The following is a 118,244-nucleotide window of genomic DNA, read 5'->3' as shown; positions in this document are numbered from 1 at the left end:
TGTTGTTGTCGTTTTTCAGTCGTTTCAGTGCTTGTTGTTCGTCTTTTGTCAAGTTATTGTCAGGTATAGAGGCTGATTGTACCGTGGAGGCAATTCTGCTTCTGATGTTATCCTTGGCAGATTCTGATAAGTCTCGCTGACGAGACAGAACCGCCTCAACACTAGATACGATAGACCCGGTCGGTATCCGTCTAAGCGTCACTGAGTGTTTTAGTCCGTAGGACAGTACGTGAGTCTCGGTTTCGTCTAAGGGACGGGAAGAAATATCCCTGACCCAGTTATGACTTCCGCTCAGGTTGTCGAACTTGTTAGTCACCAACAACAGTTCTTTTCAGAACTACCCTCACCCGGACGATCACACTATACGAACTACAGATAATCCTGGGTTCAAACCATTTACTAAAACGACTGTATCTCTCTTGTAGGATGGTACTGGTCTGACAGTGGCAAGTGTTGGTGACAGTGATGCTCTGATTTGCAGATTGGGAGAAGCTGTTTCGCTAGCGAATCCGCATCACCCAACAAGAGAGGAAGAACAGCAAAGAATAAACTTATTTAATGGCTGGATCGATTGGGGATTAAATTCTCCCAAAGTTAATGCAGACTGGCAATGACACACTCGATTGGTGACTTTCACTTAAAGCCTTATGGAGTCATTGCTACTCCCGAAATTCAGCATCTCAAACTGGACCACAAGACGGATTCTTTTATTGTTCTAAACACTGATAGTGTGTCGCACGTCAGGTCGGACAAGGAAATAACAGATATAGTCCGGACTTGTCCTGACACTGAGCAGGCTGCCAATATATTGACTGGTTGTGCCATTCAGTATGGGTCTGAGGACAATGTCTGTACAGCACCGCAAATGATCCCCGATCGCAAATGATCCTCAGACCGGAAATGATCCCCAAATTGGACCGGAAATGATCCCAAACAGCAAATGATCCCACCGGAAAACGTGGAATGGCATGGAGTTTGTTCCTCGGGTCGACGTTTCAATTTTTAAGCTAAACAGAAACACGTCATAACTGACCATATTACATAAATGAATAAAAATAATAAAAGCTCACACAATATCATTCATAGGACTAAAAGGCCATGAATATGTCACGATCGCCCTTCCTGGTGGCATTAACACAAATGTATACAAGTTGTTTACGACCTTTTTTTTCGTAATTTTTCAGAAGAATTGTCAAGAGAACATGCTTAGTTCCTTGCCCCCGAGTGGGGGATAGGGCCGGAGATCAATGCTCGCCATCTGTCCCTATTCTTGGCCACAGCTGCTGCTGCGGCCCACGATGTAAGTCCCAGCTCAGCGCGTTCCTTCTCCACAGTTCTCCGCCATGTTTCCCTTGGCCGTCCTTTACTTCTTTTTCCACTTGGTGCCCAGGATAATGCCACGTGTGGGTTTCGGTTTGGTGCCATACGCAGAACATGACCTATCCACTTCCATCGCCTGCGTCGCACTTGTGTACTTATCTTTTCGATTCCCGCTCTCCTCCGAATTTCATCATTGGGCACACGCATGGGCCAATGGACTTTCAAGATTCTCCTTAGGCATTTGTGAAGAAAGGTGTCAAGCCTTTTTTCATCCGCTTTTGTCATTCTCCAAGTCTCGCATCCATACAACAGGACAGCAATGATGTTTGACTTGAAGATCCTCATCTTAGTTTCTCGGCGGAATTCACCTGTTCTCCACACCTTTGAAAGTCGATGAAAAACACTTCTAGCTTTACCTAACCTACTCCGAATGTCCTGTTCGGCACCACCCAAGTTGTTAACAGTGGCCCCTAGATAGACAAAGCTGTCAGTATCCTCTACATCAGTGCCGTTTATCCATATAGGATCTTGTCTCCTAACATTGAGTCTGAGCACCTTCGTTTTGTTGACGTTTATCTTCAAACCCGTACCTTCACTGTTGCTCCCCAGTCTTTCTAACTTCGTTTGTGCTTGCGTCCATGTGCTGGAAATGAGCGCAGTGTCATCGGCATAGTCTAGGTCTTCAAGCTGTCTCATCATCTTCCATCGAATCCCTGTATTACCTCGCTCTGTAGTCCTACACATAATCCAATCTATTATCAGCAGGAAGAGAAACCCTGACATTACACAACCTTGTTTCACTCCTGCTTTCACGGTAAACCAATCCGATTTGCCTGGTCCATCGATCACTGCACACTTTGTGTTACTGTAAAACAATTTGACAATTCTTATGAATTTTGATGGTATTCCATAAGACTGCATTATCCTCCACAGTGTTTCACGGTGGACACTATCAAATGCTTTCTCGTAATCTACAAAACAAGTATACAGACTTGCATTCCATTCCAGCGATTGTTCGATGATATTTCGCAGCACAAAGATGTGCTCGGTCGTGCTTCGCCCAGTTCTGAAAACTGCCTGTTCTTCCCTTAGCATCCCATCCACTGCATCATGCAGTCTAGTAATAATTACTCTTCCCATAACTTTCGCTGGTACAGATAACAACGTTATTCCACGCCAGTTGCCACAGTCAGTAAGGTTCCCCTTCTTGGGAAGCTTAACGATCAGACCACAATTCCAGTCCTCCGGGATTTCCTCTGTCTCCCACACCGTGCGAAATAGGTCTTCTAGCAGGCACGCAGTTGTCTCTATGTCAGCCTTCAGTAGCTCTGTTGTGATTGAATCCATTCCAGCTGCTTTGCCATTCTTCATGTTCTTCAGAGCCTGCTTTATTTCCTGTCGGGTGATACATTCGTCGCTGACATCTATTTCGTTTTGCTGCCTATCGTCGACAACTGCGGGGGCTACTGGATCAGGCCGGTTCAGGACATTGTCGAAATGTTCTTGCCATCTATGTCTGATCTCTTCTTCTGTTGTTAATAGCTTTCCATCCTGGTCTTTCACCATGTTCATTCTTCGTGGCCGGTCGTTGCATAACGTCTTCGTTACCTCATACACCTCTTTTAGGTTGCCATTCCTTGTAGCCTCCTCGGTTTCCCTTGCAAGCGCATTTGCCCATTCCCTCTTGTCTGCTCTCAAGCTTCTCTTTACTTCCTTGTTTTTCTCATTGTATTCTATTCTCCTTCTTTCTTTTATCCTTTCTGATCTTGTCTCTTCCATCTTCTTCTTCAATTTCCTTCTTTCGTCAATTTTTCTCCAACTTGTTGCACTTATCCAAGTCTTGCTCTTCCTTTGTCTATGACCAAGAACTGACTTTGCCGTTTCGCAGTAGGCCTTCTTGATGTTCGACCATTTCTCCTCGACGCTTTCGGCATTCATTCATCAAGCAGCTAAATCTGTTCTTAAGCTCTAAGACAAACCTTTGTTTAATCTCAGGCACCTTTAGCTTGCTCAGCTAAGAGAACATGAGATGGAATTATTCATCATGAGAATTATATTTAAATTGTAGTTTACATTTATCGTTTGGATGATGAAAATGAAATGAATAAACAAAAACATGGAAGCAAACTCCATGCCATTCCTCGTTTTCCGGCGGGATCATTTGCGGTCCGCATCGTAGCCTGCGTGCCGAGCGCTCCCGTACGAAGAGTTACGATGCTGAGCTTTTCCGCATTCTGGCCGCGCGTAAATTGGAGCAAGAGCAAAAAATCGACGAAGCAGGGGGTGGTGAGCCGAGAGAGGTCCAGTTTAGGGATCATTTCCGGTCTAGGGATCATTTGCGGTCGGGATCATTTGCGGTGCTGATATCACAGCAGTAGTGGTTTCCCTGAGATTATGGCCTAAAAACAACAAACAGTGGGTAAAGAAGGAACACAGTTTGACAAAGAATGTGAAAATTAATTATGTGTAAACTTCATTTTGTTGCTGGAATGTAATATATTTTTTGCTTTATATTTTAGTCCGTAGTTCAAAATAATAATTCTCCTTACTGGCTCCACTGATTTCGAATTATGGGAATTTTGTATTACATTACCAATATCCAAAAGATCTGGGTTTCAAAAGTGTGGTGTACTGGCTTTGACCTGGTCTGTGTCCTAAACGCTTATTTATCAGCTACATTGAGGCGGCCCACTCAAGGTAGAAATGAGGGAAATATTTAGGGTAGAATAAGGGTAATGTATGCATCATAGTTAATAGAGTGACCCACACTAGATTTTGTGCCTTTTGTGGTGGGGGGCGCCGTCTTAACTTTTACACAGAAATATGGTGTTTTCTTTAGTCTCAGCAACTTAAACCTATAGAAACATTTTAGTTACGTACAGCTTATCAGCGCTAAACAAAGATATTTTTGCAAAGTCGTCAATCTTCCAATATTTTACCTTAAGGCATCCTTTTCCGCTCCTTTGAAATTTGCTGGGCTTCATAACCATCCTTATTTGGTCACTCTGAATATACTTTCACAAAATTTCCCTCAGAAGGCAAAATAACCCATATTTTACTCTTGATTATGTAATAACTCTTTGAAGTAAATATTGATTTCAGTGATGACCGACAACAATGCATGCACTTGTAAATATAGAATTTGTAACATCTATGCAATTTGTTTGGCAAAGAAAAGCGGTGATGAGAGTGGTCGAACTATAAATAATAATTTAAAAAAATCCATAAGCTTTTGTGAGCAATTCAGTTGAGCAACTGAGGAAATCACAAAAACCAGTCCTCATCAATGGATATAAATTAAATCGGATTAATTTGTATATTATATTTATTTCATTTTAGATTTATTTGCTTTATTTTTATATCAGTGTTGAATGCCCCAAACACGCCATTAATCAGGGCTGCAGCCAGAAACAAATTATGACTGAGGCAAAACCCTTGTTTAAATTTTCTCCCTAGGTATTTAAGCAGTCTTTTGCTTTCCTCCTTCAACAGGAGGTCTTTTGCTTTCCTCCTTCAACAAAAAAAAGCCAACACAACAAAAACGAAAAAAATGACTGAAGCAAATTCCTCTGTTTGTTTCATACTGGCTACGGATGTTAATGTTGCACTACTTAATGTATACATTTATGTCCATTCATAATTTCTGTAAATTAATTCAGCATCCATCTGTGCTTTAAAAGCCACTTGAGTATGTTACATACAGGTAAGTTATGCATGCGAGATTTTATCAATCAGACATACAAAAGGTAAAGTCTGCATACGGACCTGGCCGGCGCTTATCTCAGTTTCTGTAGCATGAAGCGAATAGGAGTATTTCTACTTCCCCCTGGGTGGGATGCTAGTCCATCGCAAGGGGGGTATCCTCAGCATTAAATTCACCAGTACCCAATTGCACACCTGGGTGAAGAGAGGCACTGTGAGAGTAAAGAGTATTGCCCAAGAACACAATGTCCCCGGCCAGGCCTCGAACCTGGGGCCCGTTTCTCGAAAGCCCCGGAAACTTTTCGGGCCCGAAAAGCCATAGTAGAATCTCGAACCTTACGATTACAGAACTGTTTTATTCACATATTCTTAATATGAACAGAGGTTCCCTTCATACAAGACGTTTCAGGCGTATACACTTCTTCGTTTTTAGATACAGTTAAACTAAAAATGACTTAACGGGCCCGAAAAGTTTCCGGGGCTTTCGAGAAACGGGCCCCTGGACCGCTTGATCCGGTGTTGAGCGCACTAACCACGAGGCCACTGCACCTCCACATCAATCAGACAGGCAAACAAGGAAAAAGAAGCCCGCCTGTTCAATTCTTTCCCTCGGTCAAGAAACTTTTTATACAGAATCATTCACAAAGGTTTCCTGTCGCGTAGTGACTGCAACTTCTGAAGTTTGCCCTAAAAAAATCCATACTCCCGAAAAATGTGGCTTTGTCTCTCTCGGACTTTACTTCCTTGTGAAAATTAAAAACAGCAATCAACAACCAATGAGAAACACGACAATGATCTCTGTATATTTCTGCGTCATTTTCATGGCCAATTTTAGACACGAGATTCTGCTTTAAAATGAGACTAACGTTTTCCATGTCTCTTCAATTTGTTGATTTTGTTAATTATATATTCAGTCCCGCGGGTTGCCACTGTGAGAACGTGTCTACCGGTTTAAATATACAAACATGCATTTTTTTTTTTTCAATTTTGTACCATCTTACTTCACTCCGTTTTTTCTCTTTCATCCTTTTTAGCGCTGGTTCTTTGACGCTACCAGGCTTGATCAGATATTTGCAAGTCTCAGTTTCCAACGCTGATGCATTTGTGCAAACAAATCAAAAGCTCTGGGGGTCTAAAAGGATTGCCTCTCTTTCAGGTCTGTTTCTCCAATAAGGCGCCGAGTATAGCCTACCTCCCCATCCCCTTCCTTACCTCCCTAGTTCGTATTTAAAGAATAGTGACGGACGGGAAAGTGACAAGCAGGGTCAATATTTATATTTTCCACGCGTCGCATCGTCTATTGTAAAAGAAAAAGAGCATGCATGTGACAGGAGTTTGGCGGGAAAAATGCCATTGTCAGTCTAGTCCCGGTGGTAGTACCCTTAACGTGGCTTCTCTTGCCTCAAGGGAATATTTCGCTGAGAGAGGTAAATTCCAATCTCAACTTTGCTTCTCGTAATTCTCATCACGCCGGCTTCGCCGCCTTTTGATTTGTTATGTCCATTAGATACTAGGCACGCAGTCAACATAATGGTTATCGTATTTTAATGATGATTCAAAACCACTACTCCAATTAAGTAACTGTTGTCATTTTATACTTGACACAGCATATAAAATCATACGTTTATACAGAGGAATTTCTAGCCTCTGTTACACATGCAGTGAGGCTTTCATCGCAGCAATGAAAATATAAAGCAATGTAAAATTAAGTGCTCACGCTCATTTGTAATAGGCGAGTTCGCAAGTTAATTGCCTCTCATTATATAACAAACTCAGTGCTTACAAGAGACAATGATTTCTTGGTGCTTATGGTATTAATCAAAACTATAACAAAATTCTCGAACGTGATTGGCTATCAGCAGCCCGATTTGAGCATTAATTGGACAGTGTACGCGTCATGCTTGTAATTGGACAGTACGCGTCATTTTGTGCGCGCCGTAGCGGTGCATTTTGTTGAGTAAACTGCTGTGTTTTTCAGCATTCATAACGACGTTTAATCGTTCAGCGCTCAGTCGATGGTTTGTACGTTTCTCGAATTTGTCATAGTTTTGATTAATTGGTAACAGGACATCGTGTCGTCCAATTCAGTCTGTAATCATACTCGTAATTACCAAATTGGACTCCCGCTTCGTGTTCGTCCGATTTTGTTAATCACTCGTATGATTACAGACTGCATTGGACTCCACTCAGTCCTGTTACCATTATTAATCAACTCATAAATCGATGCCGTCCCAGGAAAAAAAATCACAGTGCTATACTGTTACGTTGTGTTACGTATGTAATATCCTATTGACAAATTCTCAAATTGCGCATGGCGCACTCTAACTTGGGAAACAATTGAACTGAGAAACATCGTCTAGCTTCCTGAATTTGTTCGGGCTCGTCGTCCGGCTTAATCTCGTGACGTAGACCGAAGTGAATTTGGTATTCCCCAGAATTTTCATCACCAAATTAATTATTTCCCAAATCAGACAGTTTGACGTACTAACTTATATTCACTTCCATATAAATTCGTAAGTTATATAAGTGGTTATATACTTTGCCCTGACGAAGGGCTGGCCCTCTAAACGTCAGCTTCATCAAGGGCCTCCACAGACAAGACACTTAGTTGACGACAACTAGGTACATTATCAACTTCAAGTTTTATAAAAAGCTAAATGGTTACATTAGCTAGTTACAGCAAAGAACATTCAACGCGGCTACGTGCTGTGAATTTGATGGCTATCCAGAGGTTTCTATCCTATCTGTACGCAGTATGTTAGTGTCAGTTGTCCGTTTTCATGAGTTAAGGACATAACTGACAGCCGACATTTTGGCGAAATTTTCAACCGTTAGCTGTGAAGTGACGCGTTTTAAACTGATACCAGAGATCTAAGATCTGCAAAATTTACTGTTAGCTGATAAATAGGCTGAAATTTTAACTGATGGTTGATAAATCGCCAACAATCTCTCTGACACTGACTGAGATTTCAACACCCTAACGAGACCCTTGTAAAAAGTTTCCTTCCACGGCATCGTCCTCTTTCTCGTCAGAGTTAGTGGGTCGGTAGATTAAAAAAATAAAATAAGAAAACTGGACAAAAGAAATATTGAAAAACAGACAAATTAATAATTCCTCGCGAGCTATAATTACATTTCACAGTCATAACTGCATTTTGCTTAGAGCCATTATTACTGTAAAAAGTGTTCGGAACAAATATTGCTCACGAAGTAAAAGATTTAGTCTTAATTGAACAAATTTGGTTAAGGTATCCCTGAAATCTAGAGTGACATTCTAATGATATATTTTTGGAATCCTTGAAGAATATGAATTGTGTCCTGGAATGAACTTGAAAAGTCAAAAAGGACTTAAACAAGCCTTCAGACTCTGTTTGTATTCGGCCCATTTCTTCCATTTAAGTACAGTTATAATGCAATGCATAACCTTCGGAGAACATACTAGAAAACAGCAACCCCCATATTGGATTTCCCGTCTTACAGTCGCTCTCTGTGGCTCCCCACGAATAATACGGCCTGTTATACCACCCAGAAACCGTGGGGTAGGAAGAAGATGGCAGTGGAACATCGCATATGGAACGATTTACCCCCTGCTGAGGTGGCAAAGAATATGGACACTGGTTTTGATGAAAATCGAAATCATTTCCTGTATTCACGAATTTACAATTTCCTAAAATTGGCCTTATTGTGATATATGTATTTTCAGAGAATGTTCCGTTTACCAAGTCACTACACCTATACTCAAGGCAAGTGGCCGACGCTGAAGGATCATCTAATGTCGGCCTTGTAATGTCAGTGCTGTATCCGTAGAGATCTCTCTTGTTTGCTTTGTAACTCTCCGCTTTAAAGACTGATCTTCTTCCAGAAACTTTTATTTTCACATAACATTTATCTCCATCGCTGGACCAGTTAGAGATTCTTACTGTACTCTTATAGCTGTCATCATTCAACCTATAAGCCCAAAAATATATGAAAGTGCAATCATCGGTAGATTGGAGTGGTTTTCTCTGAGTTTCGAAAGTACGTTAATTCGTATTCTCTGTGGTTTTTGCACGACCACACTTGGCGAAAAGTTTAAAGAAAGACAAAGTAAGAAGTAAAGTAAAACCAGAACAAATCGTGACTCTCTCGCACACGTTAAAGACATCATATTTTAAAAGCTTTGTATTTACCTATGTACCTCAGTTTGTTTTGGTTTGTTTTAAACTTTTTCAGGTCAAGGTCACCCGCGAAGGTAAACGGTATTAAACCTTCAACTTTTTCACCGGCCGAACGTTGTACTTTAACGAGCATTGTATTGTACCCGCAACATGTATTTTAAAATGTAAAATGATTTAAAATGATGTATTTTAAAAAGGTTGCTAAAAGAATGCGTATCCAAAAGTTTAATCAGTGATCGCTTCTTAAAATCATATCGCTTATCTAAGCCTTTTTCAATGCGCAGAAGAGCGGTTTTCAATTGAGTGTCGAAAGTAATCAAGCAATTATTTCGGTCTTGGTTTTGGTGAGTAATTGGTTTGGGTTTGGTTTAACACTGGACCTTTACTCGGACTCCTGAAATATACAGCGATGCTTCACACTGAAAAATGGAATTTCTGGCGTCTGAGTGAATACGAATTAGCCGGAAATGAAATATTTCTGCGGCACGTGAGCAGTGGGGACTGGGGTTAGTTAAGTTGAAGTGCAGTATGGGTAGAAGGGAAGGTGTATGTCACGTGAAAAGTCATTCTAGGCCAACACCTCGTTTGGCTGAAGTTATTTTTCATTTATTTCTTTCTTAATTTAATTTTATTTTGCATATATCTCTTAAGTTTGTCATTCTCCGTTGTCTTCCATGTGATCTTTATGTGAGCTAAGGCGAGTGGGGATGTTCGAAATGTAAAGCCTCGTAGGATGGGCTACTTAGAGCTTGAGACATGGTTCCTACCTAGATTTCCTGCCGAGTTTTTCCCCCACAGGGTTTTTTCCGCCAGGTTTTTTTCTGGCCTCCGCCTGGCGGTAGTCTATGTAAACTGTCGCTCAGCTCTACTTTATGCATGGTATATACTTGGATGTAATAAGAGGCTGTGGTTGTAGTATAACTTTATGTTACAGTTTTCTGGTGCTCGGCCGAAACAGCCTAATGGTTTTTGGTCATGTGTACTGCGTGGTGGAGCTGAAATGTACAATAAGATACACAGGTATGGATTGCATGTGAATCATCTTTGTCAAGTTGGACCGTCCAAGTGACATAGTGAATGTAAGCCGTCTCTCGTCAGCTCTCTCCTTCCCGAAAGCTTTTGTTACGCCGCTTATTATTTCCCTCAGATAAAGTTTGCACCCGAATTAAGGCTTAGCTAAACTGACTTTTACGAGATTAAATTTGAATTTGCCTGAGTAAGAGCTTAAAACCGGGATTAATTTTACGACAAGGGAAGCATTGGAAAGCTTAATTCAAACCACGACGGCAACGACAACCAGAACGTCACCAAACAAAAGGTTTAATGAATGGAACAATGGCTGTGCACGTGCGTTATAAATCTTTGTAGATGTCTTTACCTTACTCTGCGAAACAACGTGACCAAATTCTGCCTAGTTTGAGGAACGCGAATTATAAACGACGACAACTGATTTGTCGTTCTTTTATTTGGAATTAAACGCTGCCATTGCATATTTAGCCTGAGCACGTTTTTAGAGCCATTGGCGCACTGAACAGATCTAGACATGTGCGAATTTTTTTTGTAAAATATAAATTCATTTCTCACTAGGCGTCGTCCTCGGCGTCGTCGTCGTCGTTGCTTGAGCTCCCAAATAATAATAATAATATATTCTTGACGACGTCAATCAATCAATCTTTATTTGTACTCACTCTTGCTAAAGAAATAATGTCATCTACAAATACGAACGAATCGAAACAAAAAGAATAATCTGTAATAACGTTTATGCCTGAAATATACCGAGACAGAACGTTAATTAATCATAAAATACAAAGGCAAAACAGGGGCGGATCTAGGGGGAGGGTGAAGGGTTGCGCATCCTCCCCCTCCTGAGAAGAATCCTTCTTTTTCGTGTTCGCTTTAAGAATCTGTTTACCTCACCAGTTAGTTACGCCATTCCTTAGTAGTGTACCCTCTTCTTAGAAAAATCCTGGATCCACTCCTGCAAAGCGGCAAATTACACCCTCGGAACTGATCAACTTGTTGTTGAGTTTGAGATTATAAAGGCTTTAAATTGAAAATATCAAAAGTTCATACAGTATTAGCGAAGTTTTCTTTTGCTATTAACGCTTGCAAAATCCTATCATATTTAAGGCTTTAAATACCGATGTGATACATTTAATTTATGAGGGAAAAAATCTGGCAACTCTTTGAGATACGGTCGAACCCGCCACTAACGGCAACGTCTCTATGACGGCCACTATTTTGGGTCCGGCGGAAAGTCCTCAAGCAGCAGTGGCAATTAGTTGTGTTTTTGAGATTTCCTCGCGTGTCCTGAACTTCATTGTAATTTAATGGCTATCTTTAAAACGGGGAACCGAGTACTGGGGAATGAGAATGGGAATGAGAATGGGGGACGGGGAACGGGAACGGGAACGGGGAACGGGAACGGGGAACGGGGAACGGGGAACGGAAAACGGGGAACGGAAAACGGGGAACGGAAAACGGGGAACGGGGAACGGGGAACGGGGAACGGGGAACGGGGAACGGGGAACGGGGAACGGGGAACGGGGAATCTTTAAAATGGGGATTCTTTAAAAGTGGGAACCTTTAAAACGGGAATTCTTTAAAAGTGGGAATCCTTAACATAGAGATTCTTTAAAAGCGGGAATCTTTAAAATGGGGAATCTTTAAAAGTGGGAATCTTTAAAATGAGGAATCTTTAAAATGACGAATCTTTAAAGTGGGGAATCTTTCCTGAAAAGAGAGCGAGAATCTTTCAGTTCCGCACCAGAAGCTATTTATTATGTCACATGTATCAACTGGACAGGTACAAATACAGTTGTGAAATGTATTCATTGTAATTAAGTTGCATGCTAAAGCACATCGGTTTAGCGGGCTAGTGGAGCAGTTCAAATCTCGATTCTTACTCTTTGAGATCTGTACAGGCCCGCACATGATCCCGGCCCGCAAATTATCCCCGTACCGAAAATGATCCCGGACCGGAAATGGTCGCCTTGCCATAACATTTGGAAGTGCGGTCTCAGGAATTTGGACAGTGAATTTAAAATTTACGCGATCGTTTTTTTATATTGCTGTGAAACTGAGCTTGGATTTGATTCTTAAAGGTCAATTTTGTACTGAACTAATCACAGTAAAGTTCGAGAACACCTCAAAACCACAACCAATAGGCCACGTTCGATATATCAATATTCTAACATCGATCCGAGGCTTTCGAGTCAAAATTGCAAATTTTTAAGTTTCCTTCGTCTTTCAATTCCCAAAAGAGACTTGGATACAAAGAACACACCACCAAACATAAAAGTTTGTCCTGAAAGTGTCTGAAAGCCTAACGAACGTGGCCAAAAACCGCTGTTGTTTGCGGCTTAGTTTTCTCACGCTTACAATAATAATCCTTAAATATTTCTGGTATGTACGGTTTTCTGAGTTTCACAGTAATAACACAATATCTTGATACAACAGTTACTATATGAAACGCAAGAAAATGTGCAATATGATTTGAATGCAAATTTTACAACTTTGAAAATGGTATCCAACGTCACGAATTCCTGTGTTTGAAAATTTTAGTTAAGCTAGATCCTTCCCTGAATGACTTTATTGGGCCCGGGCCTGAAATGTGTGATAACACGGGATGTTCACTATATCCTGAAATTTGGATACAACTGAGAATTCCCAAGTGGATTGACTACATTTTTACTACGGTCACTAGCACGAAGGAATCTTAGGCTCTTTCGTGGGAGCCCGTGGCTATCTAGGACGCAAGTATAAGAAGTATACAGGGAAAAATTCTGAGCGGTTAAATTAGATGGTAGAAGCATCTTCGAAGGTTCATGTTTCTTTTTGCAGTGCTTTTCCTAAACGAAAAATTTCTGCAGTCAACACATGTCAATTTAGTATTTTGGACAGCATGTTAAACGTTTTTTATTGCTGCTTTTATGCCTGAGGTACTTGTCTTTTCTTCACCTAGGACAATTGAGAAAATATGTATCCATCCATAGACTTTTCATGGAGTCCACGCCATTCCTAACTTTTGCGGTAGACTCAGTTCCGATCCCGGGATCATTTGCGGTACAATTTGGGGATCATTTGCGGTTCGGGGATCATTTGCGGGCCGGGATCATTTGCAAGCCTGTACAGATCTGCTACACCGATCGACAGAAGAATCGAACCGCCTGGATTCATTTTAACTCCGGACTGTGACTTTTTTAAATTGAGTTCCGCAGCGATAGATATTTGTCCTAGCCTTAACATGTGCTAATGACTTAACGACAGATATATAGCAAGAAAAACACATTTTTTTTATCTAATCGATGAATCAGCAGTCTCGCTGGTGCGACCCTAAATCTGGTTTTCATATGACGTCACTAAAATTCAAACTACAAAAGTCCAACAAAGTTTTGATCCGCCGGAGTATTTATTTTCATGATGTATAAGACAGGCTGAAAACGAATATACATACAAATTTTCGCTCCGAATGGGTTCTTGGTTTTGTGATACACTACGCTTGAATTTCTAAGCTTTTGCGTGAACGGCATTTACATGACGCCGAGAGAGTTGTCATGTTGGTTAAAAAGTGACTTACTTCGGGGAATTTGACTATCTGAACAGTTCATGTATTAGAAAAAGTATTATTTTAATGTTTTTTAGTTCCTCGAAAGATAAATTCACGCTTTTGTAACAAAACTGAGTGACCGATGCTTCTGTTGGTTTCCGGCCGCCATGTTGGTGCCCATCCGGATGGGCACCAGCATGGTGTCTCCATAAAAATCTCTATAAATTTGGGAAAAAATTTCGCCGCATATCTTGCATAAGAAAAATTGCTGTGACCTGAATCTTGGCGAGAGTCTTTGCATGTTTATCTTCTTTCTTTTCCCAGATTCTGGACTTCATCTATTGAACGGTTTTGGATTTCTTATTTTGATCTATTTCGAATGGCATGACACTGAAAACCAGCAATACAGTAATTAGAACGATGCAGCGGCGGTGCTCTGTGACGTAATTGTATTAGCTTAATTTTTAAGCTAGGAGTTGAGGAGAATTTACTACTCCATGACAACATTAGATGCTATCTGACTTACAAACTCTCATCTGTCGGTTGTTAGAGATTTTGGCAGGAATTTCGCGTATAGTCCGTCATTGTGTGCTTCATGATACCTCTTTCTACGCAATGCGGTCTTGCGAAGACAATTTTACAGTGCCCATTGCTTTCACTTTAAAGAAAAAAAGAATCGGTCGCTTTGAAGGTCTTCCACAGTTTAAGTGGAATGATCTCGGCGAACAAAATGCGATAGGGCAAGGCTCGTTAGGAGATGTTTTTATTTTCCCCATTTTAAAGATTCCCGCTTTTAGAGATTCCCCATTTTAACGATACCCGCTTTTAAAGAATCCCCATTTTAAAGATTCCCCGTTCTCCGTTTACCGTTCACCATTCGGCCAGTCCTATTTCCCGATTCCCCGTTCCTCGTTTTAAAGATAGCCGTGATTTAATAGTTCATTACACAATTAAGCGTTCTGAATCGAATCAAAGTGTTCACGGTTTTCTGAGTTTCACAGTAATCAACGACTGACGAACGGTGCATAGTAAAATTCGTTTTTTAAATGCAAAAGGCTCAGGGTATCCAGTCGATGACGATCGATACTAATCAACATCAATTAACTAATTTTATGTGTTGATATCGATTGATCGATTGCTTTTCCGATCATCGATTTCCACCCATTGGACATCCCGGGAAAGGTGACGAAACTTGATCCGAACCGCGCGTCTTTGGTCTCTCTTCCTGTCAAGTTTCTGTTTTACTGATACATTTTGATTACTATTTGCCAAAATAAGCATTTTGTGAAAAAAAAGTGTTGTACCCGAGGAAAAAAAAAACAAAAACAAAAAAAAACAGGTGTCATATTACACCCCTACCTCCCCATAACGGCCACCTCTACAACAAGCACTTTCCTCTGTCCTGACGGTGGCCGTTTCGGAGAGGTTCCACTGTATACTTCTCTAACTTTACCGTTTCAACAATTTGACTAGAAAGCCGTCTTACTATACTCAAAACGACGCTAAGAGAAACTTGTTTAAAAGGCCAAGCTAGATTGGTTATAGGTTTAATGTAACGCGGAATGCTACCTAAGTGCTTTTTGATAAAATGCATAGCCTAAAAACTGATTTATACAATAATGATGTCACACTTCTGGAAAGTGCTGGGGATCCCATGTGGCCATTGCTTGAAAATCGTCATGTTGATTTAACTGTAAAAATAAAGCGAGATATATGGAGAGTCACTTTCGATCGATCTCCTTGAGCTTTCTATGGTGAACTATCATAAAAATTAAAGTAGTGAGAAAAATCCGCCAATAAAGCTTAAAGCATCGAGTGGCGACAACAAGTGCACTCGAGTAGGACGTATCTGTTAGTTTAGAGGACCATCTATTAGTATTAGAGGAGCTGGGATGACACAGTGGTGAGATCATCAATGTTGTGTCATATGTGGGTTGAGTTTGCTGTTGGTTCTTGCATTACTCTATTAGTTACAGGGGAGCAGGGATGACCCAGTGGTGAGAGCGCTCGCCTCCGATCAGTTGTTGTGCCTTTTGTGGGTTGAGTTGTTGTTGATTCTTACATTGCTCCGAGGGTTTTTCTCCCTCCGCTAAAACCAACACCTCAAATAGGCCATTTTCGTATTCTCGGTATTGGACTGGAACTAGTTTGCAATTGAGGCTCATGCAAGGGTATGTCATGAAAAATATATAAATGTCATTTGCATTTGAAAAGACTCCTCTGCATTAGCCTCAGTTGCAAGCTAGTTCCAGTCCAATACCGAGAATTCGAAATTCGACTAGGATAGAGGACTCGCGTGAAAACCAGCTAAGGTTAATGTCGCCCCCTCTCTAAATATTGTAAAACCTTTGGTGATGGGGATAAATGAACAATAGCCTCCATTTGACGCGAAAATAAGCTCGGATATTTCTCCGCGGACATTGTCTGTTCCGCGAAGCTTACAGTTTTCCTCGAGCTACGCTCTCGGAAAACTGTTGTCTTCTCGGAACAGATAATGTCCAGTGACAAATATCCGAGCATATTTTCGCGACAAATAAAGGCTATTGTTCATTTATCCCCATCACCAAAGGTTTTACAATATTTAGAGAGGAGGCGACATTAACCTTACCTGGTTTTCACGCGAGTCCTCTATCCTAGTCGAATTTCGTAATCTCGGTATTGGCGTTTATTATCCAAATATTTTTCGCAACACACGTATATATGAAACTTTGGGGAATATCACTCGTATATTCCCCAGTTTTAGCTGAGGAAAATTTCGTCACGTGACGCGTTTAAACCAATCACGAGCGAGCGAAAAGAGTTGATGGATTATTATAAATAACATCATCTATCTGATATCAATCAAGTGGAAACTGACGGTGGGTCCTGTGTGACTACAACTGCTTTGAGTAAATCTGCTAAATAGACCATTTTACAGGAGTGTGCGTAGAAATCAGGACACAAACAAAGCTACCATCTTCAATGCCAGTATGAAATCAGTTCTCCTCTCTGGATCTGAGACGTGGAGGCGGACAAGAATTTCACTCCAGAAGATCCAGACTTTCATCTTTAATATTTGGAGGCCTGAGAAAATTCGCCGTGAGGAGCTTTGGCAGCGAGGGGAACAACAACCGGTAGGTAAACAGATTTTGAGAAGAAAATGGGGCTGGATTGGTCACACCCTGCAGAAAGCATCAAACAACATCACCCGGCAGGCTCTGAGGTGGAATGCCCGAAGGAAGGGATCGAGGGGACGGGACACTGATGCGGAACTGAAGCTGATAGGATACAACTGGAAAGAAGCTGAACCAAAAGCCCAAGTTCGAGTTTGCTAGCGTGGGGTTGTCGATGGCCTATGTTCCACTTGGAGCGATGGGCTTAAGTAAGCAAGTAAGCTTAGTGACCTGGCCTTTGATTGCGAGCGAGGCTGTAGGTGACCTTGTTTTGATAAAGACCTTACTGCTTCAGTGTTGTGTAAATCAAGTTAGTTCTTATGCTAACTAGTTGGCATTCACGAGAAATAACATACAAACTGTGGTGATAAACATGACAATGAAACGCATTGTTGGAAAACAAAAATAAAACTATATCATTTAACTTGACGTTTCGTATGTTTCGACGTACATCTTCAGAAGTGACGGCTAAGAATAGAAGTAATAAGTAAATTTTAAATTTAGGATAAGTACCTTATCAACAATAACATTGACGGAAGCTGAAAAAAATTTGCATATTAAAACAAACTAATAAACTAATAGATAAAGCTTTTTGCTACTAACATTATCATTTAGGGCAGGTTTCAATTCCCTAACTAGCAGAGTCTCCTTTATCTTGTAATGTGTATCTGACCGACCTTTGGCTAATATGTCAAAGTGTTCCCATTTTAAGTTGTGACGAGTTGATGAGACGTGTTCCCAAATGTCAAAAGTTGCTTATCAGGCTAGTTATTGGGACTTTCAGGATTTCTGTATTGGAAAAACAAAACGTAGATTGTATGACAGAAAAACTGAACATTTAAAAGCGATCACGGGTAGCTGTCATGCATCTGTTATCGCACACCACGTCACGCCAACTTTGAGAAAAGCAGAGAGGTCTGTATCAAGGCAAGGTCACCTCAAGCCACGCTTTTATTCATGGCCTTTTTTAAAACGACTTTAGAGCCGCGGACTTCTCGGAACAAATGGCTATCTCGTTACGTCACGTGTGTAGTGTTTGCTATCACTGTTGCGAAAAGCACAGCCGACACTTTCCGATGCCAGTGCGTAAGTAATGTAATTCGGTGAATAATGAATACCGAAAAATTTAATCCTGTTGTAAAGAACTGAGTCCATTTCTCCATCCCTTTACTCGCGTTTCAAGACCTTTCAACAAAGATTGAAGATCCATATTGTGAAAGCGCTTTTAAAAATTCCATAGATTGAAGTGAATGCTACATTGTTATGCGACAGAAACGTTATTATGTTCCTCTGGCAGCTTTTGCAATCTTGTTGATTGGATAATTATCATATTTATAAAGGTGCACCCATAACGATGGCAGGACTGTTCGAGGATGATTTCCAGTTCGTACTGCGCAGTCTCAGCACACCTTTGTTTGTGAGTCTCACTCGATGGAATGCAAATCGATGTTATTCGTTACGGACCGCTTACCTTATCTTTGAGGCATTTTAAGTTCTTTTTCGAACAGTTTGTTTCAGTTTTAAAGCTACGAAGTAGTGTCAGCAAGTGATGTCAGAAAGAACGAAGCACAAAGCTTCGCATTCATGGTGGCGGTTGACATGAAACTATGAATTTACGTCATATTAGGGGTTGTGAAATGTTATATTTTGTGACGTCTTACTCAAAACATAAAAACGTAAACAAGGTTAATACCGTTTATGATTTGGCGCCTACTGCCCTGTCGAAACAAGAAACTAATAGACGAATAGGCGTATCTATCCATTTCTCCGTTATGTCAGTCTGTGCTTCTCTCTATCCATCAGTCTGTGCCCGTTTGTCTGTCTTTCTGTCTGCCTTTCTCTCTCTCTCTCTCTGGTTTGAAAATTACGGTAAACGGACATTGAGACGGATAAGTAATTTAACTGTTTCATTTCAAATCCAGAATAGGTTTTCTGTGACTATACGGTTTTCATAAATTGTCTGTGTGTGTGCAAATACCCAGTGTAGAGGTTAATTGTAAATTGACGTAAACGTACATACCTGCAATCATATTTAACGGAAAACCCTGCGTCGCGTATTAGTGTAGTGTCTGTGCCATCATAGCGTTGTTGACCTCTTAGACATCGAGCTTCACCGTTCTCAATCCCTGTGTAAGTGCTATACAATTCGCTGTCCGAATAAGGGATGCATAGCCATTTCTCTTGTCCTTTAGTGGGGGGGAAGGAACCAGGACATTAGCCTTTATTTGACTGGGGTTTATCCAAGTCTGCATCCGTTTGCGTTAGGATGCAAGTTGCTTTTGACGTCATTGGCGTCAGAAGTAGGGCCGTGTGGTCATTTTGTCTTGGGCACCTGAACTGAAGGCACACAACTTTATCTGATCCTGACGTAGCTGCCTTTGGCATCCTAAGGTGAAAACCATATATACCAGTGTATGTTTGGTCATCCTTTTTGTAGCTAGCCGCCATAAATAGGACATTAGTCCCACTTATTGTGACTTTAATAAAGCATGTCTCTAAAGATAGATCAGACAACCAATCAGTTATCGGGTCCGGCAAACTAAGCAATTCGTATTCCTCGGAGGGAGTTTGGGGCTTAACAAAGACAAACTGGCTGCCTTCTGGTAGCGAATTTCCATTATTCAGAGATTGTCTACACTCTGTCTGTTCCCGTCCATAATATCAATCATCGAAGTAAATAGGCCCCCTCCTACTTACGAGGGTGCTATTAAATTCATAAGAACTAATAGTTACACCGTTCTCGTCTGTGATCGATTTTACATCACCTTTAACGTGCTGAAAGGTCGTGCTAAAATCCTGGAGAGCGGGATCGGGATCGTAATACTCGAAGTTCTTTTCAGCTTGAAGGTAGTACTCCTTGTCTTTCCATATCGGCATGCAGACAACACCATTATTTGTAATGCGCTCTACGTACCCTTTGTGATCTTTGCGAATAGCTGTTATCATGACGCCACTTTCTTCTGTATCAGTAGTTACTCTTAAACCTACGATCCTCGACGGCCAATCAAGGTTAATATATTCTTGTGCTATGGATGGTGTCACACTTCCAGCAAGAAAGATACGATTTGAACGCTTTCTTCTTCTGTTGCTCCCATCTTCAGGAATAAAATCACCAGTCTCCCTCCAACGACCCGTTTTCCTGTCGAGCCAGTAAAGTTTTACTGAGGCATTTCCATCGGACACAGTTATATTTAGCTTTTCCGGATCTAAATACACTTTCATGGGTTTAGACATAGCCAGGGGTTTTCCATTGTCATCTTCTAAATTCAGCTTTATCATGCCGTACGTTTCTAACATCTCTACCTCGCCATCTTCATTCATGGTAGTAAAATCTCCCGGAGCTGTCAGAATGTCAGATTGGTTACGAGGATCGGTGACACTGACTGTGACTTTTGCATTTCCACTGAAAACAGAACCATCTTGAGTCAAGAGGGAATTTTCCGGTATTTCAAGGTCAGCAAAACTATCTGACTCGCCACCTAACGGCAATTCTAATGGTTCTGAGGCATTAAAAGTGATAGGCTTTGGTTTTTCTCTTAGTTTCACTCGATACGTGACTGTCTGTCCTTCATTTAAGTTAAAAATTTTGTCTTCTTCTTGAAATTTTTTGATAATCCGATCTCTAAAAGTCACAATCACCCTTTTCGTTTTTTTTGGAACAGCGAAAGAAAAGTCGCCATTTGCATCGGTTCTATCAACCAGTTCTCCAGCAAATATTAGTTCCACTAAAATGGCTGCGCTGTCATCTTGACCTATAACTTTACCTCGTATCATCGTTTGTTTTTCTATGCATTTTCCACACCCACACGTTTTAATTATGGAGAGATTGAACGATACAAGGGCCCTACACTGAACTAGAACACTGTCATACGAGCGAGGCCCACAGCATAGGGAAGGTTCCGTGCATGATGAAGAATTGAAAGTTGTATTTTCCGACACGCATGCAGCAGGTTTACACTCTCCAACGTCTACGCTCGTGGTGTTTTTGCCATCAATAGTGCAACCGGTAGGCAATGTCTCGTTCTTGGAAATAGGTGTTGGAGAGCAAGAGTCCGCAGATTTTTCTGAAAACAAAAAAAGATAAAATGCTTTTCTCTATGAATTTATCACAGGCATCCCAAGCTCAAGTCTTAAGAAAAGCGAAGAATTAATTCTCGGACACGTACGTATTTATTCATGGCAGACACGAAAGCGTCACGTGTTGTGTGAGTCCCGGGTGGAAAGAACCCTGGTGAGTTTGATCTGAAGCGGTGTTAGGCTACGAGAAGAACCGTTGAGAATTTGAACGTCCGATGGGGGAGGACATCCCATATAACAAAGACGGGGAGTGCTTGACAAAAATTTTGAAAAGAACCACTAAGAGGTACAAGATCCTGATTCGTAGGCGTGGCTTGAAATATTTTTCACCCCTTAGAGATACCAATTCTAAAACAACACAACATCATTTTGGCTCAATACCCTAAAGGTACCGCGAAAGTTCCTGCGGTGGAACCTTGTTCTAGGTTCGTCCTCCTTTTTGAAAGAAAATATATAATTCTGATATGGTAAGCCCTGCCCTTTTTATGTGGAAATGACTCGTCGTCGATCTTGCATTTCGGTTAAGGTTTATAAGATTTGTAAGGGTTAAGTAATGTAGCGTGCGTAGTCTACCGACATGAAATGTAAACCAAGTTTTACACTGAGAGGGCTTATAAAAATATGACGTTTATACTTAGGGAGGAGGTGGGTTGAGATTCAACTGATGACACTAACAGCATCGCTAAAAATGCGAAACAAAACGATTCGTTTCTTACCCAATACTATCAACTCAGCTGAAGCTGAAAATTCTGAACCAAACTGATTTGTTACGCGACAACGGAAACTTCCAGTCAGACCAGTCACGTCAGGAATTTCAAGAGTATTGCTATAGTTGAACAAGTCCTTGTCGATGATGTTATTGTCCTTAAACCTAGAAAAAGTGTAAAAGATTGAGTAGCTGCTCTTAATTCATATTTGAACTTTTAACAATTAGACGACGAGACTGATCGAGTTGCTATGTTGTGAGCGAAAAGTCAACGAGGCTAAGCTAATCAGATCGCGACACGGACTTGTAAGGTCATAACATCAGCCTCTCGGCTAACGGATCCCATGTAAAAGGTAACTACAGTGAAACCTGTATTAAGCGGACAGCTTTGGGACCCTCACTAGTGCCCGCTTAACACAGGGTGTCCGCTCAAAACAGGTTCTAATATGTTGTTCAATAATAGTTAATTATTAACCCTTTTATAGCACAGTGTAACCCAGTGTAAGATCAAGGACTAGCTAAGACTGCTCGTAGTACAATGTCCAGTCAATCAAAGCATCAATCTGGAATAATCTCTTAGCTTTAAAACGATATCGCTGAACAATGCTAAGGAGTAAGTCTCAGTTGAAGTGATTGACTGTCCTACAAGGGTAACAAAGCTTAGTGCTACACTTATTGACTTGATTGTGACGAACAACCCGCACAATATTGTCAAACAGGCAGCGGTCCCCTTCAGTTTAAGCGATCATGATCTCGTTTTGTGCGTTAGTAAAATAAACGCTCTTAACTATGCACCCAAAATAATTGAATGCAGAGACTATGGAAATTACTCGCCTGAGGAGTTTTGTGAAAGCTTGAGCCAAATCAATTGGGACTCTGTCAGAAACGCTTCTGACGTAAACGATGCCTTGGATTTCTTTAATGTCAATTTTAAAGAGCGGTGTGATCTGCACGCACCTTTCCTTTGATTCAAAAGAAAGTCCGGGGTGTTAACTACCCATGGTTGACACATGAAATACAAATAAAGAGATGGATTGGAGTGCCTTCAGGGGATTGAGAAAAAAAAGCCAACTACAATTGGAACCTTATCCAGGAAAACATTGCTGACTCAAAATCTTTTTGGAGAGCTGCGAAAACCAAAACCGTCCATGTCTTCCATCAAAGTCGATGGCAATCTCAAGACAGATAAGAATGCCATTGCTAAAGGTTTTAATTAATTACTTCTTCGTCTCAATTGTTAAGACAATCAGTGAAAAATTATCTCAAGAATCGTCTATATCTTGCCGACAGCAGTCACCGTTGCTAAGTACCAGTCGCGGATGTAGGGGAGGGGACCGGGGACCCCGCCCTCCCCCCCCCCCCCCCACCTTATTCTGCGTGAAAAAAGAAGAAATCAGAGAAAGAAGAAAAGTCGACCGGGCAAGCAAAACAAAACAACTCCCCCCCCCCTCCCCCCCCCCCCCCTTAGCTCGATCAAGGTCTGGATCCGCCAATGAGCACTGAAGCTCCTTTTACAAACGAAACCTTCGAGCCAAGTCTAATAAGACCTGAAGTCGTTTACAGTTTGTTACGAAAGCTAAAGACGAACAAACTACTGGACTAGACAATATTACTGCACGTTTGCTAAAGGACGGAGCCCCGGTTATTTCGGAGTGCTTGACTCACATAATTAACCTTTCCTTTTCAACTGGGGTGGTGCCGACCGACTAGAAGACTTTAACGTTTGAATCGTAACAAATAACTATTATCTTTATTAATTGACTCAATAAATTCCTTTTATAGTAATCCGGCGTCGAATTTTGGCTATTGCCCGCCAAATTGCGCCAAGTGAGTATCAGTACTGTATAGTGTATTTGGAAATCTCTAAACTTTCCACTGATCAATCTTTTACACCGGTCCTCGTAGCCATCGAAGAACACTTCCGACCTATATTATGTCGTTACCGATACATTCTCGAACTAAGTGACTCACCACTCAATCTCCGGTGGGGGATTCCCTTCCCCATCGCAACAAAATGTAACGCTTTGGCCAGACATCCGTATCTTGCTTTCCGGATGAACTGTTACAAATGGCGCAACTGCAATAAAAGATAAACACCCTATTCTCAATTGTTACCTGTAGGGTGGGAGGAATTGGAGTTTAGGAAGAAAGGGAGTTCGGAAGGAAGAAAGGATGGAAAAGGAAGAAAGCAAAGAATGTGTAGCAAATTGTGTAGCCAAGCTCGAAAGGAACCGGTACAGGGATCCACCCAAGGTGTGTTGATGTCTTGGTGTCCTATTTTTGGACCAGAACGGTTCCAAAAATTAACCTAGCTTTTTGGCAGCTAGACCCAAACATTAAAACAGAGAACGGAACGGAAATGTAGGAAGAACGACCGGTCTCGTGTAATCGAAATAATGCGATTTTTGGACCGGACCCAATTCAATTCAATTTTAATTTTAACTCTCGCAAACATTACGCTTACAGAGGTGTCAGAAATATACCATTCGGAACTGGCCCCGTATGAACATAACCTACGTCCATATATGGATCCTTACCTGCAATTTCCATTTTTGCTGTAATTGTAGCCCTCGTCGGCGTCAAAACATTAGCTCTTAGTTTCACAGGAACAAACCCCGCCTTTGTTATGAGCAGCTCTTGCTGATCATCTGCGCAGACTCCACGAGTAGAAAAGTAGCCACTGACATTTGTTTGCACCAGAACATTGTACGGTGTCTCTGCCAATGATATGTTTACCTCTGAGAGTGGTACGTCACTTTCTGTCAAGATTCTGCCAGTGAGGATATGATGAGCACAAGTGCATGCATCGCAAGCCGCATTCAGTGTTCCAGTGGTACAGTTTTTAGAGCAATCTATAAACAAGGTAAATTTCTCAGATCAGACAGATTTGTAAAAAAGCAAACCTCGTGTGAATATTCAAAACTCGTTATTAACAAAAACAGTTATTTTGTATACTGACATTTAAACAAAGAGCTGCGCTGGCATTCTGTTCATGTTAGTTGAATAAGCTCTTTATAGGCTACGGTCATGCTACCTAAAACCCTGGCCAAAAGTTTTGGGACCCTTCATCTTTTTGCCATCAAATGATCTTTGTCACCACCCTCCTCCTCCTCTCCACCTCTCAAATTAACAAATTGACGTCAGTTTTTCATGCGTCTGTCCTGTTTTTGATCATGACTTTCGTCATAACATTGTCAAAGTAGCTGTGGATTCGCAAACTACTTTGATGCGAGATTAGTACAATTTCCAGAGGTGAACATAAGAACTGGACATTCTGACTGGTCGAAAAGCTCGGCTTATTTAACAATTATTCCACGAGCGCCCGTTGGCTATTGTAGTTTTTAAGCGACGACCTTCATTCGAGAAGTCCATTTATTCAACTAACCGATAAAATATTACACACCCAAGTTATGAAACTGATTAGCATGTTACACACACATTCCACACGCATACATTCACACGCTCATTCCACACGCATGCATTCACACGCTCGTTCCACACCTCCCTTTGCAAGTTAAATACATGCAGTTTCAGTGAAGCGAATAACAAAAAAAGTGAAAATAAAAAACAGTTCATAAGTTTATGCCTTATTATCAGGCCACGAAGTCTCGGAACTTTGGATTTGGTTTAACCGTCCTTCCATATCTCGTAACATATCCCTCTGGGCCACTGGGTCTTGTTGCAGTCTTCACGGGAGACCTCTGAGGATTCGGCTCGGGTGGACCACAAGGTCCGGTTGGCGTGTTCACAGGAGACTGCTCAGGTGGAGACTGGGAACTAGGTGGTACCACATGGGAGGAAGGAACATGGGGTACGTCGTAATCGGTCGCTGCAGGGCAAGCAAGTTTCTGGAACGGACAGGAGATGTCTTCTGTTTCTACGGTACTCCTTTCCTTCAGCCTCCACAATGTATGACCGTGGCTGCGGAGCGGGTTGCTTGACAACGCCTACTTTCTGGTACCCTCTGTCAGTCTGAAGTCGCACGACTTGCTGTGAAAGGAGAGGTAGGAGAGGTTTGGCATGCTGATCGTGGTATGACTTTTGCTGTTGGCGTTTAAGGTCCAAATGTGAGGAGACGTGCCTGGTGTTGAGTGCTTTCGGAATAAGGAGTTTCCTCGCAACAGGAAGGACACATCTGGTACGCCTTGACATCAACCGCTGAGCAGGAGAGCCTAGGACTTGATCCCTTGGAACATTCCTGAGGTTAAGAAGGCCAAGCAAGGGGTCGGGACCATCCTTCTTACACTTCTCTAGCAGGCTCTTGGCTTGTTTGACTGTATTCTCCGCGAAACCATTGGACTGAGGAAAGTAAGGGCTGCTAGTAACATGCTCGAAGCTTCATTCGCTGGCAAAGCTTTTGAATTCCCTACTCGCAAATTGTGGACCATTGTCCGATAGCAACTTGGATGGAATTCCGTGAACAGAAAAATGTTGTTTCATCTTCGTGATCACGCTTTTAGAAGATAAGTCGCTAAGAGTGCTCATCTCAAACCAACCGGAGTAGAAGTCGATGAGTATCAGGTACCACAGTCCACTCCAGTCGAATATGTCTGCGTTCACAAAGGACCAAGGGAGGCCTGGACCCGGGTGAATGAGAAGCGGTTCTTTCTGCTGGTGGGGTCGAGCACTGTTGCAAGGCTGACACGACGCTACGTCAGAATCGATATCAAGCATTAAAGAAGGCCAATACACGGTCTCTCTTGCTCTCCTCTTTGTAGCGTCCATTCCAGGATGCCCCTTGTGGAGTTGCCTAAGGTACTCCTTACGCAATGTCTGTGGAACCACAACTCTCAGGCCTTTCAAGATGACTCCATGGTCCACGATAAGCTCATCTCTGATTGGAAAGTAAGGCTGTGCCTCTGCTGGCCAGCCATTAGAAATGAAATGGGTAACTTTCTGCATTACAGGATCTGGAAGAGTGTGTTTCTGAAGTTCGGCCATACGCGCTGGAGAAATTGATGTAAGGGACAGGATTTCAACCTGCTCATCAACGTCTGGTTCAGATTTCTCATCGATGTAGGAGCGTGACAGCTTGTCTGCGACGTAAAGTTCAGTCCCTTTCTTGCAGATGAACTTCAAATCATACCTCTGAAGCTGCAAAAGCATACGCTGAAGACGAGCGGGGTCTGAATGAAAAGGCTTGTTTAGGATTGCTGTGAGAGGCTTGTGATCGGTCTCGACAGTAGCTTGTCGACCATAGATGAAATCATGGAACTTTCTGCATGCACATTTGGCAGAAAGCAGCTCCTTCTCGATTTGCGCATATCGACTTTCGGCTTAGTAGTGAAGATTCACTACTCACAAGATGTTAGATCGATAATCAACGAGGCACGTACCGCCGAGTTCGGCTATAATCATCTCATATCCATCAAGCGCGAGTGGAATAATTGTTTTATTAAAAACGCCGCCAAAATAAAGAAAACTAAACTAAAAGACACATAAAAAAGCCTAAAAAACATCACGTGTACGCTTACCATATATTTGTAGAGCATGGTATAATGGTTCATAACCCACGACGGCTAAGCCAATGAAAACTCTCGAATAGCATTATCCAATGATCCAGTTTTTAAAAATTTTTAATTATAGCAAACATATCAATCATATAACCATGGAAGATGTATCAACCTGGGCAACTCCATTCTGCGCATGACTTGACTTGCTGAGATTTTCCAGCGCAAGATATTGGAGCGAAAACTGCTCTTTGATTAATGGCTTGACATGTTCTTTTCCGCTGACGTGTTCCAGTACCGCATGTTTTAGTGCAGTCAGTCCATGAACTCCATCGAGACCATTTGGATTCTGCAATGTCAACAACCGTTAAGAAAAATGATAAAAGAACAAATTGGTTGCTCTGTTATAATGTTCTTTTCCAGTTAGTAAATCTTTTATTGACCAAGCTTGTTCGGTCAAGATGGCTGGATATTATTGACGAGGGCGCAGCCCGAGTCAACCATCACGCATAGAAATCGAGAGCGAATAGTCTAATTGTATTAGTATAAATCTACTAATCGTTCAAAACTTTATCTAAATCCTCTTCAGGGACACTTCGAAAACGTCAAGAAGTGGCCGTCATTTTGTTACAGTCTGTAGCAAGCGCACACTGCTACGCTACTCACTGTCTATCACAGAATAGATAGTGAGTAGCGTAGCCAATCAGAGGACGGCAATCGTGATAGAACGCGGTAGGTTTACACTAAAACTCGATCGAAACACGGAACTTGTTTTGTAGAGAACTTACCTCTATTAGGTACAAGATTTGCAATTACTGCCACGTCTGCTACACTGCTGGCCATTCTAAACCCGCTCACAGTGGACATGATTCTTGGTGCTTCACTCATACTGTTTGTGGCTGCAGCTGAGGTGAAAGATGTCATTCGTGGTAAAGGAGATGTCTTGCCTTGCTGAAAATTACTTGATGTGACTTTTGCGGAAGGCTTTCTTTGTCTTGTTTCTGTTGTTAGTGATGAAGTATCAGTTAAGAACAAATGGACTCTGTTGCTCAGCTTTAGCAATTTTTTCATGTCAACTCTCCGTAAAACGCATTTATTTTACGAAAAATTGGGGATGGATGACAGGTGTTTACAATAAAATTAACCGTACTTTCGCTCTTTCGTACCGTTTCGAACTTGTACAACATTACTTGCACAAAATTTAGAACGTTTTATCTCGAAGGTTTTATTTTCGTACACTTTTTATCTGATTTCAGGCAAATTTCGGACACTTGGCTGAAATATAGCTTAGGTAAACTTACGGCTACAAAACAAGAATTAGACTTAAACAACATCATTTCTACACCCTCGAGTTTTTACGAATACAGCGATGAGAAAATAGTACAAATTCTATCAAGCCGTTACGTATTTTTTAATTAATTAATTATTTATTTATTTAATAACCCTTTATCTTATTTATTCACTGAAAAAAAGTAACATACATCACAATTCAAAACAACAAGAAAAAAGAATTACAAAGAAATTTAAAATGTAACAAATTAAAAAAAGAAATTACGACTAGCTATAGTGTAAAGAGCTAACTGAAAAGATCTACGAATTACGGTCTAATAAACACTCACAAGAATCGAACAAAACAAAAGTGCTCTAAAGAGTAACAAGGCCTCGAATCTTCTTTTTGTCTGTCCCGAGCTTGTTTTTTAAAAATTTTAGATAAGAAGTAAAACAGAAGGGGTCTTCATGTTTTGCAGAAATATAGATGTAATTTCTGCAACAAGCAAGCAGTAGTTAAGGTTACAGTATACCTTCAGGGGTGTCTCGCGCGCAAGCGATGTAGCGCGTGCAGTTTAAGCTGTAGACACCTAAACCCCTACATCAAATTAAAGCTTATGGAGCTGGCTATCAAACTATACCAAGAATTTTGAAAGAAAATGAATTGTCGAATTTTTCACGACCACTAAATGCGAGCGCCCGAATCACCTTTCAAAAGCTACAAGTCAAAGCGAATTTCGTTTTTCGCCAATTTAATTTTTTCCTCGGTTTCAGGGCCCAAAGCGCTTAAAAAACGTGTCTGCGTTTTGGCATATTCAATTGCAGTAAAAAGTTACAGAACATTTTTGAAATAGAATTTAAAAAATGTGGAGTGATCGTACAAAAATCGCACTCGAAGAAAAAGTATTTCGAAATTAACAATTCCCAGACACACTTTTGTAGTTTATATGTTAAACTAGCCACTGTCCAAATTTAAGAGCAATTGAACAAATTCCCTTTGAGTTATAACTCTTTAAAGTGTCTCCTTCAAGTGAAAAAATTTATTCGAGAAAACGGCGCTAAGAAAAATTTTCTGCTTCGCAAACAAACTCCGCCCACAAACGCCTTCAACTGGGTTCTCAGATAACTAAGCCAATCAGTGCAGGGAAAGTTTACTACCGTTAACCTCCTGCTGAAATTTACGCGCGAATCTCTAAAAAACTCTTGTGTTTCGCAATGCGCTCAAAGAACCGAAGGCAGAGAGAGAATTTTTCTGTATCTCGGTTTTTCTTGAAGCTGGTCTGGCAAAATGGGGAAGACTAAAAAGGATACGAACGCTAGAGTGCTGAGCGAAGGAAACAAACAAAAGAAAGCGCGGAGAGCAACTGTGTGTGGGCAACTGTGCATGAATAATATTTCAAATGGTCTCAATGAATCCGACGATTCGTCGATATCGGACTCATCAGAAGAGTCTCTGTCAGCATCCCTGTTATTGCTGTCAAGTTCCGAAATTTTTACAGCACCTTTCTTTTCTCTTACCACAAATATTTGCCCGCCTTATACGATAACTATAGCTTCATCCGCGTGGCGAACTTTCGCTTCTTCACTCAGTGATATATTTTCATTCGGTCTTCGCTTTTTTCGCTTTTTCGAACTGGTCCATGGTTTAAACGTGGCCTATGTTTACTTATAACTTAATAGAGACACGCCTAATACCAAAAATGCTGGGAAGTCAGAACAACAATGCTGATCAACTGAGTAGTCAATTCGTGACATCCATACAGGTAATTCCCGCGAAAATCGTCTCGGTTGATTGCATACGCGCCATGAGGCTGTCAATCAAGAGGTAAACTTTTACTTCCGGTGAAAACGTAAAACCGCCAATTCTCCGCCAATATTTAGCCTTTTTCAAAATTTTTTTTCAGAAGTTAGAGATTATTCTTCGACCACTACTTTGACCCAAAAATCCAAATTTGAAGAAAATTGCCGACCCGAAGGTATACTGTAACCTTAATGCCAAAAAACAGGCTGTTTTCCGGGGATGAAAAGCAAGCAGAATATCATGCTGTTTGAGTTTGATTTACATGTATATTTACAATTCCACCAAGAAGTAAAATCGATCCAAAATACTTTACTAAAATCACATTCAACAAAGAGATGGGTCAATGTTTGACTGCCACTGCGAAGGTAACATTGGTCGTTCTCTGTTATCTTATCTCTAAAGAGTCTACGTTTTGTGTACGGAATGTTGTGGTTAATCTTACTGAATTGAAAAACTGACATTCTGACATCGAGAGTTAGTTTGAAAGGAAGCTCATAAATATGTGAAATTTCATCGGCAGAAAAACCTGCCTTTTCAAGCTTTCCTACTGAGGTGGGCTTTTCAAAACTCTTTTTTGTCAGTATTTGTCTAAGCGTCTTACTTGAAATATTTTGTGTATCAATAATCTTATTTTGGCAGTCGTCAGTTTTATTTTCCTCGAAGCTATTCTTGAGTTCCCTTTTCCAACTCAAGGGAATAGCGTTTAAAAGCCCTAAATACTGCAAAAAATGGGTTTTAATGTCGAAGGTATGCTGGGAAACGTCAAGTGTCATAAAATTTCCATCCTCAGTTATCAGATCTTTTACATATTTATCTCCTACTTCATACCACAATCGATAGAAAACTGACTTTCCTGCAATTGTAACAAATTTATAACCTCATTTTTCACCTCATGTGTGAGCCACTATCCTCTGCCATGCATTGAGCACGTGTTTGTAAAATAACGTAAAAACGGTAATCTAGATAGATGCGGGAGAGTTTTAAGTGAGAAATTGCAATCGAAAATAAGTTCTCCTCCAACGTCTCACTGGAAACGTTGAAAATTTATAGAGTATGTAAATAACATGTAATTAACATGTAAATAATCAAAAAGAGACTGTAAAGATTAATTTACATGATTTTTCCCCTTTTACATGTTTTGGAGGTTTCATGTAAAAAACATGTAAATATTTCAAGTGAAACATGTAAATGATGAAGAAAACACTGTAAATGTTTCAAAGCAAAGGGCTAAGATCATGTAAATAACATGCAAACTGTTCCTGCAAATACTGTAAATAGCCTGTAAATTTCTTGTGATTCAACCTGGAAACCCGTAAATAACATGTAAATTTAATACAGGGAGGCTGCCATAATACTGTAAATAACATGTAAATAAAAAGGGGAGGCTGTAAACAACATGTAAATAAAAAAATGGAGGCTGTAAATAACATTGAAAATGAAAACAGGAGCCTGTAAATAACGTGTAAATCAAAAAAGGGAGCCTGTAAATAACATGTAAATCGAAAAAGGGAGCCTGTAAATAACGTGTAAATCGAAAAAGGGAGTCTGTAAATAACATGGAAATCAAACAACGAGCCCATAAAGAACATGTAAATCGAAAAAGGGAGCCTGTAAATAACATGTAACTCGTAAAAGGGAGCCTGTAAATAACATGTAAATGGAAAAAGGGAGCCTGTAAATAACATGTAAATCGAAAAAGGGAGCCTGTAAAAATAACATGTAAATCGAAAAGGGGAGCCTGTAAATAACATGTAAATGGAAAAAGAGAGCCTGTAAATAACATGGAAATTGAAAAAGGGAGCCTGTAAATAACATGTAAATCGAAAAAGGGAGCCTGTAAATAGCATGTAAATGGAAAAAGAGAGCCTGTAAATAACATGGAAATCGAAAAAGGGAACCTGCAAATAACATGGAAATTGAAAAGAGGAGCCTGTAAATAACCTGTAAATTGAAAAAGAGAGCCTGCAAATAACCTGTAAATTGAAAAAGGGAGCCTACAAATAACCTGTATATTGAAAAAGGGAGCCTGTAAATAACATGTAAATCAAAAAAGGGAGCCTGGAAATAACCTGGAAATGTAAAAAGGGAGCCTGTAAATAACATGTAAATCGAAAAAGGGAGGGAGAAACCCTGTACGATAAATAACTTGTAAATAATAACTTGAAGAAAAATGCATGGAATGTACTGTTTTATTGTAATCAAATCTGTTGACCTTAATTATAATAGTAGAAAACATGCAAATTTATACAGAATCAGAAATTTATTGCAATCAGAACAAACTCAGTAAAATTCAAATAGTTTTTATATGCCATGAATAAGGTTTACAATGTACACATTGCAACAAATAAAACATGTTTTCTTTTCTTTCTATCCATAACAAGACGACTTAAATGTAATTTTGTGCATGGCCAAAATATTTTAAAATACCATGACTGAGCTCCTTTAACCGAATTCAAGCACTTTTCAAGACTACTAAAATTCAAGCACTTTTCAAGACTACTAAAATTCAAGACCTTTTCAAGATTGTGCAAAACTATGTCATATTCAACTCTATTTAATTCATAAATAATAAAATGATTAAGAACTATACTGTTGTCAGCTACAACTAGTGAAAATTTTGCAATTTAGGCGTATTACTAAATTAAAATTGTTTGCAAATGGATACCTGTCTTAAATATATACTTAATTCACAAAGTCAAATGTAACATAATGATAATACCTTTGTCACAAAATGAATGAATAAACTGTTTTTTTCTTACTAAGTAATTAATGTAGGATTAAATTAGCCTTAATAATTATTATGAAAAATGTGGGAGGCACGATGGCCTTGTAGTTACATGTAGTGCGCTCAACTCCTGATCGAGCGGTCCGGGTTCAAGCCCTAGGCAGGTACATTCTGTTGTGCTGTTGGGCAACACACTTTACTCTCAGTGCCTCTCCACCCAGGTGTATAAGTAGGTACCAGCGAATTTAATGGTGGGGTAACCCTGCAATGGACTGGCATCTCATCCAGGGGAAGTAGAAATAGTCCTAGTCGCTTCCTGCTACAGAAAGCGGGATAAGCTCCAGCCTGTTGGGCCACGTGGCTCATATGCAGACTTTACCTTTACCTTATTATGAAAATTACTGCAATGTAAGTGTGAAATATTGATCAACTTTTTTCATAGAGTGAATTGTTCTTTTGAAATAACAGAAAATAGGGAGAAAAAACGTTTACCACAAGATAGAGATTGACATTTTAAATTCATCATAAAAACATTCATGTATACATATATACATATACATATACATATACATATACATTGCATAACATAAAACAAGGCTTCTGACATCTTTTAGGCTATGTTTACAAAGTCACAGTTTCCTTCTTTTTCCAAAACTGTACGGAATCCAAACAGGACAAACATTTTGGACCCCTAACAAAACATTCACTGTAAACAATATTCAAAATTTTACTTTTTCTTTTTGTGATAAAAAAAAACTGTACTGTAAAAAAAAAAAATTCATAGGGACCTGTTGAAATTGAAAGGCCTATCTAGTACCATAGTTCCCATAACACATCATAAGTTAATAAATTATTGTTCTGGTACTACATGTATGTAAACATAGCCTTTGCTTTTTATGATGAAATCTTATAGCTGCTGTATTGAATAATAAGTATCAACCTAGCAATCTAAGATATTCAAATTTAATGCTAATTCACTAACACAGGTACAGTGTAGGTGATACTTCAAAGCATTAAAAATAATGTTTAAAGTGGTTGAATTTATGCCAGAAAGTGTTGAAGGTCACCATGTTAGACCGTAATGCACCAGGGGCCCATTTCTTGAAGGTCCCAAAAAGTTTTCGCACCCAGAAAGCCATATCAAAATCTGAAATCTTATGCTTACTGAGCTGTTTTATTCGCTTATTCTCAATATGAACAGAGGTTTCCTTCACACAAGAAGTTTCAGGCATATACAGCTCTTAGTTTTTAGACACAGCTCAATTAAAGATGGCTTTGTGGGCCCGAAAAGTTTCCAGGGCCTTCAAGAAATGGACCTTGGACCCCTTATAGAGTCATAGGTACTGTACACTTCTCAGTGGCTGATTTTTTCCTGATCAAGCATCAATGCCAAGGAATAGGCATGTATTGACCACTCTCAATTTTACTTCATCCTACAAGTAACATAAAACATTTCGTTAAATAAGATAAGTCATGTCTGAGTACGAATCAGCAAATTCTGTGTATGATATCAATCAGCGAATTTTACACTGGAGTTATTATTTTGTTTCTTATCATTCCAATTTATACTGTGACATTTGAAATCGGACTGTAGCCGGTCATGTTGACCGGCCAAAGTAATTTTAGCTCGGTCACGTCTCATTTCTGACTGGTCAAGATATTTACGAAAAAATCAAGTACACATAATGTGAGCCAAATTAAACCCACAAATAGTTTGTTTGTTCCAGTCACTGCTAGACCGTTTAAAGATTGGCTTAATATTTTTCTGAACAGATTTAACCCCAGTCACTTGAGTGGCATTCCTATCAATCTTGAATGCATGACAAACAGCAAGCGAATGGTCTTTAGCCGTTCGAACAGATACATACATGCACTGGTGTATGTTTTCGTTAGAGGTCATAATAAAAAAGAGATAAAAACTCTCAGATTTACAGTTAGGGATTTGATTGTTTATTCAAGAATGAACAACGTGACCGTCTCAACATGACATGACTGGTCAACATGAACGGCGAGTGAAGTTTTTGGCCGGTCAAGTCACCATTCTGGCCAGACATTGCCCGTTGACCGGCCATTATTTTGTGCCCTGAATATTCATCAATCAAACAGATCTTACATCTACATCTGTAGCTACTGTGTGACAAAAAATTTGCATCTCTGATTGGAAGGCACTGAATGTCAGAGGATGTAGAAGAACTAAACTCAAAATCTGTGGCAGTAACTATTCAATGTTCACTATCTCCTACATTGTAATATTCATGCACAATAAATCAAACTCCTATCAAACAATGTTTAAATAATAAGTCGAGTTACTTGCAGGCACAATTTGATTGTTTCTTACGTGCACTTATGCTCTGTTGGTGGACAAAGGTACAGATGATGTCATAAAAGTTTGTTTTTGTTTCTTTGTTATGTATTACGAAGCAGACAGATTCTATGTTGTTGTGCATCTGTTCAGTAATAGATCACAGAAGACATCAAAATGTGGTAAAAACATCAGTAACACACGCCTGAAAAATTCACAAATTCTGTGACACACTCTGGTAATGGCTTATGTGACTATTTTTTGTTTTCACCACATTTTGATGTTATCTGTGATCTACTCAAGGCAAGAAAAAACCCAGGTCTGATTTCCTCAGCCAAGTAAATTTTGCTCTTGGGAGAGCGAAAATAGAAGTTCAGTGGCCCAGTGGGCAAGTGAAATTACAATAATACAGTGTATTATCGTTTGTCTCACGATGTAGTCACTTGAGATGTAGATCGCGACGTTTCGACTGCTTACTGCTAGTCTTCTTCAGGCGATAAGGTCGACTGATTGCACAGTATCATTTATATCACAAAGGTCGGCTGTGTAAAATTACAATGTAGCGTCAGTAGTCTTGTGAGTGTGACTAAAAATGCCAGCTTGATAAATGATAATTTCCAGTCATTCCATTTCAAAACTTAAGACCTAAAGATTAGTTAATTATCAGGTTGAAAGCAGGAATTAGTTTGGAATCCGAGTGTACTTCATTCGCATTTGTCCTCTGATTTCCTTACTGGCCACCACACTGGCAACTAATATTTAAGTGGGGCAAGTGAAAACTGAAATTGACTGGCCCACTGGGCCAGGGACTTACAATTTTTTTTCCTGCCCTGTTACAGATGCATGAACAGATGCATGACACATGAAACCTACATGTATTTGGTAAGAGCCCAATTTCGTACAAGTAAAATGTACAGCTGTGACAGGGCTCTAAAGTGTTGTCTGGTCATCCCAGGGTAAGGCAATCGATTGAAATCGATCCATAAATTGATATAAATCAATAAATTGAAATTAATGTAAGTGTTATCAGTGCTATCGATCAATTGAAAGAAATTCATACTCACATGCTAGAAAAGTTTCAAGTTATCAGTTTGATTTTACCAAATTTATCAGTCATTAGAGAATCAATTGAAAGTTGGTCTCTCTTTGTTAGTTCACCTAAACTGTAGAAAAATTGTGTCCCTCAACACAATGTTTGATTGTAACTTTTTTATGTAGATTTCAAAGGCACTACCAAAAACCCCCAAAACATAGTCCCTGATACATGTATGCCAGCAAAATATTCTGTTTACGAGATACAATGTAATGTTTTAATGCAATTGTATTCATGATTTCATATTTCACTTTAAATCTTTTGTTCATTTCTTTCTTATTAAATGTTGCTTAAAAGATAAGCTAGTATCAGCAAAATTGATAATGCTTATTGAAAATTTGATCACAATCGATGACTCATGACGAATCCTTTTATTGATTTCTGATATCATTGACTAATTTCTATTGATTGTTATGAAATAATTGATTGACTATACTGTGTCGTCCAAGACAAGTAGATTTTCCTGCCTGGGCAAGTGACTATTCCTTTTTTTCAAGTCCTGTGTAGTTTTCACGACAGTTTGAGGTACATGTATACCTCTTTATAAAGTATCATAGTATTTTTTTTGTGTGAAAGAAAATACCACAACATTTAACTAACTACAGTATCAGCACCAGTGGATGCAATGTCCATGTACAGTTGTGTATAACAGCATATTGTAACTTGTATGTAGGTACAACTGTAGACACTTGAGTAACTTCAGAATACTTACTCTAGCATAAGAGAAATTTCTCTGCTGAAGATGGCACATTACATTTTAGCTTACTAGCATTCACATCAGAGGGCAACATAGCCTTACAAGAGCACGCATCAGAAAGAATCATGAGGTGCATATAAGCCAATAACAAATGTCGCATGGTCATGCTCAGTTATCGAGAACAGATAATAACAGATAATAAAGCTCTTTATGCACGGCAGGTAAACATCACCAAAGTCGATTCCACAAGCAATGTAACTTCTCCTTGATAATGACACATTCACAACCAAAGGCAAAACGAAATGTATCTTGACGTTACTTTACTCTACTCGTTCAATTTATGCAAAACTTGCTTACCTGTTGTTGTTGTTGCCTGTAATCGCTATCTTCAGCTTCTGGGTAACGGAAAACTTTGCCTTGAAACCGTGCACGGTGACGAAGCGAAGGTAGAGTGGATTTTGGCCCACTAGGACAGAGCTCGAGTTCGATGCAAGTTCCAACGAACTGCCAAACATGGCGGGAGAACCGAGAGAACCTGGTACCTAACATGAAGACCGCTGATTCCTGCTTGTTGGAGATCGGGCACTCACAAGGCTGGTATGCTCTTATAAAGGGACTGGGATAACAGTGATGGCAATGAAAGCACAAAACGGTAGAAATCACCAAAAAAAAAAAAATTACTTTTGTTGTTTTCGGATTGTTAAAAATGTCATTTTGGGTACCGAAAAAAAGTCAGCTATCATTTTCGGAAAGGCGATGAGACCTAACGTTTTCGGGAAATGGTCAAAAAAGACCTAATAAGTTCGAGAATACTCAAGTTCCTCTAGAATAACAGTACAGATAAACTTTTTTTTTTGCAACCTAAAATTAACCTACAGAGCTTTGAAAGTACTCCAGATAGCCTAAAACAGCGTTTAAAAGCATTCGAGAGAAAACTGTCGTTGGGTGTCCCTGACGGTTCCCTGCCTAACCTAACTCCGCGTCAGTTCAAACTCGGTCACCAGGGCTCTTTCCGTCTTGAACTCACACCATACGTGACGCTTTCATGGACCTTTATGAATAAATACGTACGTGTCCGAGAATTAATTTTTCTCTTTTCTAGAGACGTAAGCTTGGGACGCCTGCATGTGCAGTAACAATTCTAGTTTTATTTTGTCGTTGTGGGTGCGCGGAAAGTTCACAAGAAGACAGCTTAGTGCGGTGTCGATCAATGCAGCGATTTAGTTTGGTGCATACCTTCTAACTCAACTTCATTTAAAGCACACTATTGCACACACTTGGACTTTAGAGAAGTTCAAATGCTTCAACGTAAAAGGCACCTTAATGGAGGCTTCACGGTAGGTTTACATTTGAACAGTCTCCGTTGGTTGTACCGTTACACCAGAGTTATATTAAATAAGCCCACTTTTCCATTACATGGTTTTTGCAGGGTTTAAACAGGCCTCCTCTTAAATTTAGATCTTTTTTTCTAAGAGTCTCCATTTTACATTAACGTGGTCCTTACAGTTTTTCGAAAAGCCCCCATTATCTCATTTAAATTGTTTTCACAGACTTTGCAAGGTCCCCATTTTTAATTTACATGTTTTTAACAGGCTATTTACAGCCCCCCACCCCACCCGTGCAACTTCTAGCTTTTCCATTTACATGGTTTTTACATATTTCTTACAGGTTCCCTTTTTTCATTTACATGGTTTTCACATGTTTCTTACAGGCCCCCTTTTTTCATTTGCATGGTTTTTACATGTTTCTTACAGGCCCCCTTTTTTCATTTACATGGTTTTTACATGTTTCTTACAGGCCCCCTTTTTTCATTTACATGGTTTTTACATGTTTTTAACAGGCCCCCTTTTTTCATTTACATGGTTTTTACAGGGTTACAAACATAACATTTCCAGACTTTTTACAGCATTCGGTTGAATTATTTACACGTTTCTCACATGGTTTAGCAAAGCAATTTACATGTTTTTTACAAAGGCAGATACTGTAAAAGTGCGTAAAATATTTTACAGGTTTTTACATGTTCTTTAAATGATCATTGTCGACAAAGACAATGTTAATCACTATTTACAGAACATTTACATGCTGTACTAAAAGCTGTAAATTTCCTGTAATTTTATTTTACAAAACCCTAACATGTAAATTGTAATTTACAAAGAATGTAAATCAAGATTTACATACTGTAAATTAAAATTGACATGTCCATGTAATTATAAATTTTCAACTTTTCCAGTGGGACCGGTATCTCAAACTCAGTAATTAATGCTGACATTATCAACAGAAGTTTGCTTCATTTTAATTCTGAATTGTATAGACGTAACATTAACACGAAATGCGTCTGGTACACAAAGACGAAGAGGATATAAGGTGTAATTTAGTATTTTTCCGCGATTCCAAGACGCAATTTTGATATTGAGTTAACCGGCCTTTTACCCACAAAATTAAACTCATCAGTGATTTCACCCCTTTGACACAGTGCACTCAGTTTGTATATTCAGTACCTTGTTTTCTCCATTAAATGCCACTGCATTTTAGTTCAAACGTGCCTTCTTTTATCCAGCGTTTATTTGCCTTTTGCAGTTTATTCTAGGCTGGAGTTTATGAGAGTTTTTACTGATACATTTGAAAGCCATATACCTCATTAAAAAATATACTTAACGTTTATAACACCTCCGGAATATAATAAATTTCTTGAGGGCCTTTTTGCAAATTTACCTGACAGACGAACCCGGCGTTTTGATCAAGAAAATACGGTATCGAATTTAATCAGCAAAACGCCGAAACATTTTACACTAGATCAAGTTGCATGTGGTTTCACTTCCCCTTTGCTCACGTTCTTTCCTAGGGTAAGCAAACGAACTGAGTACATATTATTCCGCAAAGTATGATTCTATCAAACACTTACCGCTCGAAGAAGATGAGGGAAAGATTCCTGCTGGCTCTCCAGTACCTTTGGCTTTCGAGCCTTTCTCAGCTACACGATAACGGGACAAAAAGTGAAGTTAAAACAAGTAAATTTGTGTATTATAGGAGCCAGAATTCAGTGCTGGGAAGAAACCTGATCCAGTTGCTGCGTGTAGACTACACTGTAGTCTGTCTCGTAAATAAATATGGTCATGGCAGAGCAGGCTAAGGTAGAAAATTGGCGCATCAAATTTGCCTTGCTCAGGTACTTTGTAACGTATTTTCCAATCAGGGATGCTGCGACAGCGACAACTATAAGCACAGCAATAACACCCGCAAGATCACAACTCTTCGTCGAGGTCTTGAGGGAAGCTTGACATCCACCAAATCTCTAGTCGAGGGTTGGTGGATGTCCGGTAAGCCTTCATTAGTCAGACGGATATCTTCTACAGGGATCATTTCCTCTTTAGACGACGCCATTTCGCGGAGTGTAAGCGATACGCTTAGTGCGGTCGCGTTGAGAAAGTAATCGAGCCTGGTGTTTGCGATCCGATCTTGAAGGAAGTGCAACGAGGAAGTAAATTGCAAATACGTCCAATCAACGAATGTAAACAGCAACCAGATCACGAAATGCTTTGTGTTGGAATGTTAAGCAGCTAGGACAAAGGTTGTCAATCTATAAATATTACTCTTGCACGATTATTGCTGTTTTTTGTTTATTTTAACAGTAATAGAAATAAAAGTAAATTTTAGTGAGGATGGCGCAGCATGGATGGCCGTCACAGTAGTGAGACCGCTCGCCTCCCACCAATGTTGCCCGGGTTCGATTCCGGCCCGGTGTCATATGTGGGTTGAGTTTGTTGTTGGTCCTCGCCTTGCTCCGAGGGTTTTTCTCCGGGTTCTCCGGTTTTTTTTCCCTCCAGAAAACTATCATCTCCAAATTCTAATTCGACCAGGATACGGGCGCCGTTGCTCTGTCACTCGGATTAATCCATTTCGCCCCAACTCCGGGCGCTGCTCTTGGTTACCAAAACTGAGTTCTAAGAGAGAAACCAGTTCCCTTGTGCCAGTCTCCACATTATCACACTGTCTGGCCCAGTTGAGATGCTGTTGATCATGATTGGAGTCCAGTGGCACTAACCCCCTTTCCCGGGGGGACTCCAATATAAAATTAAAAGGACGGAGAGCTCGTCGGAAGTTTTGACAAAGCCCCTAAGAGTTACAAAGATCCTGTTTTGTGGGTGTGGCTTGAAGTTTTTTCCACCCCTACGAGGTTAAAATATCAAAACAAGACAATAACTGACACTTGCTTTTTCGACTCTTTTTCTGGCTCAATACCCTAAAAGGACCTAAAAGGTTCTGCGATAGCTCTCGAGGCCGAATACGCTAAGAGGTAGCAAACCCGCTTTTTTAACCCCTTAAAGGCACGACAAATGTCCGACAAACTGGTCTGAATGATCAAAGTGCACCCCACCAGAGGTGGTCCCGAATATTTAGGTCCGACCGATCGACCCGAAACAGACCTTTCGTTTTGACTTCCATTTCCGGAATTTTGGCTCAATGAAAGCACTCCAGGTTTTACATTAGAGTGGTTTGACACTGGGTAACGGGAAACCGCCGAAAACGAAAGTAATTGCTCTGGCCATTAATCACAATAAAACATAGATAATTAAATGGACCAATCGAAACAGTTAATCAAACACATGTAGCCGACATGAAGCGCGGGAAACTTTTGCAAGCATCAGTGCCGCCCTCACAATTGGTTTTGGTTTTACTTCTGATAGTATGAAAAGGGGCGCGAGGTTTTTAAACTAATTGCGCAGCGTAGAAACAAGTGCTAACTACTTTCGAAAACAGCTCTAAGACAAGCAGTTCTGGATAAACTACAGGCTTGCCATTGAAGTTTCCATGAGAGCGCATTTGACGTTTCAGTGCTTCCCCATGAATGCCGAGACATAAAAGAAATTTGACAAGCTCCCTCAGTTTTAAAACAGACGATGCTGCTAACATGTTTACAAAGTGGTCGCAGATCTGCATCCATTTTTCCGTGGCAAGTGTCACGATCAATGCGCACGCGTCACGCTACCTTTTTTAGCAAAGGTAGTTAAACCTTTATTGCCGTGTTTTTTTGAGCAAAAACACAGTGAAAATTTCAGTCACCATCGATGTAAGATGCCGTGATTAGGTCGTATTGAAATCTTTAAAGTGATATGAAAGATTCGGCCGCTCATCAATTATTTGCCTTTGCAACGGTTTTCATTACAGAGAAAAAAATACAGTCTTAGTTTTGCTCTCTGTCATAATAACGGAACGTATTCAGGACAAACAGGTAATACATAACTATAAAAATAGTCGTAGTTCAGCCGTTATTTCAAAATTTCCGACAAACAACCCCGTCCTTTTTATATCGAAGTTCCCCCGGGGCAGTTACAAAATTGGTTTAAATTATCTTGGACGGTTTCCAAAGTCCTAGGTTACACGACTCTTTGCTTAACCTTATCATATGTCTGCATGACCTGTCTACAGATTTGGTACTAGCTGAATTGCACGCAAGTGAGAAAGCAGCTAAATAGGTTTAGTTTTCAATTTTTGTATCGTCTTAGAACTCTATGAAACGCTTATGCCGTTTTTAGTGAAGCCTGAATGAGAATGCCTGTGACAGGACAGTCATTTCCAAAGTCCTAGTTTACACGACTCTATTACATGTCTGCATGACCTGTCTACAGATTTCAGTGGTACTAGCTCGGAATTGCACGCAAGTGAGAAAATAGCTAAATAGAATGAGTTTTTAATTTTTGTATCGTCTTAGAACTCTATGAAACGCTTATGCCGTTTTCACTGAAGCCTGAATGAGAATACCTGTGACAGGACAGTCATTAAGTTATGTCAAGAGAAAATGGTGACGTGGAATTAACGGCCGGGGCCTCTACAATAATCATCAGGATTTGTATGAGGTAGATTTGGGAATTCTGTACATGTGCTACAACAACCGAGCAATGTCGGCTTGCGTTTTCCCCTCTTGTTTTCAACTGTTTGCTCAAGAAATATTATATGTTCAAACCAAACTATAAACTTCTACTGCAACAGTTCTACCCTCGACCGGGCTTTCAACATGCAGTAGCTAGGCCACTATTAGTATTTACTAAGCTAAGAAAATAAATACACTGCGGCCTTACGAGCAAAACCTACTTTCAGCTGTAGTTAGTAATTCCAAAGTAAAGAAAAATAGTAAACGGACCGGTATCTCAAATTCAGTAATTAATGCTGACATTATCAACAGAAGTTTGCTTCATTTTAATTCTCAGGAATTGTATATACGTAATATTAACACGAAATGCGTCTGGTACACAAAGACGAAGAGGATATAAAGTGTAATTTAATATTTTTCCGCGATTTCAAGACACAATTTTTTTGATATTGAGTTAACCGGCCTTTTACCCACAAAATTAAACTCATCAGTGATTTCACCCCTTTGACACAGTGCACTCAGTTTGTATATTCAGTACCTTGTTTTCTCCATTAAATGCCATTGCATTTTAGTTCAAACTTGCCTTCTTTTATCCAGCGTTTATTTCAGTGCCTTTTGCAGTTTATTCTAGGCTGGAGTTTATGAGAGTTTTTACTGATACATTTGAAAGCCATATACCTCATAAAAAAATATACTTAACGTTTATAACACCTCCGGAATATAATAAATTTCTTGAGGGCCTTTTTGCAAATTTACTTGAGAGACGAACCCGGCGTTTTGATCAAGAAAATACGGTATCAAATTTAATCAGCAAAACGCGGAAACATTTACACTAGATCAAGTTGCATGCGGTTTCAATTCCCCCTTTGCTCACGTTCTTTCCTAGTGTTAACAAACGAACTGAGTACATATACTTCCGCAAAGTATGATTCTATCAAACACTTACCGCTCGAAGAAGATGAGGGAAAGATTCCTTCTGGCTCTCCTTTGTCTTTCGAGCCTTTCTCAGCTACACGATAACGGGGCAAAAAGTGAAGTCAAAACAAGTAAATGTGTGTGTTATAGGAGCCAGAATTCAGCGCTGGGAAGAAACCTGATCGAGTTGCTCTAAGTCAGGACTACGCTATGGTCTGTCTCGTAAATAGATATGGTCATGGCAGAGCAGGGGCCCGTTTGTATCGAAGGTCCCGAAAAGCTTTCGCACCCGGAAAGCTGTAGCAAAATCTCAATCCCTATGATTACAGAGCTGTTTTATTCGCATATTCTTAGTATAAACAGAGGTTCCATTCCGTACAAGAGGTTTCAGGCGTATACACCTCTCTGTCTTAAAATACCAATTAACAAAAAATGGCTTTTCGGGCCCGTAAACTTTCCCGGGCTTTCGAGAAACAGGCCCTAGGGTAGAAAATTGGCGTATCAAATTCAGGTTTTCAGTACAAACGTTTCTGAGGAAAAACGTCTGATAAATTTATTCTAAGTCGATTCAAAAGTTTAAGATTTATTAGCCTTTTTACCCAAAGACACAACCGGCTGTATCAACTGAAGAACACTGATGGCGACAGCTTAATTACATGTAAAAATTAAAATAGAAAGCTTCGACCAAGGTACAGTGATAAGAAATGTATCATTACTTACATTTGCTATTTGCCTCGCTCAGGTACTTTGGAACGTATTTTCCAATCAGGGATCCTGCGACAGCGAGAACTATAAGCACAGCAATAACACCTGCAATGATCACAACTTTTCGTCGAGGTCTTGAGGGAAGCTTGACATCAACCAAATCTCTAGTCGAGGATTGGTGGATGTCCGGTAAGTCTTCATTAGTCAGAGAGATATCTTCTAAAGGGATCATTTGCTTTTCAGACGACGCCATTTCGCGAACTAAGGCTAGTCTTAGCGGTACGCTTAGTACGGTCGCGAAAGTAATCGTGCCTACTGTTTGCAATCCGATCTCAAAGAATGTGCATTGCAAATACGTCCACTGAATTAAACGAATGTAACTAGGAAACAGATCACGAAATGCTTTGTGTTGGAATGTTAAGCAGCTAGGACAAAGGTTGTCAATCTTGCACGATTATTGTTATTGTTTTTTTTTTTTGCTTATTTTAACAGTAATAGGAATAAAAGTAAATTTTTAATAGCAGGGATGGCGCAGCATGGATGGCCGCCGCAGTAGTGAGAGCGCGTCGCCTCCCACCAATGTTGCCCGGGTTCGATTCCAGCCCGGTATGTGGGTTGAGTTTGTTGTTGGTTCTTGCCTTGCTCCGAGGGTTTTGCTCCGGGTTCTCCGGCTTTTTTCCATCCAGAAAACCAGCATCTCTAAATTCTAATTCGACCAGGATAGAGGAGCCGTCGCCCTGTCGCTCGGGCGGATTAATCCATTTCGCCCCAACTCCGGGCGCTGCTCTTGGGTTACCAAGACTGAGCTTTAAGAGAGAACCAGCTCCGTTGTCCCAGTCTCCACACTATCACACTGTCTGGCGCAGTTGAGATGCTTTTGGGCTTAGTGATACCGAATGCCAATATTACTTCACATTCATAAGATTTCTTTGACGATTTCCTTACGTAACCACGAGTATATCCTTGGAAAAAAATACCGATTTTAATATCATTCAATTTATTTCCAGGAAAAATGGACCCTAGCTCTGAAAAGTGTTTTGGTGTCCGCGTTGGGTCTAGAATAAGACTGTAAAGATGTGATTAATTCTTACTGGAATGAACTGATTCTTTTATCATATACTTTGCATGAAGTTTAATTTGATATTCACTTAGTTTTACAATATTTTTGCACGATCCATAAGCTGCAGAGCTTTAAATCTTTCACCGTGCTGTCTGTCTGAACACTAGCCAGCGAGCAGGTTCACCTTTGAGTCATACTCGCGATAGGCCAAGATTGAAGCTATCCAGCGGGGTGGAGTCTGGTGAAAAGGCACCTGTGCTCCAACGTGAGCCTGCACGCAGGCTATTTGAACACAGGCGTGCGGCAACTTCAGACTTCAAGGGGGAGGGGGGGGGGGAGTTTGTGGTCTTTTTGTCCGAAAAATTTACAAAATGCCCAGATACGTGAGTGTTGAACTTAAGATATAAACGCACTCGAATTTCAGGAAAAACAGTAGCGTTCACAATTGTCACGTCTAATTAAACTGCTCTTATAACAAACAAATAGCTAGTTTGAAACCTCGCATACTCTACGATCTCAAGCAACAGGCTAGTAAAAACAGAATCTGCGCTTGTTTTGACTTCACTTTTTGTCCTGTTATCGTGTAGCTGAGAAAGGCTCGAAAGACAAAGGTACTGGACAGAATCTTTCTTGATAAAAGAGAACGTTATTTCTTGCTGAACGAAAATTTCAAGAGGAAATTAACAAAAGGCGGTTTGTGGAGCCGTTCTAAACGGTTCCGCAGTTTCAACCACCCAGACCACACACACAAAAAAAGTCAGCTTCGCTCGCTTTGATTTTTTTGCTGGAAGTTGGGAATAGAAATAATATTCATATCGTGAATATTCATATCGTTTCCACGATACATATTTCAGTAACTGGATTTTGCAAAACAGAATACCTAAATTCTTCAAATCATTTGACTTTAAGTCCGTTTTGGCAAGAAAAACATTTAACGTTAGAGAGAGTAGCCCACAAGCCTTGAAACCTTTCGGAATGTTTTCGGCCAAATTTACTGTTTTCTCAACCATAAGCGTTTTGCCCAAAAGTTTTAAAAATCTTCATTACTAGGGGATCTGCAGCCTGATTCTTTCGTTAAACTACCCTCTCTCCCTCCTTGTTAGTCGTACGTTTTTACAAATGGATGAATGTGGCCAAGTGCCTTTTCGTTCGATTTTCTTATAATCGGCTTTCCGAACTAAATTTTTGTGGCAAATTTTGTATTTGTTCCGAAGTGCCACCAACCCCCAAAATTTTTTTTCGCTAATATAAATTTCTTTTTTTCTCCTGATCACCACTGCGAAAAAATAATCGTTGTAGCTATTTTCGTTATTTTCTTATGAATTTTGAAAGTTTGTTAAATTGCCCTATTCCATGTTCACGGCCGAGGAATTGCGAGAATGGGACGAGTTGGCTTCTGACGTCATTTCGGGAATAACAATATTTTGTTTCTGAAAATAATATATGCGAGCGTGCGATACTGTGTGTCAAAATCGTTGCAGAATGCAAGGAAGATGTGTCGTTGGAGGCTGTAGCAATGCCGGATGCGTAGGGTAGGGTATTCCTCAACATTCGATGCCTCTATCTCGATGAAACTCGACCAGAAACGAGAAAAAGACCAAAGGAGTGGGCTGATCTGTGCGAAGCTAAAGCCGGGGAATCTAAAAATGTTTTGACACTCCGAAATCTGCACGTTCTGTCAAGTCAAATTACAAACTCTTCTTGTTCATTGACATTTTTGTAACTCTTAAGTTAACTCTTCGGCCATTATTTGTACCTTTATAACCCAAATGGACCGGCAAATTGTCGATCCTGATCCTGGGCTAAATTTCAACGCGGCGATCTCGACTGGCGACCCGCACTTCGAAATGGAAAAATATATATATATACATCGCAGCCTTCCAAATCCTGGCTAGACTCCGAATTGTAATGCTAGATGATATTTTGAATCACAAATAACCCAAAAATGTTTTGACAGTCCTCGAAGCTCAGACAAAAGTCTCTTCAGTGTTTTTAGCCTGGTTCCCGTAGTGACGTCACTAGTAGCCCGACCCAGATCCCACCTTTGCGCGGTTGTGAACATTAAAGTTACATGCTCAAACGCCTGTAGAAACGCAGGGCTTTTATCAATCGAGATAATTTTTTCGCTGAAGTAATCAGAGAAACTAGTAGATTGGAAAAATAAATTGGGGTTAGTTGGCACTTTTTTGCGCTTTATATTCCCCGCAAAGTTTGGCGAAAAAGTATTTTCAAACGTAACAATCAGTTTCAATATTAATTATCGTAATTCTTTTGTTACACAAGGTTTCCATTCAACAATTATCCATATTTGGAGCTCAACGTCAAGCGGGAAGATAGCAGCTTTTGATTGGTTATTACTGTTACTGTAGTCTGTGATTGGCCAATTCACTTTCAAATTGACGTGCACAATTTTGGCGCTTTTCAGTTGTGGTTTTGTTAGCGCGTCTTAAATTTACGGAGAGTCGAGATGGTAAGTCGTAGAGATTTTGCATCCGTTTCCATCCGCTTTTTGGGCGACGCTTTCAGTCTATTTCATTTCAAAGAATGTGCATCCTTTCTTTAACTGTTGATTGACGATACATTTGAGCCAAAACCATGGCGTACGTTTCATATTTTTCACGCGAAGTTTCACTGTTTGGTTTTGCAGGCAGGAGGAAAAGCTGGCAAAGATTCCAAGGCAAAGGCTAAAGCCGTTTCGCGTTCAGCAAGGGCTGGACTTCAGGTAGGTCGGTGTTTGAAAATCGCGAATCGTTACTCAATTTTGCAAAGGTCTTCTTTATTCGTTTTTGCTGTATATCTTACGTGTGTCGCCTTTACAGTTCCCAGTAGGTCGTATTCACAGACATTTGAAGAACCGAACGACAAGTCATGGCCGCGTCGGAGCTACAGCCGCTGTTTACAGCGCAGCTATCCTCGAATATTTAACTGCTGAGGTAAGCAATTAAACACCATTTTCAAGGTAACAGATTCATTTAGTAAACTGAACGCAGAAAGCAATTTACGTTGACTGGCAAATTCAGAAATTCGTAGCACTTCGTTACTCATATGGGCGTTTGAATGTTTGTGAATATTGAAATCATTTAAATTAGGCATCTGTGTTGTACCATTTCTCCGTTGCTGTTTACCCGTTAAGTCACCACATTTGTGAAAATCTAATGTACATCTTTATTCCTGCAATCAAATCATGAAAATTTGATCAGAAATTCGTTGAAAAATAGTCTAACTAATCGTTGTTACGCTAGTAACGACAGTTCCCGCCATATTTGAAATCTTCAATGGCGTCCTTTTCTCGTGACCGCCTTTGAATGATAATTTAACTTTGATCTCATGATTTCAAGTGCCTTTTCACTTTTCAGTTGGCCATAATCAAGTTCTGAACTAAACCTTTGTCGTTCAGCAACGAATTTGAGCCGTTTTGTAATTTCTTTGGTTGATGTTTGGTTTAGTTCGTTCGTGATGTTTTCTTTGTGACAAAGCATTGATTTGTGGGTGGATTCTTACCCGTTAAACTTTGGTTTTTAGCCTAAACGAGTTGTTTAAACTCTTACTTTGTGTGCTTTAGGTTCTAGAGTTGGCTGGAAATGCCTCCAAAGATTTAAAAGTAAAGCGTATAACACCACGCCATTTACAACTCGCCATTCGAGGTGACGAGGAACTCGACTCGCTAATCAAAGCAACCATCGCTGGTGGAGGTGAGTTCACATCATTATTTCTTTTGTTTCTTATCGTCCATTCTAGAACTTCGACGGTGTGGTGGCAAATTTTACTGCAAAAGGGGTTCCATTGTTGAACAGTGTATCTCTCATTGTTAAACTGCTTTCAGGGCTATTATGTTTGGAAGTGGTAAAATAATTTCTTGCGATAGTAGCGTTTCAGTTAAAATGCTAAAACAGGCTATGTTTAGTTTTGGCAATTGACAAGGCTTCAGATTACAGATTATTTCCTACTTGTACTACAGTAATAACATTTTACATGGGAAAAATTGTTATTGTTCCCCTGTGACAATGGCTACCTTGGTTAATAATATTAATAATAATTATAATTTAAAAAATGCATCAGATTTTGAAAGGACAGTTTATTGAAAGATTTTAGTAACCGTCAGATTCAGTAACAGTTCACGAGTAATGCTGATGAGTTAGGAGTCAAAAGTGTTGTACACCAAACCAAGGGGTGAAGGTGATGGTACACAATATTTTTGTATTCCCAGTGTGTTTGGCACCAGTGAAAATATTGGTTCAGTTTTTTTGGTTAGAATTTACAAAGCAAACCCTGCAATCTAATACTTTTGCCTTGTTCACAGGTGTTATCCCTCACATTCACAAGAGTTTAATCGGCAAGAAAGGAGCCAACAAGCCAACATAAGCTAAATTTCTAAGTTTCTTTTTACTTTATATTCTCTGTACAGTTTCATTGGGACTTCCAAAACGTTTTTGCTTACACACTTTGTTGAAAAGTAAAGTTCTGTCTTTTGTTGCGGCTATTTTGCCAGTAAAACCCGTTATGTTATCGCTGTATTTATACATTAAATGTACAATTATTATCGTGTAATCTTATCATGTGTTTGAATAAAATGATCACTATTCACTTTTTAACTTGTGTTGCTTGTGTCTGAAAATTTTAGAATGATGTGAATTACGGAAGTTTTGCATTGAATTTTGTGAGTGTTTTCTGCTTTGTTATCATAGTAATATCGCTGCTATATATCCCAAGTGTCTAGGAAACGACAAACTTTTTCCTAGTGTAAAATTTCCCTCCTTTCTTGATTATGTGTTTATTACTCTGGGATGTAGTTTGCTGCGGGCTACCATCGTATTTCACAGGCTGAAATAGAAATTAGCACACAAAAGCAAAGGCTTTGGTAAGCTTTTTGGGTGCTACAAATGCCAGAAAAGCTAGCTGGGCTTGTGAATGAGCAGAGCTGGCTTAGTGTTTTCTAAGGCATCTCTGATTACTGTAGTTTTGACCTTGTTTTGTTCAGTTTTATATTGTTCAGAAAGGACGACCCTTGTTAGTTTTTCATTTATCAGCAACATCACTTTTGGATTTGCTAGCCTTACTGTTCCCCCTTTTTAAAAGGGTGACTATCTCTACTGTTGTGTTTATGCTCTAGTTCTTTGCTTTTGAACTCCCTTTAATAAGGGAGGATGCCTTGATATTGTTGGAGTTGTAACTGCCTGTTGTCTGGCTGGATTTTTAATGAAATAAGAAATAAAGCAGGATATTTATTCTGTTGATTACAGTGATTTGTGAGTTTCAGTTGCATATTCTTAGGACTGGATGTAACTTGTCCTTAGCTGATCATTTTTCAGTGATGAATGGAGCAGTTTTAACTGGAAAAGATGATAACCTCACTAGGTGACCCAAATTTTTCTGAAATTTCTAGTGCAAATTCTGTCTTTGTTTTTTCTTGCAGAAAAGACCAATTTTGGTATATGAAAATTCAGCCTAAAACAATAGACCTCAGTGTGACGCTACAGGAAAAACTACAGAGTTTGCTGGGTTTATTCCCCGGAACCTCTTGCTGAGGTCTATTGTGTTTGGCTGAATTTTAATATATCGAAATTGCTCTATTTGTGCGGTATTCAGTTTGGAAATTCACTGACTCCTGAACTTTTCTAGAAACATTCCCACAAAATTTGTGTCCCATTTTTTCCCATACTGAAAATTTCCAGAAGTTTTGGTTGAATAGAAAGCACCCATTTCTTGAAAAACTAGGTCTAGATCTAAAATCACATGTTTTCATATTTATTTTATTGGATGTGACTGCTTGTTTACAGAACCTAATGTAAACACTTAAGAAGATGAAGATTTTGCAAGTACCATATTTTCTTCAGTAATAGCCACCTCTCCTCCCAAAACATCAGGACCTTGCTGTCATGGAAACCAGTTCAAAAGCCTCTTATACTCATGTCCCCCTCTCTCAAAATATTGGTTTCCACTCCCCTTGATAGATTGTCCTCTTGTGGATGTGGAGATGGGTAAATAGGAGCAAAACTGGGGGTCAGTCCTTTGAATTGATGAATTGTGCGATGGTCTCATGGTTAAAATGGACTCTCTTTAGACGTTCTATGACTCGGCCATGAGATCTTTTTTTTAAGCAAAAGCATGTGAAACTGATTTTTTTCCTTTCATGGCTGAACAGCCCCAGCAGGAACGCGCGTGCAGATTCCTCGCGTGTGCCCTAGCACGCGACAGAAGGGGGTAGGTTGTTACACCTGTTTCGGCACCAAAGACAATAGTTCATGGTAATAATTCTCTCTGTTTTCATTTAACAATAGGACAGCTTTAGCCCTCGATTTAACTCTAAGCCCTTGCGACGCAATACGAACCATAGATCGCTACATTCATGTCCCTCGTATGGAGCCACAAATTGCTGTGCGCATACTGTGACCTTCGATAAACACTTTTGTGACATCTTTCACAAATTCTCAGGCGCCTTCGTACATGTGAAAATTTTCATGCAATAATTGATTTGCCGAAGCGATGTTAATTTTTGATTAGTTTTGCACCCTAATCAAGGAAGGTTATCTCGACGGCTTCATTTGAAGCCTTGTAGTTTTGCTTCAAGTTTGTTTTCGTAACTTTATACTGGCCTGTTTTGACGTATGATATAAAAATAAGTCAGTGATAAAAATAGAGGCAGATTTTTTTGATAGCGCTAAGCTATTTCATACTTGCTTTCCGCATTATCTCGGTTATGAATTCAGTTCCTTTATCAACAGAAAATATTGCCCGCGGAGAATATTCACAGCCTGTGTAAATATATTCACCCGAGACAACAGAGTTGCTAAGCATATGTAATTGGTCTACACATCTGGAGTTTACACAATGAGAATTAAACAGAAAAATCCCCACAAAAAATTGCTATTATTTTAATCTCCTTATTCAAAGCGGCAAGAATAAAATTTATTTCCCCTGACTATCGTTTTATGAAATATTGTAGAAGTATACTGCGGATTTATGGTTTATTTTTTCCAAGGGTTTTAAGTTGTAACATTCAATAAGACTATCGCGGTTGTGATCAGAAGTTACATTCTCCTAACATTTTAACCGTTTCTAGTTAAACTGGGAACACTAACATTTGCAGTCTGCGTTGAAAGCTCTAATAGAGAAAGACGTCAATGATGCCTCCGCAGAAAATTAAATGGCTAATTCTACAAACGAAAAACTATGTCTAGCACTTGTACCAGGGCGGAATTATCCGTGAACTGCGACAAAGATTGCTTGGTCGCGAAAGATGACAGAAGATGGTGGTATTTTATCGCCACGAGCGCTGTTTTATTCTTCGGCGGTTTGCTCATCATCTTAGCTTCAAGGTTGACAATTAGGGTGTGCAAGTCCAAACGCACTAAACTAAACCCGTCGAGAAAAGACGCCAATAGGCAGAGGATTAATCATGGTTCGCCTGCTTTGGCAGAAGTTTCGGAACGAGGTATTTACGTCAGGCTGAAAGAACAAGCTGGCACACTTATAACAGCCCAAACGTTCAAGGGTCGTTGTTTGGTAAGTAATGTATTTATTTAGCCGGGACAGGAAGTAGCTAAAAAAAGCCTGTTTTGTTAACAGGAAGCATCGATATCACCCCTGTAAAGGGAAAAAGGCGAATATTTATTTATTTCGAACCTCTGTGTGTCTTGTATGTTGTTATGTCCATTGACCCAACAACCGTGTGATATCAATTTGTTTGTATTGAAATTGGCATCGATAGGAATCAAGCACCGGTTGATATTGAGCATCTTGCGTTTTAACTCCGATACCAGCGATCTCCGGTTCTTTACGTCCTTAAATGGTATTTTCCGCCAAATTAACGAGTAAAACCTACAATGGTAAGTGAATGGCTATCGTCTCGAAATTTAAATGGCTGTATCACAATATATTGAGGACTAATAACGTGTGCATTGGGGCGTGCAGAGTGTTGGAGTTGAAAGAAACCACTAACATCGCAACTAGAGTACTGAGCGTTTCTATTTTCATTACCTCTGTTCTTAACTACAAAGGCTTTTTGTTTTGGAATCCTCACGTTTAATTAGTGATATTGCAACTTCTTTGGAAGGAATTCTTAGACGATTGAAAAGTGTCGCGTGACAATTGACAAGTGAAGAAATCGGCCCATTCGCAGGTACATGTCAAAACAAACAAGCTTGTCTGATTAATCATTCGACAACCTAGCTACCAGGAACCTCGATTCTCACTACGAACGATTTTTGAAAGCAGGTTTTAAATATGTTTATTTCTGGAAATATCCTAAGTCTTGAAAAGTACCAACAAGATATTAACAAAAAAAAAAAAAGTTATAACGTATGAAAACAATTTAATATGTTTTGATATCAGATGGAGTGAAATTTGAATTTTTGTTTTAAAATTTGCCTCCTGCTAAGATTCTTGATTTGATCTTTAACATATAACATAATTGCTATTTGTCTCCTTTATTTGTAATTCTTTTTTTTTTTTTTTTTCGCTAGTGTATTTCACTGGAAGTCTCTTAAATTTAAATTTCTCCAATTTTCCTAAAACTGAAATTGTGTAATATTAATTAGTCACACTGTGACTTCAAGAATATTTCTCCCCCCGTCTAATTAATCATCTATTTTAAATGCGGAAGAACAATTGTGTCACTACTGATTGAGAAAAGGAATTACTCTGAAAATAGTAATTTACATATGTATTGTTTTAGTTGTTCGGACAGAACATTATTTCAATCTTTGCCAGACCAACAAAAATTATCACTCTGAGAGAGATAATTGTTTTTGCCAGTTAGGGTTTCAGATATTTTGATAGCATATTTTTGCATGATTACAGACTTATGAAAATTATTATACTAACCTTGTTAGGTGTTTAGTTCAAGGGTTTTAGATGTTTTGATTAAGAACAATGATGGATGATTGCTCAGTGATAGAAATATTTATTTACATCTGAGAGTAGTACTGTATTGTATTAGCTCGTCTAAATTTTTTTTACTACTCACTTACAAAACTTATTATTGCAAGAGCGACGATTTCTAATGTTTTGGCTGATAATTTAGGAATTTAATTAAAAAGATCGGCATAGCTGCGAAAACAAGTCTATAAATTTTCAGTTTGGTCAAATTTGGTATGAAAACTGTTGTAACAGGTGTGCACTGTGTCTTCGCACAAAGGTCTCCTTGACAACTGTGTCTCATGACGGGCATGCTGCAAGGGGATATCGTTCTCAAAACGTTTATTGACACTTCACCTGCTTAAAAAAACAGATAGTATTAAAGCCATTAGACTAAAGTTAACAAGGGAAAGAAATATGACATTACTACAAAGCTAGAACATGCAAAAGTAATCCCAGCTTACTTTTTTTGGAAGGAAATGTAAATCAAACGACTCTTTTGAAAGATGCATTTAAAAGACTTATTATATTTACAGATATATGCATGTCACACTTATATCTGCAAAGATTTTAATTTTTTTGAAATTACGTGCCGTGCTTCATAAGTGTTTGTTAGGCATTTTTGCACATCAAGTGATTCTTCTCATACTTGTTAGTTACATGTTCTAGATTTGATATCAATTTATCATATCTTTAAGTTATTCTGACCAAATTTATGTCCATTTTACAAGTACTTAGAGACTCGAACTATTAGTGTTCAGTATTATTGAAGATTTGAATAGGCAGAAGGTTTCTTCAACACAGAAATGTCTCAAATTTAGCAAGGGGTGCCAAAAACCTAATTTTTTACTTTCTCACCTGAATCGTAACACACATTAGCCAGGAAACTCATCGGAAACATTTTTGATTTGAGCCAAATACCATTTTTCTCAATTTACTAAGGCTATTTTTGCATTAAGTATGCCAGATGCTGTTACTAAAACAGTTAAGGAAATTAGCGATTGTTCACATCTTGTTGTTGCTAAACTAAACATCTTTCTGGGAATTTTTTTTCCCAGAGTTTTTACCTGAAGCTTGAAATTTCTCTCGTATTCAACTTGTTTATTTACAGTTTGAATTCATATAATCCTTAAAATATATTTAAATATCTCTGCAATGGCAGAGAGATGACTAAAGCCAATGGTGAAAGTTTTTAGAACTAATTAAAAAAATATATTTCGTTCTGAAGACAATTTTTTTGATAAAAGTCCGTCAGGTGATATTGTAGTTGCAGGTGGGAAAATGAAAAAGAAAAAAAGTTATGGCTATTTTAAATTCAAACTAGAACTTTTTTTTCTTTGTTACTTTTCCACCATTTTACAAATTTAAAGCTTTAGTTTGCTTCCGGTCCTGGATCAGGATCAGTGATCCAAGGTCATCCGGATCATGGTTCATCAATTGAACCATTGAATCCTCACCCAGAGTGGATTCTTTGACTCCTTTGACGTACCATCCGAGTGATTTTGGATCACTAATCCTGATCTGGACCATTGCAAAGAAATGCACCCTTAAGTCTTTGCATGGATAAAATATATCTGTGGTAGTAATTCTAAGACCCTCAACTAATTAATATAAACATGATAACATTTGCGAGTTGCTTTGGTTCCCACATTATTACACCAGGTTACTCCTTATAATTTAATTATGGGCATGTGCACATGTTTCATTAATGTTTTTAGCAGGAGTTCAAATGGTTTTCACAGGTGGGTAAAACTGTTAGAACTGAACTTCTATGTAAGAAAACCTTTCCAATATATGGTCATAACCAGCCATGCAAAACTTCCTCACAGCCAGTCAATTTGCCTGGTGCTCGGCCCTTAATGAAACCCCTGTAAGGGTTTCTGGTACAACCATATAACAGCCTTACTGACAACCTTGCAGCGATGTAACTACTGAGGCAATTGCTGTTGATGTCACAGGTGGACATCTGTAGGGCTGGATAGGAGATGAGTCCCGAAAACATAGCCATCTATTCCCAAGATCAGCTTACCATCCATTCACTCAGCATATTCAATATAACTCGAATTTGTTGTTTGTCCAAGGCTGTTCATAAGCTTATATTCTTCAGTAAAGTCAAATGTTTTTTTTCTTTTTCTCTGAAGCTCTAAAATTCTTGAGTATGGGTGGTAGCCTGGGGGGTACTTTGCGAATTTCTGGTTGGGGATGTGCCGCTGGGACCCTGGAACCCTTGGCCTATACCAGAGCAAGTTCAGCTGAATTTTGCTACCCTATACTAGAGTAAACTCTCCAAATCCCCCCATCTATTGACACTGTTGAGGCTGATTTACATAAATTTAAACTTGCTGATTTGATTTTTTATATTTTTTAGTGGCAATTCCTGGTTTCCTTAGTCTAGATAAAATCTTCAACCAACTAGTCAGTTTTGTGAAAAATTATACCCTATTCTAGACCCAAATGCTCTGATTTATATACCCTATCCTACCTGGAGAGTAAACTGCTTGAAAACCATACCCTTCACAGCGGCACATACCTATATAGCCCATATATGGCAGTGCCTTCCCCCGGGAGGGGGGGGGGTGGTAATAGGCTCGATTTCCGCCGCTTTCTCGAGTGCGGTCTACGTTCGGGTTCGGGGGGAGGAGCGCGGGCTCCTTTCCCGAACAGCGGCTAGCTGTTCGCAGAATCCCAACCTTCTCTTCTTTTAAATCCTGGGTTATAAATAGCAATTGTCGCACGGTATGATTGTTATTGATTGATAAATAAAATAAGCTTGATATAAATTAAAGCTATTTGATTGTTGTTGACCACTAGTTAGAACTGGATACATGAGGACTGGCAAACCCAAATCGTTTTTTATAGCTTCACTTTTTGGCAACTTTTATCTCTTTTTAAAAGTTCAGTTTAACCTTGAATGCTCGGTGTACTTTCTGCTTGATTAAAAGTTCTGAATACAAGAACTAAAAACAACCTTATTCGCCGGTTTCCATTCAGTTTATCTCCTGTAAACATCGGCGCCATTTTAAATAACCCGCGCGCCTTGCTTTATGGGGTTTGCTGTCATGTGATATATGCCCCCGTTTTTATTGGCCACTTTGTGATTAACCTTGACTGACCTTTCTCCCAGCCTTCTCTCAAAGATCCAGCGAACAGCCTCAGCTGAACGACAGCTGAACATAATTTTCCTGGAATTTGGATGCGTTGCCCTCTTTTAAATTCCCTCTTTTTTTTTGAAGATGTACGTCTGCGTTCTTGCAGCTGAAAGAATGATTTTTTGTGGATTTTTGTACTCGCCGAGACGTGTGCAAAACGACAACAATCGTTTACTCGAGGGCTCAAACAGTCATGAATTCCATCGATTTTCCACTGATTTTGCACTGACATTTCTGTGTAAAAGAGAGCTTTAAGTAATGACTTCCGTAAGGAAAAACTTACATTTCCTGTGGAGTTCCGATATAAATGCTGAGGAAGCATTAAGCTGGAAGGTGACAAGTAATCTGTTGTGTTTTGCATGTTTTGATTTGGGACAAAGTGAACGGCTTTCAACAACAGCAACAACAGCAACAGTGGAAAGGAAGTGTTGCTTTCCTTCAATTTTTTTTCCCACGTTGGTTTTGAAAGACTTAGTCTATGTTCTCACGTTTTCAAGCTCAAATTCAAATAATCTAAGTAATGTTATTGAGCTTCACCCTTTTCTGATAGACCTATTGGTGATCAATTAATTAATACTAGGCTCGATCTAGATCTCGCTTACATTTGATTCACGTACTGTATTTTTTTGTTACGCAGATTATATAAGCTTAATCCCATTAAAAGCTTATAAGCTTAAATTTTATCACCCAGTGTAATTTGCAAGTATTTTACTTGAGAAGCAGTTCCATCAGTAGCTGCTTAAAACACTGGCAGCCCTGAAAAGACCCTGAAATTGATTGTAAAATAAATTAATAATGCAACATTTCCATTTGCCTCCCTGCTGATTGTACCCAGATGCTTGCCAAAGAAAGATAAACATAAATTTAATTAAAAACTGTTAACTATTATTGCATGAGGTTGCACAAAATATTGTCAGTGCTCACTAGATTAATAATTAGTCAAAGCCAAAGGCTTAGGCAAATAATCTTGATTTACTCTTGGTCAAATTATGAAAAGGAAGAGGAAATTTAATTGAATGATAATGACTGTTATTTTTGTTTTGTTCCTAGGTTGTGATATCATTTCTTCTTAGCATGTTCTATATTGCACTATACGCTGTGGAAGCAAGCTTGTAAGTATGCTGAAAATATGTACATGTACATGTGTCACTTTAGGTTTAGCTTTTGAAATAAATGGTAGGAAAGGAAAAAAAAAATCATTATTACTAACAGTACATTGCTTACACTCTATATGGGAATTGCACATTAATTGTTTGTAATATGTTTACATCCACAGTTACATGTAGGTTTGCATAATTTGAGTCATCTCTTTATCATTCTCAGGGGTGGGACTTTTGCGAAGGGTCATAGTTACACTCCCCCCCCCCCCTCTCCTTTAACGGAAAACTGGTGCCTAAGGGACCCTGACTCCTTTCAGATGTCCCCTTTTCCTCACAAAGTCCACTGAATCGGCCTCTGAAGAGAATGTTTAAAATTTACATACCTATGGGAGTGCAGATGCTAATTAAATTTTGAAGCAGGATGGTTCTGACCTGCAAACTGGCAGGCGTTGATAAAATCCGGAACATGGAACATTCCGGAACATCCCAGAACATTCCAGAACATGTGGGATCATTGAATAATTGTAATAATTAGGAGAAAAAATGTAAACTGAAATTTTCAAAAATTAAATTAAACAAAAATAAACTGGTGTCAGGTCGGAATATAAAAAAGATTTAAGTGTAAAAAAAAAAAAACCAAAACAAAAATGAAAATGACTGCAATGATTGAAGGCTTCCAACTTAGAAGACTAATCCATTCCTTCCAGTCGTTCGCCATCAGTTTAATCACGTGACTGTCCCTTATTCCCAGATATCATTCTTCATAGAAAACCAAGATGGTGGCATTTGAACTCTTTAATGAGACCGAAAAATATAGGTACACGAGTGTGATTTCTTTATTCAATTCATTATGTCAATTCAAAGATATGCGTATGCACAATTTCTCATGAAGAAATAGTTTCTCCATGAGACAGAAATAGAAACTCTTTGGCATTGAGTTTTTGAGTTACTGTGACACGTTGTGTGACGTATGTTAAATATCAAGTGTCATTCGAGACATTTTGTACTCTGAGCCATTGTCTTGCCAACTGTATCGAGATCCTGTCCTTTGAAGAGTATTGAAGATTGAAGAACGTTCCCTTGTTATCGCTTCTCGTGTTATTTTTGACCGTTCTTGACAATTTCCGTAGAACCGGTTACAACAGTACTTGCTTGTGTTGAAAAAAACAGTGCTATAAAGCCATATGACGCAATGGGTGCAAAAGAAGAGGAGCCTGTACACATTGTGGTCAGTTGAATGAATACCCAACGCTCCCTACCCCTCCCCTCTCGCCCCCCCCCCCCCCGCCCCCCCAAAAAACTTCTTCATATTTTGAGCTGATACCAATTTATTTTTGTATATTTTATAAAAAACGTGAGATGGACTGGGTGAAAAGTGATTTTGTCCCGCCATCGCAAGCCCCAAACTGGATGAGCGTTCAAAGTTATTTTCTTGCCGTAATTTTATCCAGACATGTTTTAAAAAATATGACAGTTAAATGGTTTAAAGAAACAAAATTGTTTGCTTTGCCAAAAGTTGGAAGCCTCCGAGGCAGCACTTCGCCTTCTTTGAAGATTGACAAACTTTTGGCAATCCGCAAAAATTTGGCAAGTTTTTGGAACTGGAGGTCGCACTTACTTTATGCTACTTGTTGACAGATTTATTACTTATGCAAACAAAATTGGCTCTAGTGCGACCCGGGCCCTAGTTTAGAAAATTAATTTTACATATTTTTTCATGATTATTATAATTATTCGATGTTCCGGGACATTTCAGAATGTTCCAGAATGTTCCAGGGTGTTCCATGTTCCAGCTTTTATCGACGGCCCAAACTGGCTCAGTGAAATACTCGTGTCTGTACACCTCAACCTTTTTTATAGGAGGTGCAGTGGCCTCATGGTAAGACTCTGTTCTCTCACAGTGCCTCTCTCCACCCAGGTGTTTAAATGAGTACCGGCGAATTTATTGCTGGGGGTCACCCTGTGATGGACTTGCATCCCATCCAGGGGGGAGTAGAAATTCTTCTAGTCTGACACTTCATGCTACAGAAACCAGGATAAGCTCCAGCCTGATGGGCCACTTGGCTCGTATGCAAACTTTACCTTTACCTCAAACTTCAACTTATGTTTTGATTTGTTTTCCAGCCCAGTTGAACATTGTCTAGACATGACAGCACAAACACTATGGATATTTGACATTGCTTTTAATCTCTTTTTCTTGATGCACTTTTTACTTCGGGTAAGTTTTATATTATTTTTATAGACTTTGACGATCTACTGTATTCAACAAACTCTAGTCAGAGAATTGTGTGTAACAGAAATGTGTTTTTATAGTTTCTTGCAGCAAATGACAAGCTTATGTTCTGGGTGGAGACTTTATCCCTGGTCGACTTCTTGACCATTCCTCAAGTCTTTGTGTCTGTGGTTGTACGACAGAACTGGCTAGGTATGAAAAAAGTAATAATAATTTCTAATAACTTTTTTGTGATCAATTAAGGAATGGAAAACATGTACTGTGTTTCTATCAAGTTTTAGTATAAATCTACTACCGGTAGTGCTCTATTGCAAATGCCGTTCTCTGATTGACTATGCTACTCACCATCTATTTTGTTGTAGATAGTGAGTAGCCAAGCAGTATGCGCTTGTTATCAAAATGACGGGCGCTTCTTTGTGTTTTCGAAGTGTCTGTGAAGAGGATTTAGATAAAGTTTTAAATGACTAGTAGATTTATACTAAAACAATTAGATTATCTGCTCTCTATTTCTATGTGTGATAGTTGATGAGGACGTAGCTTGGGCTGCACCCTGGTCAACTATCATGCGATAAAAATCTCGTGCTCATAATCTAATTGTTAAATAGAAACACGAGTGGAAGTTTGGGAGAACGAGAAATGCTGTCGGAGCACTAGCTAGCTGCAGGCTGTTTTCTAAATAGCTATAAAATGTGAGGGAGTTTTGCCAATGCATCCTTGCGTAGACTGGATTCATTGCTTCTTTATGATTCTATCGATCTTGGATCATTTACGTCCCTGATCGAGTGTAGACAGCTTGTGAGCCAGCAAGCCAGTAAATCAAGTGTGTGAGCCATGCAAGCTACGATCCCTAACACCAATAAAAAGGCTAACCACAAGCTACATGTAACTAAGCTAGCTTAGACTAACCAGAGTTCTGCTTCTAGTTAGGCTTATAGGATTGTTATTTAGGCCAACCGGTATGCGAACCATGCAAGCCATGCAAACAAGTGATACCCACTGTCTCTAAGATTAACCACAAGCCAGCAATATTTCTTGGGGTTGGAGGCTATTTTGGCTTTAGAATCCGGTGCTATTGTGGCTTAGCATACCGTTATTTAGGCTAACCAGAGTGGCTCACATGTTGGCTTGCTTGACTCACTGGCTTGCACTTTATGCACACTCACCCTGATCTGGTGGTCATGAATGCGGTTATTTACCATCTATTAGCCCAACGAGAAAATCCCCAACTCTTAGGCTATATACATTTGCACCCCGAGTATCTAAGTTATACTAGGATTGCTAATATAGAAAAGTTTTCAGCTCCAGTTATGGGACCTTATTTACATCCCTTTTATTTCAGGGTTAAGATTTCTTCGTGCCATGCAGTTTATAAGGCTTGCAGATATTCTTCAATACTTGGGAATTATACACTCCAGGTATGGTATATTCTGGACAATACAATACAGTAGGTTAAGTCTTCATATAAGCTTAGTGACCCATTAGGCTGGTGGAGTCATGGTTGATAGTGTCATGTTCATATGGCCTTTGGGAACCAATTTGGATTCTTGTTGATTTTGGTAATTCAGAAATTATGTCACAAATGAAAAGCAATGCAGTTGCCTCCACTACAATATTTCTTGCATAATAGGCACACAATGCTTTATCAGCTAACAAGACTACCGAGGCTAATTGGACTTGCCCACTGGACCACCAAACTTTGTTTTTCACTTGTCCAAAGGCACAGTTTACTTGCCCAGCTGGGCAATGGGACCTGGGGCCCGTTTCTTGAAGGTTCTGAAAAGTTTTCGCACCCAGAAACCCATAGCAAAATCTCGAACCTTATGATTACAGAGCTGTTTTATTCACATATTCTTAATATAAACAGAGGTTCCCTTCATACAAGAAGTTTCTCGCATATACGCTTCTCCATTTTTAGATAAAGATGAACTAAAAATGGCTTTACGGGCCAGAAAAGTTTCTGGGGCTTTCGAGAAATGGGTCCCTGGGTTTTTTCTTGTGTCCTACCTAGACTATCGAAAAGGACTTTCTTTGCTAACTGTGATTACTTTTGTGTATTGTTTCTTTTGTTATTTTTCAGTGGTATTATCACATTGATGGTCATGGTTGGCAACTTGTGTGCTTTGTTGTTTACATCTAGTGGAATTCTTCATTTGGTATGTATGCCTGCCACAGATTGTTCCAAGTTTTAGGCAGATATTTTTTTGTAAATTATGCAACTTACAGTACATGTGCACTTCTGATCAAGATACATGTACACAACTTCAGAAGAGACGACGATCTTGCTAATCTATAGCATGCAGTCATTAAATTTTTAAATGAATTTTGGTGTGAAAGGTCACTTGCCTTTTGAAATACTGTACAAATCATGTACATCCGAGCTGTCTAGAAGTGAAATGTGTTAACTTTGTTTTAAACTGATAATGATAACAAATATTATGATAATAAGTAATGTCTCGGATCAGATGACTTTGAAACTAAATACCAGTATTACTGTAAGTAGCTTAATGCAGCTCTCTTTCTTTCGTAGGTGGAAAATTCTGGAGATCCTTGGAATTTTGTCAATGGCCAAAATCTGAATTATTTTGAATGTCTCTACTTTCTTGTGGTATGTTCTGTCAGTGGATCACTAAATGTTTGGTTTTATTAAAATTAAAACTGGCACAATCACTATTAATAGCAAACCAACTTGTCCAAAGGTCCTGATTGAGTGTTTTGATTTCCATTAAGCTCTTGCACATGTTGTGCTCAGAAGCCGATCAGACTCTGCAGCTGTACATGACACCACATGCCTCTGACACTCAGCTTTAGAATAACGCTTGATACAAGTTGTAGCTACTTGTGAAGATAAAAACAAACAACCAAATAAGCAAACAGGGAGTTTTTTCTCTCACTTTGGTTTATACATGTAAGGCTGTGGAAAATTCATGGAATGACATTTTTAAAAATCATGACCAAATACCCTGACAATATGGCATATGCTGTAATTTATGTAGTTACTACTGTACATATACATAGTCAATAGACAATGATAAGTTAATAATGATGGTGAATTTTAAGCTCAGATACTGCTAGGATCAACATGCTGATCCTAGCAGTATGCAGGACACCTGTCATATGTGAACTCAGTTAAATGACCTTGCTCTCCATGAGTTCTTGTAGCTCAGTGGATAGAGCGCCCACCCGGTGTTCGGGAGGTCATGGGTTTGATTCCTGTCGGGGACTCAGAATTTTTCTTTGTCCCACGCTCATGTCATGTTGATTAATTCACCTTCACATTTCAATAGACAATGTTTATGTCTATTGCAGTTACTGTAGTGAACTGTTTTAATATAATATTGACTGACAATGATTTCTGTTGACTGACAGGTAACCATGTCTACAGTAGGTTTTGGGGATATATCTGCGGTGACATATTTTGGAAGAGTTTTTATGATAATATTTATCTCCATTGGACTGGTATGTGAAATTTGGAGTTAATTACAATGTAACACTTAACAATAACATTAATTGAGCTTGTCTGAGATTTCCATCACATATAGAAAATTAATTGAGAATGAATAATCTAGTTGTTTTAGTGAAAGTCTACTAGTTGTTGGAAATTCTTGTTATAAAAAATCCTCTTCAGAGAATTTTGGAAAAAGTGGCTGACATGTTGTTAACAACCATACACGCCTATGCTGCTCACCATCTACAACAGAATAGATGTGTGGTGTAGCAAATCAGATAACAGCAATCATGATAGAATAATGCTTTAAATTTGTGCTCATTCCTGTTATGTAGTACAGATGGTCGTACCCTTTCAAGTCTATATTCAGCTGGGCCAATTTAAGTATCCCATACTGATGTAGCGTATTCTACTTGTGTCTGTTGACTCTAGAGGCAACTCAAGAGGCTTATTTCTACTCTCCTGCTAGGGATCTGTTAGGGAAGACTGACAAAGTGTCATTAGGGAGCCCTGATTTGCAATATTTTGCATGCTCAACATCCCCTTCAACTCCCCTTTGTGAAGTACAAATAAATGTTATCCTAGATGCTTCATGCTGTCCCAGCAGTAACCAAAATAAACCCCAACACTGTTTGCCAGCTTAGCGTTGACATCACAGCTGTGTAAGGTGATGACTTAATATTTCTTCTTATCTTGTTGTCCAGGGTATGTTTGCCACATACATTCCAGCCATCTTGGAATATATAAGTTCTCACACAATTTACCATGGATCATACAATTTACCAGAAGGGAGAAAGTAAGACCTTGCAGAATATTTGTTTTCTGCCTTTAATTTACAGTTGTATTACTTAGTGTTTATGTTATTTTTTTATTGATTGATTAATTAATTTTACGTAGTATACCTGTCAACTTTTCCGAATTCAAATATAATTATGTGATTTTCATATCCATATTATCCAAATTTCCAAAGAAAAATCTGAAGATTTCTGGAGATTACTACAGATGTTCTAACAGCTTTTGAACATTGCCGAAGATTCCCAATGATTTTCCATTAATGCATCACTAATAAGTCACATCATACGATCACAAGTTTGTGTGCAGGCCCTCGAACTGAAACACAAGCTTTAAGCTTGCTATAATTTACTGTAGGACTCAAACTTGACATTTAGGCAGTTCACCGGAAGTTGAAATCAAATTTCATGTTCAATTAATGGTTACTGAACTAGTAGTCCAGAGTCATGCACGTGGAATTGCCATGTCAATGTGCAGGCCTACTGACACGTACATGTCAGTAGTGTGTGATGATTGGCAGTTATGTTAACGTTAAATGGTACAAAAAGGGCCATTACCGGTAATTAAAATGACTTACATGTAGATTCTTGGATTTATGATGTTCTAATATTGATCAGCAACAGACTTTGTTAATTACAGTATAGAAATATTTTAAATTAATAAACATTGTTCTGATAATTCCAGGCATATCATTCTTTGTGGATATATCACAAAGCAGAGTGTGGAGACGTTTTTGAGGGATTTTCTTCATAAAGATCGATCTGAAACTGCAGTGAATGTGGTCATCATGGCCAAGTGAGTATAGACTTATTCAAGGTTTGACTAGTAGATTGAAGTACTTTTTGTCTTTGTTTAAAGCAAAACAAATGGCCTCTAGAGCAGAAACATGCCAGCAAGGTTCTGTCCTCATGTACCGGTTCACAAGAACCGGATACAAAAGATCCAAAAATGTTCAACAACTAAACAAAGGTTCGTAAAGAAAGGAGTACAATGGTTATTCCCTCTGTGTACCGGTACACCAGGACACAACCCATGTCAGGCTCTTTTTTCTGCAGAGATACATTATAATCCTCAATGCATTTTTCGGTAAAGAATAAAAAAATTGTATTCTGTTTTCGGAAACCTTATTGATATTTTACAAATCTGCCTGAGCAACCCTTGGTATCAAAATAGTTGACTTATTTCTGGCGAACAAAATGCAGTTTTTGTGCGTGCTTTGAATGTGCGAAAGGATCAATTGTGCTAGTGTTACCTTGAATGAAACAAAAAAATGACTGTTTTACATGCAGTCTAAGGCAATCTTGAGCTTACTTAAACCATTAGACTACAGTTGAACCTGTACAAACGGCCACCTCTATACAATGGCCACTTTCCTCTACCCCAAGGTATTCTTATTCCACCTTGAGCCTTATCAACATAATCTGCATGGTTTAGAATTTATGATTAGTGCAAAATAATTAAACTTCTGGTAGCCTTTTATATTTAGTTGAGGAAAACAGTGTGTAAATAAAGCCATTTTTGCATTACTTCAGTTTCTTGCCAGATGCAGAGTTGCAGTCACTGCTAAAGAAACATTTTGTGCATGTATCATTCTTCAAAGGAACTGTTTTGAGTGGAGACGACTGCGGAAGAGTTAAGGTTAGTTAAGGGGTTAATGTGATTTCAGAATTTATAGTGCGACTTCTCCAACCAAGGCCACATAAGCAAGTTCTTTGCAAATTGATACTGGCATTTTAAAAGTTTTTAAGTAATCAGTAATCAAAACGACCACAAATCTGTTGCCTTTGAAATGTACAGCTTGATTTCAAGGATAATTTTTTTGGAAAAATATTGTTAACCTCCACAATTTTTATTTGTTATTTATTTGGAAAAAAATCGTTGGGCAGCTTCAATTAAGGCAGTTGCACTGAAAGTCAATCAACCCAGAGAGCAAGATAATTAGGTCACTTAGTTTGGACCTTTTGGACCTTTGTCCTCATACAAGCCAAGTGACCCATCATTCCAGCGTCTATCTCTGGTCTCAGAAGCATGATGTAATTACAAGAATTTTTACCCCCCCCCCCCGGGGTGGGGGGGGGGACTCCCATATAAAAAAAGAACAGGGGTGCTGGTCAGAAATTTGGATCGGATGCTAGTCCATTTCAGGGCTATCACCCAGCATTAAATTCGCTGGCACCCATTTATACACCTTGGAGAGAGGCACTGTGAGAGTTACTGTAATGTCTTCCCCAAGAACACAACACAATGTCCCTGGCCAGAACTCAAACCCGAACAGCTCAATGCAGAGGTGAGTGTATCAACCATATAAGAACACCACAGCTCCACCAAAAATATATTTAGTACCCTACAATGTTTCTGCAATAAGTAACTTCTTTTAATTTTGAGCTACCAAGGTTTACAAATAGAACTTGTCACCAATTGAATTTGTCTTGATGTACATATAGATGAAGATGGCAGATTGCTGCATCGTGTTGTGTAACAGAGAATGTGTAGACCCTAGTGAGGAGGATGCTGAGAACATCATGAGGTATGAGTATTAAAAATATGATGTATTCCTAGAAGGCTGGATGGAAAAAAAAAGTTAGTTTATTATAACTATTTAAGAGGCCCTGCGCCTAAGAAACGACCGATGATTTCCGGCTAAAAAATAAAATCGGCCGATTTTTATCTCCCAAGTAGAGGTTACCGAATACTATTTAAAAATGAATTTCTTTTGTTTCAGTTTCGCTTTAAACCAAAAATATCGAGCCGCAAAGTTTTTCCGTCTGAAAGCAGCAAAATCAGGTCGAAAATAAGCCCCCGCAAAAAACTGTTTAGAAATTACTATCGCAACGCAAAATAATGAGAAAACTACACAGTGTTGAAGAAAAATGCCTTTTAATGCAATATCATTCGATAAACATCAAAAAACTGCCGAAGCAATTAACAAATAAAGTTTCAAATATTGCATACTAAATTAGATGGAGCGTTGGAGCTGATTTTAAAATAATTAGTTCTCAAAAGTTCAACGCTTTTGAAAGCAATCACAGTGATGAATGAGACATTGGAGGGATACAAATCACGTTTCTGGAAAAACATTTTTCGGCCAAAGTATATTGACCTTGTACAAAGCGTTCAAAGTTACCGTTTTTACCGTTATCCTGCTACTTCGACGAAACGCTTCTCTTTTGCCAATACAGCCGTGGATAGCGTGTTAAACGCCACTTTAAACCTTGCTAGGCATTCAGAGACTATCCTGAGTAGAAGGATGTAGAATTGAAAGGGAAAGGAAGATGAAAAATACGCAGAAAAACAAAATAACTCCAAATTACCATCTGCTAACGAAAGTTGAATCTGGAAAATGTCGTCGCGTGACAGCGGCCAATGACGTCATTTGTCACGTAAAGGTTGCAAGAGCGTGGGAAAACGAGTCTGCAATGTCCTTTGGGCGGTCAGCGGCTAGAGATCCAGTCGTGACCCATAACTCAGATCACGCTACGGCCAAAACGGTGTGGCGGTTGGGGAAGTTTTTCTTTTTGAGTGACCATCATTTGTGAAAAATAACATAACATTGTTCCACTAAACGTTTTCTGGCCGGGAAAAATTGTTTTCCTATTTGTGCATTCGTTTGGATTCCACCACTATTGATACAAATGACGTCAATGGCCGCTGTCAGGCGACGACATTTTCCAGATTCAACTTTCGTTAGCAGATGGTAATTTCGAGTTATTTTCTTTTTCTGTGTATTTTTCATCTTCCTTTCTCTTTTAATTCTACTTCCTTCTACTTAGGACGGTCTTTGAATGCCTAGCAAGGTTTAAAGTGGCGTTTAACACGCTATCCACGGCCGTATTGGCAAAAGAGAAGTGTTTCGCCGAAGTAGCAGGATAACGGTAAAAACGGTAACTTTGAATGCTTTGTACAAGGTCAATATACTTTGGCCGAAAAATGTTTTTCCAGAAACGTGATTTGTATCCCTCCAATGTCTCATTCATCACTGTGATTGCTTTCAAAAGCGTTGAACTTTTGAGAACTAATTATTTTAAAATCAGCTCCAACGCTCCATCTAATTTAGTATGCAATATTTGAAACTTTATTTGTTAATCGCTTCGGCAGTTTTTTGATGTTTATCGAATGATATTGCATTAAAAGGCATTTTTCTTCAACACTGTGTAGTTTTCTCATTATTTTGCGTTGCGATAGTAATTTCTGAACAGTTATTTGCGGGGGCTTATTTTCGGCCTGATTTTGCTGCTTTCAGACGGAAAAACTTTGCGGCTCGATATTTTTGGTTTAAAGCGAAACTGAAACAAAAGAAATTCATTTTTAGATAGTATTCGGTAACCTCTACTTGAGAGATAAAAATCGGCCGATTTTATTTTTTAGCCGGAAATCATCGGTCGTTTCTTAGGCGCAGGGCCTCTTAACTTAGGATAGAGGGCCACTGGTTCGTCAGTTTTCTACTGTTATGTGTTACCCTCTGTAAATAAAGTTGTTACTTACTTACTTACTTACTATAATTTGGTTCCATATCATTTCAAACAAACCTGCAGAAAGAAAGTGCGTGGTTACCTAGTTAAAATTTGTAATCATAATTATATATGGTAAAACACTTTTTGTCATGTAATAGTCCACAGGTTCAAAAGTGCACACATCTGACCTCATGTACATCAGAAGTTCCCATTTACTGCCAAAAAATGTCAGAGCATTGACTTTAAAGACATTTTCACAACTTTGCAACAATGTGCGAAGTTCAATGTGCTTGTACAGTGTAGGTGCAATAATAAAATTTACATACTGAGTTGATTGCAGTAAGTTAGTTCAGGGTGGATGTATAATTTGAATTGATCTAAATAGTATGGTCTTTGATCAGTTTTAGGTGTAATTATGCCAATATGGTTATTATTTTGCTTTCCTACCTTGCCACTCTGTCATAAGATTCACACCTTGATTAATACAGTGAAATCCCAGTTTTTGGAACCTCCAAGGGAAACAAAAACTGGTTTGAAAAATCAAATAGTTCAAGAAATTGGAGGTAAAATAAAATTACAGTCTGTGGCCTACTAAGGGGAGGGAAATGATTTTTGGATTGGAAGGTTCAGAAAATTGAGGGTTTCAACTTTGACATATCAGTAAATTTCACTTTAGTATTATTGCAATAGGCAGGCACATCCGTTGTGCTGTTAATTTACATGCTTGTATTTGAATTAATTGTCCTGAGTGTTTCCTTTCCCACTTCAAACTTGCAGGGTTGTTGCTATAAAGAATTACTATCCAAGAATTAGACTTATTATTCAGCTACTTCAATACCAGAACAAGGTGAGCTTCTGGGATTTGTCTTCAGTTCAATCAATGTCGTTACATCGAAGATTTTTTATCTTTATTCTTGACTTTGTATCCTTTCACTTTGCAGTCGTACCTGCTAAATATCCCCTCATGGAATCCTAAATGCGGGGATGATGTAGTCTGCATCAGTGAGGTACTAACTACATTTTTGTCGTCATTTGTAGTGAGTGTAAATTAGCATGGATTGTTAATAGAAAAGTGGAAAACTCGGAATGGTCAAGTTAAGACACAATTATTGTAAGCTCCAATTAGCTTGCAGAGGTGATTTGTCCATTTATTTCCAACTGATGAGCTACACACACGAAATGAAAACGCACAGTTCTAAAGCAAAACAATATAATGCTGACTAAAGCACACTGAAGCGAAACAAATCGAAATAAAAGTGATGTAAACAAAATTAATGTAAAATAACATAAATTAAGTACCTCATACTGTAGAAGGTTCGCCACATGTAAGAAATAAACTGATATTAAATTAATATACAAACTAGATCGTACAATTATTAGCATCCTCCACCATCACAAAGTAGTATGATATTATCCAAGGTAGTAATCATCATTATTTTTCTTTTCCTCTACCAGCTCAAGTTGGGATTTATTGCACAAAGCTGCCTGTCACCTGGATTCTCAACATTGTTGGCCAATGTTTTTTCAATGCGTTCTAATGACACAGTAAGTTGTAAGATTTTCCTCTGTTGTAACTTTATCTTAGTTCTTGCATTTTATAATGTAAGGTTAAGTCTGTGCTATATAGGAGCCAATTGCAAGTGGCTCATCAGGCTGGCACTAATAGATCTCTGGTTTCTGTAGCATGAAGCGATTAGGGGTATTCCTACTCCCCCAGGATGGGATGCTAGTCCATCGTAGATTTATTCCCAGCATTGAATTTGCCAGTACCCATTTATACACCTGGGTGGAGAGAGGCATTGTGAAAGTAAAGTGTCTTGCCCAAGAAAACAGCACACTGTCCCCGGCCATCATGCTCAAACCCGGACTGTGCGATGCGGAGACAAGCACGCCAACCACGAGGCCATGCACTGTTCCTCAACCCACATAATGTACCTTACTTGAAATGTTGTGCAATGATTTTGAGAAAGTTTGAGAGAACTAAAAAAAGTTGTGGAAACAGTGACCTGGAGGTTGTGCTCCTGCTGCATTTCTCATGCTCACTAAATGTCTACCCTGAAAATAGCAAAGTAAGGGCACATGTAGGCTTACAGGCACAGAATGCACACAAAGCAGGGATTTCATTAAGGGCTGGGCACTGGGCAAATTGGCCAGCTTTGAGAATGATTTTGCCTGCCTGGATTGACCATCTAGAGGAATTTTCTTCTTATAAATAAGTTCAGTTCAAAACAATTTGCTCGCCTGTGAAAACCAGTTGCCCTCCTGTTGAAAGCATTAATGAAACCCCTGACAAAAGTTGCAGTCTTCGGGTGGGTGGTAGCTACCAAAAAATGTGTAGGGAGCCCAGAGTATTACCAGCCTACAGGTGAAGCTAAGGCTACCAAGCTTGTGGAGATTTTAAATCCCTTGGTGTTAGTGCAATTTACTGTGCATGTAGGTAGACATATGTGGTATTTTGCTTTTTTTTTTTTTTCCAGACGGATGTCACTGAGTCTGGCTTCTGGCAGACTTATTACATAGAAGGTGCAAACCTTGAAATGTACACTGAGACACTTTCTATTTCATTCAAGGGAATGGGCTATCAACAAGTTGCTGAGTGAGTTTACGTCATAATTTAGATTGCGGTGTACTTACTTATATTGAACCTGATGTACATGTAGACAAATGTAATGTCAGGTTAAGTCTACCTGTATTTGGCCATTGTGTCTTGAGCATACATGTAGGTGCCCAAGGTTATCCCAGCATCTGGAGCATGTGGTGACTATGTCAAGTGTTTCTAGTCCTCTTTGGATGATTTGTGGTCCATTGTAAGGTTACAATGTACCCTCTGCAGTGAATTTACCTGTACAGATGTGCATACAGGAGAAACCTGTTAATCCAGTCATCCACAGGCCACAAAAATCTGGCCGTATTAAAGGGGTTCTTTAAATAAGAAAATGGCTGACTGAGCTTTTGCTTGGGCCAGAATAAAGTAGCCATAGTAACAAGGGGGCTGTGTAAACAGGAGGGCCGTATGGCAGGATTGTACTGTATACACGTGGATGGAGGGAACACTGTGGTTTTAGGAGGTGGGGGAGGTATACACGATATATCCTGTGTGTCTGGCTGTGGTGCATGTACTCATATTCTCATCAATGTATTTCTTTTTTAAAACCATTTTGCTGTAGACCTGTTGCAGTGTCAAGTTAAACTTAGGTAAAACTTTCTTAGTTGTTGTAACACTCATCTGGAATCTAGACCTTATTGAAAACTAGTGGGATTTAAGATAGTACAGCTAGATTGTAGAACATCAAATTATCATCTAACAAGTTTTTGTTGTCGGATACATGCTTCTATTGTAGTGACAGCAAGTTCGTGTGTTTTGCAAATAGTAATGCAGCTGTTGTTTGATTGACAGGATTTGTTTTGGAAAACTTGGTCTTCTTCTTATTGCAATAGAAACCATTAAACCTGATGGAGAAAAGATGTAAGTAATTTTCCATAGATGTGGCATATAAGGCATACTGTCAAACCATTCCCTCAGAACACTTGATTACACTTTATGAGTGTTATAATGTAGAAAAACTTCATATGATTGTTACTAAAAGCTAGTTCAATGAGAGCTGGCAACTGGCAAACTTACCCATCTGTATCAAGCAACTTTACTTGGGTTTGCCTGCTGCTTTCTCTGAAATTGATGACATTCTAGGCAAGGTTCTAGAACTATTGTCAGCTGCCAACAATACTTTCTATTTTTATTTCATCTATAAGGAATGACAAATATGCTGCTCATTACAAGACACTGCAGCAAAATTCTATTTTTGAACATCTTGGAAACATTGCCACCCCCTTCCTCCCAAACAATGTTAAGCTTTCTATTTCTAAGACTGCGCAGACCACAGCACCTACGCACACAACATTGAATTGGGGGGCTGAGGGTATTGGAGAATTATTGCTAAATGTAGTTGGAATAGAATAAGTGGTTACATTTCGCAAAGATAAATAAGCTGATCTATGTAATGTTGTGTTACTGAGTAGATATTATTTTTAATTTTTTTAAGATTCGCCATCAATCCACTGGATAAGACCATAGAACAAAGAACGCGTGGTTACTTTATAGCGGGTTCTTCCACTGAAGTTAAGAGGTATGAGAAATATTTCAAATTTAATTTGATAAAAAGGGTACGAGTAATAGAGAGGTACAGTGAACCTGTACAGACGACTTGAAATTTTATTTTATAGTTTATTAATTTTTTTTTACTGATAATCATATCTTTTTTGGTTTTTAATGAACCATGCCCTAAATAATATTTTTTCGGATTCTACAGCGTGGTATGTTGATATTCTCGAAGTTAAAAATATAGTACACACTTTTGAGAGTTTAAAAAAAATAAATCCTTGTAATTAAGATGTATGTCAGTATTACTTTGTATTACTTTTTACTTTTTTTATTACTTTCTAGAGTATTACTTTTTTCGAAAGGGGACAGATGGGGGGAAGGGGATAATCGCATGTTGGCAGGCATCTCCCATTCCCTTTCTCTATTCATTAATTTACCACGCCCCCCCCTTTCATGCATTCACCACCTTCTTTGCAGATTTTGCAAGCTTTGCCGTTTTGTGGTTGAAGATTTTTTTTTTTTGCATTATTTCTAGGGCATTCTACTATTGTTTAACTTGCCATGCAGATGTGAAATGCCCAGAGCTTATCAAAGAATGTGAATGCTCCAAAGGTACAAAGATGCAGTATTAAACAGCACTACATTTGTCTCATAGTTACTATCAATAGTAACTGTTGTTCTTAATTAATAAAGTCATGATACATACTAGTAGATAAATTCTGACTTACATGTAAGTCAAGTACTGAGGATTCCATTACTAGACATTTCACTGGTGGAATTAACGGTGCTATAAATTAATTCAGTTAATCATCATGTAAAACGATCCAGCAGGACTAGAAATCACAGGAATCACAGGTGAAAACTGATAATCATTCCCAAGTGAAAACTAAACAAGTTTTCAATTTTTGGCTTATTCCACCATGTTTGCAGGCACCATACATGTATTCCTTTATCTACTCTTACTACTAGTCCAGCACTGCAAGGACAGTTCTCTTGTCGTGCCTTTTTGCACTCAGGGAGTAAGCTACCAGCAGGTTGGGCACTGGCAAATTGAATGTTTGGGGTAGTTAGAACCCTGCAATGGACCATCCAAGGGGAAGTAGATATATTTTGAGTGGACTTGTGCCTCTGAAAACATAGATAAACACTAACCTGATGTGCCACTAGGTTCAAATAGAGTCTTAAACTTGCCTGGGTCCTATGTGGGGCAAGGAAATGGGTAAATACCCATTGGCCTTAAGTGACACCTAGTAACAAATCAGATGGGTGAAGGTGAAGGACTTTTGATAATTTATAGTATCTCGTGGAGTACTCACACCATGGGATATATCCTTACATGTACATGCTTATATGTCTTTATAGGCTTAAAAGACATCACTCAGAATCTAGGGTGCTATTATTGACATATCATAGCATTTGATGAATCTTTTCATTGTACATGTAAACATGACTTGTGCGTTAATCTCATCATGTCTTTTTCCGTACAAGGGAAACAGCTGGGCCTTGCATTAATCTCATGCTATGCGGCAATTAATTGCTTAACTTTGCTAAAAATTCTCTGGTCTTTTAATGTCGCCTGAATTAACACTCTGTCTCTTTTGGCACCAGTCAATTTGAACACCCAATAAAAATATTTCTGATGATCTGAACTGACAGCCCTAGTTATTCAAAGCATTGGATAAAATATCCTTTGTCATGGCTAAATCGTTATCCAGTGGACCGTATACTTGTTTCTGTTAAGAGGTATCTCTGGATAGTAATCACATGTAATCTGAGATGGGAGCTTTGATCTTCCCGCCATTTTTGACCATCTGTTGTCACGTGATTAAACAATTTGCATTCACGTGACAACGTGAGCTCATTTTAATCGCTGATGAAGACTGTGCGATACAGTCGAAAGCTTCGTTTACAAAATGTTTCAGACCTTGTGACAAGAATAATTGTTCGTGTACATGTAATCTGGTTTATAGCATCCTAGATATCTTCCACTGAACAATTGGCAGTGGGGATTTTTGTTACACCCTAAATTTCAAAAGAAATGGCTTCCCCCTCAACAAACCCGCCAATGCAGAAGTGGCAGTAAAACATCTCTGTTCTCATGTATTTTTGGCATGCATTATCCTTTTCAAGCCTATGTTAGTATAGGTTTGAAGATTGATTCTTTCAAATGGTTCTTAAAAACGTTATCTAAAATACTCGGATCAGCCCATATTTTCCGCATCTAAAAATTTTCTAATTTACTACTCTGAAAGAGCCAATAGTAAAATGCTGCTAAATCTGGGAGTCACGAGAATCTTTACAATACGTTCTCTGATTGATTCTTTTTCTTTTAATAATTGCATTTCAAGCAGTGAGATTTTGTTCTTGAAATCCTTTGCGCAACTGGAAAAGTTAAAACTATGCAAGTTTATAATCGGCATGTGACATTTGCAGATTGTAGACTAACCCTAACCAAAAACTAACTCTAACCTTGACACTAACCCTTAAACCAACCCTATATTAAATGCTAACTAAAGTTTATTGTGGTCTGCAGGCTGCCAATTAATCGTGTCACAAATTCTATAATCAACTAACCAGATTACAGATCTCAATACTGAACATTATTAACATTTCATAGTGGAATTTGTCTTAAACCCGGCCACTGGTCCCCGCTCTACCAGGGGTTCAAAGATGGTGCCCAAAGAGATACATTTCATTAACTCTGCTACAAGCTGCTATTAATGCTTTATTAAAGCCATAAATATGTTAAAATGCAGTGCATTGCCATAATTATACTAACCATTCAATACCTTCATTAATCAAAGGAACTCTCACTTTCCGTGGATTAGGAAAAGCTGTGCTCATCTCTGCCGGTGGTGCTGGAAATAGTTAGTATCTTCCTTAACCTCTAACTTGCATTTACGTAAAATAACGTAACAATCAACTACGCTGACTAACAACATTTCATCTGAGTAATCCTTCTTTGTCTCCTGTGGTGCAGGTTTTGTGCTGAACGATGATTTCTCTTCTATTTTCCACGACACTGACTTTATCAATTAATGACTCTTTAGCCATTTTTGTATCATATGTAGTTTACAAACGCGAGTAACCTTTTACAAATGTAGTCTTCAAAATGATGCACTGAGTCTTGACAGGTCTGCAGGATCTCTCAGGAAAGTAAAACTATGTCATATTTGTTCATGCTGTTGTTGCATGTACATTGAATGATCAATTGCTTTGCAAGTGCTTCACTGTACTTGGACAAGTCAGAAATATTGGAACTGGGACACAACTTTTAACATCATTTTGCAATACCACCACTTCCCCATTCAGTTGAGGCTCCATTGGAGAGGGGGGTGGGAGATCCGAGTATTCCTTATGATTTTTGGCCTAGACATCCCTCATCTCTCTAATTCCAGTTGCAAACATTAACGACTTTCCTACTCTACGTTCCATCTTTATCTGATCTAAATACTGAAGCTCATTTGCCATTAAGCATAACCATATCCCCTATATTCCTCGATCCCGTTATTTTTTTTTTTACCTAAATATCTTGATCCTGAAAACCCCTAACAGGGCCTGTCGATGTCCCACTGTGAGGCCGTGCCCAGTATTTTATTCCAGTTTGAACTTCTAAACATGATATGTTTTGGTTGGAAACTTCTTATAACTTCTTCACTGCAGATAATGGAGTTTGTCTCTGAACCTGTCTTTTTCCATCTTGATTTGACAGTAGAATTGTTAGAGCAAAGTTAATTGTTTAAATTGGTGCTCTATCTTATCCTACCAGTCGTTGCCATTGTTTTTGTACACGAAAGCTTCTGACTTTTTATTGCTACTTAAGTGACCATTGAATGGTCAGTTTTCTTCCATCTACTGATTCCCAGCTAGCCTTTGCACCATAAATAGGCAGTGTGTAAGTCATGGAAACCTAGTTTGGGTTACATAAAGTACAAGTCTCATGGTCTCATTCATTTTGCGTTTCTTTGTACTTCACACCTAATGTAATACACACAAACATTGCCAAGGAAGGTGCTAAGGGTGTCCAAAACACACCTGCAAGTTCTTTTAGTAGATAATATCGTCATTTTACAAACAAAACTAAGTAATGAGAACCAAAATGTGCTGGTCATGCTACATGTGAGTCAGCTGATTGTACCAAGAACTAAAATCAGCTCTTGTATGGTAGCTTCTACAACTGTAAGTCGGGAGGCGCGGTGGCCTCATGGTTAGTGCGCTCGTCTCCGGATCAAGCGGTCCGGGTTTGAGCCCTGGCCGGGGACATTGTGCTGTGTTCTTGGGCAAGACACTTTACTCTCACAATGCCTCTCTCCACCCAGGTGTATAAATGGGTACCGGCGAACTTGTTGCTGGGGGTAACCCTGTGATGGACTAGCCTCCCATCCAGGGGGGAGTAGAAATACTCCTAGTCGCTTCATGCTACAGAAACCGCGATAAGCTCCGGCCTGATGAGCCACTTGGCTCGTGTGCAGACTTTACCTTTACCTTACCTTACAACTGTAAGTATTAGGCCAGGTCAAGTTTTCAACAACCTTTTTTATTCAATCACAAAGTCGTGAAATGAATGCACAGCCTAAAACAATTTGGCCCACCTCTTCCCTTTTTTCTGTTAGTATATAGAGCTCAATATGCTCAATCCATTCGATCACGACTTAAGCTAGGGTTGATACTCTTCTAGAATGCCCTTGTGTGATTTTTTGAATATCGTTTTACATCAATTCTGGGGTGCATAGTAATGTATGCTGTGATAGCATAAATTTCATCATCACTGTTTCAATTTTGGCTATAATCACACTAGGAAAGCTATAGACTGATAAGTTACTAACTTTGCACTTTTGTTTGATTTATAGCACTGTTAATTTCACCATGAGCACTTGCACCTTTGTTTTCTTTGATTTGCACCAAAATTTGTATTACTGGGGTTTCAGACTTGTGTTCTGTGTTCTTTGTGTTTGGGCCAGAAATTGACCCCTGGTCGTTGATGTACTGTATAGACCTCAAGCTTGATCCCTAGCTTTCATGGGGAATACTGACAGACAGACAGAAAGACAGACACACGGTCAGACAGACAGACAGAGAGACAGACAAACACACGGTCAGACAGACAGACAAGCGGTTAGACAGACAAACAGAGGGACCTACAGAAAGACAGGCAGCCATGTCTGATTTAGTTTGTTTTCATTAAAAGTTGCTTTAATTTGTTTATTTAAGAACACAAGTCAGATGTTCAATTAACAGGCTTAGCCAACCATGCTGTTCATCATGATTCAGCATATTTGTCTTTCGCTCCAGAAGGCAAACAGCGAAATGGGAAGACATCAGGCAAGTTTGAGTGGTAAATGATTTTGGTAATTGTCATAACTCTGGCTCACGGAGAAGGATTATCTTGACGTTAGGTTGTCGTGTATCGACTAGAATTAGAATGGGTTTCACAATGGCCATGCTGTTCACAATTGTTTTCAAAAATGGTGCTTGTGAAGGGAAAATTTTCTTGCCAAAAAGGACTGACCTGGAGCGATTAAAATTATTCAAAAATGATCATTTGCTAATGAAACTGTTGTGCTACATCGGTGGGCAAGAAAGACACTAAGAGTGCGTTCCTTCGGGATGATCTGGATCGGAGATCCAAGATTACTCTAACAGACCCATGGTGTATGAACGGCCCAATGAATCCTTGTCCAGATTCGATTTATTGGTTCCTTTGATGTACCTGATTCAAGATCACTTGGATCGTGTTGTATTAAAGAGTAAAGACCGCAATAAATGGTTATCCAGAGTAGATTCATTGGTTCCTTTGATGCACCATAATTCAGGATCACTCATGCAGATCATGTGAAATCAAAGACCCTGACAAATCATTGTCTAGAGTGGATTCATTGGTTCCTTTTATGCACCATGATTCAGGATCCCTTGGATTGTGGTACACTGACAGACTGCATGAATTCTCCTCAAGAGTGGAAGCGTTGGCTCCTTCGATGCACCATAATTCAGGATCAGTAGGATCATGTTGAATCAAAGGCCGCAGCAAATCATTGTCTGGAGTAGATTCATTGGTTACCTTGATGCACCATCATTCAGAATCTCTCGGATCATGGTGCATCGACAGACTATGAATTGTTGTCAAGAGTGGAATCTGATTTCTCTGTTGCACCATGATCCGGGATCACTCAGATCTTGGTGTATCGACAGCCCCGACAAATCCTTTCCCAGAGTGGATTCATTGGTTCCTTTGCTGCGCCAGAACCCGGATGATCTTTGATCACAAAGCCTGATCCAGATCATCCCAAAGGAACACCCCTTATTAAACGTAAGGAAAAGTTCGTTATGGAGAGTGACCCTCCTACCAGGGACAATGTTTGTTCATATAAACAAACCCTTAGAAGCTAAAGTGGTCCATTATTGAACCAGATTTTCTCCTTGAGATGGATCGTGCTGGGATGGGCTATTTAGAAGTGCCATCCAGGCATACAGTAAGAAACGGTAAAAAACGTCCGGTGTCTTGTAATGCCAACATGTAAACCTAAATTAAGTCCAATTGTAGACAGTTGTTTTGAGCTTCTACTAGTTTTGAGCACTTGCACTTTTATTTTCTGCAGCAATAAGAAATTCCTTTCACCTGCACTGATTACACAGCTAACTCCTAAGGTTAATCAACACATCATTTCTCCTTTCAACATCAGTTCATTATCAGGCTGCTGGCAGATGGATGTAGTAATCAGTCTTCATTGTATTAAAAAATGTTTCGTAGGGGTATTCGATAAACGGGTTTGAAGTTACTCAGTTACAGTGACATCTTGGGGGACCATGATAGAATCATGGAGTATCTGGGGTTTTTTCAAAGTAGTATAGCATGAATGGAGTAGACGTAACGTGGAAGCCTAAAACCTTCTTACAAGCTTCTTACGTTCAAAAATTCAGAATACACAGGTGTCCCTTTCTATTTCCAAAAAAAGGTAGGTTTTACTGTCTAAGTTTGTGTAATAAGCCCACGTAGTAGTGGAAAATACTTGAAGTTGTCATGCAGTTTTGTCTAAGAAGTTCTTGTGAATGTGCTGTGTACCATCGCTGAATACAGACATGTGTTTCGTTAGGATGGTATTATTTTTGTAGTGTGTAATTTTCCGGATGAGATTAGTCTGGAGAAAGGGAATCCAGCTTCATTTAGTACCGCTATGATGCCATTTCAAACCTCACACCTCACAATAAACTGCCCTTTCGTCAACGGAGTCAAATGGCTTAAATTGTTTCAGGCTTCCTCTGCAACTTTACAAGTCGTTTCACGACAGAAAAGATCTTGTTTTCTTAATTCTGCCCATCTGCATGATATGATCGCATAAAGCAACATCATTGACTCGAATATTTGGTGTGGAATGGCTTATTCTTTGTAATAAAATTTCGCCAATAGCTTACCTTAGCAAGGAATGGCCTACCATGCCATGCTTTATTTCAGTGATCCTTATTGCATGGGTGGAACATTTGATGGTTAGGAATAGTAGTGAAACTGTGAGGGTGCGTTACCTCAGAAACACTGTGGTTTCTCTGTTGTGTGAAGCTTGAGACATGCATAGATCGCTGCCCAATCGACAATATTTTGTTGTTGTGGAAAAGTGCGAATACCTAACAAATTAGAAGACTGAATTGGAACGTACGGACAACTAACCATGGCGAAGATGAAATAGAGTGCATTATAAACTTACAAACTCTTGCGTTTCACTGTCAGTCTTGGAAAGTGTGTCTTGGAAAATATCAAATTGTTGTTTGAGTTACGTAATAGAAGCCAAACATGTGGAAATTTCAGTTGGAGGTCTGCAAAATGTGGGAATTCTTGGCGGGAATCCACAGTACCCTCGAGTACCCATTTTAACCGGTTTTGAAGAATAGATATTCAGTAAGATCGGGTTTGTGTGGGAAGCCCAGACATTTTCACTTCAGCATTTTACAGTCCATTGTTATCACTGACAGTTGCATTTTCTTCCATGATGGAAAGGTTGCCGCTCCGTTTACCGAAGAATACCACTCATGCCATCCATCATCACAAATTCACTTTGGCCAATCATTTTCAAAACTGAGACTGTCTCGAGCTCTCTTTAACTTTGATTCTTAGATCGACCAAGCAGAAATGTTGGTAGCAGTGAAAGGAACGTGCTACACGTTGGTACAACTTGGAAGTCAGAAAATGCATCTCTTAGTGAAACACACATAGATGTGGAAGAATGTAAGCAGTTCTTAGCCAGAGGAACATACACAAGAATGATTACTTAAACACACAATTTCAGCCACTGCTTATCTTGGTCTAGTGAAATAGGGGAGCTGGCAGAGGCTTTCAAGCCTACCAACTCTTGGAGTAGATAAACTTCTGGAGATACGTGTACCTGGGATTCAACTAAAAGCGTTCAGACAACTGAGTAAAAGTGCCTGATGTTATTTTACGTGCTCAAAAACTGAAAGCGATTTCTCTTAGAACCAAGTGTCTATAGTGTTAGGTGTTAGATTTACTATTCACAAACCGTCGTGCTAATCCTTTACATTCGGTCGTTTTGTCCTTGTCATGTAGTCAAAACAGTGGATGCCAGGCTTTCATTCGCTTTACCAAACAAACCCGGAGGAGAAGCCAAACAAGGAACGTACAAGGTTTTACATAAGCTTAAAGCGTAAGTACGCTATGGTTTGTGAGGATGTTGATAAAGTGTATAGTGGTCTGTTGCGTTGACTGAATTCAAAAACTGCGTGACAAGTTTCTGGCATGGCCCGGTCTTTAGGGATTTTACTTTTGTCAAAAAACACCCAAGATCTTTCCCAACAAATGTTAAAGTTGCTATAAAATAGGCACTTGTCTTGTATCTTTTATTTAGTTTAAAAGAGCAACAAGCAATCGACTGTGAAAAGAAGCCCTGTTTCGACATCTCAGGAACCTTCTACTGGTGTGCGCCAACACGATTTGAAGACGTCTTGTTGGTGAGTTTCCCTTATGTTTACGGTGATGAGCAGTTGACAGTGTGTTTATAATGTCCAAATCTTGTGACCCATGTCCACAGCTCGATAAAAGGTTTGAAAAACGATAGAAGTCGAGACCATTTCTTTACTTCTTTGCAGTAAAATGTGCCATACTGAATGAGGCAAACGTTGCAGTGTTGGATTGGAATCTTTTTCAAGGATTTCAGCCTGAAATGCTTTAACTAGCTTCTGTAGGGTCGAGTTAGCGTCTTATTTCTCAAAATCGGAATTTTGGGGGTATCCGTTAGTTTTTTTTTTTTTTCCTATTATATCAAGCAATCTTAGATAATTGTAGATTGAATTGCAAATTATCCATAATGGAACTGTATAGTTCTGCTTGGTATCTGACTGATGTAGTTTTACAGAGTGCATGCCATTGAACAAACTATAGGAATTTATCAGTCTCAATTTCCTTAATGGAACAAGTCATCGAAAAACAGCGCATAATACTTTGTGGTGAAATGCAACTCATCCTGTCGACACAACATTATTTGTGTCTTGTGCTGTAACTGAAGTCATATCGGTCGCTGACATACACAGGAAGCAACGATAATGAACATTATTCTTCCATTTCTGTCTTGTTTCCATGATAGTTTTTTTTTTTTTGGTTTTGGTAGACACGAGAGGAGGCCTTGAAGATCGTCTTTTCCCACCATATACTTGTTTGTGTGTTCAATGAAAAAGACGCTCCGCTTTTGGGGTTGAGACCGTTGGTAAGTTTAATCAATCTGGGCTTTCTTCTAATAGTTAAGTTATCGGAAGTCAACGCAAAAGCGCAAGTTTGGGTGGAGTTGCTCGAGCAAAAACTTCTTTAGTTTCCTTTGTTTCCTCGAGATGTCACGAAATAGTAAACTGGTTGTGGCGGTCAGGGATAATAATAAGTTGTCGTTCTTGTTCCGTAACAAAATTTATGTTAGTTTCCATTTTGAACACTTTGTTGTATTTTGGCGAGCCTCCAAGATGCGTTGAGACGTGAAGACAATACATTGTTGCTGCGCAGTTAATTATCTACAATAGAAAGTTGATTATCCGCTTACATTTTTTTTTCAAATAATCCAGACTATCAAGTTTTGAATTGTGCATGGTTAAGGTCACGGAACTGAAAAACGTGTTTTACCGGTCTGCTTCAGTACAAACATTGTGTAATCAGATTTGTTTCGTTTCTTGCACGCGTTATTTGTTGCTGTACACGACTGACGATTATAGCTAAGCAGTAGGTATTAATACACCTTTTCATTAGTACTCATGACTAAGAGTTCAGGTATCACGATTTCACACAGGTTATACCATTAAGAGCCAGCAACCTTCTGCAAAGTGAGCTGAAGAAAATCGTATTCCTTGGAAATAAGGAATACATGGAGAGAGAGGTACTGTAAAGCACTTTATACGTGTGTTGATCATAGATTGCTTATTTTCCTCTTTGCCGTAAAATTGTCTCGAACCAGGTTTCGTTTCCGCTGGAAGTTTGATAAATTGGGATTCAAATGTATTGTTGCTTGGTCGGTGTCATTGGCTGGAATTTATGTTGCCTGTGGTTCATTTCGTACGAGATCATTATGCGGCACGAACCGTCAGCCACAGACTTAAAATTCTGAGGTCTCCGTTTGTGTAGATACTGTTGCTGACGGATGACAGTGTTGTCGAAATCGCTTTTCCTTAGCTGTTCGGTGGTCAGATACTCTTAGTTATCCATACCTATTGCAATTTGGTCTTAAGGTGTTAAAGGGCCTTCAGCTCTGTCACTACGTCGAAACAGTATCCCCAGTTGATGATTTTCGTTATTCTTGTCTCTTGTTTGCTTGACACTGTATTGATTTTTGAAGGAGAGTCTAGATTTTGGTCACTCTGTGATTTAAGAATGGACTGTTTGTTTTAATCCTTCTTTCGTTTGTTTATTCACAATCGTTTGTGTTCTGTCTTCTTAACGTGTCTTTTAATGCTTGTTGAAACTTTTCAGTGGCACCAGCTGTGTAATTTTGAAGATGTGTTTGTTTTACCGGTGAGTAGCTTACTGAATTTCCTAGAGTTATTGGCTCTATTGTTACCAACATGACTTCTTTCCGAGAGGCATTGCCATTTAATACGATGAGAGATTATCTTGATATTGTAAGGCTATGTTAGTAAGTAAGTTGTAGCGAAAATAAGTAGTAACTTTATTTAAGTATCGGTCTGAAATAGCAGTAATATAATCACTAAATGGGGACACTAACATAAAAATAACAAGATTTAAATATTATCTTATGTTTAAAAGCTAACTTAAAAAATTGACAATATTAAAATATAACTGAATTAGCTAAAAATGCGTAACATGTAGAAGATAAAAATACATAAAGCGGTGGCGGATCCAGACCTTGAGCTAAGTTGTGGGGAGGGGGCAGTTTTGTTTTGCTTGCCCTTCCGGCTTTTGTTCCTTCTACGATTTCCTCCTTGTTTTACTCAAAATAGGGTGGGGGGGGGGGGGGGGGTCGGGCTCCCCAGGCCCCTCCCGTAATCCGCCACTGTAAAGGACATTAATAACCACATAAGATGCCATTAGTACCACAACCATCAGTCAAAATATCCAAGTCTAGTTTGCGAATGTTTTTCCTAGAAGCTGACAATGTCGATGAACTCCTAGTATTCCTTGGTATGATTAAGATGCCATACGTAGGTCCAGTATATTGGATAGTAATAGCGTTCCACAATACGTGATTGTAAAAGGTAACGATAAAGCATTTGTATCATGTTATAGGGTTCTCCTTTCTGTCGAGCGGATCTGCGAGCTGTTAATGCAAACTTAGCAGATATGGTCGTGTTCCTCTCGCCTTCAACGGCCAGCAAAGCCGACGACCCGAAGTTAGCCGATAAGGAATCGATTTTGGCGTCGCTGAACCTGAAAGCCATGTCATTTGATGATGCAGTTGGCATGCTCAGTGAGAATACACGGAACGCTTTTGCGGGACTGGAGTTTAATGAATTACCTCAGGTGGAAAGACGAGGCTCAGCGTATGGCTGTAATATTCCAATAATCACTGAAGTTGGTGAGTAGTCATGGCAGCACTATGCATATCTTACCTTAAAACCCCAAAAAGGTTGAGACCCTTGAAAGGAACGTCCCGCTGATAGTAACAAATGCCTTTTATTTCCTTAATAAATTACTTGACGAGAACAACTTCCCGCAGCATTGAACATCACATCAGACCGAATAAAACAACTTCTGGAGTAAACAGTGAGCTAGTCCAGCTCTGACCATAGCGAGAGCGTAGCGTTGCGTGACAGAGAGAGGTCCAGTTATACCTGAAGTAATGTGCAATAAACGTGAAAGGCAAAGACTGATTCCTTCGAATTGTTGTTCAAATCTATTTCATTAAGCTGGATATTTTGTTAGATGTACTGGTTTCAAGCACCCGAAAGGCTCCCAAGCATATTTAGATCCTTAGAAAGCAGTGGCGGGAAAAGCGCACTAAATCCAAAAGTAGCAATGAAAGAAGTTTGTTAAAGGCTTAAGGGAATTATGCAGAGGTGGATACAGACGTGGTGTGGAAGGATCGGGTCCTTTTCAGCTTTTGTTATCTTGCAAGAAGTAATGTAACTGTAGCCAACGCACCGGCAATAATTTAGGTCGTAAAGAAGTTTAATGCAGTTGCCAACAACTCGAACTCTTAACTTAATTTTACATAACAATGCCAGTGGTTTCTAGAATAAAGGTAACAAACATAATGCATTAAGAGCGGAAAGCTAATAACAACAGTGGAAATAACATAGGAAATACGAGACAAACGAAGACAGAGGACATTACCTGACGATTTGGGGATACTGCGAACGAAATAGCATAAAGAACGTAACGTTGTTATAACTGGTGAACTCGAGCGATTTTCATAACCCGTGCGAAGGTAGAACTATTTATGCTTAGCCGCGCGGACAGAGGCTAGGCGGGGGATTAGTTTCTACAATAACAAGAACGAAAGATCGGGTTTGACCACATTTCCAAACACCGCGAAGAGAGTTGAAAATACGAGGAGTAGTGGGGTATCTTTTTCGAACTTCGAGTTATTTGGAAATGTGGTCAAACACTGTCTTGAGTGTTAGATATATCTTCTCAATCGAAACTTAAAACTAAGGAGAAAACGGAGAAATAAAATCGTAGAAATCTATGCTAATTAAGATCAGATATCCAAACACCGTCACGTCCATGGGACATGACTTCCTTTGTTTAAGCTTGATGAATAATTAATGAGAAGTTCATTTAACTCAGCGTGCAAGAAACTTTTACCCTTTTTCTGTCACACATTTGTTTTTGTTTTTTGTTTTCTCTTTCTTTGTGTGGTAGCTTTTGACCAGAATGTGCAGTACTTGGACATCGATGATGAAGATGATGACGACCTTGAACTGTACCTGACTCAGCCGTTTGCTTGTGGTACAGCCTTTACAGTCTCCATGTTGGACTCTCTGATGAGCGCCGTGAGTTGTCATTCTTATGGCCTTCTATGGTCTTACTGCTGTCCTCCCCGAAAGAAAGAATCTGAGAGAGCGACTGTGTGTTATCTCTGCATAACCCTAGTTAATATGGCTGCGTTACGCCATTTCGTTGACAATTTGATAAATAATGAAACAATTAGCCTGCGGAAACGTACGGAATGTCAGTTTATTTAAGTTTAGAGTTTATTCAACACGGCCTTCAACTTCGTTGGTTAAGTATCGAGTGGTATTCAATGACTTCAGTGTTATTTCTCAGAGTTAATGTTGCTCATTACCAAGTTTACCTCCTGATTCATCCGGAATATTCTCTCCAACACTGTCTATGACCACGTCAACTTATTTTCAGCCAATATTCTGCACCATCCTCCTTGATCTAATCTTCATGATGCTAAATGTTATATTACCAGCTGGGAAAGATGTTTAGAATTAAGGCCAGCTACTTTTCATTAGTGATCCCTTCCTACAATCTCTTGACCTTGCTCGAAATTATACATTGCCGTTGTGAGTAGGAAACCATCGTTGATATCTGTATTCGCTTTTCAGTCTTACTTCAACCCAGACGTTCTTACTCTTGTACGGAATCTTGTAACCGGAGGAGTAAACCAATTCTTGGAAGAGCATATCGCTGAGGGGGACGAGCTCCGAGGAGGACTGGACGCGGCACAGACAGCAGACACCAGAAGCCGGTGTAAAATTCTGCAGATGTCGCTGTTTGATGGTCCACTTGCACATTACGGGGTAAGTCTTTTACGAGTTCCCCCCCCCCACCCCCCCTCCTCGGCTTTAAGTTTTTCTTCCTGGGTAGTGTGAGTTTTCAGATATTGCGCTTCTCGCGTGTAAATTCTCGCTTCTCGCGTGTAAATTCTCGCTTCTCGCGTGTAAATTCGCGCTTTTCGCGTGCAAAAGATATGTGTGATTCGGCTTCCAAATATCCACGCCGGTAGCAGCTCCACAGAGAGTTATGTGTAGTCTCTAATTGGTTTTGGATTTTCGAGATAAGTAACAATAATTCTGAGACTGAATGAACAGAACAGCTGTAGTTCTTTGGTTGAGTCTACAGAATAAGATCCAAATTAGTAATATCGTGCGATTCAAACTTATCTTGTAAGAATCAGACAAGATCTGCCCTCAAGCAAAGGTATTTAATTAATGCTGCATTCTTTTCTTGGTTATTTCTTATCCGTAACTTAGAATAGACGTTAAATTAGGGGAAAGCCCACGAGGTTCGAGTTTGTCATTATCAATTGCAATTCCCCAACAGAGGAAATAGGGTTTATGGTTTGAGTTTCTAGTTCGAGTGAAAGTGTCGAGTTGTTATTTTAACTTTAACTTTGGATAGCGCTCCGGTTAACCTGATACATTTTAGCCGTACTTTGATCTCCCTGACTAAATCCTTGGTAAGCATGAGAGTGGTGTCAGCTTTAGTTTGTATGTGAGGATTAAACTGCGCTATGTAGTTTAAAAGTTGTTCTTATTCTGTTAAATGTACAGTTTCGTTCCTTAGACACCACAGAGTGATAACAATTTTTGTAGAAATTCCACCCAAAATGCCACTCTTGAAATTCTTACTTTATTCGAACTCCCATTCAGGATGGCGGTTCGTTTGGTGACATGTTTCTGCACGCGCTGCGGGCCTCTTCCATGATCTGCCTTGGTCTGTACCGTTTCCGAGACAGTAACAAGGTCAGTGTTGGAGTACCATCCGCCAAGCGATATGTGATCTGCTCGCCGCCTTACAACTTTGTACTGCAGCAGACAGACCTGGTGTTTGTGCTGGCACATTCAGATCCACAACTTGAGAAACTCAAATGATTGATGCTGTGACAAGTACTTTGGCTGTCACGCAAGTGTTACGTGGCGACCCTTGTAACAACGGTTCTGTAACACACACCTTCCTTCCCCCTCCTTACCTCCCAAAATACATGAGAACTTGTTTCTTACGGTGTCCTTTGTCCGAAGCGCTTGAATCTTGCCAAGATTGTTGTCTTTTGAAGGCACGCAACTTGACTTACATTTTCCTGAATACTTTAGACAAACTAAACAGGTTGAGAATAGAGACAAATCTCCGTTCACTTAGTTACGTATCTGGAAGTTTGACTTCTTTGAGTTCAATAGACTAGAAGTCTGACTAGGTTACAAATTTAATATGGTTCTTTTGTAGCCTTTCTTTGGGTTGTCACGAAACGGGTTTCTCTGCGTGTGACGATTTAATTTAGAGCTGTTGAGCAGTTCTTTCATTTGATAATATTTATTTCCCGTTTTTATTAGAAATTAATTTTGGATTAAGCAAATATTTTGCAGTCAGTGTGAGAAGTTTTTAATATGAATACCTGTACGTGTTTAATATCACCGAAGCTTAAGATTACCTTCCAGGTTTGCTTATTTATTGCCTTTGGGGTAAGGAAAACTCTCCTGAACAATTTTGAATAATTATTAGATGAAAATTTTGACAAGTTGTATTAAGTAGATATTGGCGATAAAACTCTTCTCTGTTGCTGACGCCATCTTGATTTGGAGACAAACATTGCTCAAATTACTTTCAATGTATGATTCATAGACGTTCCTTGGAAGTTACCCTTATTCACGATTTTTTGCCTCTACGAACGTTTTCCCCTTACAACCAAGATGGCGCTAGTAACTGAAAAGGTGAACAGACTATACTTGCTTTTCAGTCGTATTTATATTGTCAAATTATTTATAGTTTATTTATTTGTTCAGTATTTATTTATTTCTATAGTGAAATAATAGGTTTAATTCGCAAGTTAATTAGAAGAGGTTGGAAGATGTTTTTTAGAGTCGACTGTCGTCTGCGTGCTGTTAAACGAGATGACAAGACGTAAAAATTAATGTCGTCTGCTTGTTAGTGAGTCAAGACTGTGTTCTGCTCGAGGAAAATTCAGGGTTGCGACAGTTCACGAAATGTTCAGGGAAAAATATATTCAAGGTCAGGATAAGTCAGGGAATTTTATCTCTTGGCATTTTGAAGAAAAGCCAGGGGAAAATTGATAAGTATCAAAAGTATTCGAAAACATCGAAAGCTGGAAAAAAGAAAATTGGGGTCTTTTTTTTTATGCAAACGACATTTTCCCTTAATGAAGAAAGCGAAAGCTGTTGAAAACTGATCAGTCTCAGTGGCGGATTTAGGGGAGACCCCCCTATTTTGGGTAAAAAAAAAAAAACGAAGGGAGGAGAAGGAAGAAAAGCCGGCAGGGCAAGAAAAAAAAAAAACCCTCCCGTCCCCCCACCCCCTAAATGAATGAGGGGATAGGACGGCTGTAAGTGTCAGGGTATTTGGGAAAATGATGTCTGTGGCAACCATGAAATTGTTCATGTTGAAATAACTCGAAATCACAACCGATAGAACACGAGAATAAGTGCCGGCTGGTATACATAACAAAAGCGAGATATTCAGCTCCTATTTGAATCATGCCAGCCGTTCTTGTGCTGTTTTCTTTTTATGACTGGTTTAATTTTTAATATTTCACAAATAAAGAAAAATGAGTAGCAGTCAATTTGTAAGTCGGTGAATGCAGTTTAATATCAGAAAGTATACATAAAAAAGTTTTAATAAATAACTTAGATACAACATTGCAGCAAGACATTGACCGTGTATTTAGGAAATTTTTGTAACGTGGGCCGTTACGAAGTATCAGTCCACATTAAGTCAGTTTTCACTCTGCAAGAGGTTTTTAATAAATTGTTACATCTAAAGTAGTTACTAATGGCGCTTTTTTGGGTGTAAACTATCTTAACGGCCAATTCTCTCAATAAGACGCGGGGGAACCGAGACCGTTTAAATGAGGCCTTAAGCCGCTCCGAAAGGCTATCGCAAGGAAGCGATTTTTCTTTCCAGTTCACCGATATCGACAAAGCCTTGGTTCTCGTAACTTGTTTGCTCTTGTGTGGTATCCTCATTGGTCGTTTCAACTGTCCAGCTTCTCGTCATTAGCCCAGCTGGACGATACTGCAAGGTGAAGTAATCCTCTTCACCTTTCTTCACATCAAACAAGAATCTTTTCAAAAGCCTTCCAAACGGTCCCAGGCACTTACCGCATTTGATCAAGGTAAACACCAACAGGCTTTCTACAAGAAGGGCCAGCAACGAAAAAGCGGCCACTCCGACAAGAACCCAGAAGAGGCCAGCAAAGTCGATGGCTTTCAGAGGTCGGTGCTCATTTCTTCCACAGGTCTGTTTGGGAAACCATCGCTCCTCGATCGACTTCACAGTGCTGTTTTCCTGGTGCTTTAAGACCGAGAGGGAAATCTCTTGCAGCCATGGCATGCCATGTTTAGAGACGGCAAAACCGTAGCCTGACTTGAGAGAGTGTTCTTTAATCAAAATGAAATTGCAGTCCTTGTCTGTGCTGGCGATGTGACGGAGAGACAAGTAGTCGCCTATTAAGCCGTCGATGGTCCTGGAAGAATATCAGTGACACATAGCGATTAAAGAAGCTCAGTCACGGTATTTTGAGTTAGTTTGGCCACGGACAAAATTACCTTTAAATTGAAGGAAACCTGAAAATAGTAGTTTACTGAGATAGAAAAACTCCAAAGAGATAATAATAAACCGTAAAGGAACAAGGATGGTTAAGGATGGAGAAGATTAACAAGGATTACAAACGACGAACTTAAAACATTTAGGCTAAATTGTTCAAGACGCACAAACCACCTCCTTTTAACAGGACTGGCCTGCCCGGGTCATATGGAAACCTCCATATCCTAGAGAATTCTGAAACATTCCCTAGTCAGTTTTCTCCCTCCCTGGTGAGGGATGTCGCCCGTGGAAGGAAATGTATTGTCTAAACCATCATCACCCTAGTGGGGTTTTTGCCTAGCCTTGCGAGAGTTTCATTGTCCACAGGACCCAGGAAACATTCAGGCCTAAAAATGTCCGTTACATAGCAGTGCAATAGTGAACTTAGATTATCGCCGTTGGGTACGTGCGTAGCAGTACAGTATTTGAAAAAAGATAAGCGAAACCTTAGCGAACCCTCTCCTGAAATTCGAGGATCATTAATTTTGGAACTTGACGGTCATTTTTGGAAGTTTGATGTAAGGGTAAAGAAGTGAAATCAGAACAGAAATATTTAGCTAAATCAAACATACCCTGCCTTCAACTGTTCGACTCCTGATGTCAAGCTTGTCACACTGTTTTTTCGCAAGTTGACATCATAAATTTTACGGAACGAAGAATTAACATGATGCTTGAAGTAATCTTCTTCATTTGAACCTCGCACAGCGGCCACCTTAAACTCTGGAGGTTCAGAGATGATCTGGGAACGAGACAAGAGGACTGTGAAACTGCCACGACTTATTTGAGCACCAATTTCTGCTCGTCTCTTTTTGGCAAATTGTGTTAATTAAGGTTGTCGCTTTTTTTGTCAGAAAATCTCCCTTCTCTCAAACTTCCTCATTAACCTCTTTTCTCTTATGGGAATCATAAATGATTAGGTCAAACAATTATTCTCGTTTTCATACTACATTTGCCTCACGAATGAATGCTACTAAGAAAAAAAATTCTTACATACATTAAGATTTCTCTACAAGCACTGTTTTTCACTATCCTTCTACATGCATTTTCAATTTATTTAACATTTCTCAGAGCAACCGTCCAGACTACAATCCTGGCCAGATTTCCTTGGAACACTTGACAAGATGCCAACTGGTGATGCCCCCCCTGACCCTCCCCCCCCCCCCCGCGCGCGCCAAAGCAATCTTACAATAGTGGGCCTACTTTGGATGGATCAGCAGCAACATTGTGCTGGGGGTGGGGTTGGGGAGGTTGACAGAAATTCCATGTGTTGGCTAAAGTGCATATTGTCCCAAGACTTTTGACCAGGATTGTAGGTGTATTCTTATTGGTCAATTCAAATTCAAGCGCAGTACCAGTTTTGAGTTAGAGTCGGAAAAAGCGCGGAGATAACTTGGAACATTAACATTCATGCACTCATACAACGCATACACACGTACCTTAGGATCACGAACGCCAGTTATGGGAAGACCGACTTTTTCTTCGACTAAGAACGCCATGAGGTTAGCACAGTAAGAATTGATCATGACGAGAGCGAGACATGAGTAGACATAGGACACGAGCCGTGAACTTGTGCTCAGCGGAGTTCTGACTGGGCCGATATCCTTACCAAACGCCACACCGCCAACATAACTGATGGAATCTGCCAAAACAGTAAGAAACAATGTTGAGAAATGAAGATCGAGTGCTCTTGAAAGCGCTAACCTGGGACCCGCCTTCATTGCGCTCAACCTCATACCCAAAGCCTTTGTTCCCCTTGGCCAGCGGCAGGAAGCGGGCGACTCTGTGAAATTCTCTTTGGAAGGTCAACAATGTCAGAGATCAAACATCGCCCAAAATGGCCAAAGAAACTGGGAGAGCTTTTCACCTACTTATACTAATAACTAAATTAGTTAACTTTACATCATTTCACTCCTCACGGGAAGATATGAACTCAATTAATTGACCTCGCTCCCAATGTGTGGCTTCGTAGCTCAGTTGGTAGAGCATCGCACCGGTATCGCGGAGGTCACGGGTTCGAATCCCGTTGAAGCCCTGATTTTTTTCAGGCTTCTTCTTTCCAGTTGCTTAAATTGGAAAATTAACTGCGACGATCATTCTTCACTTTCACCTATAACCGCAGTTCATATATGAAATATTTCATATAAACTTTATATCATTTCACTCCTCACGGGAAGATATGAACTCAATTAATTGACCTCGCTCCCAATGTGTGGCTTCGTAGCTCAGTTGGTAGAGCATCGCACCGGTATCGCGGAGGTCACGGGTTCGAATCCCGTTGAAGCCCTGATTTTTTTCAGGCTTCTTCTTTCCAGTTGCTTAAATTGGAAAATTAACTGCGACGGTCATTCTTCACTTTCACCTATAACCGTATTACGGCGGCTTTCAATAACACGCGAACTCCGCTTAATCAACGGTTTCATCATCTTAGCGGTAGACTACGAGTAGTTCCACTTTCGCTTAGTCCGTCGTGCCTGACGTAAAAGAAAGCCTCGAAAAAAAAACATAATGGCCGCGCGGGGGCTTCGTTTTGTGCGCTTCCCGCCCCCAGGATTTCGCGCGGCCATTTTTTCCTCGAGGGTTTCTTTCACGTCACGCAAGCGAAAGAGGGACAACTCATAGTCTATCTTAGCGGTCCTCTCTTCAAAGAAACGTTTACTTCAACGAGATCAAAAGGTCACATCTGTGTATCAATGAGTTTTCGCCAATATGTCATCAAACATGTTCTCAACCGCTCTCCGATGTCACCAACTACCTCTCCCCCGTCAAAATCATGAGCATTACACTGTAGAGACACGACCGATTTCGATTCCTCAGAGGGAGTGATGTCAGTAATTTCTTGTCACGGTACAAGAAGCCAGTTTACCCAGTAATGTGAATCCGTCCTCATCACTGCCCTTGAGCACATGATAGTAGCCTTGGGGGCTTTTCCGGTCCAGACACCATATTACAACAAAGACTATGCAAGCAGTTGCCATTTGACACAACCATAAAGCTGTGCTGAAGGGGTGTAGCCAAGAATCTCTATTTATGTCTGAAAGGTTAAGACACAAAATCAAGGCAAATTAAGGCAAATCATTGTGAAATATGGAAGAAAGGTTAATTTAAGCACTAAAAGCTGCTACGATTTCTCAGAATTAGTAGAAAACGAGAAATTGCTCAGAATGTAAGAAGTTGCTTGAGACGAGAAACGTTGCTCGAAATACGAGAAGTTGCCAAAAAGTTGCCGAGCAACTTGCGGAAAGTCCTAACCATGATGTACGTACTTACCTTTGTGTCCATCCTCGTTAATCAAGATGCCTAGCTCCAAAAGTAGCGTTGGATGAGCAAATCCCAGCACTTTAGCTCGCCTGCTGTTCATACCCATTTCTAATGAAAGCATGGCCCTACCACTTATCAGCTCTTGCACAATGCCATTCCATTTACCAGCGCTATCATTGTACACTCCGTATTTCCCATCGGGAGTAAAATAGATATACGCTTCGAAGTTAAGGTCTTTTTGGAGAAACGACAAAAAGTCCAGTGAAGCACCGAAGCAACAAAACATCTTTGGTGGAATGTTAGCCGACATATCTTCATGGCTGTTTTCATAACACGCCACAAACCTCCCAAAGCACTCTTCTCCGACACCAGGAGGTATCTTATTGACCAGAGGAGGATAATCGTTCACGGCCACGCGGATAACACGTTTTGGAATTTGAGAAGCGGCTTTTATGAGCGTTCCGTTTGGTGCTGTGAATTTCTCCATAGCAAGGCCAGTGGTTGCACCCATTCCTGCAGGGAACCATTTCTTTACACCATCTCCGTCTCTCTTCAGGTTCCAGATTGTAAAAGCGGGATGCTTGTTCTTGAGCGCAAGAGGATCAAAGAGTATACTTCGCCCCGACAATGATATCTGTGTCAAGTATCTGCACAGTAAAATTATGTAAATATCAGGTTAAATTGCCTGGGATATCATCTCTTACGCGTTTCTATTCGAATGCTCATTGGTCATGTACAGAGTGAACCATTCCTCGCCTCTCCCACGAAACTAAATATAGGTATTCATGCTATCTTCAAGCTACGCCTTCAAACACAGCATGTGTTAGCATTTAGCAGAAAATTAACTTTAGCGAAAGCTAAAAGGGATTGGGAGAGAGGAAGACCTGTTTAGAACAAAAGCTGCACGATTTATGGGCACATTGAAGACGATGTCGTTCAAAAACTGATCATGAACAAAGACTTGTACATCTAGAAAAATGAGTGAGAATCAAGAGAGGATCAAAGACTTTTCCCCACATTTTCCGCCATTTCGTCTCAGGTAGTCTCAAGAAACTCGCCTGGACTCTCCACGCAACGCGCGAGCTTTCGAGGAAAAACTGGGTACTATGTCTAAATATAACTTAAGAGGGACTTGGATTCCACCTTGATCTTCTCTTGGTGGTAATATATTTGAAAACAAAGGTTGGAAATTGAGAGGCAGATACCTTTTGGAAATGCACCTTATTCTGTCACGGGTGATTCTTTGTCCACAATCCTCTACATTGAAATTCAGAGAATACTCTTTCAAACTCTCTTCAAAGGAAAGTTGAAACAATGAGACGGCATCGTGAAGAGCATTTTCGTAAATAACGTAGTCGTGATGTTTTTCTGGACGTTTGAGGCTTATCTTTAGCAGTCCCTGTGGAAGTTTCTGACAGTTTTTAAACTGGTGGCTTGTGATTTCTGTTATAATCCACACAGCTTTCTGTTTCCTGAGGCCAAGCTCTTGAACAATCTCAAAGAGCTGCGCATCCTGCCACAACCTGCTATGCATAACAATAACATCGTTTGTCGTATTACCCACTACATCTTTTAATTCTGTTTTTGTGCCATTTCCAATCGGGTCCTCCGTTAGCCAGACTACCTTAAGAATTTGCCATTTCTCCTGAAAAGCGTAGCTTCGCATACTCTCCACAAATGTGATGCCTTCGTAGTCAGCAGACAGCACTAACGAAATAGTTTTCCATCCATGTTTCTTTATGATTCTCCAAACTGAGGTCGCGTAGCGAAAAATTGATGGAAATACCACTCTCGTAAAATCACCAGGATGTTCCTAATAAAGGAATAAAACAAAAAAGGGATCAAAAGAAGGCGAAACGAACTTTCAACTGTTTGCCTTACGTTTTCTACTTCCCTTTTTATTTCTAATACCTGACAGGATCAAATGCAGTAAGAAAATTATAATTGACACATCTTACTTTCTTACTTGAATTCGTTTTACGCTTCGTGTGAAATGTCAGTTTGTTGGCTTTTTATTACCAATTTATTTTAGTTGAGTTTAGTTTCTACGCCTCTACATCTTTAAATTCTTTTACTGAGATAATTGTAATTTTAATTTGAAAACAAAAATAAAAATGTATGTATAAAAAATGCATGTAGATAAAAGAAAAGCTAAAATCGGAACGTCGGAAGAAGACTGAAATCTGAAACAGTTGTGAGACGAAATCATGCCACGATCCTTGAGTAAACTTATATTTTTTCATAAACTTACTAAGTGGTTGTCTGTATTTCTAAAGTAGAATAAAGGAAAGTGGGACAAGAGAACTGAAACGAATTTAATTAAATGTCATTGAAAGCTACTGATTATTTGGTAAGAAAATTAAAAAATAATTACATAGTTCAATAAATATCTATGAGTGACCTGGCGAAAGTAATTTTGCAGAATTCCGAAAACTGTGCAAATATTAGTGGATAATGGCTTTTAAGGCTTTTTTTCTAGTTAATGTTTTTAGCTGTATTCTTTCTCCCCATTTCGTGGCTCATTCGGTTGCGTTTTTAATGGCACATATGTTCGCGGATACACCATGCTTAAAGAAAATAATCTTCAAAACCTCAGGTTGGAGAAACAGAGTCGCTTAGCAAAATCGTTTGGGAAGAAACCTTCAAAGTTTAAGGAACATTAAATCTTACTGATAGTAATTTTAAGCTACCAGCATTACAGTCTTCATTGAAAAAGACAAGGAAAAGTTTATTAAAAATTCATGATTTTGTATCACAGGAAATTAACGACAAGTTCGATTCACTGATGGCATCGGGCTGAGCGGTCGAAGAAGCATTTTGCCAGCTAGCATTAAAATCAATCTTTTGTTGTTGACTTTTAAACTGTAAGTTGGTAAATTAAAACACTTTTGAGGCGCAAATATCTCTCTATGTTACCTCAGTTCGGAAACCTCCTTGCTCTTGAAATAAACCAACTGTTAAGACGTGTAAACTTTTCAACAGCGATGAAAAAGCTACTGAATCGGGCGTTACGTCGATAAAAATTGCTCCATCTACTGTTGTGGAGTGTTTTTCTAGAAATTCAAGAGTGCTGAATACTCCAACTTGACTGCGATTAATACTGGTTGCGTTGACTTTTACCCATCTAAAGTTGATTACTTCAGATTTCCGTGGGAAAATATCTTGGTGGGACAGCTGGCTTGCTTCTTTTTTGATGCGTTCATCGCAAGTTTCGTCGTAAAACAACAATATTGTCACATTGTAGCTCGCTTGCGAACGATGCAAAGCCAGTAGGGAGATTAACAATGGTGAAGTTTTAAGTTTGAGAAGAAGCAAGACAACCTTTGCCAAAAATAGGGCGACTCCAACCATTCCAAAGTTTTTCTCTCCTATTAAGCCACGGCGACGTGTGTTTTTAGAAAGCTTGTCTTTAAGTCTCGCCGCTCTCTGAAACTTAACACATGTTCTGGAAGAACGTCAATTAAGACGTCGAATTCTATAAATATATCGTTGCATGAATTTTTTTCTTGATTAATCAGGCCACGAGATTAGCACAGAGAAAAGACGACATACACTATCCAATGGCAGGTAATGTTTGTTGGTTACTTCAAGAGTGTAGACAATAGAAAGCGCCATACATGAAGGAAATAGCACAGTTTGAAAATTTTCGTTCCGTTGCAAAAGACAATATAACTACTAGGGGTACATGTATTTCTCGTGATTATTTACCACTCGGCAGGACTTGGTTAAATTTAAAGCAATGGAAACCTTTATTTTTAGTATTGATACATCTAAAACTGCATGTACGCTAATCGGTCAAATTGTAAAGTGGATAGAACTCATGCCGTCAATTTATTTTTAACGAAAAGAGTGGAGGACTAACATAAGGGCCGGGGCTGTGTTAATTCTCATAATGAATCTACGACTAAAAAGCATCATATTCGTTACGCCGCAAGCTGAAATGCAGTTTTCTATTAGAGGAGAAGATATCGCTTGATGTGCCTCAGTATTGTGTTGCTCAATAAAACTCACGAACACTCTACCTTATATTAGTTGCTTGTGATCAGGACTTGGGTCATAAATCAACTACAAAAAAAGGTGCAGTTAAGCAACGAGGTTTGAGGTTGTGGAGAAAAGCTGAGTTGTTGTTTAGCGGCTAATTTTTATTGTGTCTCGTCGACAAAGGCAAGCGAGCTTTAAAAGTCGAAGACAGCGTAATAACGAGGATGAAAAAGCGACGCACGCGTAACGAACGAGCGCGGGAAGTACCTCTGTATGACAGCTTGGGGCCTTGATTAAGATGCCACCTCCAGCACATAGAACCCAGAATATCAGTGGCCTTGATCGCCTCTATTGGACACAAACATTTAATCGGCGTCTTTATCATATTCTTCGTCTTCACGATCGAGATTAGTAACAGTGAAAGTGTACCAGCGTTTTAGCTTTGTAGTGTCATTTTAAGGCAAGGCCGTAGGTGTGGTCGTTGCACTACGAGTGGTAAAAGGTCTGTGCGGGTAAAAAAGAGATACCATGACTGAGCTCCTTTATTTTATGAGTCAAATTTTGTTTTCTACGGCACGTCGAAGGCCCACCGGCAGATTCAAGCTGGTAAATCGTTTAACTTCTATTATAAGTAAATGAGTAAGGAAATACATGTCTGTGCGCTTCGACTACAAGAGTTTATTATTAGTATAAATCTTTTAGAGAACATGTGACCCTCAAGATCACATCAAGTTATAATGCCAATTACACAGGACAACCAACTTATCATAATAACTTCACGGTTAAGATATCGATTTTTATTGACCAGCTAATTTGGAATTAAATGTAAAGACTGATTGTAATCAGAAATTATAATTAAGCTAATCTGAGTATTGAATTATATTTCACGGTTTTTACGAAGATTCCTTAGAATTTTGATTTACAATTACCATCAGATCCTGCGTTGCATTCATTTATTTCAAACCAAGTTACTTTTTGTTTATTTTTTTGCTAATAGTATCACTGTGATTTCTTAAAGAAGCTTAAAGATGTAGCTTAAGGTCAATCGCATTTTAGTGGATCCAAAGATTCAATGCGTATGCCTGAGATGGCTTGGTTGTCAAGTTAGCATTATAACCAAAATCATCTTCAGTTTCCCCTTTCCCAAAGAAAGAAGCACCGTCCATTGCTGTTATTCCAATCCCATGATCAGCACCTGAGCAGCTACTTCCTCCTCCACCAATCATCATCACTGATCCATCACCACTCCAGTCACACCAGAAGCCGATGTTGTTGGCGCTTTGGATGTCTCCACTGCACTCAGCCTGTTGAAACCCGTCTGTTGACTTGTACTGACCGCCATATTGAACCGTGCAGCTTCCCAGGCACTGGTCACTGGCCCAAACCGTGCCATTTCTAAAGTCGCCATAACTGGTGATTTTTGATCGGAATGTTTGTCCAGCCAAACAGTTACCTGTGGTCTGTAACAGAGGAGTGTGATTGGGGTCATCACTGCGCGTGATCTTAAACTCTCTGCCGCTGACCAACCAAAATGCGGTAGAGATCATGTCGGCATTTATCGACGGACTAGTTGTGTTTCCAAGGGCTTTTTGCTTGAAGTACCAGAAGCGTCCGGATTTAACCATCCACTTTCTTTTGTCACTATTTGAGAACCGGGCGATCAGAGTCCATCCTTTACCATCATCTGTCATGTGACAGTACACCTAATACGGAAGAAGCGAATTAAAGCGATGACATTGAAGGCGCGTAGTACGTGTAAATAGAGGTTACGGGTTTTTAAGGTGGCTAGCAACAGTTTCCAGCACTTTGATAGGCATTTCAGCCACTCTTTGTCAATTGATGCTACAATTATGGTATCGACAAACTGCTCAGTCATTGGTGAACAATTTGTTACTACTTTCATGACAGAATGGGTTACCATGGCAACACCTAGCAACAGTTACACCTACTAAAAACAAAAATGCATTTGTGGAAGAGAAATGTTATCGTTTTCTGTCATTTTAGACAACAAAGAGAAAGTCGGCCAATTTAGTCCTAAATGTTTTAACACCATTATTCACGTCTCGATAAAACTACAACTCGGTTGGTCAACGTGGGGGTTATTTCAAAAGGTTTAGCTTCCTTGCTCATGTTATCTAAACTCATAAGCAGCAAGAAAGGAAGTAAAATTTACTTAACGATCTAAAAAAGGGTGCTTGTGGTGGTGCTGTTTGGAAGGTGGGAAAGGGGAGGGAAGGGATAGGGAAGGAGGTGAGGGTAGGGTAGGGTAGGGTAGGGTAGGGTAGGGTAGGGTAGGGTAGGGTAGGGTAGGGTAGGGTAGGGTAGGGTAGAGTTCAACAGACGGTTCACTTTATTTTTAAGGTCAGCACACACGAGGGGAATAGTCCCTGCGACTAGACCCTGCAGGAAGTCGCGGGGACAAGTCTCATGGTGTGAACTGGCCATTTTTGCTTCAAAATCTAGTCGCAGGGAGCAAAGTTTGGTCCCGGCGACTAGTCCCACGAATCCAAACCAGTTTGAATTTGTGGGAACAAGTCCCTGCGACTTGTTCCTCAAAACGCCTCGTGTGAACTGTTCGTGGGACAAGTCCTTGCGACCGGTCCCTTCGTGTAAACTCTTCAGGGGACTACCTGCAGCGACTAGTCACAGGGACTAATCCCCTCGTGTGTTCCGACCTTTAGGCTGCTACAACAATAGACGGCACGCAGCGTTATGATATTATTACAAGGAAGTAATGATTTCTTAATCTTGCTTACCTTTAATGACAAGCTTCCATTTGTTAACAGATATTCTCCATTTTGTAACATCTGGTTGCCTTTCATTTGGGCCTCGTCGCACGTGGAGGCATCTGAAAGATGAACAAATTAAAGATGTTACAAAGTTGTCAAAAATTAATTCAATACTTTGGCAAATAGCCAAAGCGGTCTTATACGTAATTTGTTTCATTTGTTGACAATTATGTCTTACTCCAAGTTATCTTTAGCACTGAGATATATTTGATATTGGCATCACTTTTTTGCTTTTCCAAGGTTTGTTGATGGAACTTTGTCCCTCTGCCGCCATCTTCGACAAGATTCGAATTACCTTGAGCCTAGCTCTTTCTCAAAGCGAGTCTTGGTGTCCATCCTTTCATACGAAAATGAGACTTCATTCACATGCAAAATTAAACTCATTTTCATATAAAAGTTATTAACCAGGCCTCGCTTTGATAGAGAGGTTTGGGGTAACTCGGAAATGGGCTACTGTACCATCGAAGATATGACGACTATGCATTTGGGTCAGCGGAAATCCGTCACCAAACCTACGAGTAGATCGTTGAAGGAAATGATTCAACCCAGTCGATACCATTGACAGCATCTGCCTGTTGCCTTCGTATGAGCTTTTACATTTCTTACCGATTTTAATGTCACATTTTGCTCCAGCCCACGGTACCTGGCACAAACATGAAAATGTTTGTTTCATCTCGTCAGCTACACAAACGCCACCATTATGACAGCCGGTTATGAGACATCCCTACAGTTCAAAATAGCAGGCGAAGAGAATATCAAAAGCAATTGAATATCTGTAGCTGTATGCGCAGTAATGCATTACACACGATCGAGACACCGTGTTTTACCACATTTCCAATCAACGAGAAGAGAGCTGAAAATATGACGCGCAGCAGATAATTTTTGACGATTCTCGAGATAAAAACACTGTCTCGAATGTTTAATATCTTTTTTTTTTTCTTTTTTTTAAATCGAAGCCTTAATGGGGTTTAAGAGGAGAAAATGTAACCATAATATGGTAAAAAAATCTATGCCAAAACTACCAGAAATCCAGAAACAGCCAAGGACATCATTCTGTTGGTTTAAACTTAATAAATAGACTTGGAGGACTGCAGTTAATCCAGAAAAACAAAATCCAATTTTACCGGACACCCTTGCGGCTTGTATAAAACCTTGAAAAAGCTGGAAAAGGCCATCGGTGGAAAATCCTCCAAAACTTACCAGGCCGTTACGTTGCAGATGAAAAAGGAGTGATACAAACGAAAAATTCATTGGTATGCTTTTTCACCTTGTTGCTTAAAACATTAAGAATCGACTACAGTGCTGGCGCATTAGTAAGAAGCTGTAATTTGTCAGGTAGTATTTTAGGTTGTGTCGTCGAGCATTGGTACACTGAGGGAGTATTTTCTTTGTTTAGGACTGCTAGAATTAGAATAAGCTATAATTTATACGGACAGAACCGTATTTTACATTAAGCAGGGGAGGTCCCGGGTTTCAACAAGCGCACATTTTAACTCTCGTAGTACTTAAGCGCGCATTCGTGGCACTTTTAGAAAGAAGAAAATGTCATGTGTTATTGGGCCAGTTTGCGACGTGCTTTGAGAACGAAGAGTAAATATTTTACTGAGCTCTTCACGAGAAACACATTTAGAACGAAAAGCGTTTTACTTCGCTGATCTCGAGAAGTCCTTTTGGAACAAGAAATGGCACATTTGAAACACTGTGCTGATATATTTTACTGATCATGAACTATTCACGAGTAACACATTTGGTGCGAAGATTGTAATGTTCAACTTCAACTACATGTGCTTTTCACGAGAGGCACTTTAAAAACAAAGATTGACATACTCTTTACTAGAGGAGGTTGGCAACTGAAAAGACCCGATGAATAATCAAAAGTTTTATTACACTTTTTACGCGAAGCTTTTTCAAGCAAAGAATGACATATTTACTGATCTCTTGACGAATAGGCAACGCTTTTAGAAATAACTGTCAAATTTAACTGAGCTCTTCATAGTAAACTTTTTATCCTAAGCACGAAGCGACCTCTAATGGACAAAAGTAATGATAGATTCAGCAGTCTCGTCTGGATTACACTCTTTTTTTTAAAATAAGAATATGGTTTTTCCGGCCCACGCGCAAAGTTCTTATATAACTATTCTTTCTGGCGATGTTAGCTTAAAAATCTTCTTGTGAATGTTCTTAGATATTTTTTTTAAAGAAATTCTCATGATTTTGATGGTGTTGAAGTAAGTTTGGAGCCAGGCTGCAGTCAATAAAGCCCCATATGACACACGCAACTTTTTGCAGAAATGTTGTTAGCGTCGAGCATAAGGCTAGCGTCGAGTTTGTTGTTTTTTAGCTAGTTTTGCCGTTTAGAGAAAGGAAGAATTTTATGTGCTTTAGTAAAAACATGTTATTGTATTATGCATTTTTTTAAAGAAATTTTCAACAGGCAAAATTATATTCTTTTTAGAGTCTTAGCCTCCGGTTTCTCTCAAAGTATTCTTAAAATTTCGCAAATTTTCGCCTCGGTATTCTTGTTAGTAATATGTCAAACACGAAAGACCGAGTTTGACTACATTTCTAAACACCGAGAAGTGAGTTGAAAATACGACGCGCAGCGGAATATTTTGACGAGCTTCGGGGTGTTTAGAAGTGTGGTCAAACACTGTCATGAGTGTTTGATATATCTTCTCAATCGAAACGAAAACTAGGGAGAAATCTTGTTTAATTAAGATCAGATATCCAGACACCGTCACGGTCATGATTTCCTTTGTTTAAACTTGACGATTTATTATTAATGAGTTTGCGAAGATATATTCGTATAAAGGAAGACAGTGCGAACTTCCTTAATACAACTGGTCAAAAACGTTTGCTAATAATGCCCTACCTTCTGGATCAAAGAAAATGTCACTCCGTCTTTTTCATGAAACTCAGAGTTTTCATCGAGGACTCCGTGCTTGTTCAGTTCGCACGTTCCTCTGTCGTTCTTCCCGGATAACACGTTGAAGTTTGTGGAAGTACACCAGGGATTTCTCAGACAAGAATAACTGCACGATATTGAACTAGGTGACTCAAACTGCTCAACGACGTGGCCTTCAAGCCGCTGATTCTCGTGCGTCGTGAAATACGCCGAGCGAGACCATGTAGGGTCTTCTGCGGCCGCGAGATAACAAACATTTATCATTCCTTGAAAAAGGACAGAAGCTAGAAGCCTATGGCCATGCATTGCTTGGTAAGTCGTCTTGGAAAGGGAAGTTGTTCCAAAAACTTCACATTTATAAATGTAATGGTGTTTCTATGGCTACCACCGTCGTGTAGTGTAATAAGAAGACCTGATTGGTTGATTTCTAGATCTGTTAGAGGTCAGGCTGCTAATAAGTTGTCGGTTTGACAGTTACGTTGTCTGTTTGCTTTTTCTGCTGATTGGAAGCAACTTTGCAGCGAAACAATTTCTTAACCCAGGGAACGATAACTCACCAAAATCGCTTCAAATAAGCTGGAAAAGCGAACAGACAACAAGCAATGTACTGTGGAGGTAGCATAAGGTATTTTTATCCTTTTAGTATCCCTAAAAACGATCATAAATATTCCCAGACAGTCTTAGTCGCTCACAGCTGGAGCTTTGGATCCCTGTGCACAGATCGACAGTAAAAGCACAGGGTATTTGTACATTTCGATTCAAAATATGAGCAATTTCTTTTATAAGCCAGATGGCAAATTGTGGTAAAATGTTAGCAACTTTATTAAAACAGATGTCGCGTAGTTGTAAGGGCTAGATAACCGTAAACGAGAGAATTTCAACATTGTTTACATTGTAACTAATTAAACATGCTGACGTTATTACATTCAAAATGAAACAAACCTCGACTGGCAAACAGCAGAGCCAGATTGAAAGGTTGGTAATGTTCTCGTGTAGCGATACACAATAGCCGATTCAAAACACCATACACTACACTAAAGCGTAAAGGAGGAGCCTCTAAAAGTTTACTCTAAATCTTTCAAGAGTGTCGTTCGTAATCTGTGTTAATCTTCTCCATCCTTAACCAACCTTGTTTCTTTATAGGTGATTTTTATCGCTTTGGTTTTTTTTTATCTTAGTAGACTACTTTTTTCAGGTTTCTTTCAATTTTAAGCTAATTTTGTACGTGGCCGAAATAACTCAAAATACCGTGACTGAGCTCCTTTGAGGTAACTATCAGGTTACCCCAAATGACCATGATTCGGTGACGCCGCTTTACGGTCGGATGTTTTACCCAGACCCCATTATAGTATATATTTTCTGAAAGCTTAGGAATTGTTAATTACGGAGGTGTATTCATTAAAATAAAAAAAGGAATAATTTTCGCTCCTGTTTCTTGCTTTCGATTTTTAAAACGTAAACTCGTAAACAACTTGAAGGAAACCCACGAGACACCGATTAAGTTGAAATGGGTTTATTAATGTTACCGCTTTGAACGGCGAAAACACCAAGAAAGTAATGCGTAGAAAAAGTCAAACGTCTTCCACGTCCAGTGCAAGCAACCTTTGTCGCTAGCAGGTAACGCATCAGCCCAATTCTGATCGAATGTTTTTCAAACCTTTTCCCCCGACTTTTTTCTCCGTGGTGCTTTCTTCGAGCTTGCAAATGGCACGAACTTTTGTGTTTCTTCGACGACATATTTAAGGTTAAATCAACAATCTACAAACAGAGAACACCCAGACCAGCGCGTCGACCATACCGAACACAAACGGTTGGTTCATAGACGGCAATTGCAAGTTTGCATATACTTCTCGTGACAACCCGTTGACAGCTATCAATTAGAGATAATTAACGAAAAGAAACGTTTTTCGTTTGTAACTTTGCATAGAATTAATATTTTTTTTCGTAGAATTTTTTTTTAAAATTAAAGACCATAAAAAGATCTATCTGAAAGAGCGAAAAACAATTTCTTTGAAAAATGGTCAATTTTGGGGTACGGTATACTGATACCTTAACAACGACTCCCAAACTAAGAAATTGCAGTCATGTTATTCCCTGAGATCCGGTACGCGAAATAGCTGTTGTGCGTATGTTTTCGAACCATTTTGCTTGCTATAACATAACTTAACCGCGGTATAACAACCCTAACCTAAGCTAAGAGATGACGAACTGCATCTTAACCATAAAATAAGTCATTCCTGAAATTTGGCTTTTGGGATTGGAGGCAATTCCAGGACGATGGCATCAAAATGCAGCAGATTTTAAGCGTAACGCCTGGCTTTCGTGTAAAACCTGCTGTTTAGAAAGGCAAGCTTGACATCAAACTTCTGCTCGTAATTTTTTTTCTGACAGTACTAGACACTTATGTCGTGAATTGTAGCACTGAATTGTCGCAATTTCCGATACCTGTCGTAAATTCAAACATTGCTTTTAACATTTCCTAATAAAGCATCTGCACGTATTTCCAAACAATATGTTCCCCCCATTTTGAAATAATTCTGAAACCGAGGGAAACTGTGATAACACAATTGCTTTTTAGCATGTCCTTTTAAAAATTTTCACATTTTGTTTTCTAGAAGTTTTTCTCGGGTTTACATATATTCGCATATTATGTGAATGTTTAAATATATAGATTGAAACTATTTTATGTAAATGTTGGAATATGTGATAATTTAATTTCACTTATATACCGAACGAAAATCTCGCCGATGATCAGCGGCGAGGGAATTCTGTCTGTATAATAAAGCAACCAAAATCTCGCCGATGTTCAGCGGCGACGTAGTTCTGTCTGTATAATAAAGGAGCCAAAATCTCGCCGATGTTCAGCGGCGAGGTAGTTCTGTCTGTATAATAAAGGAACCAAAGTCTCGCCGATGATCATTTGTGTCAATTTTAGATCAGGTGTATCTCGTGAGTGACATGTATGCAATTTAATTAGGTTAGCTTTGGGCCGTATTTAAATCTTATTTCAAAATTTTTAGTGTCAATTTTAGTATGCAATTTAATTAGGCTAGTTTTGGGCCCCACTCAAATTTACAGTTTTATTTCTTAATTTTTTAGAATGTTTAATATCGGAGAATATTCTTTGTATGGCAATTTAGTTTCCCCCAATTATTCTCCAGTCATGTACTTTTTGTTTTTCATGACAAAGTATTATTAAACTTAAACTTAAACTAACTCAAAAGTGGTCGCGAGTACTATGAATTTACCTGACAATTAAAAATGTAATGAAATTAATTCGGATTGTTAGGACATTTTTAAAACGATTTGTGCATTTTTGTTTACGTCATTACCACTGTGTCTAGGAATGTTTACAAAAGCCTACACTTTACTCTTTGAGGAAACCTGGGAGAAAGGACCAAACACAAACAACCCGGTAGAAAGTATTAATAAGCAGTCAATTCCAGAAAAAGGAAACAGTCTCGAACCCTTGCTGGAGAACATACATCGAGAAGACAGAGTGCAGGCAGCCAAAGTTGTAGCAGCAGGAAAGAATGTTTCGCTGTCTTATCGTGACAACTCTGAAGAAGCAAGAGGGAGGCGAAACGATAATCGCAGAAGGAAACGAAGATTTCATGCTCCTAAAGAAGACGGTAGGGAATTCTCCAAAAATTAAAAGTTTTTAGTGATATCAATTGGGATTACTCAATTGTCGAGCCTTCTTAAATTCCTCGACCCTTGTATTTTCCTAAAAGATTTTCGAGATGATAATATTGACGGATAATGTGAGACCATGCATTATTGCTATCACATGTGAAGCTCATTCTAGTGGTACGGGTGCGGGACCTGGCCCGCATCTTTGTTCAAGGGCTTTGGGAAATGCAACCTATTACCTTCGAAGTATCGCCTTTCTAGATTTCACCGTAACCATCGGTGTTTTGAACACCATTTGCTTTATACAATTGCTAGAGACGATTATTTTGTTTTGACTCAAGCCTTCCCAACACTCGATGAAAATACTACAGCAGCTTTCAATTCCATTCCCCTCAGTAAGGAAATTTTCAACCTATATTCAAAATAACATGTTAAACGCCCCTGGTGCAAGACCTGCGTCCTGTCTACTCAAGGCAGCAGCAATACTCAGTTTCTTTGATAATTAAGCTAATGCAGCAGAGGACAAGTTAGGCGCAGTGCTACTATAACTATTATAGATGTAGTCAATGTTTGAAGTCATCCTAAACAATTGAAAGGGTAAAAAACGAACAGGGCTCTACCTAAACTCATTTCCCCGTACTATATATAGTTAACAACTCGTTAAAATCTTTTAGGTCCACCAGATAAAAGGCGCCAAAATAATTTTGGTCAATGATCTTTGACTGATTCCATTGTTGCAAGCTTATATCATAAAAGAAAAAAGCCCGTTTTTGTTTTCATTTTCATTACAAGAGAAATTAACTATGACTGAAGAGGATGTCATGTAGTGGAAGTCATTCATGTACTTTATTCCACAGGTAATGCCCTTATTGGAGCAAGACTTGAGGTAGAATACAACCGAGTCAATTTGGATGGCTCCACTGAATATCTCGGCTGGATAAAGGGCACCATCGCGGCATGGAACAGATCCAAGGGCTATATAGTTAATTTTGAAGACGGTGACCAGGAATGGCTGCAGTCTGTAGAAGAGAAGGACGTGCGACTGTTTGATTAATAACTGATGGACTATGCGTACTATTCGCTTAATAAAAAGTTTAATGGAATTGTGCAGTTCTAGAGGCCAAGACCTATGCAAACTTCAGAGATTAAAGATAGAACACTAGATCCATATACCTTCGTTTTTTGATTAAATTAAATCATAAAGGGAAATATCACTTTTTGGCACTCAAACTGTAAGAACAGCAAGTACTCGAACTGCACAGAGAGATTAATTGTTGCGAGATTGGCAAGAGTGGCAAGGGTACGTAGGATAGGAAAACATCATGAAAGCAACGTATGCAAACGCAACGGGATATTTTTTTACAAAATACAGCTACTAGACTTCAAGTTCCGATAATAAGTGATTTCCAAAATTTAAAAATTACCGTCCGGAATATAAACCCACAGCATCCGCGTCTTAAACTATGTGATCGCAAAAGCAACAGAAATATGTTTAGAATTGCTTTAGAGTACTTCTGCATTCATCTCGCTGAGGATCATTAATCTAGCCGACGATCATCATCATCGTCATCATCATCGAGATATCCGTCCCTTATACAGACAGAACTACCTCGCCGCTGAACATCGGCGAGATTTTGGTTCCTATATTATACAGACAGAATTGCCTCGCCGCTGAACATCGGCGAGATTTTGGTTCCTTTATTATACAGACAGAACTACCTCGCCGCTGAACATCGGCGAGATTTTGGTTCTTTTACTAGACAGACAGAACTACCTCGCCGCTGAACATCGGCGAGATTTTGGTTCTTTTACTAGACAGACAGAACTACCTCGCCGCTGAACATCGGCGAGATTTTGGTTCCTTTATTATACAGACAATATTACCTCGCCGCTGAACATCGGCGAGATTTTGGTTCCTTTATTATACAGACAGAACTACCTCGCCGCTGAACATCGGCGAGATTTTGGTTCTTTTACTAGACAGACAGAATTACCTCGCCGCTGAACATCGGCGAGATTTTGGTTCCTTTATTATACAGACAGAATTACCTCGCCGCTGAACATCGGTGAGATTTTGGTGCCTCTATTATACAGACAGAACTACCTCGCCGCTGAACATCGGCGAGATTTTGGTTCTTTTACTAGACAGACAGAATTACCTCGCCGCTGATCATCGGCGAGATTTTGGTTCCTTTATTATACAGACAGAATTACCTCGCCGCTGAACATCGGCGAGATTTTGGTTCTTTTACTAGACAGACAGAACTACCTCGCCGCTGAACATCGGCGAGATTTTGGTTCCTTTATTATACAGACAGAATTACCTCGCCGCTGAACATCGGTGAGATTTTGGTGCCTCTATTATACAGACAGAACTACCTCGCCGCTGAACATCGGCGAGATTTTGGTTCTTTTACTAGACAGACAGAATTACCTCGCCGCTGATCATCGGCGAGATTTTGGTTCCTTTATTATACAGACAGAACTACCTCGCCGCTGAACATCGGCGAGATTTTGGTTCTTTTACTAGACAGACAGAACTACCTCGCCGCTGAACATCGGCGAGATTTTGGTTCTTTTACTAGACAGACAGAACTACCTCGCCGCTGAACATCGGCGAGATTTTGGTTCCTATATTATACAGACAGAATTGCCTCGCCGCTGAACATCGGCGAGATTTTGGTTCCTTTATTATACAGACAGAACTACCTCGCCGCTGAACATCGGCGAGATTTTGGTTCTTTTACTAGACAGACAGAACTACCTCGCCGCTGATCATCGGCGAGATTTTGGTTCCTTTATTATACAGACAGAATTACCTCGCCGCTGAACATCGGCGAGATTTTGGTTCCTTTATTATACAGACAGAACTACCTCGCCGCTGAACATCGGCGAGATTTTGGTTCTTTTACTAGACAGACAGAACTACCTCGCCGCTGAACATCGGCGAGATTTTGGTTCCTTTATTATACAGACAGAATTACCTCGCCGCTGAACATCGGTGAGATTTTGGTGCCTCTATTATACAGACAGAACTACCTCGCCGCTGAACATCGGCGAGATTTTGGTTCTTTTACTAGACAGACAGAATTACCTCGCCGCTGATCATCGGCGAGATTTTGGTTCCTTTATTATACAGACAGAACTACCTCGCCGCTGAACATCGGCGAGATTTTGGTTCTTTTACTAGACAGACAGAACTACCTCGCCGCTGAACATCGGCGAGATTTTGGTTCCTTTATTATACAGACAGAATTACCTCGCCGCTGAACATCGGTGAGATTTTGGTGCCTCTATTATACAGACAGAACTACCTCGCCGCTGAACATCGGCGAGATTTTGGTTCTTTTACTAGACAGACAGAATTACCTCGCCGCTGATCATCGGCGAGATTTTGGTTCCTTTATTATACAGACAGAACTACCTCGCCGCTGAACATCGGCGAGATTTTGGTTCTTTTACTAGACAGACAGAACTACCTCGACGCTGAACATCGGCGAGATTTTGGTTCTTTTACTAGACAGACAGAACTACCTCGCCGCTGAACATCGGCGAGATTTTGGTTCTTTTACTAGACAGACAGAACTACCTCGCCGCTGAACATCGGCGAGATTTTGGTTCTTTTACTAGACAGACAGAACTACCTCGCCGCTGAACATCGGCGAGATTTTGGTTCCTATATTATACAGACAGAATTGCCTCGCCGCTGAACATCGGCGAGATTTTGGTTCCTTTATTATACAGACAGAACTACCTCGCCGCTGAACATCGGCGAGATTTTGGTTCTTTTACTAGACAGACAGAACTACCTCGCCGCTGATCATCGGCGAGATTTTGGTTCCTTTATTATACAGACAGAATTACCTCGCCGCTGAACATCGGCGAGATTTTGGTTCCTTTATTATACAGACAGAACTACCTCGCCGCTGAACATCGGCGAGATTTTGGTTCTTTTACTAGACAGACAGAATTACCTCGCCGCTGAACATCGGCGAGATTTTGGTTCCTTTATTATACAGACAGAATTACCTCGCCGCTGAACATCGGTGAGATTTTGGTGCCTCTATTATACAGACAGAACTACCTCGCCGCTGAACATCGGCGAGATTTTGGTTCTTTTACTAGACAGACAGAATTACCTCGCCGCTGATCATCGGCGAGATTTTGGTTCCTTTATTATACAGACAGAACTACCTCGCCGCTGAACATCGGCGAGATTTTGGTTCTTTTACTAGACAGACAGAACTACCTCGCCGCTGAACATCGGCGAGATTTTGGTTCCTTTATTATACAGACAGAATTACCTCGCCGCTGAACATCGGTGAGATTTTGGTGCCTCTATTATACAGACAGAACTACCTCGCCGCTGAACATCGGCGAGATTTTGGTTCTTTTACTAGACAGACAGAATTACCTCGCCGCTGATCATCGGCGAGATTTTGGTTCCTTTATTATACAGACAGAATTACCTCGCCGCTGAACATCGGCGAGATTTTGGTTCTTTTACTAGACAGACAGAACTACCTCGCCGCTGAACATCGGCGAGATTTTGGTTCTTTTACTAGACAGACAGAATTACCTCGCCGCTGAACATCGGCGAGATTTTGGTTCCTTTATTATACAGACAGAATTGCCTCGCCGCTGAACATCGGCGAGATTTTGGTTCCTTTATTATACAGACAGAACTACCTCGCCGCTGAACATCGGCGAGATTTTGGTTCTTTTACTAGACAGACGGAATTACCTCGCCGCTGATCATCGGCGAGATTTTGGTTCCTTTATTATACAGACAGAATTACCTCGCCGCTGAACATCGGCGAGATTTTGGTTGCTTTAATATACAGACAGAATTACCTCGCCGCTGAACATCGACAAGATTTTGGTTCCTATATTATACAGACAGAATTACCTCGCCGCTGAACATCGGCGAGATTTTGGTTCCTTATTATACAGACAGAATTACCTCGCCGCTGAACATCGGCGAGATTTTGGTTGCTTTAATATACAGACAGAATTACCTCGCCGCTGATCATCGGCGAGATTTTGGTTCCTTTATTATACAGACAGAACTACCTCGCCGCTGAACATCGGCGAGATTTTGGTTCCTTTATTATACAGACAGAATTACCTCGCCGCTGAACATCGGCGAGATTTTGGTTCTTTTACTATACAGACAAAATTACCTCGCCGCTGAACATCGGCGAGAAAGTGGTTCTATATGAGTGTTAATTCTATTTTCAGGGGCACCCAACGACCGTTTTCTCTCTAATGCTGTTAGATGCTGTTTTAGGCTATCTGGAGTACTTTTAAAGCTCTGTAGGTTAATTTTAGGTTGCACTAAAAAAATTTTATCTGTTCGGATATTCTAGGGGAACTTGAGTGTTCTCGAATTTATTAGGGCTTTTTTGTCCATTTCCCGAAAACCTTAGGTCTTATCGCCTTTCCGAAAATGATAGCTGACCTTTTTTCGGTACTCAAAACGACATTTTTAACAGTCCGAAAACAACAGACATTAAATTTCTCATGTCACGAAAGTTCGAGGTGCCAATTCTCTCAAGAAAATCAGAGGGGATTAAAAGCCTTCCGAACAGATAATTTACCGAAACGATCCGTTGGGTGCCCCTGTATTTTGCATATGAAAGTAGTATTCATATATTGAGAACATGGCGTAATTTTTGCTGTTCTGTATATTGAAAGAATCACATAATATGTGTTTGTCTGAACGCCGGTTTTTCTCCTATATTTCCGTATTTTCAAGCCTTTTTGTATTTTCGCATTGTGCACGTTTACATTTAGTTATTGAAGTGTTGACTCATTTGGAATAAAAGATACTTCGAGATTTAAGCCTATGCGTGATCTCTCAGTTCTGTAGTTATCTCATCATTCTGTTGTTGGGTATTGAAAGGGATTAATTTGTCCTTTGTGTGAAAACACTGGCGTTCTGTCCTGGACATTCTACGTTATACGGCAAATCTGCAATTAACACCGTTAGCGAGCTTCCCTGCCTCTTTTTTACGCTTAGGGGTCTTCTATAAGCTGAGCCGTTTGTCCTTTGGCAAAGCGCACGGCTATTATTACGAGATTGGTAAATTCATGAGAAAAAAAGCCATCGTATAAAGTGGCTTAAAGTAATTGTGACTCGTGTACTTTGTTAATGTTTGTGAATGAAACGGGATAACGTAATGTGCAGACGTAATGTACATAAGGGCTATTTTAAAACGTAAATATTTACCTTATTTTGGGGGTTCCGATAAAGAGGAGAACGCTTCAAAATGATAACACAAGGCCAGTGGACTGAGTGTAAAGTAAATCTAGTGGAGTTTTGATCAGTTTTCGATTGATAACGGCGATATAAATTTCAGAAATAATGGAGTTTCTAAAACTCCTTTAAAATATCGTTACTACGGCCACTTTATTCTTGCCACTTTATTCATTTTCTCTTTTAAAGAGCCCGTTTCATACGGCCACGCCGTTGAGACGGCCAAATTTTTGTGGTCCGTTGATAACCGGATTAACAAAGCTGTTTTAACGGCTGACCAGAGTCTATCCGTTGCCATCATCTGACACGTGACAGTACACCTAATGAGCGTAGACTGTTCTCAACCTTCTATTTTCTCCTAATTTTATTTGATCGTTGAACGCGTGGGTAGAAACGCCAGAGAACTGGACGCCAGCGCAAAACGGGAGACTTGACAGAATAGGGGCTCGGCTCGTTTTGCTCGCCTCCCCACCCCCATCCCTGCATGTTTCGCGCTAGCTTATGATTCGCCTTTTCTTTTCCGTGCGTTGAAAAATAGACAGACTGTGAACATTCTAAATGTGAGAGGAGCGAGTTTAGTATTCCTTACACATTTTTCGGAGAAGAGGGTCATAAATTATCAGCTACAAAATCGTGCCTTTGTCAGGTTTTTCTTGCTTCTCTTTCATCTAGTTAGCCAGTGATGTCTTCTCCATATTGCTAACATTAAATGACACGCTTCTATTTGTTAGCAAATATTGCCCATTTAGAAACGTCTCATTTGTTCCTTTTGAGACTCATCACATGAAAAAGTATCTGAAAGATAACAAAAAACGCAAAGATTTGACAGTCTTATAAAGTGCATGTTGTTTTGAAATTTTCATAGTTTTCACAAGTAGTGCTTAAATTTCAGGAGAGCTGGGCAATTACGAAAGTGATTCCTGTACAAGAAAAAGCGACAGAACAAACTCGCACAAAACCAGCCAGCCAGAAAGAAACATGGCGAAAAAACGAAAAAAAAAAAAAAAAAATCATGCCAAAAAAATATATAATAAGGTCTTAAAAGTTACTTGCCTCTCTCAGTTAAAAATATAATTTCCATCCCTAAGAAGACCTTGTAGTTTTATATTACATTCTTTTGCATGATAGAATTCCCAACGTTATTAAAAACTTATGCTAGTCAACAGCTTTTGCTACCGTAATGATTTGATTTAAAGCCCTCCTTGCAATAAGCCCCCCCCCCCTTTCGAATGTGTTTTATTGATAAGCTCCCCTATTTCAATAAGCGCCCCTATTCTAATAATCTCGGCCCCTATTCTTACATTAAAATATTACAGCGCCGCCAGAGTCTGTATTAACGGAGGTTCGTTTTCCTTCATTGCTCACATACATAATACCGCATTACAAAAATAGTGGTTTAATTTTCGTCTGAGTTTCTCAACTATTATGTCCATGTGAGTGTATAATTCCTTCAAACGAATGTCCTCTTCTCAGTCAAGTTTTGTTTTGACCATTCAGCTGTTTCTCAAAAAATAAATAAGGGCCCTTGCCCTCCCTTGTGGCACCAAAAGTATGTAAGCGCCCCGGGCGCTAAAGCGGATCATTACGGTAACTCAGTTTCAATGCTGTCTGCTCTAATATCGTTTACTGCAAGCTAAGACACTCCGTGCTTTAAATCTAACAAGAATTGCTACTGCATGAATTTCTTCATGCGTGAGTTAAATGGTAATAGACTGGAATAAACATTAGGCCTTACGAATGCTTCTTACAAAAAAAAAGAAAAAAGGAAAAAAAAAAAACTTTCCCACGAATATAGTTTTATTGGGTGACCAGTTAATTATTCATAAACAGCGTCTCATAGATTAGACAATATAGCTTTTCTTTGTATCTCTTTGGGATTGAACATTTACTTGCAAGCTCGGTAGATCTCGGCGATATACTTCTGTTTTAAAAGGTTTCTAAATGGCAGACGACTTGCGCTCTTCGATGCGTTGGTGCTAAGTCCGACGTTTTGGAGTTGCTGAGATTCGGTTCGATGAGATAAAGAATTGGATAAAGTACAAGTAACCAGACAGTTTTCAACAGGCTGAGTGCAGTGGAAATATCCGCTGACAGCTAAACTATCATCAGTTGTCTTACGTTTCACTGTTACTCCAGATTCAGCTTATTATTTGCTTTCGAATGCAAACTAACTTGGTGTGCGAGGATGCGTGCGCCATAAGATAACATAACCAACGTCACCGTTGATTCCGAAAGGAATAAGTGTGTGGTATCTAAAGATGTCTTGCATCTCCTCCCGTTGCCTCAAGTCTCTCTGAGGCAAATCTGTCTTTACCACTGCCACTTGGATATCTTCGAGCGAGTGACCCACGCAGTTTATACGAACTCTCAACGGTTTCCCCAAACCTTGCAATTTATGCAGACCGATATCTCACAGCGGGACAGCTAATCAAACATCTTTAAGTAGTATATTTAGGAGAATAAGCCAATCGTTGCTACTTTGTATTTCACTACATAAATAAAACAGCAAAGCAAAACCACTCCTTGCAATAAACTTTCAAAGTTTGAATAGTCCACCTTTCCTTTCCGCTTTGAATTCTGTTTTAAGGTAATGGACGCTAAAACCGTTTTGTTCTTTGTTCTGTTTCAAGGAATGGTGAATGCCATTGTTTACGCTGCTGAAGAAGATTCCAAACTTTCTCGTTCAGTATTCTTCACGATGCGGCCAGATAAGCGACTTCAGGGACATGTTGTCAAAAGGTTTGAGTGTCCCAGCCTGACCTCATGCAGCCGGTCTTGCCTGAGAAATTCGTGGTGTACTTCAACCAATTTCAAGATAGCATCCGAGGAAACCGAGAAATCAACTTGCGAACTGAACAAGCATGGGGCCATTGAAGAAAACACCAAGTTTCATGATCAGCAAGGAGTGACTTTTTCTTTGCTTTTAAAGGTTATTAGCAATTAGCCATTAGTTCTAATCGTTCACAAAAATATTTAGGACCTGGATTTGCCGTTCGATTAAACGTGCCTGTTGGCCCCAGAACAAGTGAAGATATACATCTTTGATCACCGTAATATGGGAACGAATACACTAATATTTTCCAAGGCTGGAACTGTCATCAAGGAATGGCTCAAATTCAGTCTTTTTTATCCCAAAATAGGGTCAAAGGAATACTGTCCGGCACATTCTATTCGTCGAAATAAACCTTTCTTAAAACAGTTGTGTTTACAAAAACTGACGCTCCCGATAAACAGGTGTATAGGAAAAGAAACCTATCAAGAACAAAGTAAATAAGGTTCATATAACCAATATCGTGCTAGCCTGAAGTGTCAGTCATCTAGCTTCTGCCCTCAGACTTGCTAGCTGACTAAAATTTGTTTTAGCAAATCTCTTCAACCATCCTGAGCTCTGAACTGTCTTTATTGTAATTCAAACACTTTACAGGGTTGTCAAAGTCCTACATCTCCTGGTTGCTTCAACGGTGGTTCTTGTATAGCAGACGACAAGAAACAAACAGTTTCATGTTCGTGTAAACTGCCTTGGATTGGGGAAAATTGTGCAAAACTTGGTAAGAAAAGTTTCAAGAACTGCAGTGTTGTATTGTTAAATAAATTTATATTTGTACATCACACCCTGTCAAACGATTTTCACATCTAGTTAGTCTCTCTAAAATAAGATGCCGTTTGCTTTTCGAAAGCAGATCGATAGTGTCGATTGATAGCGAAGCGCGCGAGTGACGTCATGACTCAGACAAACTCAGACAAACAAAACGGAATGGT

The 118,244-nt window shown here is 39.5% G+C and overlaps 6 protein-coding genes, 2 long non-coding RNA genes and 1 pseudogene across 12 annotated transcripts in view; 5 read left to right on the top strand and 4 right to left on the bottom strand.

Moving 5' to 3' along the window:
* Positions 1–6,544: 6,544 nt before the first annotated feature.
* Positions 6,545–44,871, bottom strand: LOC110048488 (cartilage intermediate layer protein 1-like; annotated as a pseudogene). The gene is made up of 10 exons (XR_016210170.1): positions 44,505–44,871; positions 43,816–43,878; positions 39,903–39,971; positions 27,902–28,114; positions 27,289–27,462; positions 24,201–24,515; positions 23,635–23,740; positions 21,674–21,828; positions 18,901–20,944; positions 6,545–8,970 (listed from the first exon to the last, which is right to left on the bottom strand). The product of XR_016210170.1 is annotated as a cartilage intermediate layer protein 1-like (transcript).
* LOC149105704 (uncharacterized) lies at positions 32,355–39,894 on the bottom strand. 2 transcript variants are annotated; one of them, XR_016210171.1, is made up of 2 exons: positions 37,358–37,699; positions 32,355–34,341 (listed from the first exon to the last, which is right to left on the bottom strand). It is a non-coding gene; the product is annotated as an uncharacterized LOC149105704 (long non-coding RNA). The 2 variants fall into 2 exon arrangements; XR_016210172.1 differs by lacking the exon at positions 32,355–34,341 and adding an exon at positions 34,471–37,097 and having other exon boundaries at positions 37,358–39,894.
* Positions 44,872–47,949: 3,078 nt separating the features above from the next.
* LOC110057631 (histone H2A.V) lies at positions 47,950–50,141 on the top strand. Its single transcript, XM_020764224.2, has 5 exons — positions 47,950–48,019; positions 48,197–48,271; positions 48,369–48,482; positions 49,112–49,241; positions 49,850–50,141. Exons 1-5 carry the CDS (start codon positions 48,017–48,019, stop codon positions 49,909–49,911), a joined length of 384 nt encoding a protein of 127 aa, XP_020619883.1. The 5' UTR covers positions 47,950–48,016; the 3' UTR covers positions 49,912–50,141.
* A 2,477-nt stretch (positions 50,142–52,618) lies between these two features.
* Positions 52,619–90,840, top strand: LOC110061175 (calcium-activated potassium channel subunit alpha-1-like). Of its 3 annotated transcripts, none has more exons than XM_089299072.1 (29): positions 52,619–53,052; positions 58,605–58,666; positions 60,779–60,872; positions 60,968–61,079; positions 62,227–62,302; positions 62,965–63,040; positions 63,415–63,492; positions 64,254–64,343; positions 65,037–65,128; positions 65,809–65,919; positions 66,657–66,762; positions 67,569–67,651; positions 70,353–70,422; positions 70,517–70,582; positions 71,031–71,120; positions 72,053–72,171; positions 72,973–73,041; positions 73,616–73,699; positions 74,210–74,286; positions 78,886–78,996; positions 82,229–82,325; positions 82,527–82,629; positions 83,286–83,381; positions 83,949–84,035; positions 84,626–84,667; positions 85,400–85,688; positions 86,978–87,108; positions 87,670–87,864; positions 88,717–90,840. In XM_089299072.1, exons 1-29 carry the CDS (start codon positions 52,720–52,722, stop codon positions 88,936–88,938), a joined length of 3,261 nt encoding a protein of 1,086 aa, XP_089155198.1. In that variant the 5' UTR covers positions 52,619–52,719; the 3' UTR covers positions 88,939–90,840. The 3 variants fall into 3 exon arrangements, with proteins under 3 accessions (XP_089155198.1, XP_089155199.1, XP_089155200.1); XM_089299074.1 differs by lacking the exon at positions 52,619–53,052 and adding an exon at positions 56,551–57,887; XM_089299073.1 differs by lacking the exon at positions 78,886–78,996.
* Positions 68,600–69,269, top strand: LOC149105703 (uncharacterized). The gene is made up of 2 exons (XR_016210167.1): positions 68,600–68,818; positions 68,895–69,269. It is a non-coding gene; the product is annotated as an uncharacterized LOC149105703 (long non-coding RNA).
* On the bottom strand, positions 90,574–98,439 carry LOC110061024 (glutamate receptor ionotropic, NMDA 1-like). Its single transcript, XM_089299075.1, has 7 exons — positions 97,835–98,439; positions 96,124–96,731; positions 94,928–95,565; positions 94,524–94,691; positions 93,097–93,299; positions 92,233–92,399; positions 90,574–91,541 (listed from the first exon to the last, which is right to left on the bottom strand). The coding sequence occupies exons 1-7, from the start codon at positions 98,267–98,269 to the stop codon at positions 90,950–90,952; spliced, it is 2,811 nt and encodes a 936-aa protein (XP_089155201.1). The 5' UTR covers positions 98,270–98,439; the 3' UTR covers positions 90,574–90,949.
* Positions 98,440–99,557: 1,118 nt separating this feature from the next.
* On the bottom strand, positions 99,558–104,910 carry LOC110045324 (uncharacterized). The gene is made up of 4 exons (XM_089271194.1): positions 104,561–104,910; positions 102,295–102,412; positions 101,656–101,747; positions 99,558–100,602 (listed from the first exon to the last, which is right to left on the bottom strand). The coding sequence occupies exons 1-4, from the start codon at positions 104,897–104,899 to the stop codon at positions 99,952–99,954; spliced, it is 1,200 nt and encodes a 399-aa protein (XP_089127320.1). The 5' UTR covers positions 104,900–104,910; the 3' UTR covers positions 99,558–99,951.
* Positions 104,911–105,097: 187 nt separating this feature from the next.
* On the top strand, positions 105,098–110,754 carry LOC149105702 (uncharacterized). The gene is made up of 3 exons (XM_089271199.1): positions 105,098–105,218; positions 107,938–108,225; positions 109,084–110,754. The coding sequence occupies exons 2-3, from the start codon at positions 107,940–107,942 to the stop codon at positions 109,278–109,280; spliced, it is 483 nt and encodes a 160-aa protein (XP_089127325.1). The 5' UTR covers positions 105,098–105,218; positions 107,938–107,939; the 3' UTR covers positions 109,281–110,754.
* Positions 110,755–117,001: 6,247 nt separating this feature from the next.
* The window catches only part of LOC110045346 (uncharacterized), a 2,730-nt gene continuing 1,487 nt past the window's right edge, over positions 117,002–118,244 (top strand). Inside the window, exons 1-2 of the mRNA XM_020750949.2 lie at positions 117,002–117,414; positions 117,910–118,033. Of these exons, the coding sequence (XP_020606608.2) occupies positions 117,076–117,414; positions 117,910–118,033 (463 nt within the window). The 5' untranslated portion in view covers positions 117,002–117,075. The remainder of the gene's footprint in view (positions 117,415–117,909; positions 118,034–118,244) is intronic.

Source organism: Orbicella faveolata, unplaced genomic scaffold, assembly GCF_042242905.1.
Source record: "Orbicella faveolata isolate gen_17 unplaced genomic scaffold, um_ofav_v1 contig_34, whole genome shotgun sequence".
Classification (NCBI taxonomy): domain Eukaryota; kingdom Metazoa; phylum Cnidaria; class Anthozoa; order Scleractinia; family Merulinidae; genus Orbicella; species Orbicella faveolata.
Note: the sequence above shows the minus strand (reverse complement) of the source record. Positions and strands in the feature narration are given on the sequence as shown.

What these genes read in the sequence shown, in the direction of transcription:
- LOC110057631 (XM_020764224.2), top strand. An exon ending in CAGCAAGGGCTGGACTTCAG is followed by an intron (nt 48,272 to 48,368) that starts GTAGGTCGGTGT and finishes TCGCCTTTACAG; the next exon opens with TTCCCAGTAGGTCGTATTCA. An exon ending in TCGAATATTTAACTGCTGAG is followed by an intron (nt 48,483 to 49,111) that starts GTAAGCAATTAA and finishes TGTGTGCTTTAG; the next exon opens with GTTCTAGAGTTGGCTGGAAA.
- LOC110061175 (XM_089299072.1), top strand. Translation starts at nt 52,720, where the DNA reads ATGTCTAGCACTTGTACCAGGGCGGAATTATCCGTGAACTGCGACAAA. An exon ending in AATGTGGTCATCATGGCCAA is followed by an intron (nt 65,920 to 66,656) that starts GTGAGTATAGAC and finishes GCATTACTTCAG; the next exon opens with TTTCTTGCCAGATGCAGAGT. An exon ending in ACGACTGCGGAAGAGTTAAG is followed by an intron (nt 66,763 to 67,568) that starts GTTAGTTAAGGG and finishes ATGTACATATAG; the next exon opens with ATGAAGATGGCAGATTGCTG.
- LOC110061024 (XM_089299075.1), bottom strand. Translation starts at nt 98,269, where the DNA reads ATGGTTGGAGTCGCCCTATTTTTGGCAAAGGTTGTCTTGCTTCTTCTC. An exon ending in GGACGGATTCACATTACTGG is followed by an intron (nt 93,300 to 94,523) that starts GTAAACTGGCTT and finishes CTGTTTTGGCAG; the next exon opens with ATTCCATCAGTTATGTTGGC. An exon ending in GTCGAACAGTTGAAGGCAGG is followed by an intron (nt 91,542 to 92,232) that starts GTATGTTTGATT and finishes ATATTCTTCCAG; the next exon opens with GACCATCGACGGCTTAATAG.
- LOC110045324 (XM_089271194.1), bottom strand. Translation starts at nt 104,899, where the DNA reads ATGCATGGCCATAGGCTTCTAGCTTCTGTCCTTTTTCAAGGAATGATA. An exon ending in CATTTTCTTTGATCCAGAAG is followed by an intron (nt 102,413 to 104,560) that starts GTAGGGCATTAT and finishes TTTGAACTGTAG; the next exon opens with GGATGTCTCATAACCGGCTG. An exon ending in ATGGAAGCTTGTCATTAAAG is followed by an intron (nt 100,603 to 101,655) that starts GTAAGCAAGATT and finishes CTTCCGTATTAG; the next exon opens with GTGTACTGTCACATGACAGA.
- LOC149105702 (XM_089271199.1), top strand. Translation starts at nt 107,940, where the DNA reads ATGTTTACAAAAGCCTACACTTTACTCTTTGAGGAAACCTGGGAGAAA. An exon ending in TCATGCTCCTAAAGAAGACG is followed by an intron (nt 108,226 to 109,083) that starts GTAGGGAATTCT and finishes TTTATTCCACAG; the next exon opens with GTAATGCCCTTATTGGAGCA.